At 42.1% G+C, this 144,179-nt stretch overlaps 1 protein-coding gene across 1 annotated transcript; it reads left to right on the forward strand.

The window, feature by feature from the left end:
* Positions 1 to 34,636: 34,636 nt before the first annotated feature.
* On the forward strand, positions 34,637 to 86,384 carry MOXD1 (monooxygenase DBH like 1). The gene is made up of 12 exons (XM_063125714.1): positions 34,637 to 34,982; positions 46,929 to 47,075; positions 48,716 to 48,883; positions 49,011 to 49,094; positions 65,856 to 66,035; positions 68,902 to 69,004; positions 72,078 to 72,244; positions 76,558 to 76,749; positions 80,544 to 80,603; positions 81,768 to 81,910; positions 85,056 to 85,224; positions 85,879 to 86,384. Exons 1-12 carry the CDS (start codon positions 34,719 to 34,721, stop codon positions 86,041 to 86,043), a joined length of 1,842 nt encoding a protein of 613 aa, XP_062981784.1. The 5' UTR covers positions 34,637 to 34,718; the 3' UTR covers positions 86,044 to 86,384.
* The last annotated feature ends 57,795 nt before the right edge of the window (positions 86,385 to 144,179 follow it).

Consider the following 144,179-nt stretch of genomic DNA (forward strand, 5'->3'; position numbering starts at 1 on the left):
TCATCCCCAGCCAGCATGTATAATTTAGTGCTCTCAATCATCTGGTAAAAGAGATCTTAATGCATTGATCAAAATTAGTTTAAATTGGCTAAATATGCGTGAAGTTATATATGATTAAAATACCCTTGTAAATAAGTCCACAAAAAAGCCTGTCATTGTCATTATCCCCACAAGTGTTATTGGTCTGCTGGGGCCTGACAGTGGAGGCAAGGAAAGCTCTCTCTCCCCCACCTCAGCCTATTATGCATGTTAAAAGGCTGCTAAGTTATACACTGTTACATGGGAATAAGGCCCATTGAACTCAGTGGGACATTTTTGCATTCACCAAAGTACAAGAACTAAAATGTGTCACTTCTGCAAAGGGAGCTGGAAAAAACAGCTGTCGGTTTTTCTTCTTCTCTTATTCCCACAAGAACTTGAGAGAAATCAACACAGGATATATTTAAAACAAGTGTTTCTGCACTCATGTGAAAAGGGGCAACCAAAACTGCCCTGCCTCTTTTTTAATATATTACTCGAGGGGGGGATCTACACTACTGCTTTTAAAGCGCTTTGAAAACATTTTGAAACCTGTATATGCAGTGTGTCCTGGACCCCAACAGTTGTCAAAACTGTTATAAAGCACTTTAAAGCAGTAGTGTAGATCCACCCCCAGGCTACATCAACTGCACTGGCTGCCAGTCTATTTTCGGGCCCGATTCCAAGTCTTGGTGCTGACTTTGAAAGGTTAGGATCAGTCTATCTGTAGGAGCTCCTTCTCCCATATATTCCTGCCTGACTGTTAAGATCATCTTGAGAGGCTCTTCTATGGATACCGCTGCCCATAACAGTATGGCAGATGACTACGAGACAAAGACCTTTCTGTGAAGTAGCCTCCCTTCCCTTCCATTTGACGCTTTAATTATATATATGTTAGATGCCAGTCTAAGATCTTCTTATTTATTTATTTATTTATTTATTTATTTATTTATTTATTATTAATTATTAATTAGATTTCTATACTGCCCAATAGCCGGAGCTCTCTGGGCGGTTCACAAAAATTTAAAACATTCAAAGTACAAAACAACAGTATAAAACCATAATATAAAATACAATATAAAAGCTGAACCAGATAAAAACAGCAGCAATGCAAAATTACAAATTTAAAACACCAAGTTAAAATTTATTTATAGACTGTTAAAATGCTGAGAGAATAAAAAAGTCTTCACCTGGCGTCTAAAAGCATATTATGTAGGTGCCAAGCGAACCTCCTTAGGGAGCTCATTCCACAGCCGGGGTGCCACAGCAGAGAATGCCCTCCTCCTGGTAGCCACCTGCCTCACTTCCTTTGGCAGGGGCTCGTGGAGAAAGACCCCTGAGGATGACCTTAGGTCAGATACATATGGGAGGAGGCATTCCTTCAGATAGCCTGGCCACAAGCCATTTAGGGCTTTAAATGTTAATACCAGCACTTTGAATCGGGCCCGGACCTGGACTGGCAGCCAATGAAGCTGGAAAAGGACTGGTATGATGTGGTCTCATCGGCCAGTCCCTGTTAGTAACCGTGCTGCCCTGTTTTGTACCAGTTGAAGTTTCCGGACCATTTTCAAAGGCAGCCCCATGTATAACGCATTGCAGTAATCCAAATGAGAGGTTATCAGAGCATGGATAACTGTAGCTAGGCTATCACTGTCCAGATAAGGGCGCAGTTGGTATATCAGCCTAAGCTGATAAAAGGTGCTCTTTGCCACTGAGTTCACCTGTGCCTCAAGTGACAGTTCTGGATCCAAGAGCACCCCCAAACTGCGGACCCAATCCTTTAGGGGGAGTGCAACCCCGTCCAGGACAGGGCAAACATCACCTCGCCGGACAGATTAACCACCCGCTAACAGTACCTCTGTCTTGTCTGAATTGAGTTTCAGTTTGTTAGCCCTTATCCAGTCCATTACCGTGCCCAGGCACTGGTTCAGAACAGCCACTGCCTCACCTGGGTTTGATGAAAAGGAAAGGTAGAGCTGGGTATCATCCGCATATTGATGACACCTCAGTCCACATCTCCGGATAACCTCCCCCAGCGGCTTCATGTATATGTTAAACAGCATAGGGGATAAGATAGAGAACTGTGGAACCCCCTGGCTTAGGAGCCATGGCACAGAGCAATAATCCCCCAGCAACACCTTCTGGAATCGGCCATCCAAGTAGGAGCAGAACCACTGCAACGCAGTACCTCCAACTCCCAGCTCAGACAACCTATCCAGAAGGATACCATGGTTGATGGTATTGAAAGCTGCTGAGAGGTCCAGGAGAACCAACAGGGTTGCACTCCCCCTGTCTCTCTCCCGACAGAGGTCATCCCACAGGGCGACCAAGGCAGTTTCCGTTCCAAAACCAGGCCTGAAACCCGATTGAAATGGATCTAGATAATCCGTTTCATTCAAGAGTGCCTGGAGTTGTCCTGCAACCACCCACTCAAGCACCTTGCCCAGGAAGGGGATATTAGCCACCGGCCTGTAGTTGTTAACATCCTCCGGGTCCAGATTAGGCTTCTTCAGGAGTGGTCTAATTACCGCCTCTTTTAAAGAGGCCGGCACCACTCCCTCTCTCAAGGAGGCATTTACAACCTCCTGGACCCAGCCGGCGATCCCTTCCTTATTTGATGTAATGAGCCATGAGGGTCAAGGGTCAAGCACACAGGTGGTCAACCGGACTTGGCCAAGCACCTTGTCCACATCCTCGGGCCTCACTAACTGAAACTCATCCAATAAAACTGAACCGGACGGCGCTCTGAACGCCTCTACTAGTGGAGCTGCATTAAGTGTGGTGTCCAATTCATGACGAGTCTGAGCGAATGTGCCGTGCAAATTTGTCACAGTGTGCTACCAAGGGTTCCACCATCTCTCACCCTGGCCAAGAGTGTAACAGGCCACGAACCACCTGGAAAAGCTCCGCTGGACGATACTGAGAAGATGCAATGCTGGTGGAAAAGAACTGCCTCTTTGCCACCCTCACCACCACAGAGTAGGCTCGATAGTGAGCTCTAACCCGTGTTCGATCAGACCCAGCACGAGTTTTCCTCCGCCTGCGTTCTAGCTGTCTCCCCTCTTGCTTCATTGCCCTCAGCTCAGGTGTATACCAAGGAGCTGGCCGGGCTCTGCTCAGAGGGAGAGGGCGCTTGGGCGCGATCGTGTCAACCGCCTGAGTCATCTCTGCATTCCACAGAGCAACCTGGGCTTCGACAGGAGCACCGGCCATATCAGCAGGAAAATCCCCCAGAGCCCTCTGGAATCCATCAGAGTCCATTAGCCTCCTGGGCGGACCATTTTAATAGGCCCCCCACCCTTGCAGAGGGGAAAGGCTGCCGAAAGTCTAAACCTCAATAGAAAGTGATCTGACCATGACAAGGGGGTAGATGTTAATTCCCCCACTTTCAGATCACTATCCTCCTGCCCAGTCGAGAAAACCAAGTCAAGTGTGTGTCCCTTTGCATGTGTTGGGCCGATGACATGTTGAGACAGTCCCATGGTTGTCATGGCGTCCATGAAGTCCTGAGCCACCCCAGATACAGGAGCCTCAGCATGGAAGTTGAGATAGCCCAGAACCATCACCCGGGGGTTCCTCAACACCAGATCTGAGACAACCTCCGTCAGCTCAGGCAGGGAGACTGTTCGGCAGCAGGGTGGATGGTACACCAGCAGAATCCCTAATTTGTCTTGAGTATCCAACACAAAGTACAAACACTCCAGACCAGCACTTGACTGAACAGGAAGCCTAGAGAGGGAGATTGTATTTCTATAGACCATGGCAAACCCCCCTCCATGGCCATCAAGTCGGTGCTGGTGCTGCACTGAGTACCCAGGAGGGCAAAGCTGGGTGAGAGTAACCCCTCCCAGTTCACCCACCCAGGTCTCCATGATACATACCAGGTCAGCCCCCTCCTCCAAAATCAAATCATGGATGAGGGAGGTTTTATTTTGGACTGACCTGGCATTCAGCAGGAGCACAACCAGACCTGAGGGCAAGCTGGTAAGGCTGCCAGGAACCATCTGGTTGGGGGCAAAACCAGAAGAGGGGATAGCTGTAAGAAATCTAGTCCCTCTTCTCCTCATCTGGCCTGTTATTCCCCCATCGCCATACCTCCCCTTATCCGTGACCACAGCTATGTGAGCCCCCCCCTTGCCCCCCTGAGCCCCCCAGGCACATATTTAAAAATACAAATAGTAAAAAAAGAAGAAGAAAAATATAAAACGCCACAACTTGCTGCTGTTAATCTGGTTGTTAACCAAAGGTAGCAGGACTGGTATCTTCTTTCCTCTGCTGCTGCTCATTGCGACGCTAAGTGCGATGCCAAGTGCGCACTTAGCGTCGCACTTTGCGTGACACAGAGGCGCGGCCCCTGGCAGCCTGGCCCTTAATACCTGTTGGGAAGAAGAGGCTAGTCAGCGGATGGTGATGTCCGTCAGGTGGGGTGGTGGTGGTGGTGGCAGCAGAAACAAGCTGCAAGGAAAGGGCTTTTCCCCAACCCCAAACACACTTCTGGTAGGCATTTAATCTTTAATGTGTTGTTTTCCTTATCAGTTTTAGTGCTGGCTTTTTAATGTTTCTGATATATGATTTTTTTGATTTTTTTGATAATATTTCTGATATATTAATATTTTGATATTTTCTATCCTATGTAAACCGCCCAGAGAGCCTCGGCTATGGGGCGGTATACAAATGTAATAAAGAATAATTGGCTGTATTATTGATGATTAATTATTGTTTTGGGGGCCAGATGATTGAAAACTACCCCTCGTGTCCTGCTTGGGGGCTTCTCGTGGGCATCTGGACTAGATAAGCCGTTGGTCACATCCAACACTGTTTTTTTTTATTGTTCTTAATGGAAATGTTCTCTTTGATTTGAAGCTGACTGCCATTTTTAGATGGAAGAGTTGCAGTGCCAGGACAGCTTGAAGCAAATTCTGCTTTCGAAAAGAGGATGTTCTTTCCCAACACTTAAAAGGAGTCGTGACATAAGGGGATATATCTGTATTTATTTATTTATTTATTTATTACATTTTTATACCGCCCAATAGCTGAAGCTCTCTGTACGGTTCACAAAAATTAAAACCATAATAAAACAACCAACAGGTTAAAAGCACAAATACAAAATACAGAATTACAGTATTTTAATCTTATATCAACTTTGCTGTGTGGTTTTATCCTGGTTGCGCTTTTTATACTGTATTTCTTAATTGTGTTTTAAACTGTTGGGTGTTTTACTGTGGTTTTAATTTTTGTGAACCGCCCAGAGAGCTTCGGCTATTGGGCGGTATAAAAATGTAATAAATAAATAAATAAATAAATAAATAAAAAGCACAACCAGGATAAAACCACGCAGCAAAATAGATATAAGATTAAAATACAGAGTTAGAACAGTAAAATTTAAATTTAAGTTAAAATTAAGTGTTAAAATACTGAGAGAATAAAAAGGTCTTCAGCTGGCGACGAAAGGAGTACAGTGTAGGCGCCAGGCAGACCTCTCTGGGGAGCTCATTCCACAACCAGGGTGCCACAGCGGAGAAAGGCCCCCTCCTAGTAGCCACCTGCCTCACTTCCTTTGGCAGGGGCTCATGGAGAAGGGCCCCTGTAGATGATCTTAAGGTCCGGGCAGGTACATATGGGAGGAGGCGTTCCTTCAAATAACCTGGTCCCAAACCGTTTAGGGCTTTAAATGTCAATACCAGCACTTTGAATCGGGCCCGGACCTGGACTGGCAGTCAATGAAGTTGTAAAAGGACTGGCGTAATGTGATCTCGCTGGCCAGTCCCTGTTAGTAAACGGGCTGCCCTGTTTTGTACCAGCTGAAGCTTCCGGACTGTTTTCAAAGGCAGCCCCATGTGTAACGCATTGCAGTAATCCAAACGAGAGGTTATCAGAGCATGGATAACTGTAGCTAGGCTATCTCCGTCCAGATAAGGGCGCAGTTGGTAAATCAGCCTAAGCTGATAAAAGGTGCTCTTTGCCACTGAGTTCACCTGTGCCTCAAGTGACAGTTCTGGATCCAAGAGCACCCCAAACTACGGACCCGATGTATTTTACTATTGGGATTGATACATTCACAACAAATAAAACCACAGTTGTGACCCTAAGAGACTGCATAGTCAGTTACCTCTCTCTGACCTTTCCTTTCTTCCTACAATGAGGAAGTTGGGGATGGGGTAGAGGGAACGTCTCTGAAGGGCTCAAATCTAATTGCTTCTCCCAAGGAGGTTTATCTCTTGTTTCAGCCTGCAATTCATACATATCCATCTACTCCCACACTGACTCCATTATAGATGCTGTCTTTACATGCAAAGGGTGTGTGTGTGTGTGTGTTTAAAGATGGTTGGCAGGGTTTGGTGACTATGGATATATGGAGAGGAGATAGCCATTCATCATTTGAGTCCAAAGAAAACAAAACCAACTCCCACATACTCATTCTTCGGATTGTCTTATGGGCCTGCAAGTCATGATTTGTTTAATTTCATTTGGAAAAAGGGACATGTCTTGCTGATTTTGAAAACCTTTGGAAGGGATATAATTATAAATCTACCCCATTTCCCTATTTTATTTCTTCTCTTCCTACTCATTCTCAAGAGGTTTTCAGGATTTGATTGCTTTTCATTTTTCACCATTTTAAAACTTCCTGCAAAGTACATTGAGTTATTATTTTAAATGTTTCTCCAGTCATGTTTTACCTGAAACTTGGCATTCAAACTAAGGGGGTCCCAAAGGTGTGCACCTTAGGGTTATTTTGTGTTTAAAACAAATGAATTAATTTTAATTAATGTCCATGTAGTTTAAGCCTGCAGTAACGTCTTCAGCCACTGGGAACAGACGTCTCTAATCAGTACAAAGCTTTGTAGTCCATACAATCTGAAGTCAGGGGAGATTAAGGCCTGTTCATCACTGCTGCAGGGCAGCTCCCTGTCATTGAAATGGAGTGGAAGGATCCCTCTCTCAGGGGGCTATAGGGGTGCACCATGGCAGGGGCCATGCCTAGGCAGATGTGTCCAACTTGGACAGCTGAGGAAGTTTGCTTGAAGGATTTTCTGTATCAATCTAAGGGCTATTTCAGCCTAAACAAAGACAGGTCCATTCACTAGATTTTAAAACATTTATTTCATTGATTTTTATGCATAAATAAAAAAAATGCTTCACAAAAAAGAGATAAAAATCACACCAATTTGCATTAATTTTGCATATTCTAATTTATAGCTATATATGCAAATTTGAAATTAATTATATTTTAAATAGAAATGTGCTCCATCTCACCATAGTGTGCAAGACTGTAATCAGGTGATCTGTGTGTTTGCAAGTTCAGTCTGCTGTCCAGGTGCTCACTATTGATGGGCAGCTCTTTGTCTTTAAACTGGACTTAGACTGGACAGCCTTCAAATAGAGGGCAGTCTGCTGTAAAAGGGGACACCTGGTCACCCTCAGTCACCTTAGTAATGGCCTGTGCTATTGCCTAGCAATAGGCCTTCTCAAGAGTTTTCAGCTGATAGTTCTACACCTGTGCAGCCCTGTGTGACTTCTTTTGCCCCTTCTAAACTTCACTGACATTTGTAAAGACCAGGTTTTCCTCCTGGCTCCTGAAAGCCTGTCTGTGTTACCACGACAACTTGGGAACTGAATGTGTGTGAATGTTTGGAGGAATTCATGCCAGGAAGGGCAAACAGGAAACCGGAAGCGAAATACAGAGATGAACACCTCTTTACATACACAGACATGTAGAATATAGGGCGGCTTGTCTTCTAAGGCGGGCTGGAAGGCAGGCCCAGCTGCTTCAGTTACGCTCATTACCTGGTGCTTCCGGGCCAATTCAAGGTGGCTGGTCTTGACTTTTCAAACTTGTGGCCATCATTGCTTTCAGGGAAGTGTAGGCAAGCTAGTGTCCTCCAGATGTTTTGAACCACAATTCCCAACCTTTGGCTGGGGCTGATGAGTGTTATAGTCCAAAACATCTGGAGGGCACTAGGATGCCTACTTCTTCCTTAAGGACAGTTGCAAAACTTTTCTCTTTGTCATCCTTGAAGTGAAACATTTTTTCCTGAAGAGGTTTTCTTTTGTACGATAATGGAGTGGTTTTTAAAACATTGTTTTGGGATGTCTCTGTGCGTTTCGTTGGTTGTACAATGAAAAATAAAAGGTAGAAATATTGGTGGGCCCCAGGCATAAGCACTGCACCACACATTCCAGTGTATTTTTAAAAATGTCATTGTATGACGTGATAAAAATAAAAGTTTGCTGTTTATATTATACTGTTACTGAATTGGATCTTATTAGGTCAGACATACTAGTTTATTGCATAGTCAAAATCAAAGCATGAATCTTGCTTCCAACCTGGACTGCAATCCTATTATTAATTAGGATGCGCCCTCGTGTTTTTGTTTTTTGTTTTTTTAGATTTCAAGGTCTTGTGACTGTAGAAAATCTTCTTTTAAAAAGTAAAACTCTGAGACTGGGACAGGTCTGCTAGAAGTTTTCAGCAACTGAAACGAGGGCCGTTTTTTCATTTTATGATGACCCATGAGTTCCCTTTCTCTCCTACTGGTAGTATTGGTGACACTGCCTCAGCTAAATTACAGCTTTTGTTTCTTCTAAGTCTTATTTCTGTCATGTCCCCCACAGTTTCCTTCCCCCTAAAGGCAATTACAGAGCTGGCAACTGTCATGGAGTGTCATCACACAGGGGAAAAGCACGTTTGCTTACCATTGCTTCTCCGCCCACATGTTTGTCCCTTATTACTTCCTCTTTTGAAAGAGGAAGTAAACAACATGCACATGGCCCATTCAGTGGGCCATTTTGATCACACTGCTTCTCCTGCACACAGCAGGAGATAGTGGCAACTTCCGTCTTTAAAAATAAGTCAGACTTACTGGGGTGGGTTTTTTGTGGTGCGAAAAAGGCTAGAAGGGGCAGGAGGCAGACAACATCATGAGAGGGACCTGCAAAAATCCTTGAGTGCCCAGTAATGAGCGTACAATAAAACACTCATCTGTTGGAGCTCTTAGAGGTACAGTCAGCTGCAAACAACATATTCAAGGGGGCAAGATCCATCCCAATTATTGTCCATCTGCATGAGGCACAGTGGACTAGAACAGCTTTCCCAAGCCTGGTACCCTCCAGATGTGCTAGACTAACTCAGCAAGCATCACCCCCCACCCAGCCAGGATGAACAGGACTAGCAGAACTGGAACTGAAGCAAAGCTACTATTGTACACAACAAGAAACAATTAACTCTAAGTCCAATTTGTTGAGATCTGTAAAACACAAACACTGGCACACTGTTTGGGGACATTTTGGTTGACCTAATCACAGTGATGGCCCAATATGGATTTTAAATTTTTCTAAAGGCCAAATTGGCTACCTTTACTTTTTGTGTGTATAGCTGTAAACTAGTCACTTTGAGTCAAATTCTTGTTTCACTCTATGCTTTATTGTGAGGGTAAACATTTATTTATTTTCATTTTCAGACAATTATTGCCTCCAGAAGCAGCTCACATTAATAAAAAAGAGAAACAGGCCCTCCCATCAGACTTACAAACTAAAAGGTAAGACATACAAGGGAGGGAAGAGGAGGGAAAAGGTAGGGGATTGTTTCTCTTTTCTAGTCTGAGGCCCAACGTCTATAGATGCTGCGTTCATCACATCTGCTGGATATGTTAAAGTAGCTATGCCTCCCGAGTTGCAAAGAGATGGTTCACCAACGTTCTGCTTAATAGCCTATAACTTTGCTAATCAATCACCCACATTTCCTTCCTTCCTCCCATGCATTCAAGTTAGCACCAACAAGTTATTTTTTATTTTACTAGGTAAGAAAATATGCTTGGAGAATGTACATTGTCTTTGGTTGAAGCAGACTAGAGATCAACCTAATGTTGAAATACTCTGGAAAATGTTATATGACAGAATAATTACATGTTTGTCTTCATAATCTGTCAGCTAGACTGCATCTGTCAATGCCGTCTTTGGGTTGCAGTATTGATGCAGCTGTCTTTTAAACAACACACATTTTTTGTTAACATTTATAGCCCCTTTTTTAAAAAGTCTTCTCATAATGAACCTAAATGTTGTAAATATCATAGGATATGTATAAGATCCCTTCATTGCAAGATGATTTAAGCACACAACTTCTCCACAGTTCAGTACACTTCTTAACCTACTAAATCGAATGTCCCTGAAAGCTATGGGATTTAAGGTTTTTATGAGTTCCTCTTCCTGGGGTGGTGGGAATTGCATCTCTCTCTCTCTGTATTTGTATGAATAAACCAGTGGAACTTTACACCTAGAGGTAATATATGGTAAGTGAAAAAACAAGAATGCCTCTCTTAACTTCAAAAAGAGAAAGAAAGAAAATCCCTGAATGTCAATCTAATTGTGAAATGGCCACATCCTTAATGGGTGACATAACATAACAGTTTAACACTTTTATGGTAGTACAGTACCTCACCAATCTTCAGCTTTTTCACTTCCCAAGAGAACATTTTAGTGCTTTTCGGAAGCAGACTGTAACTCTGGACTTCCGTCAAATAAAGTCTTTCAGCAGGTGCCTAAGGGCCTTGCTAGACCAGGCTTTAGCGCGGTGTGAGGCCCGGTTTCCCTCCTGTGCATCCAGAAGACGCACAGGGGAATCCAGGGTGAGGCCGCGCTGAAGCCTGCCTTAAGCCAGCATAAGCGAAGTCGCTTATGGCGCGGCTTTTCCGCAGCCCCGGCCTGAGGCCGTGGCTGCGGAACGTCTAGCAGGGTCCGTGGCTTTTTGTGGCTACTCGCTTACTCGCGAGTAGCCGGGAAAAGCCACGGACTGGGCACAGCGCTCATTCGAGTGCTGTGCCCATCGGGCCGGGGGGGATCCCGGGGGGGGGGGGGAGAGGGGCAGGGGGAAGGCCGGACATCGGCGATGGCAAGGGGGGGGAAAGACAGGGATCCGGCCTGGCAAGGGGGGGGGAAGCAGAAGATCGGGCCTGGCATGGGGGGGGGGGGGAAATCCGAAGATCGGGCCTGGCAAAGGGGGGGAGAAGATTGGGGATGGGATCAGGCCTGGCGGATGGGGGGAGGACGAGCGAGCAGGCAGGGGGGGAATCAGGGGCAGGGAGAGTGGGGGGTATATTTTTTTTAAAAAAACCACCTACCTTCTCTGGCGGGGCTCCGGCGCACATGGTGCCTTAAAAAAAAATGGCTGACGCTACGGGGCTTGCCGTTGCCCCGTTGCGGCGTGCGTGTGGAAGCCGGTGATGATGCGCGCTAACTCTAGCACGCCGTCGCCCCTCCTCCCTGCCGGCTTATCTGGCAGGTCTAGCAAGGCCCAAAGTGTTCTTTTGCATGAGACTCCTGCCTAGGCAGGTGGTGGGCTCTCCCGCACTAGAGGCCTTCAAGAGGCAGCTGGATAACCATCTGTCAGGGATGCTTTAAGGTGGATTCCTGCACTGAGCAGAGGGTTGGACTCGATGGCCTTATAGGCCCCTTACAACTACTATTCTATGATTCTATGATCCCTCCACTCCTTTCTCTGGCCAAAGCTTTCTTTTCTTTTCTTTTTAACTGTCATGTGAATTTACACCAAGTGTAAACTCAATGGTCTTGAATTTGTTCTTCACTAGTCAGCCATCTAATCCATCAGGCATGGGTTGGAAAACCTATAGTCTATTGTTGGACTACAACTACCATCACCCCAACAAGCATAGCTAATGGTCATGGTTGATGGGAGTTGTAGTCAAACAATATCTGGAACCGCAAAGGTCCCCTGTCAGTGGGGCGGTGAATCGACTCCAGGTTTCGGCCACAATCAGTCCGAACTCTGAAGAGCTATCCAAAGTGCTTCAGATAGCTCTTTTAGAGTTATGCTTGGTTATCCCTGACACCTGGAGCAGATTCTCTGCCCCACTGACATCAGAACCACAAGCTTCTACTGTGCCCATCCCTGCCATAATGTAAGGATGATTTCAAATTGCTGTTGGACTTGTGGCAGCTGGAGAGCTGCTTGAAACCACGGTTAATGCCTTGCTTGGAAATTTTTATTTATCTACTGTACTTTTAAACTGCCAATTGCTGAAGTTCTCTTGATTGGCTTTTTGATTGCAGTGAGCTGGTCACACAGTGATATTCCAATGCATAAATCTGGCTTTCAGCATGCTTTCGTGCACCGCCCTAAATGTGGGTTTGGATTGGGAAGCAACAACTGCATGTGTGTCCATTGTGGCAACTGCACATGAATGTCTCACCACAAATGGATAGCCAACACAAATGTAGTACTTTCAAGCAGATGCCACACACTCCGCTAGTTCTGTGACGAAGCCTGCATTGAACCTACTTCTGGAATTTACATGGACTTACTCAGGCCCACTCACTCGGATTAATTATAGATAATATCCAAGATAAGTACTTCAACATCTAAGGTCCTCCTCCAGGTGCCTACTCCGAGGGAAGCTCGGAGAATGGCATCAAGGGAGAGGGCCTTTTCAGTGGTGGCCCCCCAATTATGGAAAGATCTCCCCGACGAGGCTCACCTGGTGCCAACATTGTTATCTTTTCGGCACCAGGTCAACACTTTTCTCTTCTCCCAGGCATTTAACAGCATATGTTGAGTTCTTAACTGACACAGAATAGAAGGATATTGTATGTAATCTGTTTTTATGCTTTTAAATTTTGTATATTTGTTTTTAATGTTCTGTGTTTTAATCTTTGTAAACCGCCCAGAGAGCTTTGGCTATGGGGTGGTATAGAAATGCAATAAATAACATAAATAAATAATAAGAAGAACTTAACTAATTAATAATTAATGGATAATACCCAAGATAAGTACTTCAACTTAACTAGGTTGTGCGTTAGGTTTGACTTCAAATCGACTACATTGAGTATTGGATTTCATCTTCCTGCTGGTTTAGGCTATTAAGAATTGGAAGGGATCTCTAGCCACTTTTGAGCTTTATGTATAGTCAAAGGTCAAAGATAATGGATTTTCCCACTCCCTACTCTTCCCTGCATCCCCTTGTGCCCCCAAGAAACCTCTCCTGAAAGTTGGGGAACAATCAGGAAAGGCTTGGGAGGTGGACTGGGGGACTCATTAGGAGGGAGGAATTCGGATGGTATGAACAACTTGCACAGGTTGTCTCTACCTAATTTTCAGCAATCCCATTCCCACTGTAGCCTTCAGCTTCACTCCATGCCTTTCCTGAGGGTCTCCCAAGCCTCAAGAGAATTTTTTAGGGATCACAGGGGCTGCATTTAGAAGGAGTGGGCAGGAAAGCCCCATTGCACTTGTGGCCTTCCGAGAAGTCTTGTCAGTTTCGGACTGCTTGAGTTGACCCTTGGAATTGGAGAGACACAATGAAGCCTGCTCATTCATCTGAAGAGACTTTCAGAAGGTCCGCAAAGGACTTTAGTTTTGCTTTAGCTCAGCCTTTCCCTACATGGCACTCTTCAGGTGTTTTGGAGTCACTCCGTGCTGGCTAGGGCTGACAGAAGTTGAAGTCAAAACATCTGGAGGGCACCAGATTGAGGAAGACTATGCTAGAGCACAACTAAAATTCTTTTCAGACATTTTTCCAATTCATGGAAACAGGCCTGCAGCCAACCTAAAAGTTCTGGAGGAAACCCCCAAAATACAAAGATGCTTTCCAGGTTTCAACACAACTTTATTGATAGAAGGGAATATATTGTATGTTGCAACAGAGAAAAATGCACCTCTGCTAAGGAGCACCTTTCTGACCCTCACTGGCTGTGCCAGCTTTTTTATCTATTCACTTGGTTACAGACATGAAATAACTGAGCATGCACAAAGTACTTTGTTGACTCAATAGGAAATTTAGCCAACCACTGGTTCTTATAGTTTTCTGTGGTTAGGCTGTAGCTCCTTCCTTTCTGTCCTATAAGAGGAACTTGCTTAGCAGACAGCCGTTTCAAAGTTCACCCAGAGTGAATGTTATTTCTATAATGGGCACAAGTTTTTTTTTAATGAACAGATCAACTCCAGTACCAACATGGCTTCCCTTAGGCCAAGATAAAGCTCAAGATAAAGCTATGGCCACCACATTCACATACTGAAGAGATGTTTGAACTATTTTAGATATATGATATATGTAGTCCCTACAAATCTGGATCAGGTTGCGTACAAATAGTGAATTGCCTTTATAAATGTAACATGTGTTTCTACATGATCAACATTAATTGTGTACTTAGCAGTTTCCTCAGTATTCATGTTTTCTTTTTAAATCCCATGTTAAGGGGGAAAATCACTTACTTTAAAAAAAATTGTTTTATTTTACTCAAGTTTATATAACACAGCATTTGCAGCTGCTGTGTGTAAACTAAATTTGGCACATTTTTATCAGTGGCGTGGAAAGCTTCCAGGAACATTTTAATTTAGATCTAATTGTTGATATACAGATTGAGAGAGTGAGAGAGAGAAATTAGGCTTCTCGTTCTGATTTTAGCTTTTGGGTGTGCTAAAAGGCAGGGTCTGGCTTCCGCTGCTTTCCATTAGAAGGAGGATTGAGCAGGACAGAAATAGGAATCACAATTAATGCAAAGAAGATTAAATTTTGGGGCTCATTTTGTCTAAAGAACATCCCTCAAGGCTATTGCAAGTTATTATGGGCTCATGGGGCAAGAACTTCCTAGGTCACCATTCAGCCGAGGTTCAGGCCAAGTGAGACATTTCATGGCACACTTTTCTTTTAAATAAAAACACCAAGTGAAACCTCAGTATGCTGCAAGTCTGAGCAGAGACCTAGACCTAATCTACACCAAGCAGGATATTGCACTATGAAAGCGATATGAAAGCGGTAGATGGTATGTGTCAATGGGCCCCAACAGTTGTCAATGCACTTCAATTAGGGTGCAATTAGGGTCCATTACACTCTGGGTGAAGAGTGCCTTTGGTGCTCCTCCTCCTCCCCTGAGTGGACAGCTTTCGCACCCCCTTAAGCTTAGCTTGATGCCCCCCTCAGCTTGGAGCCCCAGGTGACCACCCAGCTCACTCACTGCCCTGCTCCACAGTTGCCCAAATGGCCACAGCCCCTTCCCCTGGGCTCACTCCCAACACCCTGACCAGATTGATTGGTGGCTTCCCAGCATTTTTGTGCAGTTTCTAAAAGGTTGAAATACCTTTCCTGAGGTTGGAAGAGCTTTAAGCCAAAATATGTTGGTATTTTTGGTCTCTCCCCCCCCTCCCCGCTCTCGTGGAATACGGGCCCCCAAATCTTCTCTGAAATGAAATTCAGCCTTTGGACTGAAAGAGGTTCCACATCGTTGGTCGAGTTCAACACTGTGTAGCTTCTGGATCTCCTTCATGCCATCTGCAGTCTTCCAGCCCCAACAGTCATGCGCTTATGCCCAATGCACCCAACTCACACACATTTCCCATTTATCAAAACACATGACACTTTGGCACTCTTGCCAAATGGCAAATATGTGAGTTGAATTTTTAGCTGAGTATGTAGAAAATCAGTCAACGAGCCTCATCAGCTATACAAAGAACTCTGCAAAGATTCGCTCAAATCACATTCCCAGCACACCATGGTCATATGCATTGGACAGAAATCCTTTCCCCCTCCCCCCCACTCTCTCTCTTTAAAGCTAAGTGCTTTGATTTAAGTGCACCATGGATTAGGCTATTAGAGACCCAAGCAATCCCATAGGGCTTTTTTTTTTTTTTTAAGAAACAGAGATGAATTAAAGTCCTATGTGGGCAGGTGGGCAGCAGCTTAATCCTTATTATGTAGACAGAGTGTATAATAATTTCCTTTTCTGGAACTAAATTCCCTTCCAGATTTATGTTAAGGTGATTTGGAACACATTTTATATACTAAAAAACACAAAATATAATTCACAAAGTTATTTGTATCACTCTCTCCACCATTCAGAAATGAAGCACCTTCTAAAAGTCATCTTATCTGTTTGCCCCTTCAACCTTCAAGAAGAAAGACCTATTATTATTATTATTATTATTATTATTATTATTATTATTATTATTATTATTTTACATTTATATACCGCCCCATAGCCGAAGCTCTCTGGGTGGTTTACAAAAGTTAAAATATATTTCAAATATGTTTAAATATTTAATGTTTCTTAATTTCTAATATTGATTTCTAATCCTATTAATTTATTTAATACATTTATAAACTGCTCAATAGCTAAAGCTCTCTGGGTGATTCACAACAATTAAAACCATAACATACAAAGATACACGATAAAAATTTAAAACTACATTAAAAAAATAGAAGTAAAAGCCAAAGTAAAACCTTGAAGCAATGTACAAATATTTAAAATACAGTAACAGATTTAAAACAACAGAAAGTGGAAGATTAAAATGCCTGGGGTAATAAGAAGGTCTTCACCTGGTGCCGGAAAGAGCACAACATAAGCTCATTTCACAACCAAGGTGTCATTCTTTCTTTCTAATATTTAATAACTCATACAAAGAAGCAGTATATATTAGTCTGTGATGAGAAGTGGTCAAGCCTGGTATATATTCAAGCTTCTCTCTCTCTCTCTCTCTCTCTCTCTGTGTGTGTGTGTGTGTGTGTGAGAGAGAGAGAGAGAGAGAGAGGGCTAATCTACACCAAGCAGATATTCCATTATGAAAGTGTTATGAAAGCAGTTTATAAAAAGCAGGAGCCACTCTACTGCTTTATAGTGGTATTGAAGTGCACTGACAACTGTTGGGGCCCATGACACATTGACACATACCATATACTGCTTTCATACCAATTTCATAGTGTTATATCCTGCTTCATGTAGATGTGTCATGGGCCCCAACAGTTGTCAGTGCACTTCATTACCACTATAAAGCAGTAGTGCGGCTCCTGCCTTTTATTAGGCATGTGCTCTGCTCCGATTAGAAGCGGAGAAGCAGGAGCGAATTGGCTTGCTCCGCCTTGCCCAGAGGCAGTGTAGAAGCGGACCGCGGACCCCTAGAAGCAAGGCGAAGAGAAGCGGCCATTTTCGGAACTCTCCGGTTTCCGCGGTCCGATCCGATCGCCATCTTGAAACATTTTGCCCATAGGATTGCATTGCAGAAAAGAAAGGGGGATAACTGTGTTGTTTTTGAAGCTATCTTTCTGAAAATTCTTCTGCTTGGAGAGTCGTGGATGGGGGTCATTTTGAGCTTACTCTCAGCTCTCTGCGTGCTGCGGTTCGTATGCTAGAATTTTTTTAAAAAACAGCGGGAAAAATACCTTTTCCGAAGGTCTGAGGGGCAGAGTCAACTCCCGGTCATGATAACATGATCCCAAAGTTGGAGGAGGGGATAGGCAAAACAGGTAACTTGGGATTCTGGGAAACTTCTCTTTCTACTCTGAACGGAGTTTTCCCAGTGTTTTTTTAAAACAGTAGCTCCACCAAATGCACAAATACAACCTGAAATCATACTAACAGATAGGAAACACACAGCAGTGCTACCAAACCTAACTTTGGGGAACAACTGAAAAGATGTGGTGCAAGGGGATGAGCTCCCCTAGGGAATCCCATGTGGATGTGCCCCCACTCTCTCCTGTACTTGGAGGGCCAGCAGAGCCCTCCAAAGAGAGTAACCCGGTGGAGCAATGCCTATCATGAGTTGAAGTGAGAGTTCTACGCCTCAGAGCTCTCGTGGTGAAGCAATGGCTTTCATGAGTTGAACTGACAGCGTTGCTTCTTAAAAGACTGGTCACTAGGACCAGTCAAATTGGCAGCTGCTTCCCCCTCCCCTGGGCACGTCCCCCTATTGCTGGTAAAAGACAGATATAGCCTTTTTTTAAAAGTTCTTCTTGTTGTTTATTCAGCAACACTGCTGCTTTTAATTCCACCCCTCCTTTGTTTATTTATTTATTTATTCCATTTTATATGCATTACTGGCTTATCCTTGGCTCACTTCCTTATGCCCCCAGAAATCTGCTGCCTGCTGCCTTCCCTCTCTCCTCCCCTGCCTGCCTCGCAGGGATGTTGTGTGTGTCTGGCTTTGACTCAGGGGAGAAGTCCTTCCTGCGCTCACTTGGAGTTTTGGAAGTTCCAAATCCATTTTTCAAGTGTGGAAGAAGATTCATAGGTTTATCTCTACTCCCCAATTCATGGCATGTTGGGATTTCCTTTGAAATGGCCCCATTGAGATGTCTGCAGGTTTAAGCCCCACCAAAAATCAGGGGATCATAGGACTGCCTTGAGTCTGGGCGTGTGTATCCCTGGATAAGCTATCATGTTGGTGAGTTTGAGGTTTTACCTTCTAACGTGCAAATTGACGGAGCTATGGAAAGGGGTGTGAATGGGGTGCCCGATTTTCAAAAATTCCCCAAAAATCAGGGGATGATGGGACTGCCTTGAGTCTTGGCGTGTGTGTGCATCCCTGGATAAGCTATCATGGTGGCGAGTTTGAGATTTCTAACATGCAAATTGACAGAGCTATCAAAAGGGGTGTGCATGGGGTGTTGGATTTTCATAAATTCCCTAAAAATCAGGCAATGATGGGACTGCCTTGAGTCTGGGCGTGCATGTGTATCCCTGGATAAGCTATCATGGTGGCGAGTTTGAGGTTTTTAACGTGCAAATTGACAGAGCTATCAAAAGGGGTGTGCATGGGGTGTTGGATTTTCATAAATTCCCCAAAAATCAGGGGATGATGAGACTGCCTTGAGTCTGGGCGTGCGTGTGTATCCCTGGATAAGCTATCATGGTGGCAAGTTTGAGCTTTCTAACGTGCAAATTGACGGAGCTATCGAAAGGGGTGTGAATGGGGTGTTGGATTTTCATAAATTCCCCAAAATTCAGGGGATGATGGGATTGCCTTGAGTCTTGGCGTGCATATGTATACCTCCATGAGGTGTCATGGTGCCAAACGTGAGGTTTCTAACTTTCACAGAAAAAAAGTTGTATACTTATTTAGCTTAATGCAAGCCTATGGGGGGGGGGAAACGGAGCTCCGATCCAGATCCGGAGCTCCACAGCGGAGCGGAGCGGACATAGGCGGAGCGGGGGCGGAGCGAAGCAGCCCGATCCGCAAATCGTGGATCTGGAAGAGAAGTGGAGCGGGGGGTCCGTGCACACCCCTACCTTTTATATACCGCTTTCACTGAGATGGTATCTCCTGGTGGTTGCACATGGACCTTTGGCCCAACTGAAATCTACCCAGAAAAAAAGTGTTCAGTGTGGTGGCCCCCTCTTTGTGGAACTCCCTGCCTCTGGAGGTCAGTCAGGTGCCAACATTGTGCTGTTTCCAGTGCCTCCAAACATCTTTGTTTCAGGAAGCCTTTCCTGATTAACCAGGCACAGTTTTTATTAGAATTCTGTTTCTTTTTTAAAAAAACAGTAAAACAATTTACATGATATTCTTTTATTCTGTTTTGTATCTTTTATTGTTCACTTCTTCGGAATCTGTCTGGATGTGGAGCAGTATATAAATCTTTGTAAAAGCATTTCTAAATAAAGCGTAGGTTGTAGTTTGGTGGATTGCAATCCAAGCCTAGCACTAACAGTAACGGATCCATTTCTTTCTTTTATTAATACAAATATAAATTTTCAATCAAAATACAAGCAGTAAAGTATTTAAAAGCTAATAGAGGTAATTCCTAGGCATTTCTTGTTGTTACAAAAGAGAGGATTGCTGATCCCATTTTGCTTACCAAAACTTCTCTTTAGAGTTGTCTGGCAGTCTTACAGGCAAGCAGCTTTGATATCCCAGAAGCTATCTGACTCTGAATCAGACCACAGTCTCTAAAATATTACTCACTGCCAATACAGCAATAATAATTGTTATTTCATGAATCTAAGCTCACAATCTGACCCTTCATGATCAAAACACACATACCAAAACTTAAACACACACTTTTCAGGTGTATGTTTAACTTTTCAGGTTAGATACAATTAATGTTGATATACGCCTATAAATTGAAAAGGTGGTTTCTTACTGAAAGTTTATCAATTAAACCTAAGTGCATACATTTTTCTAGACATCTACATATATCAGACTTTTTAATGTACATAACTTAAACAATATTTTTACTCATTAATTGATAAGTGAAAACTTTAAGTTCACTTTGACCCTGAATAATACTGTTTGATGTATTTCCATCTCTCACATAACCATTTTCATCATTAGTGATGAGCTATAATTCAGCATGTTCATAGAATCATAAGACTAGTAGAGTTGGCAGGGGCCTATAAGGCCATCAAGTCCAACCCCCCTTTCAGTGCAGGAATCCACCCTAATGTTCTCTTTGGATAGTATGCTAACTGTTTTGCCAAGTATATTTTTGATAATCATTACCTAGAGTTCATTGTGAACTCACTTTTGCATCTTACCTATTGGTACCAGTTATCTTACTATTTATTTCATTCTCTGGATTCCTAATTACCTTTTATGCAACATGCTTAATTGCCCAGGGCTTGCAGCTCCAAGACAAGACAGCTTTTGCTTGTGTGTGTATTACTTTCTTCAGTAATCATTTTGAGCACATTAAGGACTGTTTCACCAAACTTTTGTAGCAGGTCCGGGAGAACAGCTTTCTCCAATGTGGTCCCCTCCAGGCATTTTTTGCTTCAATTCCCAGAATTCCTTACCACTTGCTACCCAAGGGAAGTGTCTCACTCCGTCGCATGGTAGGACATGCCTTGCACATATGAACAACGTGCATAGACCTTGCCTGTAGAATTAGAGACCTTATCCATTCAAGCATCTGTGATCATGTAGACTGCCAGATCTACACCAAGCAGGATGTAACACTTCGAAAACGGTATATGGAAAGTGTCCTGGGCCCAAACAGTTGTCAATACTGTTTTAAACCATTATAAAGCAGTAGTGTAGATCCTGCCGAAGCCGTGCCTAGGCTGTTTAGAAACTTCACCTGAATGTGATACAGCCTGGGAGGAGGGGCAGCAGCTGTCTCTTCTCCCCACCGTCACCACCCCACACGCATACCATAAGCATTATCTGAAAGAGGCTAGAGAGAAAAAAAGCATCATACATTGTGACTGGAAACCAGTCTTCACTCAGAGTACATCTTGAAGCCATTATGTAAACATAGCATAGGTTGTCTCGAAGCTGGCAAAACCAGGCTGGTCTCTGCTTGCGGTTTCCTGTGAAGTTTTGTTGTTCCATAGGAATGTGTGTCTTTCCCTCCTCCTAATAGAATTTTCCTAGGCAGAGTCAGTGTGGGCATGTCGGATAACTGGCTCAAGATCAACAGAAAATGGGCTTAAGACAAACTATCAAGGTGGCATAGGCAGGGGCAGAAGCACTCAGCATTTCAACATCCAGTCTTTCTCAACAGGCCGGTTTGAACCTCACTAACATTTTCAATCTAATCATGGCAGATCAATTAGATGCTATTAGATGCTGGCCCCAAGGCATTGTAGAACTCTCTGAGGACCGCTGTAATGAATTTGCCAGGCACTTCCAGGACAAAATCTTTGACATCCGTCAGGACTTAGACTCCAGTGTTATAGCAGTTGAATCTAGTGAGGTGTCCAGAGCGCAGGCTTGTCCTGAGTTTCAGTTGGTACAACTCGAGGACGTGGACAAGGTGCTTGGACAGGTCCACGGGACCACCTCTGTACTGGATCCTTGCCCCTCTTGGCTAATAAAAGCAGGGATGGAACAGCCGGCTGGGCCAAGGAAGTGATTAATGCCTCTCTATGAGAGGGAGTGGTCCCACACCATCTGAAAGAGACAGTAGTGAGACCACTCCTGAAGAAAACTTCCTTGGACCTGGAAAATCTTAGTAACTACAGGCCGGTAGCAAATGTTCCATTCCTGGGCAAGGTCCTTGAGCGGGTGGTTGTGGGCCAGCTCCAGACACTCTTGGATGAGACTATCTGGATCCATTTCAGTCGGGCTTCAGGCCTGGTTTTGGTACGGAAACAGCCTTGGTCGCCCTGTATGATGACCTATGTTGGGAGAAAGACAGGAGAGGGAGTGTGACTCTGTTGATTCTCCTTGACTTCTCAGCGGCTTTTGATACCATTGACCATGGTATCCTTCTGGGACGACTTTCTGAGCTGGGAGTGGGAGGTACTGCTTTGCAGTGGTTCCGCTCTTATTTGGCGGGTTGGATACAGAAGATGGTGCTTGGGGAACATTACTCGGCCCCGTGGACTCTCAAGTATGGGGTCCCGCAGGGGTTGGTTTTGTCCCCCATGTTGTTTAACATTTACATGAAGCTGCTTGGTGCGGTCATCCGGAGCTTTGGAGTGTGCTGTCATCAGTATGCTGATGACACGCAGCTCTATTTCTCCTTTTCATCTTCAGCAGGAGAGGCTATGGATGTGTTGAACTGGTGCCTGGCTGCGACAATGGACTGGTTGAGGGCTAATAAACCGAGACTCAATCCAGACAAGACTGAGATGCTGTTAGTAGGTGATTCCGCTGACAGGATGGGCGGTGTTCTACCAGTTCTGGATGGGATTGCACTCACCCTGAAGGAGCAGGTTTGTAGCTTGGGGGTTCTTTTAGATCCATCATTGTCACTTGAGGCTCAGGTGACCTCGGTGGCATGGAGTTCTACAAACTCCAGTTGGTGGCCCAGCTACGCCCCTATCTAGACAGGGATAACTTGGCTTCAGTTGTCCATGCTCTGGTAACCTCCAAGTTAGATTACTGCAATGCACTCTACGTAGGGCTGCCTTTGAAGATGGTTCGGAAGCTGCAGCTCGTGCAAAATGCAGTAGACAGATTGATTTCAGGAACCAGAAGGTTCGACCATATAACACCTGCTCTGGTCCGCTTGCACTGGCTTCCTGTATGTTTCCGAGCCCAATTCAAGGTGCTGGTTTTGACCTATAAAGCCTTACACGGCTTGGGACCACAATACCTGACGGAACGCCTCTCCCGACGTGAATATACCAGGTCACTACTTCAATATCTAAGCTCCTCCTCCGGGTGCCTACTCCAAGAGAGGCTCGGAGTGTGGCAACGAGGGACAGGGCCTTTTCAGTGGTGGCCCCCAGACTATGGAATGATCTCCCTGATGAGGCTCGCCTGGCACCAACACTGCTATCTTTCCGGCGCCAGGTTAAAACTTTCCTCTTTGCCCAGGCATATGGCGGCACATCTTAATCACCCACATGTTTAGTTTTTTAACGGTTTTTAATGCTTTATGTGTGTATGTTCTGTGTTTTGGAATTTTAAATTTTGTATACTCGTTTTTATCTTAATTTTAGAATTTCTGTAAACCGCCCAGAGAGCCCTGGCTATGGGAGTGGTATATAAGTGCAATAAATAAATAAATAAATAAATAAGCATGATCAATTAGCATGATTAGCATGATGTCTGTCCTTGTGCTGTGTAGATATAGTTTTCTTGCTGTACTATCTCCATAGATGTATAGCCTATATGTTACCCTCATGGGATTTTATTGATTGATTGATTTAAAGCATGGATGAGCATGGCACTTTTAAACATGATGGGTTGGATGTAGATTTACTTCCTCATCCTTTGATTCCTGCAGTATCTCTTCCAACACCCTGAAAATGCTACACAGGAATCAGAAGACCCTGCTGAATAGAGTAAGCTGTGGTTGAGCGAAAGGAGGAGATCCCCTAGATTGGGTGGAGTAACCTTCTGCAAGAAGACATTGAGCTGACAGCAGATGGCATGTGATGGTTGCTGGCATTTCTCTCATAGAAGGTCCCTTCTCCTCATGGAGGACAGATTCTAGATTCAACCCTATGTTGACTGTGGCTGTCCAATCATTTCTTTGTAAGTTGGGTTACTAAATGGCCTTGGATGTGTCATTCTTAGTCAGAGCTGATGGCTAGCTAAGAGATAGTTGGAGATCTCTCTTGATGTTTTGAATGGAGAGGCTATCAGAGCATGTAGGGTGACACACACCATCTACTCCAGATGTAGCTGATATGTGTGTGCGTGTGTGCGTGCGTGCCTGCGTGACAGAGAGCGAGAGCACTCTGGGGATCTCATGGGTGGTGGATCAGTAGAATGTGAAACAATAACTGAAGCTGTCCAGTTGCTCAAACTTATGTTGCACATTATCCAGCCCCACCAAGAAAAACAACAGCATACTCCGGGGTGGAAAATAAGCTGGCCTGCTAGGCATATTATATGTTGTGCCATGGGAAATGTACAGAGATGACAAGGAGAAAAGGCAAGTCAGGGCAGAGATATAGGCCAGATCAACATCCTCCTACACACACAGCTCAGCCCCTGCTCCTAGCAGCCGTTATGGCTCAATAGAGGCTTATCTGTTCCCATATATTTTGCCTTGTGCTATGGTTTTGCAGGAAAATACCACCCTCTCTCTAGTGGTAAGCATTTAAACTACCAAAGTGTGTGCACCAATTCCCATATTTTTCAGTGGAAAATGCTGTAGGTCAGCTAGAGGATAAATCAATTTTAATTCAGCATGTTAGCAGTTTAGCTAGTAATATTGTGAAGCTCTGAATGTAAATTGGAATGAGTCAGTTAAATGAACTCTCTGTGTTGCTTAGGCAGTAATCTGCAAAATGGTCGTGATGGAACCACCCTGCTCCACAGTAGGCTCTCATTAAACATTACTTTAAAGACATAGCTAGCAGCTACAACTTTTTTCCTTATTCAAAAGTAAGCCCAAACCAGATGGGGACCTAGTATGCAAGGTATGGGACTTTAACCCTTTGCCTCCTGCTGCGATCCTGATCTGCGTTGGAACCTTCATGTCTAAAATCTGCATTGCCAAAATAGGATAAATGCAAATTGCTGGTGTGGGGTCTCCAATCTGAATCAGAGACTACAGTGGGGGCTAAAGGTGTGTGTGCATGTGTGTGTGTGGTTTTAGCCCCATCCCACACTAGGGACTTGTTTTGACGGAGGGTTTGCCCCGGGGTGGATTTGGAGTGGCAGCAGGTCATCTACATGACGCAGCTAACATTGCGAAGCCATCCGGGGGCAAACCCCAGAAATTCCGCTTTAAAAATGTCGGGCATTTACCCCAACTTTTTTGGTTTTGGAGCCGATGGCGCCCCCTGATTGGTCGCCATCGGTTGGGCTGGACAGGGAAGGGGGCAGACAGGGAGCTCCAACTCCGACTCAACTCTGTAAATAAATTAAAAAAAAATTAAAAAAGGGTGGGTGGGAGGAAAGGAATGGGGCAGCAGGGAGGCCACCGCTGCCAGGCCAAGCACCGGGGAGGGGTGAGGAACAGGGCAGCCAGCTCTCCTCCTTCTGACCTCACTCTAGCTGCCCCATTCCTCTCCCCCGCCTGTTTTTTTTAAAAAAATTGTAGATATGAAGGTTCGCATCTACAGATAAAAACCCAGTGGGGAGAGGAATGGGGCAGCTGAGCCAAGCACCAGGGAGGGGGGAGGAATGGGGCAGCTGGCTCTCCTCCCTCTGACCTTGCTCTGTCTGCCCTGTTCCTCCCCCCATTTTTTAAGTTTTTAACCTGAAGATGCGAAGGTTTGCATCTACAGATTAAAAAAAACCATGGGGGGAGAGGAATGGGGCAGCCAGAGAGAGGTCAGAGGGAGGAGAGCCAGCTGCCCTGTTCCTCCCTGCTCCTCAGTGCTTGGTCTGCCGGTGGCAGCAGCGGCAACTCACATTGGCGCTCCTTCCCATGCAGATACCAGGCAGAAGTGCCAATTTGGGAGCCCGGGGCCTCATGGTGCGTACCTGCTGCCTTCAAGATGGGGGCTAGGATTCCAATCCAGATTGTTCCTCCCATGCATATTTTTAATAAGAAAAAAATGAGACATAGCTGCTAGCTACAGCATTCTGAAACATGTAGTTTGATCCTCATCAGGGCTTTTTTTTAATGTGAAAAGCAGATAAAGTGGAAAGCAAAGCAAATAAGGCTGCAATCTTACCATGTTTAGACAGAAAGAAAATCCTGCAATTCCCACTATTCCCCAGCCAGCAGTGATGAGTGTTGTAGGACTTTTTTTCTGCCCAAACATGGATAGAATTGTACCCTAATAGTACTCTTACTTTTCACCTCTTTCTTTCACATCGCAATGAGAGTATGGTTTAGTATATAGGCAAGTGTGGTCATGTTGACCTCTTCTATCAGGCCAATCTTAATCACTGCAACTTCTCTTAAGCGTGCTTTCAAGTTACACAAAAGTCTCAATCAAATAGGATTTTAAAATAGAAAATCTTTAACTATACATAAAACAAGCTGATTACAAATGGCTGGCTGTTGGAATTTCTTTCTGTGTAAACATGCATAGGATTGCACCCTTACTTGCCTTCTTTTCACTTTATCTGCTTTCGATATTGTGGAGGGAAATGTGCTGAGGGTCAAACTACATGTTTCAGAAAGACGTAGCAAAATGCAACAAATAGTAAAATGCAAATTGCATGTGGGAGGGAAGGACCAATCTGCATCAGGATCACAGGGTCTTTCCCCTCCACCCTCCTAAAAGTTTATTGATATAGGCAGAAGCAGGAGGATCCACACTTACAAAAGTCATCTATTTCATGATGCGTGTGTGGGTGTGTGGGTGTGCATACCTGTACATGTATTTATGTATGGATAGGGATAAAGAGTGTATATGAACGAATGGTGTGTCTGTGTCTGAAGGGATGCTATGTGTTTGTGTGGATGGAGAAAGAAACAAAGAGCTTCTCTACATTAAGCAAAACTCCTGCACCCTTACCAGACCTTCTTTTTCCAGAGTCTTTACAAGTTTACAATGGGCTCCTTTAGATGGTGAACATGTGATTTGGAATTGTAACTTCCTTTCTCAGCAATGAGCAATGAAACAGCACCATTTAGTTGACTGTATTATAGCACTATGCCGACATTACAGACTGACAATATAGTGCCATTAACTTTTATTACAGTTTACCTCCAATAATTTTGAAGGCGGGGTAAAAGGGGGGAAGGATGGGAGAGACCCTGGAGGTTGACAATGTCATGTAAAGGACCTGAAAATTTCTGTGAGTGACCAATGACGAGCATGCAATAAATTGCTTGTGTAGAGGAGCTCAAGGAAACAATATGGGGCAGTGATGATCATAAGAGGAAAGATAAAGAAAGAGTGTTGATGTCTCTGGTGCTGCTCACATGAGTCCTCTGACAGATTACCTCTGAAGGAATGTTGTCCTTGTTGGAAAAATGTTCCCTGTTCCTAGGTTGTTTCCAGATGAGGCTTTTATCACACCATTACCCTGCCACATCCATGGAATTTTACAGGGCATCTACACAACATTACTGACAGCATACCCATATTTTCCCACTCCTTCTTCTGTCTTTCTTTTTACAGACAATCTGTTAAGAAGGGAAAAAGATGTAATAGCTGCACAATGCATTCTAATTATTACTCTAGGAGCCCTCTTTCTAGAAACACTTTCTAGAAATACATCAATATTAAATAAGTAGCTTACATTTACCTTAACATTTATATTGTTCCTATCATGACAATTATTAATCTAGCAATTTTGATTCACCAACTGCAGCTATTCCTGGACAGGAATAGCCTCACTACAGTGATCTACAGACTGGTAACCTTTTGGCTGTATTACCTGTAACACATTGTATGTCCTTGAGGATGATTCGGAAGCTTCAATTAGTGCAGAATTCAGCTGCTAGAATTCTGACTGCTTTATCTAAGTAGAGCCATATTAAACCAATTCTTTAAGAATTACATTGGCTGCTTATTCTCTTCTGAGCCCAATTCATGGTACTGATGCTTACTTTTAAAGCCCTAAATGGCTTGGGATCCAAGTACCTGAAGAAGCGCTATTTCCCATACCCACCTGCCCGTACATTAAGATGGTCAGTTGAGGACCCTTCTATGAGTACCATCTATAGGAGAGGGAATAATAAATATTTATTATTTTCAAACTATCAATATAAGATAAATGAATGTATGTGGGAGAGGGGTGGCAGTGGCAAATCCCACAACAATATATATATATATATATATATATATATATATATATATATATGCATTTGATGGACTATGTAAACAAACCCCATGGATATAGAAACTGTATACACATAGGTTCTGCACATGCAATCAAGTCCTGCAAAAAGCCTGCATGGAGAACCCTAGATTGATGGTCTGAGAAAGCTATAATCTTGGATAAATTAGAGCAGCAGTTATGGGAACTGTGATTACTGAGAATTAATGCACTCAGTAGATCCTTCTATAATCCAGGCTTCATTTTAAAACCCTTGGATATCCATTCAATATATCCTCTTATAGACTCAAGTAAGTTTAACCCTGAAACTCAGTGTAAACTGCACTCTCAAAGTTATGCACTGCTGACAGTAACAGCAATCCAACTTGGACCACTTTTTAAAAAGAGGTTTCCCCACTCTATTAGCTTGAAATTGCCTCTCTCTGCTTTTATCCAGAGGTCCTTTACCTCTTCTCTGGATATAGTTCTGTAAGGCTTGCTAGCTTCCAAACAAATTAGAACACAGGCCACTGATGGATATATGAGTCTTAAACTAGCGACATAAGTGTGTGAAAAAGCCTGATAGCTTGGAGGCAATGCTCTTTGAAGGCTCAGGGGACACATTTTCAGGGCTTCAGAGATGTTTTCAGAACATCTGCCCCATTGAACCATGAGCCATGAAGGAAGGTGTTTGAGAGGAAGATGTGAGGGCCTGGAGCAGAAACTATTTCAGCTGAAAATGTCTGCATGGCACAGCTTGAAGAGAAGATTTCAAAAAGTGAGTTTAAAAGGCTAAGTGGAAACATGTGACCTCATGCCTTATTTTATCAGTGTGGTGTATGCAGCTCTGTTTGTGAACTACATACCACACACAAGGCATAGAAAAATGGTGCTACCGATTTCTAAAATCTGTCATCTTTTCTTAGTTACATTACTTTGCTTAGTAATAGCTCCCATCTCCTTAATTCTAAGATGATGACATCATTTCATTTACAAACTGAAGGGTGAAAAGTGTGGTTGGAAGCAATCCAATTGCTGCTTCCTGCATATTTCCTACATTATCCTAATGTCTAAATACATGAATGAGAATAAAATAATCTGCTTCAGAATGGGACATAATTCCAGAAGACATCGCACTCCATCACACCAGTGTTTTATCTCACTGTCATCCTGCCTTGTTTACCATTTTGCCCTGTGACCCTCACATGACATCGTCCCTGTCCTGCAGTCATCTCGCCTCCATGTTTTTCTAGGGTGGGGGAAGTGCAGTATTTTTTTCTTCACATGGGATAGAACTGCCCTTCCATCCCCGTGTATTGCTGTCCTCATGCTATGTTACAGAACCTCCCTTCTTGAGGGTGTCTATGAAGGGTGGTCTTGCTGATGAAAGAGGAGGGTTTGCTGAGATGATTGAACGTACTTCTGCTGCTCCATCCCCACTCTCATTGCTCTCTCATTGCTAATTCTCCCCCTCAAAAGGCAGAAATTGCAACTAATCAATCAAACATTAAAACGTTAAAACAGTAGACAACAAAACTAGAGCAAGGGGTGAAGGTGCCCACGTCCATCAGAATCTCCATCAACCACAAGAACCAATGAATTGGAGGGGGAAGGAAAAGGGTGGGGTGGGGAGAGTGCAGTGGTGATACAAGGAAGCATGAGCCGGCGCAGGTGAAAAGGTAAACCAGGTGAAATAGTGCAAGAATGCACAGACATGAAAGTGACCAGCGCTTGACATGCAAATAAAACAGAGGTGGAAATCGCGGATGCATACAAGGGAAAAAGGGTAGGTGTGATGGAGCTCATTGTTTGTGCTTCTGAATGGGGATTGCCCAAAATATGGAAACCTTTTGGAAGTTTCCTGCTTTCCCCCCAATGGTGTGTGGTTTGTCGTTAATGCTATCATAACAAATCTCTCAACATGTTTTCCATTTTCCATAAGTTGTCTCTTTGCTATATTCATTTTCCACAGAGTTGGCACTAAAGTACTGTGAAAGTGGAGGGTAAATAAAAAAAGTTTTACCAAGTAGTATATAGGAGTGGTAAGCTTGTGTTATCGTCACTCTTTTGGATTGTGCTGTAACGTATATTAATGCCACTAGTATCCAGAGTGCTATTTGTATGAACAGCCGTCATCATGAGGATTATCACAGACCCTTATAACTTGTGAGTATCCGGCATATTGAGGCATTACACCTGGCACTCAAAAAATTTCCATTTAATTTTTACCACTATGACGTGTCACATTATAAGCACTTTAAGCAGTGGCACTCAACAATGTGTGTGCATCTGGGACTCCTATGAATTAGGCACAGATGAATTATATATATCAGAGTGACTTACAAAACAGAAATATTAAAAACTTAAAGGAAACCATTTCAGCTTCTCCTTTCTTCAGCTGCTCTGATATTTTTAATTAATTATTTAGGACATTTCTATACCGCCCAACAGCCAAAGCTCTCTGGGAGGTTTACAACAATTAAAAATGTAACAAGCAACACAATATAAAAGTTATAATATAAAATTATAATATAAAAATACAATATAAAAGTTCAAAACCACAGAACAAAATAAAAATAATAACCAGATCCGATCCAGATGGAGAGGTGGGTAAGAATTATTATTATTATTATTATTATTATTATTATTATTATTATTATTAAGCAGCAGTGCAAAGATTTAAAATACAGCAACAGATATAAAACATAATATAAATATATTTATATAGATATAAATTAGCACCATAGTAGGTCTTCATAGTAGGCCATCCCCCCATTTGAAAAAAGCAAAGGAACACAGGCAATACAAAGGACAGCCTGTACTTCCTCCTGCCAATTTAGGTAAGAACTTGTCAATCACGGCTGCCAATACGCACAGAGCTTTCTGAACTTGGCTAAAACCCTTAAAATCACTAAAAGTCAGCGGATGGACCTACGTGCTTCAAAATTGCCATGCATCAAGCCATTCTGAAGACCTACTATGGTGCTAATTTTCAAGTCTGTATCTGTAATGTCATTTCTTTTGAGGGGGGGAGAAACTACCTCTCAAGATACTAGTCCTCAATGAGGTTTGAGTTGTAGAAATTCACTAAAAATCAGGGGATGAAGCCATGTGCTTCAAAATTGCCATGCCTAAGGATATACTTAGAATCTATCATGTTGTCAAGTTATGTGACTTTGCCTTTAAAAGTGACGGAGATAAATGCATTTTTGTAAATGGGGGGATGGTTTGAGGGTAAAATCTTTAAAATAATCCTAAAAATCAGTGGATGTGTGGATGTGCTTCAAAATTGCCATGCATCAAGCCCTGATTAGGTTCTATGATGATGCAAAGTTACATGTGTATTTCTGGAAAAATGAGGAAGTTATAGCACTTTGAAATAACTGGAACTCACATTTTTTTAAATTCATTGCAAGAAAACCAATGGACAGATCTGTCTAAAATTGGACACGCATAAGCATCTCCAAGGTATGTGTAAGCTCACCAAACTTCATTGTTCTATCATTAAAAATAAAAAAGTTATAGGCTACTCTTAATTAGGGTTGCCATAGCAACAGTACCACAGTTAGGGAGTGCAACCACGTCCACATTAAGGAATGCAGAAAGCAGACAAAGCAATCCTACTTTGGGCCTACCTTTGTTTAAGGATTTAGTTGCTGCCAGTGATGTAGCAATATACCCATTGAAAGTTATCTGTTCACAAGCCCAAGTCTCCTGAAGCAGAACAATATCAAAGGATTGGATGTAATTAATAAATGATCTGTCCCTAATCTTCCCCTTCCGGCCTGCTATGTTCCAAGAAAGACATTTGAGCATGTGTGGAAGGTAAAAGTTATAGGCGTTTCTTTAGGCCAATGTAATCCTATGGCAAAACAAAACGCAGTTTGAACTAAAATGGCATCCGAAGCTCCAAATACTTCCGAAACATTTTGGAATAGTTTTGGATCGTTTCAGACCTCAGCTGAACCATTTCAGATCCATTTTGGAATGGTCCGAAACATCTCTATTTGTTTCGGATTCGGGGTTCGGATCTGAAACGGTACACAGCCCTAATTAAAACAGTAGACTACTTAAAGCGGTAGTGACGGTGACAGATAACTTTTTCTTTCTCTCCTGCTGACTAGGCAGTTGTTTCTAATAGTCTGTGTTTGGAAGTTCAGCGGCTTCATCTTCAGGTATCCAGCCCAGCCCCATGCCTTCCTTTCCTGAATAAGCCTTGCATAGGAATGGGGAAGCTGGGTTACTGTGCCATGTGATGGGCATTCCATAGATACAATTGGCCTTTCCATTGAGAAATCACAGCGACCATTGAGACAGCTGCGTAGAGCATCCTGAACTTCCAGAGATGATCTAGCCAAACTCCATGGTTGCTGTCACATAGCATTGGCTGCAGCAACCAGTGCAACCTGATTCCCGCTGCGGTGACTCCTGGGAGTGGGGAATGGGTAAGGGAACCATGCTGCTCATGGGATGTGGGTGGGTGTATTGGTCATGGTTCCATTACCCTCCCCCACCCCCCATAATCGTCTGAACAGGCCCAAAGTGTTGTTTAAATGATACAACACTGGTGCTAGGATTCTTACCTCTCTCTCTCTCCTTCTCCCTTACCCATCCCTAGATAGATAGATCCGACACTTCTGTTACCCAGTTCAGATGGCTACTGGGCAAACAACCTCACCTTGTTGATGAATCAACTTGCAGCTTCCAACAACCTATCACTTGCTGGCTCAGCAGGCATTTCAGAAGTTTTCCAGGACTGAATTAGTTCAAAAGACTAATTTAGGATAACTTCTCTACATCCTACGGGTTAAAGTGATCATGTGAATCAGCTCTAAAGTGTTTTAGTGTAAATTGACAGGTGTCCTATGTGGGATTGGCACTTGCATTGTTCAGGCTGATCATGTCACATTATTATACACAAGATTACAATATTTTACACCTTATTAACTGTATCCAGACTAATATTCCCACTTATTCCTATTTGCTAAGAACAAGAACAAACACATCCCATTTTATCCCCATAAGCATGCATAGGGTGATAAAAATCCACACTTTCTCCATCCTCATTGCAAGTGTGACAAGGTGGTTAAAATGGTATGAAGCAGTTGAGTATTTACGGTCAATGTTTTTCATGTGATTTTTATTGAAATCTCTTGGAATCAGTACTGTTCACTATGTTGTGACCTGCCCTGAGCCCTCAAGATACAATAGCATAAACCGTCCAAATAACTAATGTTCCCACCCTGCTGATTGCATGATATGCTCTAGCTTGTCCAGACTGCAGCTTGCCTCATTAATGGTTCAACGCTGTGGTTGTGTGCTCAATTGCCTGGATTGCGGTGGCAGCAGTGTGAGAGCGTGAGGGTGTGGGGAATCAAGTGAAAGACATACTATTTAGTACAGGGATTTTGTATCATGGTCTTTTGTACCATCTATCACTCACACTGATTTTGCCTAAGATCTATCACTCACACTGATTTTGCCTAAGCCTGATTTATTTATTTATTTATTTGTTGCATTTATATCCTGCCTTTTTTCCTTCAAGGAACCCAAGGCGGCATACATAATCCTCCTCCTCTCCATTTTTATCCTCACAACAACCCTGTGAGGTATGTTGGGCTGAGAGTCTGTGACTGGCCCAAAGTCACCCAGTGGATTTCCATGGCCAAGTGGGGATTAGAACCCGGATCTTCTGACTCCCAGTCCAATACTTTACCACTACACCACACTGGCTGGCTGGACTAGTAAAGAAGGAACCAGAACTGCTGAGCCCCTTTCCCCATGTGTACCAAGTATGCCAAATTGGTGCATCTTACACCCTGAAAACCCCCCTGTCTGGAAGCAGGATAGAGGTTACACCAGTGTGTCATTTGGGCTTCTGGAGGCATGGGGAAGCAGCATGTGCACTGGCATTGTCTCCATGAGGCTTGCTGGTAATGGAACTAGCTTCTCCCATACTCTCACCTCTCCATAAGGATTAGGTCGGGCTTCCCATATCTGGTCGCCTCCAGACGGGTTGGATTGTGACTCCCACAATTCCCGGCCAACATGGCCCATGAAGGCTGGGAGTTAGAGGAGTTGCCGTCCAGAGCATCTGGAGGGCACCATGTTGGGAAAGGCAGCAATATACAAAGTACCACACACCCCGCAGCTGATTATGGTGCTCTTTCATTGATTGCTGTCGCCTTTTCGGCTGCCAGGGTGTGGGGAGAGCTGCTGGCTGGCCTCGCACCTTGACCGGGCCGCGGGGTAGGGGTTGAACGGACCGACGGCAGCACAACGCCACCTTTCTCGATCCCCGCTCCCCCGCCCACCCGCTCGCAGCAAGATTCCTGGGAACAGGAGCCGGCGTGGCCCGCACAGGATTTCCTCAACGTGGAGACAGAGAGTTGGGGAAAGTTTCTCCCCTCGACTATCGTCCTGTCACAGGAGTGTCTGACTTTGCTAGCCCTGCCGGTGGTATCCAACGTTAGTCCCACCGAAGCCTCATTCATTTCCAGGGGTCTTCTCTGAGGAGGGCTGACATTGGCTACGACCCGATTCCGGCTACGACCCAATACCTCTTCTCCTCCGTCTCTTTCCTCAGCCGGCCCCGCTGCTCTTTCTTTCGCCCTTTCAACTCCCGCCCGCCATCGCCAGGCTGCTCCCCCCCCCCCCACAATTTGCCTCAGCCCTCGAGGACAGCGACTGCAGGGGCGGGGTGAGCGGCTCCCGCCCCCTCCAATTAGCAGGCGCAGCGCCCGGCGGAGGCGCCAAGAAGCGGCAGCAGCAGCAGCAGCAGCAGCAGCCGCCGCCGCCGCCGCCGCCGCCTCAGCCTCAGTCGAAGGCGCTTCCCCAGCTGGCGGTGAGGTGCGCGCTGGCGCCAATTCAGCCCCTGCGTGTCGGAGCGCGCGCGGCGCCGGCCAGGACGATGCGCCCCTGGCTGCCGCCGCCGCTGTTGCTGCTCTTGCTGTGGGGGCTGCCCGGGGTGCCCGGGCGCCACTACCCGCACAGCGCGGTGCTGGACGGGGCATCCCGCTACCGGCTCTCGTGGGCTCAGCAGGGCAGCGCCGTCGCCTTCCGCCTCGAGGTGCGCACTCTGGGCTACGTGGGCTTCGGCTTCTCCCCGACGGGAGCCATGGCTTCGGCGGACATCGTGGTGGGCGGGCTCGAGCGGGGCAAGCCCTACCTGCAGGTGAGTCGTAGTGGCGGCGGCGGCGGCGGGGAGAACAGGCTCGGAGGGAGGGGAGGGCGACCTTGGGCTTCCACGGGCGAGCTGGAAGGAACACGATCGGGGCACGAGGAAGGAGGCACTGGAGGAAGGAGAGCTCATTCATCCTTGCCCTGGCCACGTTACTTTTTTTTTTTTTTTTTAAAAAAAAGAAGGTTCCTGGGGATGGCAACTGATTACTCTGTGTATGCTCAAAGGCTCGAGTCCCTCACTACAGGGTGGTAATAGTGCACTATGCATGCTCAAAGACTCGAGTTCCTCACTGTGGGGCAGTAGTGTACTCTGTGTAGTCTCAAAGGCACGCTCCTCTTCACATGAAGTCCATTCAAATATATCGAGAGTTCAAGCGGGGATGGGGCTGCTATCAAATCAAGACCACTTGTGACAGGGAAGGTTGGGCGTGTGGATTGAAATGTGATGTCGTTCATGTGTTTGCTTCTCCAGAGTAATCCTTTAGTGTATCATTTATTCACCTGGTGCCAATAGGTACATTTTCTAAGAGACAATGAACTTTCTATGTTGTCTATGTTGTCAGTACAAAGAAGTAACATGGTAATTAGGTGTTACAGGCATTAAAGTATATTGTGGAGTTATTGTGGTGTGTGTGATTTTTTTTTTAATTGGGGGGAGACTGCAGTCCTACACTCATGCGGCAAAGAATAGAACAATTTGAAAGTGTTTTTGTGTGTGGGTGTGGGTGTGTTTTAAAAGTGTGACATAGTTCATCAATAGACTTATCTCCCAGGGTCAAATCCTTCTACTGAAACAGGTTCTGAGCTCATGCATTTTGGGGCTAAGCCCTTGGTCAATTTAAGATGAAAATCTGGGTGTAGTAGAGTGACCAGATGGGCAGTGTGCCAGTTGGAGGACTAGGCAAAGACATGCTTGTGTTAATAGTTCCTACTATTCTCAATTGACTATTTTTCATGTCACACTGATAGAGCAATCCTATGCGTATTTATTCAGAGGTAAATCCAACTATGTTCAGTGATAGTTATTCATAGCTATAATATTGCAGCCCTCGTTTTAAGAGTTTTTAATGGTGACAAGCTCCAAAGTATGTGTCCATGTACACAGATTCTCAAAGAAAGTTATACTTTAGTGAGAAATAATGTTAGTAATGCAGTATTTGCCCCTCTGCCTGGAGCACTCTCACAACACTCCTAAATACCCCTGTTTACCAGGTCTCTGTAATCCACTCTTCCAGCTATAGTTTTATCTTCCAGGGCTAAGATGCTTTTGAATTTTATCAGTTCCATTAGTAAGTTCTTCTCACACCTATTTAATAGTTGATTGGAAAACTCATACATGACTGAAACAAATGATATAGTAAAAGCAGGAGCTGTGAGATGAATTACAAAATGATGAGTCATAGGGCATGTCTACACCAGCGCTATATCCCAGGATCATCCTGAGATCGTTCCTGTGCATCCAAATGCCACACAGGGGATCCTGGGAGCAGGCAGGGATGATCCCTCCATTTTCCTTGGCTAACCTTTAGGTGTAGAAAGGGCCATAGGGCTCATCTACACCAAGCAGGGTATCCCACTATGAAAGCGGTATATAAAAGGCAGGAGCCACACTACTGCTTTATAGTGGTATTAAAGTGCACTGACAACTGTTGGGGCCCATGACACATACCATATACCGCTTTCATACCGTTTCATAGAGCTATATCCTGCTTGGTGTAGATGTGTCATGGGCCCCAACAATTGTCAATGCATTTCAATACTGCTTTAAAGCAGTAGTGTGTCTCCTGCCTTTTATATACTGCTTTCATACCACTTTCATAGCGGAATATCCTGCTTGGTGTAGATGAACCCATAGCCTCCCTCTCTAATTCAGCCTTCCCCAACCTAGTGCCTAGCAGATGTTTTGGGCAACAACTCCTAGTATTCCTCACCATTAGCCATGCTGGCTGGGGCTGATGGGAGTTGAAGTCCAAAACATCTGGATTGGGAAAGGTGTCTCTAATTCACAGTATCTGAGATTCTGCCCTGTACTCCTTAAATGCTTACTTTACTCCTAGACACAAAAGTAGTGTTTCTTTAAATACTAGGGATACAACTTCAGAGCAGTTCCCCTGTGTGTGCACACTGCATGATTACTTTATCTATGGTTATCTCTGTCCATTTCATTTCTGAAAACATCAGCCATCTGACCAGGCATTCCCAAGATGGGCTGACTAACAGTAGCATGATCCTATCTGAAATAGCATTGGACAGTTCCTGTACTTGTCAAAGCCTGAGCTGCATTTATCCAGGTTCTGATGTTTCTCCATGCAGCAACAGCAAATATTTTTTCTACTTAATTTTAACAGACAAATAGACCATTAACAAATTGCTACCAGATTTCAATGGCATTTACCCATTTAAAATTCTGAAAGAACTGAATGAAATGTGAAGTTTATTCAATTTCCACATGTGTTTGAGGTTTTTTTTTAAAGTCCGCACAAACGTTTATATGCATTTTTGTGCACATTTCTCCTAATAGATGCACCTTGTATGCATTTTGGCCTAATAAGTGTTTTTGCAAGCAATTTTGCCTAAAATAATACTTTATGAATATAAGACATTATTTTCACATATGCTTTTGTATGCACTTTTTAATTGAACTCCATTGCAAAATTTAGACGTGTGCCAGTTTTGAGGGACAATTGAATTTCAGTTAGCATATAGGCTAAACAATGCAAAATTAAGTAGGTTCACATTATTTATTGCACTATTCCCAAACCTAGCTCAAACCCATTTATTTCAGTGTGAGTTAAGTGTGCATAAATATAGACTGGTCAATAAACTGTCAGTTAACCTTTTCAAAGCACACGTTTAATCACATTTTCCCTTTAGTTATGCCTGTGTTTCTGTTCTTAAATGGGACAACACTAAATTGTTGTTGTTATTGTTATTTATTAAACCATCAATATACATGATGGCCTTATAATCCTGCCTGGTCACTGAAGTCATCAGAAGGCATGCTCCTGGTGGTTCTGCATGGACCTATGGCCCAATTGGAGTCCTCCCGGAGAAGAGCCTCCAGTGTGGTGGCCCACTTTTTGCAAAACCCTGACTCTGGAGGTCAGGCAGGTGCAAATGCTGTGTAGTTTCTGGCGCCTCCTGAAAACAGCTTTATTCCAGGAAGCCTTCCATGCCTGACCATCCACAGTTTTTATTGGCACTCTATTTTAAAATAAGAAATGTTAATACGATGTTTTATTTCTTTTATCATTTTATCTTTTATTGTTCACTGCTCTGGAATCTGTTTAGTTGTGGATTGGTATATAAATGCTATTAATAAATACAATAAATAATAAATGATACTTTACATAGTTTAATAAGAATATAAAAGATAAGTCACTGCCCAAGGAGCTTGCAATTCTTATGATTTTTTTTAAAAATAAAGCTACTTATCTTTCATCAATGAGAAGATAGATCAGCCTTGTAAATATGCCCCTGTAAATATTTTTTTTTAAAAAAGTGGCTAACCTAGCAAAATATATACTTCCCTGCTAACATGCTACTAGCCTGTATTTCCATGCTGGCCATGTTGGAGGGAAGTACAGGCTAGCTTAGTAAAGAAAGAAAGAAAACGATTTCTACCAATTGGGATAGGAGGACGTCCCCCTACCCCTGACCATCCTTTGAATTTCCATGTTGGATGTAGAAGAAGAGGATTTCCTTCCTCTCCAGCTAGCACAGAAACTGAACAGGCCTGTGGAGGAGGAATGGAGTGAACCATCTCTCCTTCACCCGCTCACTCACCTCCATAGAATTCATGATTGCCCATGGCGACCAAGTCCATTGTTAAAGACAAGCTTGATATAGCTAAATGTAACTGACATCTGTAAAATCACAATGGAAACTTTGAACTGTGGAATATCTGAGTGCAATAATGCTACATAGTATAAGAAACATACATAAAGATACACACCAGTATGTATAAACAAGCCTGAACTTTCTTCTTTCATAGTTAAAAAGAGAAGAAAAAAGAAACAGGAATGGGTTCCGTACATTCCCCACTTCCTTCAATAGTTCCCTGCCCCTGCTCCCAAGTACTATAGATCAAGGAAAGCACAATAAAAACGTAAATGAATCTTTCTTGGCCTCTTGAAGTTTCCATTGTGTTTTACCTGGGGCTTTTGCTTCAGTAACTGGTATGATAGAACAGAACTTGAAAGACTATTGTATTACCTCCTTGTAAATAGATCAATCAGGTTGAAGGCTGCAATTATGTTATGGAGACAGAAAGACAAAAAACAACTTTTCCAAAGGCCGACACATTCCTTAAAAGTGTGGCTGAGCGAAGAGTGAGCAGGGGAATGATGCATTTGTGGCCAAGCTTCCAGGGAGCCCAGCGCTAACTATTTGGAAAATGAAAGGCTCATGTCTAAATAAGAGGGGTCTGTCAAGCATGCTTAATAGCTCTTCGATGAGGGGTGGGAAAAAAGTGAGAGTTGAGCTAAGCAGGGGAAAGTGGATAGAACCGTGAAGTGCTGCTACATATCGCAGGCACGTTTTTAGGCTATTGGTAGTAATGTAGCTGCAGACTGGTGAGGCTAATGTGAATATGGGAAAACACATACAGTACACATCTCAGTGCAGTGAAGCAAAGATGCTTGATGGAGTAAAGATGGGTGCTGCCCCAGAGAAATTGCTCAATCTGTTCGTGCTTGTAGTTATATTACCTTTGCAATATTGCTGAAGTAAGTTTTTCAAAAGATTACTTGCCATGAGTGTGCTCAAGGCAGCTCTAACTTTTGTATCTAACTTTTTTTTTTTTTAAAAAAAACCCTCTCTTTTGTGTTCATGAATTAACACAGCTTGCATTTTCTTGGTCAGTTGTAGGCCTCCTCCCCGGTCTCCACCCACGTCTGGAATTGTGCATCCCCATCCGCCACAGCACGTAGTAGCTGAGCGATCCATTTTACAGAGAGTAATCCTTCTTTATGAATGCCTGTTTTGTGCAAGTTATACAAGAAGGTTGCATTGTAAAATCTTTCTGTTCAACTCTTACACAAAAATAGCCCTTACTTGAGGCATAAATCCTTTTGTGGATAGCTCTTCATTAGTACTTGAAAGTGTGCTGTGTTCTTTATAACTCTTCCTCATTAGCTGACACCCAAAATAAAGAATATGTGTTTAGCAAACGTATCCTGTAGAATTAATTTAGAGATGTTGTAGAAGTATGCTCATAATAGATTTTAAAAGGCCAGAAAATAATGAACTGATGTTGCTTTTAAGTGCACTCATGTCAACAGCAACAAAGGAATGTTTAGAAAAGAGTTTGAAAGGGAGAAGGGGGAGATGTGTCAGTGTGGTACACACTTTATGTCTCAGCTGGTGCTTGGTTGGAGGCATTTCATGCCTTTGAGCAACTTGAGGGAAATCATTGTATCTTAAGGGCCTCAGCTAGACCTACTGGGGGCCTTGCTAGACCTACTGGATGTTCCGTGCTTGAGGAGGGGTGAAACCGGATTTTCCTGTTTAGGTGTGACGCCTCATGGTCCACACCTTGTGTGGATTATCCCGGTGTTGAAGGGGGGTGGTTGCGGGAGTTTGCTCCGGTTGTGGTGCTGTCGGGTCAAGCACGGGTTGTGCAGCCACACCGGCCTGATTTCCGTGTGTGTTTTTTCCGCCCGCCGCACGATTTGCGCAAGTGCGAAAGAGCGCAATCCGCGTAGATTGGTGGTGGCGGCCGCGGCGGCTGAAGTGGCGCTGCTGCTGTTGTTCCATGCCGCCCCCCCTCAGGCTGGGCACAGGGGAGCCAGTTGGGATTGGGGGATGACTCACAGGGGGCGTGGCCAGCGGTGGCAGGAGGATGGGAACGAGTGGCATTGTTGAGCGGCAACATTGACAAGGCTGGAATGCTGTCATTTGCTTTCGGGGGTGATGACAGGCATACTGTGATCCGAGGACAGTCGTCTGCATGGGCACTCTGCGCCCACATATCCCATCACGCCTCTGAGTTTTGCCGGCGATGACCGGCCCTGTGCCCTTCCCCCCCCATCCCAACGTCCTTCGCACCACATGTATTCAATAAAATACATTCAAACTGCACGACGTCTAGTCTTCCTGAGTCTACCCCGAAGGGCAAACCCTGCTCATTGGCATCGTTAGCAGAAAGAAGGGGGGGACTCGTCAGTTTCTGCACCAGCAGAGGTGTGAAACCAGCATCAGCAGCCTGCTGCTGTCACTCCCCACCCCCAGCAAATGCAGTCGGAAGGATAGGGGAGTGTATTGACACAGTGCAAAGGGGCCCCAGGGCACGTGCCCAACCCTGGGCTGATGCTTCCCTGACCTTTCGCCTGCCGCCGCATGGCCACTGGAAAATGGCCACCCACCCTCGCTTATTGCCCCCTTACAGCCAGCTGCTGCGTACCCACACCAATAGGCACATAGCCCTGTGTGCCTCTACCGTGCCCATCATTCCCTGCTCGCTTTTACATCATCTGCACAGCTTAAACCACCGGCATGAGGACGGTACCTGTGGCTGCCCCCTGTGCCAGGTCACCAACTTCCCATTACAGTTGGATGCCCGCCTTCCCAAAAAGTGACCCACACAGAGGTACCAAGCTGCACATATCCCACACATCCACCACACCCCCCCAACAGCTCGCCAGCCACTTTTCCGGTCCTCTGTTCGTGCGCAAAGCGGACCTGTTGGATTTTTTAAAAAAGCCGCCGCTGCCACAGCTACAGACAGGGCGCAAATGGAGGAGGAGGTTTGGCCAAAAACCTTAGCACGCCTTTTCCTGACCAGTGCTGACCTCGCTGGAAACTGTGCTGACCTCATTTCATCCCACACCTCTGCCTCCCGTATCCAAATTAGCGCGTGCCGACAGAAAAAGCCGCACTTAAAGCAGTTTCATAAAACACGGGAAAACAGACGTTTCACCGCAGGATGAACACGGATCCTGGTGAACGTCATGTGGATATGTAAACACGACGATGGTATGTAATGCGCGCTACAGCCCCGTCTAGCAACGGCCTGGGTCTAGCGTGACGGAGGGGTGAGGATCTCGCAATATTTTTATCATGAGATCTCCACCTCTGTTTACATGTGGCGTGTGACAACCTCAGAGGGAGAGGACGTCGCACCTGCCATTTTGTGTGTTTTTTCCTTAAAGGAGATGAGCACTTGTGTGCGAAAGGTAATTTTTTATATTTTAAACATTTTTTTTATATTTTTAACAATAAAAAGTAAGCTAAACTGGAAAGTTTGTGGAAATGTTTTGTATGCATTTTCAAACATGGATATTAAATCTAGAATAGAATTCTCAAAATTAAATGTGGACATTGTTGGCCATGCAAATTTGTTTTTCTGCAAATAATTTAAGTTACAAGTCAGTTTTATATGCCTAGATTTCATCTCAGCGTTGTTGCTAATAGATTATTGGTCATTTTTATATGTCAAAAAACTTGCTTTCGAGTGGCCATATAAGGCCCCCCCTGCATTAATTTAACCATTTAAATCAAACATGTAGGAGGTAGGTAACATTTAGGAGGAAGCTTGAAAGTGTTGCTGAAGGGAGTGTAAATGTTGCTGCTACAACTGGTGAGTATTTTGTGAGAGTTGAAAAAGTGGGGATCCTAGATCTCTCTTAAAAGGACTTGCAGGAGATTCAAGAAAGTGTGGAATGGAAGCAAGGCACCCACAAGTGTCAGATCAATACTTAGAACCCTGAGGATTATCTTGCTAAGTGGCCAATCTTGTTCCCTTTCCCAAATCTGTCACTGTCAGTGGTGCACAAATTAGTCAATATATGGTCCTTGCTTGTCAATTACCTTGTAAGTTTCATACTGTACATTAGTATTAGTATTAGTATTAGTATTAGTATTAGTATTAGTATTAGTAGTAGTAGTAGTATCCTGCCTTTTGCCCAATACTGGGCCTCAAGGCAGCCTTACAAAATTTAAAACATATACATTTTAAAGCTAGGAAAAGAAATGTCAGAATTTTTAAATAAAAAAAACTACAAGTCCTTAACATAGATGGAGGACCAGATTATTCTCCAAAGGCCTGCTGGAACAAACAAGTTTTCGCTTGCTTCCGAAAGCCCATCAAGGAGGGAGCCAGTCTAGCTTCCCCGGGAAGAGAGTTCCAAAGCACTGGAGCAGCTACTGAGAAAGCCCTCTCCCATGTTCCCACCAAGCACCTGTGAAGATGGTGGAACTGAAAGAAGGGCTTCTCCAGAAGATCTCAATGCATGGGCAGGCTCATAAGGGAGAATACGGTCTTTCAGATAACCTGGACCCGAGCCATATAGGGTCCAAGTTGCCTTTGACAACAGAAACATACAAGGCAGGGCTATATATACCTGACAGCCCTAGTGCACACTTGCGCAAATATGAAAAACTGACCCAAAAGTAATAAAAATAAGAATTTACAAACACATTTGCGCAAATCCCTGGAGCAAAAAACAAACTACAGCCCAATTTGTGCAAATGTCAGGGTTGAAAAATAAATTAAAAATGGTGTTGGCAAATGAATGACAACCCATCTAAAGTGTTTCTGGGGAACCATTGGCGGGGCTGTCACTGGTGAGGAAGGCTTGAGGCAACTTGGGCAGGCACAATCAGGAAGAGTGGCAGAATTTTTTTGCCACTGTTACTGCACAGTTGTGTATCCAATCACCACAACCCATGATGGGTTGGCTCTGCTGGGTTCAGAGGACTTGTCAAGCCATCATGGGTGAAACAGCCCTTAGAACAAGTCATAGGTAATCAGGGTGGTTTGTTCATGAAAAATAACTCAACCTACAGAAAGCGGTCTAAATTTTGGTGACACGACATCTCACTGAAGCTTGTTACCCATGATGTGCTGTATCATGCGAACTGAGACATAGATTGGTTAAATGTATTTTCCGGTCACAACAAAAAGGTAAACATTCCAGATACCCCAAACAATTATGACTTGAACAGTTGGTCATGGAACTGACTGGGGGGAAGCAACCCTGGACTTAATCTTCTGTGGCACTGAAGAGCCAGTTTGAGACTTGAGTGTTATTAAATCAACACCCATGACCACATGTGAAGAAAAGAGTAAACAAAATGATCAAGGGGTTGGAGCAACTCCCACATGAGGAAAGGATAGACAATTTGGGGATTTTAGCTTAGAAAAAAGACAAGTGAGAGGGGACGTGATAAATTATGCATGGTGTGGAGAAAGTGGATAGGGAGACGTTTTTCTCTGTCTTTCATAACATTAGAACCCAGAGTTATCCCATGACTAGTGGGAGATTCAGGACAGATAAAAGGAAGTACTTTTTCACACAGTTCATAGTTAAACTATGTAATCTACTACTACAAGATGTAGTGATGGCCACCAACCAGGATTTATGCAGATTAAACTATCAATGGCTACTGTCCTGATGGCTATATGCTACCTCTTGTATCTGAGACAGTATGCTTCTGAATTCCAGTTGCAAGAGAACACAAGCAGGAGGATGCAATTGCATTAATGTCCTGCTTGTGGGCTTTTCATAGACCTCTAGTTGTCCACTGGCAACAGAATGCTGGACTAGATAGTATTTTAGTCTGATCCAGCATATCTCTTCTTATGTGCTTATGTGTTTCTTACATTAAAACCCAACCAACTGGCTGCTGTAGAAGTTTGACTCTGTGGTATGGAATGACAGCTAGCACTTGGAACATAATGAGAATTTCACAAGCATAATGGTCCAGAATCCCTGCCATACTTGTATAATCAGGCTATCAAATATATGTGTGGTTCTTTGTGTTGAAGAGACCCAATGTAGTTAAATGTTTTGTTCCCATTTACATTACTAATAGAAGGAGCCAAAATATATTGCAGGTTGTCAAGTATTTGGAGGATTCATTCTTCATATAAACACCTGTTCAAGCCTACAATGACAGCTGTGATTTTCTCTCTCTCTCAAGGTTCCATTTGCAGCTGTGCTTACATTCTTCAAGGATAAAACAGGGCTTATTTACATCTTTTTACTACATCCATAAGAAATTACTCTCCCTGCCATTTTGTATAGCACTAATCAGAAACCATATCAACTGAAAATCCCTTTTGAGAGAGTGAGAGCAGGGTCAACAGCATGTGAGGAGCAATTCATCCTCAGTGCCTTCATCTGCCGGGAATTATACACCACATCTTTTATGCACTGTAAAATCAACTTAACATGTGTTGCTTCAATTTCTACACAATTTCCAGAGAATGAAAGATATCTGATTATTTGACTCTATCCAGTAGTTTATGATTGCTTATGATTGTGTTGTTGTTGTTGTTGTTGTTATTGGTTTTTAGGGTTTTTAGGGTTTAGGATTTCTATTACTACTACAAAACATGCAAAACTTTGTCATAACATAGATAGCTTAAATCCATAATGAGTAGCACATCATCCACCCTCTTTCCCTGTGATTGACAGGAATTTGAAGCCTTGTTAATAACACACCACTTAGAGCTGGCATGATTATATGCCATCACCATAGTCCTCTCACTCCTATATATTTCATAAGTGTTGGTTAGAATAGTATGATTAGATACTAGGGATGTGGAATGTGTGGCCCCCAGATGTTGGTGGATTGCAACTCCCATCAGTCCTAGCCAGCACAGCCAATGGTGAATGATACTGGGAGTTGCAGTCCAACAACATCTGGAGGACCATATGTTCCCCATCCTTGTTATATAGAATACTGTCAATACACCTGGGTGTTGCCAGTGACAACAAAGGGCCTAGAAAGCTAACAAGAAAAAATTCGAGAGAAAAAATTATCAGCCTAAAGTTTTAAGTCTTCTCTTTCTGAATGACAATCACAGAGGATACTTGTTACATTCAACATTGTGCTAGTAGTAACGCATGAGATTTTCTCCCTCTCTCCATGCTACCCTCAAATCTGCTCCAGAGGGTTTCCCAGCCCTCTGGAGCAGATTTTGAGGGTGCACAGAGGCTGCAGGGAAAAAAGGGGAAAATAGCCCTTCTTCGTGGTTCTGTTGATGGAACTGCTTCCACAAGCTCAGTGACAGCATTAGGCATGACCCAATAACTGGAGTTATGGTGATCTAGTCACCAGGATTGGAATCAAAAAGCCAGCTGCACATTATGACAAAGAATTCAGAGGTGAAGAGGTTAATGACACCACATTACTGATGCAGCTTATGCATGGTATCATTCTTCTGCTACATTGAGGACTAGGATAATCTTTCCTCAGGAAAAAGATTTAAAACATTCCTGTGGTTGGCTATGTGAAGTGCGTACAACAATATCATATTCCTATTTAATATTTTCTCCCTGAAAGTAAATGAATTAGCTATAGGATAACTGGTTTGTTTACTCTCTTGTGACTCAGCACATGGACTGGGAAGTAAGTTCTATGGGAACTAAGACATTTTTATTTCTTGATTTTAAAACAATGGAACAGAAGAGGACATTGAACTCCAATAAGCCCTACCCAGCACAGCCAATGGTGAGGGATGATGGAGGGGGGGGGTTGTAGTTCAGTAACATCTGGAAGGCCACATGCTCCCCATCCCTTGTTTATACATTCTGTAATAGCAAAGCAAAACTGAAACGGACCTTCTTCAAACCATGAGACTAATGCAAAGAAACACCATCAATACAGCATTCTCTTGAGGGTCTTTTTATGTAGCTATTTTGTTTTAAACATATATTTTTTCTATCTGTAAGTCCATTAATGCTATCATCATTACACTACATAAATTTGATGGGTTGCACCTCCAAATAATATGTATAGAATTAAGAGAAACTGAGCCTAAATTTCAGAGGTTTTCCTCTTTGCTAATGTAAAATACTTGCTTAGAAAATTAAACATATCATTTAAAAAAAAATTTCCCAGAAAACTGAAAAGGTTATGGAGTTCAGGTCTCTATATAAAAAAGAAAAGAATAACAGCAGGATACTGTTTTGGTTTCTGTCTTCAACAGGATTATTTTACAAATGCAGACAGAACATTGAAAAAAGACTCTCAGCAGGACTACCATCTGGAGTATGCCATGGAAAACAGTACCCATACGATACTAGCGTTCAGCCGGCAGCTTCACACTTGTGACCCCAATGACAAGAGTATAACGGTAAAGTAATTCATGATAAATCTGACTCAGAGAAAGAGACAGAGAGAACTGAGAGTTAAATCAACACTGAATAAGTAAAACAGTTTGAATAAAGCTGATTGAATAAAAAATAAAGTTATTTGTGAATCACTCATTCTCAGGTTGGATTAACCATTGTGCTAACAATGGCATAACCATTGTGGTAATTATCCTTAGGATGGGGTAGGTGAGTTTAGGAGTTTGCCTGCTTAGATTATTCATTATTATTATTATTATTATTATTATTATTATTATTATTATTATTATTATTATTTCTATACCACCCCGTAGTCGAAGCTCTATGGACAGTTCAGAAAAGATTATTTAAGAAGAACTATAAAAGTCTTGAATGTGAGTATGCAATCCTAAACCTACTTGACTAGGTGTAATGTCCACTGAAATCAGTGGAACTTACTTCTGAGTAGTTTTGGATCAGGGAATATGCTACAGCAGAGGGGTTCCAGGTCCATAAAGCTAGCATCTTTCATCTCCTAACTGAATGTTCTAGAATTCAGTCATGCCACTTGAACCCTGTAAATATCACCAAAGGAATCTTATCAGAATATGAGTAATAGGACCTTTTAGAAACACAGACTGATATAGGGCCTTGCTAGACCTGCCAGATAAGCCGGCAGGGAGGAGGGGCGACGGCGTGCTAGAGTTAGCACGCGCCGTTGCCGGCTTCTAGACGCACGACGCGACGAGGCAACGGGAAGCCCCGTAGCATCGGCCATTTTTTTTTTTAAAGGGACCATGTGCACTAGAGAGCCGCCGGACAAGGTAAGTGTTTTTTTTAAAAAAAAATTAACCCCCCCCGCTCCCCCTGCCCCTGATCCCCCCTACAATTCCTGATGCCCCCCCTGCCCGCTCGGCCGTCCTCCCCCCATACCCCATCCCCGATGCCCTGTCCCCGGCTGTCCGTCCCTCGCCCCCATGCCCTGTCCCTGGCTGTCCGTCCCTCGGCCCCATCCCCTGTCCCCGGCTGTCCATCCCTCGCCCCCATCCCCTGTCCCCGGCTCTCCTTTCCTCGCCCCCGTCCGCCATCCCTGATGCCCGGCTCTCCTTCCCTCGCCCCCGTCCGCCATCCCCGATGCCCGGCTCTCCTTCCTTCGCCCCCGTCTGCCATCCCCGATGCCTGGCTCTCCTTCCCTTGCCCCCGTCCGCCATCCCCGATGCCCAGCCTTCTCCCCCCCTCTCTCCTGCTGGGTCCGGCCTTCTCCCCCGCCCTTCTCTCCCCCCCCCGGATCCCCCCCAGCCCGATGGGCACAGCGCTCGTATGAGCGCTGTGCCCAGTCCGTGGCTTTTCCCGACTACTTGCGAGTAAGCAAACAGCTGCAAAAAGCCACGGACCCTGCTAGACGTTCCGCAGCCCCGGCCTCAGGCCGGGGCTGCAGAAAAGCCAGGCCATAAGCGAATTCGCTTATGCCGGCTTAAGGCAGGTTTCAGCGCGGCCTGACCCTGGATTCCCCTGTGCATCATCTGGATGCACAGGAGGGAAACCGGGCCTCACACCGCGCTAACGCCTGGTCTAGCAAGGCCCAAAGTTTTCCTATGGTAAACTGTGACAGTAGGCTTAGATTTGTTCTTACACACCTATTCAGTAAAGTTTCTCTTTTTTCCAGGAGAGCACAGTGCGGTTGATATGGGCATACCATGACAAAGACTTTAGGGAGGGAAGTCAAAATTACCATGGTATGAATCGAGGGACAAAGAGTCTTCGTTTACTGAACCCTGAGAAGAATGCTATTATCTCTCCCTCCCTGCCATATTTTGACTTGACAAACCAAGACGTAAGTTACTTTGGATTTTGCGTTTACTATCAGGGTAAGATGGATGGAACTGCTGGCTGAATGTATGGGAAACAAAAATTAGACTTTTATATTATATTAGCCTTTTCTTTTCTTTTTATTAAGACAGGTGCCTATACCAGACAAAGACACTACATACTGGTGCCAAATGTTTAAGATACCTGCACTACATGAAAAGCATCATGTAATAAAGGTATGTCATCTAGTTAAAGAAATCTAGGTTTATATGTTTGGGAATTTAATATCTTTTGTCCAAAAGTCATCCCTTTTTGCTATGGTTTTCTTTATTTGTACATGACATTTTTAGAAATAATAAAGATGCTTGAAGCATAGGAGCATATAGTTAGCTTTAAAAAACACACAGCAGTGTTGCATTAGCTTTAGTTTAGTTTTCTACCCTGCCAAAGTTCTGTTGATAACCTTTAGTCCTAGATAAGTCAAACAAAGATTGATAAAGAATTGGATTTGATGTTTTTAGGGGAAAATATGAACCACCAACAGTTTCCCCTAATTTGGGAAAGAAGTTGGAGATCTGAAAGTTTTTGGGAAATACATTTTTTCCAGGATGTACAACCCGGTCAGTTCCAAGAAGCATTTAAAGCACAGGACAATGAACTATGTTATTATTGTCATCATTCTCTCTAATAATGAACTTGGGTAATTGAGTACTATAAGTTTGGAAGCAAAATGAGGTTGCCCAAATATAAGATTGTGATTTTGTATTTTGGGGACTCCCAAGGTACACATAAGGATATAAATGTGTAAATTAAAAACAACAACTATTATTGTGAGTTTCCAGGACATCAGAATTTATAAGGGCATAGAAATATGAAAATACTCTAGTAGCATAACTAATAACTAAGGTCATTGTCTTGTAAGGGAACGTCTGAGGTCACACTGATTGCCAAAGTCAGGAATTTCTGTCATCATTGCGCCCTTTTGCTTATTATTATATTTACAAGATTTATAAACTGCTGTACATTCAATAAAATATTTGACTAGTGAACAATGAAAAGGGAAGGAAAATAGTAACAATAATCAAAATAAAGAATTAAAACCTTTAAAATCAGATTTTGCTAATAGAACAGTAGTTGGTTTGTCTGGGGAAACTAGTTTAAATCAAAATGGCTTCAGCAGGTGCTGAAAACCAAATCAAAAAGAATAAACTGGCAGGAAGTTCCATGGAAAGGGATCCGATACCTTAAGGGCTACAGGTGTTGCATCTCACTGCAACAAGTAGTCTTGCAGTCACTTTACAGACAAATGCAAAAATCCATAATTAATAAAACAGGAAAACTTGCTATCCTCCCTTTTTCTTTGTCCTCTGGTTCATTTCCTTCTGCTTTTAAACATGCTACAGTCTCTCCTATTCTCAAAAAACCTACTCTTGATGTGCTTTCTCTTTCTAATTACCATCCTGTGCCTTTTGTTTCAAAGATCCTGGAGCGTGTGGTCTACTCTCATTGTCTTGATTTTCTTTCTAGTAACTCTGCTCTGGATCCTTTTCAATCTGGATTCCGTCCTTTGCATTCCACTGAAACAGCCCTTACTAAGATTACCAATGATCTTCTTATTGCCAAGTCTAAAGGCCTTTATTCCGTTCTTATTCTCCTTGATCTTACTGCAGCCTTTGACACGATTGATCACGATCTTCTTTTGGATTCCCTTCATGACCTCGGATTTTGTGGCTCCGTCTATAACTGGTTTGCCTCCTATCTAGCGGGTCGCTCTTTCAACGTGTTGGCTAATGGCAGCTCGTCTTCTTCGTTTCCCCTTTCAGTAGGGGTTTTACAAGGCTCGGTGCTTGGCCCGTTGTTGTTTTCTTTGTACATGTTGTCCTTGGGTAATCTTATTCAGTCTCATGGTCTCCAATGTCATCTGTATGCCAATGATACACAATTATATCTTTAATCTCCGGAACTTTCTTCTGATGTTCATGACCGTATCTCGGCATGTTTTTTAGATATCTCAGCTTGGCTGCTTCATTGTCGTTTGAAACTTAATATGGCAAAGACAGAATTGCTTGTTTTTCCTCCTAAACCTTCTCCTCATCTCTCATTCTCTCTTACTGTCAATGATGTTACACTTACTCCCGTCAAGGAAGCTCATAGTCTTGGCTTTATATTTGACTCCTCACTCTCCTTTATTCCTCATATTGAGGCAGTAGCTAAATCCTGTCATTTTTTCCTGTATAATATTGCTAGGATTCGATCATTTTTGTCTGTCTCTTCTGCCAAGACTCTTGTTCATGCATTGATTATTTCTCAGTTGGAATACTGCAACCTTCTTCTCACTGGCCTTCCTTCTTCTCACATCAGTTCGTTGGTTTCTGTTCACCACTCTGCTGCTAAGATCATCTTCTTGGCTCACTGCTCTGACCATGTTACTCCACTTCTGAAATCTCTTCATTGGCTTCCAATTCACCTCAGAATCCAATATAAACTTCTCCTATTGACCTACAAAGCTTTTCACAGTCTAGCTCCTTCCTATCTTTCCTCTCTCATCTCACACTATTGCCCCGCTCATGCTCTTCACTCCTCTGATGCCATCTTTCTTACCTGCCAAAGGGTCTCTACTTCCCTGGCTCTGCTTTGTCCATTTTCTTCCGTTGCCCCTTACGCCTGGAACGCTCTTCCAGAACATTTGTGAACTACAAGTTCAATCGCAGTTTTAAAAGCTCAGCTAAAAACTTTTCTTTTTTCTAAAGCTTTTAAAACTTGATTTTGATCTTACTTTTATAGTGTTAGTTTTACTCTACCCTGTGCCTGTTCAGTGCATTATCTTCCCCTTCTTATTGTTTTATTATGATTCTATTAGAATGTAAGCCTATGCGGCAGGGTTTTGCTATTTTATTGTTTTACTCTGTACAGCACCATGTACACTGATGGTGCTATATAAATAATAATAATAATAATAATAATAATAATAATAATAATCCATAACTAGCACAAAATATATATATATATATATATATATATATATATATATATATATATGCTTGAAGGGTGAAACACTGCTGGCCAGTTCAGTTATGCTTAAATCCAGGATTTCTCCATTGTTCTCATGTATCACTTGAGTCTTGTTTCAACTGCATTAGGAAAATATTAATTTTTCATTTGCTGGGCTCATCTAGAATATTGCATGTATTTGCGTGAATGGTATCTCATAAGAGATATGGAAATTCACAATTCTATGACAGCATGAATTGATACCAATATAATGAAATCCAAGGGAATTGGTGTGGATGAACATGTTCTGAGTTAGCTGACTGTTGAATCAAGTAGGCAAGCTTTTCATAATAATGCCTTTAAGAGTTTTCAAATATGATGGCTTCGTGGGCTCCAGCTTATATACTGAAATATACAGCTAGAAGCAGTCCCCCACATTCTCTGCCAATGCATCTTCCATGGAGAGGGCAGGAAGCCAGTCAATGAGACAGAGGACTGGCTCAACCCTGGGCCTTATTACTTAAATGGAGGAGAATGGGTTCCTGCCAGTCTGGACTGTGATAATTGGGAGTGCTAACACAATGACCCCTGTCCCTCAAATAAGAAGCATTTGGATATGTTCTCAGAAAAACTAAAGTTTTGATCATCATCATCATCATTATTGCTGGTAATCAGAAAGCAGTGACAATTGGCAAAGTCTGTTCTTTTATCAGCATTCTGAAGTAGTGCAGTCCCATGTGGCTTTTTTCAGAATTTGTACGTTCTGAGCTCGCTCGTCTCTTTTGGAACCTCAGAATAAAATGTGTGTATTTTATGGGTGTCAACCTGGATTTAGTTGGGTTAAAGATTTTAAACACTTCAAGAAATCTTGCCAGTACATTATTTCTTTAAAAACTCCACATGGACGATCTCCATGGATTCCAAAAGTACTTTAATGGAAGCAAGACACTGGGTTTGTCTGGACATTATTTATGTATTTTGAAATTTCACAAAATCGTAAGTCCTCAAGCATATAGTCTTCATGTGGGAATTAATAGCACTCCTTTATGCCTGCAAACATGTCTTGTGGCTAGATGTGCACTTGCATCATGCTTTGGAAGTTATAGGACTCCATAGATGCCAGAGGCACAATTCCATGCATATAATTTTTGCCTATATATAGTACTACTAATGTCCTGTTCTAAAATACAAGAAATCAGCCTATGCATAATGTATGCTACTCGAGTCTTTCTAAAACAGTCATTCCCATGTACTGAAAATTAAGTTTCCCAACCTCTTCTCTAAAATTATTAAATATCCACTATTGCAAATCTGGTGGCTCCCTCTCCTACCACTTTTTGGGTCCTAATTGAATGTATGAAGAGTATAAATTGTATACTTTTTATAGATGTTGAGGAAGGGACTCTACTCCAATAGAGACAATATACAGAGTGAACAATTTTTAAAAGCTTTGATTTTGCTCTCCATATGCTTACTGAAGATGATATAATGAATAGTCTCATAGACCCATACGAAATCAAAAGTAGAGGTAGGGATTAGAGAAGGCTTGCATCATTACGTTTTTCGAGGCTGTCACAATTAGATGGCCATGTTGCAGCATCCCTACATTGCTTAGCATGTGGATTGCTGGGGGAGTGGAAGCCATGTGTGCTCCTGCCATCAACCTTGGAAAGTCAAAGAACAGTCATGACATTTGTTGATTTAGGAATCATAACCAAAAATAGGTGATTACAGATTATGGTAAGTAATGTAAACTTGGTAAAAGAACTTTGTGATTTTAAGCCTATGAGGTCAGATGTTTCAGTACTGACAGCTGGTTGCAGTTACTGGCTATAAAGTCAAGTTGAGTTTCTGATAAACATTTAATGGTTGGACAAGATTCTCCTTCTCTCCCTTCAACCTAACAAACTGAAGGAGAAGACAATCTTTCTTTAACTAGGTGCAATATATTTAAGTTTATATGATCATTTATAGTGATCTTTACCCTTTTCTTTTAAATTCAAGGCTGAGGAAGTGTTGAAATTAAACTGAAATACTCATATAGTCAAATTTTCAACTTGTGGGCAGTGGATCTTGGCATTCCCCTCCCCAAAGCTGCTTGGAACACTGTCTGGAAGAGGCAGCCTCTGAAAATGATTTGAACAAAGTAAAAATACATCACTTAAGTAGATTCACTGGATACTCCTGTAAAGTGTATTTATTTATTACATTTCTATACTGCCCAATAGCTGAAGCTCTCTATTATTACATCAATAATAGCATGTCACTTTTATGCTGGGGAACCCTTCCCTCATCCCTACCTCTACTTTTGATTACCTTGTGTGGGTCTGTAAAATCACTTAGAGATGTTTTTAAATATGGTCAGCAGTATATAAATCTATGGAGGGAGCAATCCTATGGCCCCTAGACAGAGTCTGCAGATCCATAGGATATTTCAGATTTCAGGATCTGAGATTGGAGATAGCCCTCTGACCTCTGACCCAGGAGTCCAAGTCCCTCTCCTTCTCCCTCAGAATCAGTATGGAGAGAAACATCCCAGCTGCCTCTCCAAGGTCAGCACCTGAGAGCAACTGGCTTGGATTTGAAAAATGCCACCAGCAATCATGTCACATCTTCTGAACTGTACAGGCTGTTAACCTGAAAATAAAGTGGTGCTGAGCAGAGCTCAGGGCATTGGCCCTGGGCAAGGATGACTGAGGTTGCAGCTAAACTAGTCATTTTCTTTCAAATTAATATGGAACTATGTTGCTACTAACCAGTATTTCATCCCTTATAATTCAGCATTGTACTTCAGTACGATCTGGATCTAAATTACTTTTGCTCTGATCCAGAAAGGGAGATCTATGTGCAAAAGCAGGCACCCACTCACAACTTGGTGGGGAGGGGGTTTGGGGAGGGGGGAGCATGTCTTCTGGACTGGGATAAAAGTGGATAAGTGTTGGTGTTAATTCCTGTCTAATGCAGGAATGAATCAGTTACAGAATCAAGATGATCACATCCTGCCCTGCAACACTTATAAGGTTTTTTGTCTCATTCTACCCACCACAAGCATTTAACTTTTCTGCTTGTTCTCGTGATGCTTTTATATTTCATGATGCTTATATATTGCTGGCTTATTTTACAGTATTTTTTATTTTATTTTATTTCATTGTTGTTGCAAGCTGTCCCAAGAACTTGATTACAGGGTGGCATATAAATGCTTTCAATAAATAAATAAAATAAATACAGACATGTGGTGCAAGATTTTGTGCCTCCGATTAGGGCCAAGAACAAGTTGCCAAAATACTTTATCTGCTCTGGAACAGGATAGCAGATGCCATTGAAACATAATTTTTAGATTCATAGTAGCCTCTCACAAAAAGGCAGAGTCCTTCAAAAATCTTGTTGCTAGGGGTAACTGGGATTTTTGACATAAGAACGTATCAGTAATGCCAAAGCCCACAGCATGAAAAACAATGAAGCTCCAGTTTGAGAGCACGATTGATCGAAAGCCAAAGAGCAGCTACAGCATTTGATACTTAATAGGGCCACTGTTTCTTATCTTCAATGATAGACAGCACCTACTTATTATTCTGTGGCCTGCTCTACATTTTGCTTGATGCAAATTGCATCACTTTTTTCTAAAAAGGAAAAACAAACAAACCACCCAGCAATACGTTCTGTACTCTAAGTATTTGCTACCTGTAGAAGCACTTTCACGTCCATAAAATCAGATTGTCTGTAAAATGTTCAGCTTTGTATCACAAGTTTCCATGTTACAGTTCCTTTGATCTAGCAGAGTATCTCTTCATAGGCTATGCCTATTGATTATTTTCAAAATTATTTATTTATCTGGACTTATAAGCCACCTTACGCTTACAGCAGGAGTGGGCAGCACACAGCCTTCGGACCCCGGCCCCTGCTGAAGTTGTGCAGTGGCAGCAAAAAACTTGTGGTTTTGCTAGACAACAAGAAGTATGCACCTTATTTAGAGGCAGAATTGCACTCCCACAATTTTCCTAGGCCACAATTCTGCTTGTAAACAAGATGGATGCTTCTGAGATACCTTGTTTTCTGGCAAAAATCACCTGTGTGGCAAATTTGGTCATGGCATTTTCTGTGGTGGCAGGAGTGTGTGTGTCCCCTGGTGGATATCAATGAAGCCACCTGAACTCCAGAAGATGTCCAACTCTACCTTAATGTCTTAAAGCTGGTAACAACTGTGAAGGTGGCCAGCAACTATTGTTTTAAAATATTTTAAAGATGATGCTTGTGACTAGCAATAGTTTCTGATTTTTTAAAAAACAACCCAAATCTTAAAATGTCACAAAAATTCTGAAATACAACACACACCAGATGTCTTCAAATTCAAGAGTTGTTTATTACAACTTGCAAAAACACACGGCAACCTTCTTTGACTTATAAGAGGAACTTGAACAATTGATCTTGGTAATTGGTACAGCCGCCCTCCGCCATTCCCCTCTCCTGCTGGTCCGGCCTTCCCCCCCCATCTCCCCCCCCCAGGATCCCCCCAGCCCGATGGGCACAGCGCTCGTATGAGCACTGTGCCCAGTCCGTGGCACAACAGTCCCTGCTGTGCGTCATCTGGACGCACAGCAGGGAAACCGGGCCTCACAGCGTGCTAAGGCCTCATCTAGCAAGGCCCTAAGTGTACTGAAAAATGGCTGTAAAGCAACCTGATCTTATTGGCTCTTGGTCAATAGCAGGAAAGCCGCTAATATCATAGCAGGTGCGATAAAATAGAATTGGGGCTATTGAAGATTGTACCAGATCAGGAGTAATAAAGGAGTAAGGGGATAAAATATATAACAAAGTCTTCAGATATTATGTATCCAAATACCATTAAAGAAGTTGTATGGACCTTCCAGGGCAGGGAGTTCCACACCCCAACAGTACTGAAAGCTGTTGAGAGGTCTAGGAGATCCAGCCAGAATGAACTCTGCATACTTGGCTCCTGCTGCAGATTGACCAAGGCTGTTCCATTGGGAAATGGAAGCCCGATTGAAAGGGGCCCAGGAAATCAGTCTCAACCAGAAACCCTTGGTATTGCATATACAATACCATGACAATTGTGTTGGTACAGACAATTTGAAATACACAAAAATAACCTTTTTATGAAAAGGAAAACTAAATAAACAAAGGCTTCAATCCTGAGTGACTCTTTTATGTTCCTGCTTGCATGCATGCATAAAGTTTTGTTCTTTTTAAACTGGACAGAGAAGTGTGGTGTGCTTGGAGTGGGGCAGTTTTCAGATGTGACAGTGAAAAAAAGTCTGTTGGATAGGAAGGATAGGTTTTCCTTATACTAAGGGTGAAATCCTATGCATGTTAAGACAGAAAAATGTCCTTTGTATTGTAGGATTCCCCCACTGAATTTAACATGTATAGGGTTGCATCTTTGCTTTCCCACTTTTAGTTGACCAAATTTGCTAGCAGGAATTGTTGGGAGATGAGATTCAAGTTAGACATCATTTAATGGCTTTGATAACGCTGCACAAATAGATGTGTGTGCTCTGAAGAAAAAGTCCTACAGCTGTAACTTCAAAAGAAGCAAACAAAGCAAACAAAAAGGGATGGGAAATAGCAATGACCACAGTCCCTTGACTTTCTGATGAGATGTCACCCTGGGAGGAGGTCTGACTCCTCTTGTGTACTTAGGGCCATCTGAATTGTTCTCTTTGTTCCTGGATTTTATTATGTGTACAGTACTTATTGTAATCTTTTCTAGATCAAGTACCTATTCCAGCTGACCTTTTTAACTGCTCTATTTTAAAATATTAATCCCATTCAGAGTGCTATATTGGTATTTAGTATCATACAGTACATGAATAACTGTAGCATGCACTCTTGTTTCCACCATTATTTTATTGGTCTGCTTCTTAGGAGGTTCAAGAATCTAGAAGAATGGGTATTATTAACACACTCAAATTGGCCCTATTTCCGAGTTTTCTGGTACCTATCACTAGTAAATCACTCCATTTTGTTCCTAAGTTGGCCATTTTCATCATTGTGAGTTGCTAGCATTGTTATTCTCCAGGGATTCACCATTTGCACAATTAGCAAAGCAAATTGCAAGTGCAGGGGACCAGTCTGCATTGGGTCCTGGAGACTGTCTTCATGATGATGCATTGGCGCTGCAAGCCCCCCAAAGCCCATGCTTGTTTTCATGCGGGTTGTCTCCATGCTAAGGAGCGAGCGCGGGGTTTTCACCGGAGGAGCCACCGCCACCACACTCGTGCACTGCTTTTGCTTGCAATTTATTTTCAACAAGCCATTCACATAATTGCCAATTGTGTGAATAGTGTCCCATCTAGTTTAGCTCTGAATGGGTAGACAGAAGCATCTTGTTTCTAATGTTCATGTATGTGCATGAACAGTAAGGCAACATACACTGCAGAGCCTGCCAATGGGACTGGTAAAGTATATTTTGAATATTATTTGAACATTGGTACTTTTCTAGTGGTTTTTTTTTTGCCAAAAGAGCCACCTCTTGGCTTTTAAATCATTGGAGGACAGGCTATAAATGTAGCAGGCAGCAGGCAGTGAAAAGCCTTCAGCAGTGTATGATGGTGGATGGTGTAAGGCTTACAAAGTTATCCTTTACATGAGACTAGGAACATTACATCCCTCTTCATCTGTGAAATGTTGGCAAGAATGTATAAAGAAGAAAACATGTAAGAACTGTGGCAGCCAGTGGAATTTTGCAACCTTCTCAGGGAAAGGGCTGATGGTTTATTTCCTTGCCTGGAGGATCTGCCATGCTCAGATGTAAGATGCTGGAGTTGTTGTATACTCTTCTATTACAGAATAATAGGTTCACAGAAGTTGTCAGGAATCATGACCTTTTATAACATGAACAGCCTGAATGGACTCCAACTATGCATATATATTTATATAAAACCCTGTCATTTAAAAATGTTTTGAAATATGTCTAATGCTGAATAAACAATTTAAACCTAATCTCTCCTAAAAAGGCATGTCATGCAAGACAAATAACCAGACATCTGACTATTTTCTCTCCCCCCCGCCTCATTTTGCATTGTAAAGTACTGTAATTTTGATGAACTGGCCAGCCACAAAAAAAGTTGGTTTCTCTTCCCTTTCTGTAGGCAGTGTTTATTATAACCCGTAATTAATCATTTCTGGTAAAATGCTGGAAACATGTGGCTTTGGGAAAATCTCCTACATGTTATTTCATGTTCAGAATCTCTTTGAAGCTAGAAAAACAGAATAGTTGTGGCAGATGCATTATTTTGCTCCGAGAACATATTGATTTATAACAGTGGATGGCATAAAGGCCTGCCAGAGGCTTATGCTTTCTGCTGGTTGTAAATATAGTTGGAGAAAAGTTTAAAAGAACTGCATTGTTGCAAGAAAATAAAAAGACATATATTTAGTATGTGCCTCATGTACACCAGTTTTGCAAACTCGTTGCCTTAAATACAGTTCCAGTTGCCCCGGATGCTGTGCATCCTCAAGCACAGCAAAAGACATGTCCCTTCAGAGTGAATAAACATCATGAACTTTAAGAGTAGGCATGGGTGCCTACTTTCTTCACTGGTTGCCTACCTCTCAAATACATAAGAGGCAGAAATGGTGATGATGATGATGATGATGTGCAATAGCAGCTGGTGACAATGGCAGTGAGATGGTAGACTCATTGAGGGAGGGGACCATTCAGGTCGTCTTGCCCAATGAACCTCAAAAACCAGGAGCCAGCACTGATCATGATACTGGTGCCTATCTGAATCCACATTGCTTGCGCATGAACATACACCACTGATTCTACACATTGATCTCCCTCATGAAAAATGGGTGTTTTCCTTTAGCTATCTTAATAGATGGCTTTTGGTCCCAGCAGGAAGATATTTTGTGCCTTTCGTATAGATAGATGTATGCATGTTTTTAGTTGTTGCTGTGTTGTTGTTTTTAAAAAGCCTTAAGTATCTGAACTCTTCAGCAGATGATTTTTCATTGATACAGATAAGATTTCATCTCTTGTGGCTGCAATATATATAAAACAACTTATTCAGAACTGTTTAACAAAGTCACACATAGTTTTGTAGGAAGGAAAGTCGAAAGGAGGCATTTTTCATACTCCTTTCAATTCATACTGATTGCATTTTGATAGTAGTTGGATTTAAGGGTTCCAGTCACCAAGCCTCTGGTCTCAGGGAATGTCAAGCAGAAAACAAATTTAACCTATGATGACAATTCTGCCTGACATGCTTTAGTAGTGCAATTTCTCCTACAGGCTTATTAATGAAATGGCATACACTTGAACTTTTACAGCTGCTGCCTATTTACAATTTTAGCAACATCTAGAATGCAAAAGGTATTCAGTGAAAGTTAAGGGGGAAAGTTTAATATTGCAAGAAATTTCAGAGAATAATCTACTACTGATTCTAAATTCAAACACACTCTTTTGCATGTTAACATTTATACCCCAATATTTCATACCATATAAAATCAATCAACATCAGGCATATTTTAGCTAGGAAGAACTATGTATGTTTGCTCTAAAAAATGTATGTTCCCCTAACATTAAAATGCAGTTCTATTTCAGTCCAAGCTTGATATTGTGGATCATGGACGTATATGTTAATTATAAAATCCTTCTTACTTTGCTTAGCTCGCACAAGTTGTGCAATGAAATTAACAACAAAGCTAAATAGATGATCCAATGAACTCTGACCTGCTGTAAAAAGTTGGCTTTCAGCAGTCATGAGTTAGAGAGCAATACTGTGATCCCTAGATAGCACCCTGGAGGCTTTAGGGTTATGCAGGAAAAAACCACCAAGACTGTATGCAGAATTCCAACCTTGAAGCCCTTTTTGTGGCTCCACCCAGCAGCCACTGCACTGCAGTAGCTCCCTCTATGCCGGGGTTTTTGAACCTCATGCCTGTGGGCCAAATCTGTCCTTCCTTGGGATCCTAGTCAGGTCCTCCAATGTTCCCAGATGGCCACACCCCCTTCGCCATGCCCAACCCCCTTTCCATTGTCCACTGATCATTTGGTGGTGTCTCAGTTTTTGTGCCACTTTCCCCCATTTTAAAAGGTTTGTATGTCTCCCCTAAGGCTTAGTTACTCGGAGTAATATCTTTAAGCTAAAATATGCTGGTATTTTGGCCCTGCTCCTTCTGCCTTTAGCTATGCCTACCACGGGAATGCATCCCCTGAGATCTTGTCTGAAACGAAATTTGGCCCTCAGGCTGAATGAGGTTGGCATGGACTTTTCGTGGTCATAGAGAGAGTAGCCAAGGGTCTAAGAGATCCTAAGCGCTCCCAGCTCCTGACCTCACCCCTGACCCCAGGAAACATGTAGATGCAGTCAAGAGCCAGTAATGGAAAGGAATTACTTTTCTTCTGTATGAAAAATAGTGTAAACTCTGTCTTGACACACTTAAGATTGCTAACATGTTGTTACATAACTTCATCCTGGAGAGTTTAAGATTGCTAACGTGTTGTTGCATAACTTCGTCCTGGAACTTATTATTTAGCTCATTGTGAGGCCGTAAACTAATTGCTGAGTGTCTGCTGTTTGTCCTAAGAGTGAACTGTGGGAGGCATTCATTTGAATCACTTGACCCTAAGTGGTGATTTAGCCATGTTCCTGGCGATTTAACGTTTCAAACTGCAGATGGGGAAATGGATATGACTGCTGCTGCTCCCCATATGTTTCCCAGTCTCATTGCTTCCCCAAACATAATTTATGTCTCCTCATAATCCTTTTTAGGTCAGTTCATCTCCTCCCCCTTCAGCTTTCTCCTTCCTGATTTTTCTTCCACACAAGCATTGATGGCTAGTTTGCTGCAGTTACATACATATCACTTGACTCCTCTAGTTTGTGGTTGCCATGATTTGAATGATAAGGAAAATCATTCCTTATACCAGGCTGTCTGGAAATCTAGTACCCAGAGTAGTGTACTAGCTTCATTCATAAAAGCGTCCTAACTTGCCGCCTTCTCCTTCTTCCTGCAATTCATTTTCATGTGAACTAGTCTACACCATAGTGAGTGAAATACTGTAAATACCAGGAATTTAGGTTTCCTGAGGCTCTTAATCTGCTGTATCTACTTTCAATTTGGTTGCAGAATTGAGATTCGAGCACTACACAAAGAGTGTCCTTTCCTGCTTTTCAGCTACATAACCTCTAGGTGGTACAGTGTTGTAGCAGAATAGTGCAAATGCACATGTGGAAACAGTCTTTTGGTTCACATTCTTTAAATAATACTGCATTTTCCCTACTGCAAAAAAACTTGCCAAAAGTGCTGTTTAAAAACAGAAGCAAAACCGGAGGGTCACGATGTTGTCTAAGGAATATGTAAACAACCACCAGTAGGGAATGATGAGCTCATGATAAGTGAGTCATGTAGATAAGCTTATAGATTTTATATATTTTTTACAGGTAAGGATATTTTTTAGACTGTATATTTGCATGCATCATTATACAAATCAAATAATATAAGGGATTATTTCCCTCTCCTTACCTCCAAGTCTTCAGAAGTAGAGGCAATGGTTTATTACTCCATATAATTATTATCATAAGATTACTATACTGACATTTCTAGTCATGAGTGTTTATAACTTTTTTTCCTTGTGAAACTACAAAGCCTCCCACAAAATGCATTGCAAAGACAGAAAGGAGTTATTCATAAACTGTTTGTTTTGGGGGAAAACTTTCTTTTTCCCCCCTTTCTTTTTAACAGAAAGAGAGCTGAACAAAAGAATACTTGTTAGAATTAATGATAATGTTTAGGAAACTGCCAATGAAGGATGTGGATTGCTAACTTAGGTGATGACCCACTGCTTTGAAGGGGGAGTTATCTTTTTTGAAGTTGTAAGTAGAAGCACAGCAGGTGTTGGTGTCCTAGAGAGGGAGGTGGGTGTATCACATGTTTGGACAAGTAACCCATTATTTCAAGCAGAGATAACTAGAACATTCCCATAACCTTTTTACTGATTTCCTTCTTTATTTTATTTAGATGCTCTAGTTCTGTGGGGATTCTCAGCTTTTTAAAATTTAATTTCACATCAAGTCTCGATGGGTTTTGTTTATATCTACACTGTAGAACTCAGTGACAAAACTCCCATTGATTTTTAGGGTAGTATCATTGCAGCTCTCCTTTTTGTTTCTACTTTCCCTTTTTCTCATAGTTCAACGCTAGTTAGAGCATGAACATTTCTTCTTTCTACATCAATTATCATTGGAACCATAAACGCTCAGACAGACCAAAATAAAGGAGCTATGAGGCCTTACCAAGGACTGTGCACTGAGCTATGACATCAAGGTCCTGCTGTCATTCTTCGCTTCCACCCAGTTCTAGATTGTTGTTGTTGATAATTCACAGGATACTAGAACCTGGGGTCATCCCATGACTGGAGGGAAATTCAGGACAGATAAAAGGAAGTTCTTCACACAGCACATAGTCAAACAGTGGAATTCACTGCTACAAGATGTAGTGATGGCCACCAATTTGAATGGTTTTAAAAGGAGGTTAGGCAAATTCCTGGAGGAGAAGGCTATTAATGGCTACTTGTCTTGATGGATATGTGCTGTCTCCAGTATGCCTGTATACATGAGTTGCTGGAGAATATGGGTGGGAGGTTGCTGTTGCACTCATGTCTGGCTTGTGAGTCTCTCGTCGATAGCTGGTCAGCCGTTGTGTGAACAGAGTGCTGGCCTAGATGGACCATTGGTCTGATCCAACATGGCTTTCCTCTTCTTAATTATATGCCTTGCTATAATTTGTATCAGATGTCCAACCATCCTTTCTACAAAGAGCATACACGGACTCTGTTCATTTGTTCTATTCACCCAGAATATGCTTCCTATGCACATGTACATGTGTAGACCCATCAAGGATCTTTTCAGGACTGGAGATGGGAACATGATATTGCGGGTTGGATATGTTGGCCTGAGCTGATGAATACAAATTCCCTAGGATGGCCAACAGAAAAAATGTTACATGAGGGAGAGCTAGGTGGAATGATCATTCTGAGTGAAAAGCAGACTGAAAATGGGTTGAGAGCTGTTTGTCCTGTGCAGGATAGGAGGGAGTGTGCAAGTTTGTTGAATCCAGTGTTGTGCAAGCAGATGTCTGCTCATGCAATACAACTCTCCCATCCTCTTCTCCCCTGTAGCCTTTCAGCCCCAAATCTGCCCTGAATGCTCTCAAAACCACCTGGAGCAGATTTTTGGAGACTGCAAGGGAAGGGGGAGCCATTCCACTGATGGAAGATGCTCCATCAGCAAGAATCTGGGATACAACCCAGTTCTTACACATGCATCTCTGTCTCTGTTGCTCTCCCTCTCCCTCTCCCACTCTCTCTCAGCTTAATAGTTGACCTGCCAAAGCCATTGTGACAGCAATAATTGAAGGGTCAGGCATACAAATGTCTATTGAAGCATTGCTAGGGAGCTGCTTTAAACCAGGTCAGACTATTGGTCTATCTAGCCCAGTAGTGTGTACTCTGACAAACAGCAGTTCTCAAGGATTCCAAGTAGCAGGGCTTCTCCATCACTTGCTACTGACCCTTTTAACTGGAGATGCCAGAGATTGAACTGAGACCTTCTTCATGCAAAGCAGGTGCTCTACCACAGGATTATGGTCCAGTGGAAGCTGGTGGCTCTGATGTCAGTGGAGCAGTGAATCTGCTCTGGGTTCCAGTCAGAACTCTAAAGGAGCTATCCAAAGTTCAAAGCACCTTGGATAGCTACTTTCAAGTTCTGACTGAAACTCAGAGCAGATTCACTTCCCCGCTGACATGAGAGCCACCAGCCTTAACTGCTATGGTCCTTCCAAAAAGTTTGAAGCACCATTAAAACCTGCAAACCAGAAACCATGGCAGCACACAAAACCTTCCTTGTATGTTCCAGGGACAATTACATCTCTACGATACCCCTCTCCAAGAGCCTAACTACACTGTTGATTTCATGGTCATTTGTGACAGATGATGCTGTCACAAATCTGCAGTTACCCCACCCCTCTGGAAAAGGCAGATTTTCAGAAAGTCCTTTTAGTGTTTCTCTCCCCCACCCCTTGAAGCATCTCCTGAGCAGTTCCACCGCAGTGTGCCTGGTCCCCTTACATTAAATCCTGGGCATGGTCAATTCGTGGGGCCACATAGAGTACTTTTGGACACAGGCTCACCCCTTCAGATTAACACAGCAGTTTGCTGCATCCATTCACGGAGAGCAGCCTCTGATTCATTCAGTTTCCCTAGGAAGGGCAAACCCGAGGAGAGGGCTTGCAAGGAGGAAAGGGTGAGGAGCCAGCCTGCTGTTCTCACTACAGCTTCCCTTTTCTATTCATCAAAGCGCAGTATTCTTTCAATCAGTCAGGAGTCTAGTAGGGGATTTAACCCTTACATAGTTTGCAGCAGTTTTTGCCATTCATCATTTAATCTTTTACAATTCCAAATAGTGGATGAGAGAGGAAAGGTGTGGGCTTAACCTAAGGGGGCTTAATTCAGCTCTTCCTGATCAGGGGAGCATGGACAAGGGCAGGAAACAAGCCTCTCTCATTCACTGAGCAGCACCTATGGGTTAATGACATTCAGTTGTACTCCATCCACACAACCTGGAAATATGTGTGACCTGTGAAAAGTGAGTTGTAGATATGGTATAGTCCATTTTTCTTGCTTTGCGTATCCTTGATGAACCAAAAATGATTTCATGAAAAGCTGGATATTTTCTTAATGCGGTTCGCATTTTGTTTTCATGTAGATCCCCACCTCCAAGCCTTTGAAATGCTATACTCTGTGTTATAGAACCTCATAGCAGCTCCAGTGGAATCAGTTCAGTACATCCAGTCTAGGATGCTTATGCAATTTGTGTTTGGCTTCTTCACAAAATTGCTTGTATGTTTTGACTAGTATAATTGAAAGCAATTAATGGATATACTGCTGAAATTTTAATTGTGGTCTGACATGCTTCAAATGGTGTTAACATTTGCTAAGTTTAAACAGAATTAAATTAACGGACCTTTTATTATATTAACAGATTGAACCACTGATACAGAAGGGCCATGAGAATGTGGTACATCACATTCTACTTTATCAGTGTAGTAGCAGCCTGAATGATAGCGTATTGGATTATGGTCACGAGTGCTATCATCCAAATATGCCGGATTCATTCCTCACCTGTGAAACAGTCATTTTTGCTTGGGCCATTGGAGGAGAGGTAGGATAAATAGTTATTGTAACTTATTTATCAAATAGACAGTATGTAAATGTTATTTAAGGTTTTATCAGTATTCTGAAATTTTGGTGAAATTGGCACCAGAAAGCAGATATTACCTATATTGAATATGATGAAATCTAGAGTCAAGCAACAGCTTCTACATTGGCACAGAGATCCAGGGCTGTCAAAATCTTGCATTCTTTGTATTGTATTCAGTACAGATTATTATGATAGGGACTCCTATATACATTCTGGCACACTATTTGCAATTGGAAACAGGGCCATTTTCTTTTTATGTGAAAATTTATCAGGAGATCCTTAACTATTAGACAAAACCCATTGGTATGTTTGAGCCTTACCTATCAAAAAATTATCATATGACACAAATTGCATGATATGCAGAGGGTTGATACCAAGCATCAGATTCTGATCCACCTGTTAAAGAAATTGGTATACTTTGAGAGTTACTTTTTGCTAGGTAAACAAGAGACAACAAAGAAATATTTTGAAATTACAATTAGAAGTTCAGAATAATACAATATCCTTGGTATAACGCATTTACATATAAACCCAGACTAGGCCACATTATTTGGGACTGGTAAATTCCAGTTGAGAAGAGAAATCACCTTAGTGAGATTCCAGATTATACCATTTGTTGTATTATTTTTAAAAAATTATTTTGATATTTCTATCCCATATTTCCATTATAAAAGCAAACTCAAGGTGGTTTATAGTAAATTATATAAATCACAACAGATGTTTAAAAAAGACTTAGCAGTAAAACAAACAGCAGTAAAGACAATATAATAAAACATCATCATAAAAATATTATCAACAATAATGAACTAAAAACACCTCAAATATAAGCAAGCAATAAAAGCAGCCAAAGTGGTGAAGCCTGTAAAAAGTTCCTGTATAATCATTGCTCTAAACTGAAGACATCTGTCATTTCCCTGATTATCCATTGACACAGTGACTGGATTTGCACAACACCCTAACCCACACTGAGTGATTGAGTGTAGGTTGTTGAACCGTGGGTTGTTATTGAACCATGGGTTGTTAGCATATTGTTTTAACAACAGGACATTATCCTCCAAACCCATGGTTTGTTACTGGGTTGTTCAGGGGTGGTTAGCAAGCCACCCTATGGAAAACATTAAGTTCAGACAACACACTAACCAACGGTTCAGTAAACAAACCACAGTTCAACAACAACCCACACTCAACCACTGAGTGTGGGTTAGTGTGTGGTGAGAACAGCCCCAGTAACTGGGTTCACATGACATGACAACCCATTATTTATTATTTATTTATTTATTGCATTTTTATACTAGCCATGGTGGGTTGTTGTATTGCCTGAACCCGGACTACTTCCTCAAGGATGACTTATTTATGGGCAACAAGCCATCCTGACAACCTGTGGCTTATTGTAGGGGTTGTCCTGCCCAAGATGGGTTTGCGTTTCATCCAAACCCGGCAGAGCCAACCCATTGTGGGTTATGGTGATTCAGCACAGAGCCGCTCGACAAGGGCAGAAAACCCCCTACCACTCTTCCTGATCATACCCACCTGTGCTGCCTCAAGCCTCCGTTCCAAGGGACTGCCCCACCAACAATGCTCAAACGGTACTTCAGAGGAGCTGTCACTCATTCAACAACCTCTTTTAAAAAATTCAGCTCCCAGGAATTTGTGCAAATGTGTTTAAATTATTATTATTATTATTATTATTATTATTATTATTATTATTATTATTTTGGAGGTGCACAAGTGCACACCTATGGCTGTTCAATAGGGATAGCCTTGCTTTGTCAAATCCCTTGTATGTTTCAGCTATCAAAAGAACTAAGGTACTTGGTAACGTACAAGGAAATTGACAAGATGAGACTGCATGTAGGCAACTTTGCACAGGACACATACAGTATTTTGTAAGTTGAGGAACTGTGATGAATCTTTTAACAATGAGTTCATGATACTGTGTATAGTCACTATATTTGGAATCTGATTAGCAAAATCACAAGCCAGCTTTATTAACATCCTGAATTGTACCATAAAATTGTACCAAGAGTATCCAGTGGTGTCATCCTGCTTACTCAAATAGTGCTAGCGGAGCTCTGTTGAACCAGTTGCTCAGTGCGTTTCACAAGTATAATGCACAATGGGTTCCACAACAGCTTGTGCAAGAGTTATGCACAACTGGTTGCAAAGCAGGTTGCACAAGTATAATGCGCAACTGCTTGTGCAACCACACTTGCGCAAATGTAACTTAGTTGAATTCTTCTCCTGCACATAGTTCAGAACCTAGTTTCTGCTAGCACAACATCATTTACACTAACAGAATAACACAGCTATTCTCCCCTTGATTTATTGCCTGGTTGTAATATTTTTTCTGGATTGATATGATATGCTGTTGTGGCTAATGGCTGAAACAATGAAGTGGAACTAAACTGAACCATTTTAATAAGCATTTAATACATCTGGCAGCCATTTTGACCCCACTGCTCCTAATGGCCTACCATTCCTCCTGTACAGGGAGACATATCACTCCACCTCACCATGGCCAGCAACAGATAAGGTGATTGCTGCAGAGACATGGGAATGGGGAAAACCATGCTGTCATTGTCATTAGCCATTATTTTTGGGTGGAATGATGGAAGAGATTGTCCCCCCAAAAAAACTACAAATAAATAAACTAAAATTGATGAGCTATATTGGCATTAACAGCCATTTCTGGTATGTGTGCCAATCCAAGGGGATCTGCCATTTTCTGCAACTGACATACCAACATCCTAGTAAAGATATGTCCCAGGTAAGTGTTAGAACTGTGGTTAGAACCTGGTTACTTAGGTTTACATGTTTCAAATTCCAGGGCTTTACATATCCTCCTCATGTTGGCTTATCCATTGGGTCAGCATTAGACCCTCAGTATGTACTCATGGAAGTCCATTATGACAACCCATCATATGTGGAAGGTATGTCTCTTCATTCCATTTTAACTTCTAAAATAATAAAATGTGCCGAGTATGTATGTACCCTAGCATATTCATCCAAAGGATTTGAAATGAACTAACACGCAATGAAATTCCACACTTTCTTAGGGTGACAATGCTGAAGAAAATATTCCATGTGAACATCGAAGGACTTAAGACTTGCACTTGTGTTAGCTCTTGTCAGTATTCATGTGGAGAAATACATGCTTGCTTGTACTTCCAAGTACAGTAGTTACCTGCAATTGCACTGATGCCTGTGAATATAGCAACATTTATCCTTGGAGCCATTATGGTCAGGGCAATTGCTGCAATGACATGGAATCCAGTAACTGTGATTAACAAGTACAAGCCTGAATGTGTTTGCATGGAATGCATTTGGCAGTGGTGTCGGATTGGTGAATTGGCCAATGTAATTCTTTGTGCCCTGCAATCTGAACCTCCATTTCAAAAGGATAATAAATCTGTTTCCACAAAGAAGTCAGGAAAACATATGAAACACTTAGCCATAAATCACTGAGAAGTATGATGGATGATAAAATTTCTGCATATAGCCACAATGCTGTAAGAGTAGTTTTTATTATTTACAAATCAAAATTTCAAATTACATATGAAGCTGTACTGTTTGTTCTATGGAGCACTATAGCTATGAACATGTTTTGAAAGAAGGATAGGATTGCCACCTTTTTATTTACAAAAATGATGGCATGTAGGGTGAATACCTCTGAGCATGTGTAGAGTTATTTTTTCTTTCCAAAAGGGATATTTCCTCACCCCTCTGGGTGTGCTGCTGAACGGGATGTCCCATGCTTCAAACTTGTCCTCCTTGCTTAGGGTGGTACTACCTGACCTATGACCAGGGGTGAGATGGCAAGAAGCCACTTCACTAAGGAGGGATAGACTCAGGATTAGGTGCCTGGCTGGTTCTCCTGCACAGCAGCCAAGAAATCACCACACAAAGCCCCAGGACAGCTCATAGCATCATAAAGAAAAGCTATTTAAAAACATTCTCTTAGAAAGAGATTTATAAAGAAAAGTTTCATATTGATAAGAAAAGACTGCCTGGGCCAGCAACGATAAGAGATTGCCCAAGAGATACTCTGTATGGGAGGGAGAGTCATGGAGTGGGTGGAGTAATCATGCTGATAGCCATCTATACTTCACTGTCTTCCTAGCCAGGCTACCCCAGTGGAAAAACACTGGAGAGGTTTGTTGAAATAAACCCACCAGTGACAAACTGATTTCTTCTACCTTCTAAGTGTTGTGGATTTATTAAATTCTTTCTTCCTTTAACATGTCCATTATGCTTGAGAATGGACTGCTTTTCTCCCCTATACTCTCAATGCAATTCAGCAAAGTTTGCTTACAACTAAGCCTATTGAAATCAGTGGGTTGAGGGTTACAATTCTATATATATATATACACATATTTGGGTATAAGTATTAATAGTCTTAATGGGACATTTCTGAGTTAACCTGTTGAATCAGGCTACAAAGCATATAATTATGTACTTCAGGTTGGAAGTGTTTGTTCACATGCTTGCCTGGAAGTAAGCCTCATTGGCATTGGCAGATTTATTTCTCAGCAAAATGTACTGTTAGTTCTGTTGATTTTAAGTACTTAGGTTCCTCTTTTTACATTTTCTTAAGAAATGTACTATGTTTTATTTTATTTATTTATATAAAACATTTCTTGGCCGCCTTTCAGGGCAGAAGCCCTCACAAGGCAGCTGACAACGATAAAATACATAAAATATTAAAAGTAATAAAATATTTAAAATATTAAAAGCAATAAAACAGCAATTAAAACAATAAAACCAGCAAGAACAACGATAGCATATTTATTGTGCCTAAAAAACCCGTTCTAAACATTGGGATAAATCCAGATTTATTCATACTTGGAGTAGACCCATTAAAAACAATGGGACTTAAGTTTTATTGTATGTTGCTTCAAGCTCTCATTGAGCGGCATGGGCATGGGACAATCCCTGCAAATTTTAAATAAATAATTAATAAATAATGATAAATAATTGTCATGGGTAACTTAAATCCCATTGTTTTCAATGGGTCTACTCTATGAATGACTGCATTTGGATCCAACCCATTGAATTGATTTCAGTATTACATTGGTGCTAGCCTAGATCCAATGCCAGTTCCAATATTGCATCCCCACAAATATGATGGGTGAGTCTGAAATAATAGCAATAAAATAATAGCAATAAAATAGCAATTTGTATACTTTTAATGTTTACCATTTTAAATTGTTGTAAACCGCCCAGAGAGCTTCGGCTGTGGGGCGGTATATAAATGTAATAAAATAAATAGATAAATAGGAGAGGATGAAAACATATATGTTTTTAAATTAATGAAATGCCAGCATGGCTGGGGAAGAAGAGAGTAGCCTTGCTGGTGTTCACTACCCTTCCTTCCTTTCATGGTGACATGAGCACTCTCCTGTTCAAACAGTCTAACAGAGGAGCACCTTCAAAGAAGGAAGAAATAAATGAAAACTTTGAAAATGTTCACAAAATTGAATGGGCCTGGGACAGAAATGAGTTGTTCATGACCAACCATGTCAAATACTATAAAATAAAAGCCCATGCCCATATTCTGCACAGTACTCCAGAACATAATAGACACACTAGATAGGGAAAAGACGTATTTCCCCCCAGGGGGAAATACTGCACTTTGAGTGCTTGGTAATTGAGATATGCCTTCAGAGATGTACTTCCGTGTAACAACTGTGCACTTCTTCTGCTAGAAAGCTGCTGTCTGGGAAGGCCCTTGGCCTTGCAGGGTCATAAAAATTAGCGCACATTTGCTCTACAGGTTAGAACAGTACAGAAGACAGCCTGCTCAGAATAACCACCCTCTTGCAACTATGCTTGATTTACAGCTTTCACAGTTTTTGTATCCCGTTTGACCATCTTATGCACAATTCCTCCCTTGTGCTATTTTCTTCCATATACTTAGCAAGTAGGTCCCAAAGCAACTTCAAACTGATAGGATATTTTATGCTGATTTGTAGCTGCTGTTGACAATTGCTCTTTTGTTTTCAGGAATGATAGATAACTCTGGACTGAGGCTATTTTATACTCCAGATTTACGGAAATACGACGCTGGAGTTATTGAAGCAGGTCTCTGGGTCAGCCTCTTCCACAACATCCCACCGGGCATGCCTGAATTCATGTCAGAGGGTCACTGTACTCTGGAATGCCTGGAAGAAGTATGTCTCCTGCCTAAGTGCGATTTATTGTGGTGGTCTGCATTAACAGAATAGAAAGTTTAAATTGCTTCCTTCTGAAGAAAATAATGAATATTTCTGGATCAAATGATGGGATGTGTGCATATGGGGAGAACTGAATTTTTCTATATGGGAATTCCAACTGCAAAATTGGAGGGGGGGTCAAAGGTACTTGTCCCTTTAACAGTGGGAAGTGCTGAAGCAAAAAAGTCCATGTTAAATTCCAAGACTCTGTTGACTCCCAGACACACATGTCATTTCCTGGCCAGCTGCATGCAAGGGGGCTTCCAGATGAGGCTTTGATGGCTCCATTGCCCTGCCTCATTCGCTGAATTTTATGGGGGCTCCAGATGAAGTCATCTTTTATTCGTAGCCCTCCCAGGTTTTCCCACTACTTCTTCTGTTCTGTTCTTTTTTCCTTACCATGGAAAACCCATTAAGGAAAAAATATGGAATTGGAGTGCCATCAAATACAACTCCATGTCTTAAGAACTTAAGAAGTGCCCTGATGCTGGATCAGACCAAGGGTCCATCTAGTCCAGCACTCTGTTCACACAGTGGCCAATCAGTTGTCTTCTGGCTTTTGGTTTGAAAACAGTGAACAGGAACGTGTGAAGCCTTAGGATGAAGCCTGGCTTCTGTGGGCCGCCACATGGCCTTACACAGGCTTTTCGGCAAGCCAGTTTGATTTCTTTTTATTGATATTGGAAGTCACTTCATAGATGGATGTTTTCTGACTGATACATAAGTCCTAATTTAAGGAAAAAAATATTGTTGATGAACCCATAGTAAGAAGTTCAAGAACTTTATCTTGAAGCTTGCTACAAATTCAGATGAATTTTAAATATATTTTTAAATGATGAGTATGTTTTGTGATATTTTAATTATTTAAGTGATATAATATATATTGGCCAAACCATCATTTTTGTAGGGAATCTTACACATGGGAAAGGAGAGGATTTTGTACCTACCATTTTTCAAATGTGCTCAGACTATCAGTGCAAAAGACAACTGTAAATATTTTTTGGTACCATGAATCTTCATTTCCTATCTTCTATCACTAACTTTAAAGTTAGGGTTGACTATTGAGGCTCAATGGTGCTGAAAAACTAAACAGAAAAGATAAAATATTATACTTTTCCAGACTTATTTCAATTCCACGTGAATTAAACCAGCCAATCAGAAAGGAATAAAAATCCTTTTAAAAAAAGTAGATCTAAGAATTTATATACAACAAATACTTGAAATTGGATGGTCAAGAAACTGTGAAGAAATGAATAGAGACACTTTGATTTCTTCTCTGTCTTGATAGCATGTTGACTGGAAGGGGCTGTGGCTCAGTGGTAGAGCACCTGCCTTGCATGGAGAAGGTCCCAGGTCCAATCCCTGGCTTCTCCAGGTAGGGTTGGAAAAATTCTCACCTGAAACCCTGGAGAGTCGCTGCCAGACAATGTTAACAAGTCTGGGCTAGATGAACCAAGGGTATGACTCCGGCCTTGTCTGCACTGGCCTTTTTTCCTGGAGTTGTCCCTGGGTCTTCCCTGTGTGTCCAAATGATGCACAGGGGATCCCAGGAGCAGGCAGGTATGACCCCTCCATTTTCCTGGGATAAACAGGACGATCCAGAGGACCGCAGGCTATGTGGGGGCCCATCCCAGGTTCTTCCCTCCTCCCTGTGAGTAGTGGGGGTCAACAGAGGGAAGGCGCTGGGCCAGGGGGAGTCCAGGGACATCAAGGGTGAGGGGGAGTGGTTGGGGCTCCCCCCTTTTTTTACTTATGTTTCACTGGAGCGCAATTGTGCTCCCGGCTCCTGCCTCTTTAAAAAAAAATATGGCAGGCACGACATCCCTCTTCCCTTCCGGGACATCGTGCTTCCATTTGGATACCCAGGGAGGATCATGGAAGCAGGTAAGTCCACAATCCTCCCCCTTCCTCCCTCTTACACCCTTAGGTGTAAAAAGGACCTCAGTATAAGGCAGCTTCTTATGTTCCTATGCCAATCATTACAGTATATGCTTTAAAACTGACAGTTCATAACTTCTGACTTTTAACTCTGCAGTGTTCTGTTATCAGTTTTCTTGCAGCTGGGCAAATGAATTTCCAAGCTGCAAGAAGTATTTCCAACCTTTAATTGTGTATACACTCTCTTTTTGCACATTGACGGTGCTTACTGTTTTTATTTGGATAGTTTCACCTAAAATAAATGGTGCCTTTGAAAACAATGTGTGAACAATACTATTCAAAAATTACAAGGAAAATGTGCCTACTTCCCATTAGGTAGGGTGACCATATGACCGGATTTGCCCGGATTTGTCCATTTTTTTGATGGAAAATCCGGGAGGGGAAGGGGAATTCCGGATTTTTTTCAAAGAGCAGCTCTAATGGGAATTAACAAAAATGCTTATAACTCTGACTTTTTTTAAGATAAAGACATGAAACTTGGCACAATGGTAGCTCTTAGGAAGGGCTTTAATCATACCAAATTTGAAACAGATCCGTTCATTCATTGATTTTTAAGGAATTTTTTAAAAATTGAGGTTTACAAATTATTATTTTTAAAATCGTCATTTTTAAAGATAAAGAGATGAAACTTTGTACCATGATAGGATTTAGGTAGAGCTTTAGCCACACCAAATTTGAAACAGATCTATTGAATGAATCTTTATTGCTTGTTAGCCAACTAGGCCATTCGCAAACAAATAAAAGTGGCAAAATAACATATTAACATAATAACATAATAGCATATCCGTACTCCATCACACCACAATCAGAAGAATAATACAAGCTAGTAATATAAAACTGATAGTAGGCTCAATTGCAGTACCAGTACTGGCCCGCAAGTAAGATTAGTAAAATTTAATCCTATATGGCAAACAGAAGCTTCCGTACAGATCTATTCATCCATTGATTTTTTAGGATTTTTTTAAAAATTGAGGTTTTAAAATTATTTTTTAAACTGTCATTTTTAAAGATAAAGAGCTGAAAGTTGGCACCATGATAGCTTTTAGGTAGAGCTTTAGCCGTACCAAATTTGAAACAGATCTGGGGGCAGTAGCAAACCCTGTTAACAACAGCAGCTTGCAATGAGTGAAGATACAGTCAGAAAAGATATTTGAGGGAAGGGGAGAATGTAACACACAGAGTATAGCAAAAGCTTCAAAGTACAGCAAAACCTACAAAAGTAGGAGTGAGTAAAGTTAATTTCAGATACATTGAATCTCTCACTTGTTCTTTATTTCAGTGATTTTATCATTAAGATGTTATGTAGAACAGATTTGTCTTAAATGTGTGCTGTAAAATCAGACATGTGACCAAGGCTATGTTCGGGTGGGCACGCCCCCTTGGTACTGGACACGCCCCCTTGGGGGCGACCATGTTGTCCTTCTTTTTGGTTTCCAAAATATGGTCACCCTACATTAGGACTATAGGGAACAATATTGAATATCAGGAGAGAGGCAACCTGTGGCCCCTCCATATTTTGTTGGATTCTAACTCCCATCAGCCCCAACCAACATGACTAGTGGGAACTCTAGTCCAACAACATCTGCAGGGCCCTACCCTTGCTATATACAGAGAACAAGTAGAACCTCCTGAAAACTAGAGACTAGGGAGGGGCTGTTGGGAAAGTGAGATATGAGAGTGTAAATTTTGCCATGCTCTAAGGTTATTTTAGCAAGGCACAAGCTGGTTTAAGAGTCTGCTGCTGCTGCTAACCATAGTACCTATGCTACAATTTGCATACTGCTTTAAAAATATGCACATGCACCCTTCTGTCACCTTTACTCTAGACACAATTTTTTTGCTATGAGGTTGGAGAGGCTCCTGTGCCTTAAAACAATTACACTGTAAAATTTAATAGATCCAGCTGTCGTCAGGTACGGAATGAACTTCATGTGTGCAGTAACTATATTAGCATTCTATCTGCACACTCTGAGAGCTACTGGACAAACCTTCTGTTGTGCAATCACCCTGCTCCTTTCACAGAATTTTGTAGGGGATCCAGACAACGTCATCTTCAATTTGTTACCCTGCCTGCAGTATTTCCCCACCACTTCTCCATCTTTTTTTCTTTCCAGAAAAAAGGTCTGTTAAGGAAAATAAGATGGAATACCTGCTTGACTGACAGTGCTAGGAGCCCGTAATCTGTAAGCACCCTGTGTGGGTGTCTAAACGGAGGACCATGGGTCTGATATGCATCAAAATTAAATGTACAACCTGTATGTTCTTCTAATATTGACTGTGCTCTCACACATGCTGCTTGTAATAAGCTGATAAGTTTCACTGGCCCTTTTCAGGCCCTCGATGCTGAGAAGCCAAGTGGGATCCACGTCTTTGCAGTTCTTCTCCATGCTCACCTTGCTGGTAGAGCTATAAGGATGCGCCATTTCCGCAAGGGTGATGAACAGCAGCTGCTGGCCTATGATGATGAGTTTGACTTCAACTTCCAGGAGTTTCAGTATCTAAAAGAAGAAAGGACCATCTTGCCTGTATGAACTAATATTTTGCCCCATTTTGTTTTTGCTATTTTGCCATTTCTCCAGCCCAAATGGTCCCTCAAGTGTTTTTCCTAGGGATGTGCTCCGCTTCTAATCGGAATGGCAAATTAGAAGCGGAGCGGGGTGCTTCACCTCCCCTTAAGGCGGAGGTGAAGAGGATTGGGGGGCCGGCGGAGCGTGGCGAAGAGGATCGAGGTGAAGGCAGATCCTTCGCCTCGATCCGGAGCTCCGCCGGAAAGGTAAGTGGGGTTTACCGGGCCCTGCCGCTGTCGCTGTCGCCCATGCGGCGACAGCGGCAGGGCCAGGTAAACCCCCCCTCCCCTCCCTTACCTGCCTCCGTCTGCGGTCCGTCGGCTTGTTCAATTGAGCCCACTTGCGGCCCAGACTTCCTGGCTGAACCGCGGGCTCAATTGAAGAAGCCAACGGACCATGGACGGAGGCAGGTAAGGCCCCCCTCTTCTTGGCCCCTTACCGGGCACTGCCGCCATCGCCGCACGGGCGGCGGCGACGGCAGGGCCCGGTAACCCCCCTGCCCTCCTCTCCCTTACCTGCCTCCGTCCGTGGTCCGTCGGCTTCTTCAATTGAGCCCACTTGCGGCCCAGACTTCCTGGCTGAACTGCGGGCTCAATTGAAGAAGCCGACGGACCATGGACGGAGGCAGGTAAGGCCCCCCTCTTCTTGGCCCCTTACCGGGCACTGCCGCCATCGCCGCACGGGCGGCGACGGCGGCAGGGCCCGGTAACCCCCCTGCCCTCCTCTCCCTTACCTGCCTCCGTCCGTGGTCCGTCGGCTTCTTCAATTGAGCCTGCGGTTCAATTGAAGAAGCCGACGGACCGCAGACGGAGGCAGGTAAGGCCCCCCTCCCCCTTGGTCCCTTACCGGGCTCTGCTGCCGTCGCCGCGGCAGGGCCCGGTAACCCCCCCGCCCTCCTCTCCCGGCCTTACCTGGTACCACTCCCCTCCACTGCAGAGCTCCGATTCGGAGCCGGAGCTCCGCAGCGAAGAGGAGCAGTGTATGAGCGGAGCGGCGCGGAGTTGGCCGATCCGAAATTTTCGGATCGGCCCGCGGGGCAGAGCGGGGGGTCCGTGCACACCCCTAGTTTTTTCCCCTTCTGCAGAGTTTCAAATGTCTGTGATTACCACTGCAAGATTCATATCTTGATCCAAACAGAATAGAAAAGCCAGAAGGATAAAGATTTGGGAAAGATAAACGGCAAACAGGGTTGGTGAAGTGCCGCTCATCACCCCTTCCCAAAATAGCTTTCCTTGTTAAGAAGGAGGCATCAGGCTATGATTTGCAAAACATCTTAGTCTGGCTGTTAGGGCTGTGGCTCATAGGTACAATTTATTATCTCAGATGTTTACTTAAAGTTACCCCTCCTGAAATTCTAGAACTCTGTATTTTCAGTTCCTAATTCTCTGTTTACAACATTTTGGTTTTATCTGATTTTCTGTATAAGATAAAGTTCTCCCTCGGGCCATTACTGTTTTTGTTACTGATGAGATGTTTGGGTTACCATGTGAGTAAAATATTAGTTGCACAAACTTGAGACTGAAAGACTCCTCCCCAGATAAATCTGTCAGTACTTGTCAGTTGCTGCCTGCCTTATCAACCTCAGGGCTCTGAAATGGCTAGTCATGACAAATGGTGTTACATAGAAAATTTGCCGCCCATAGCAACTTTATTATTGTCAGATGATGAAGTATCTTGTTTTCTAAATGCCAAATAGACTATTAAATATCAGTGGTGTGGGTGTTTTAAAATGGTGGTATATGCGGCAGTAATGATGAGGCATATATGTGTTGACTTTATTATCTCCAATAAGTTATTAAGATTGATTCACATGACCCCTGGGCATGTAGTTGTGCGTTGATAATCCTCTAAGAGTTATCGCCCTGCTCTGGGCCAGGTAGTTTTATGTTGCTACTGCCACTTTACACAACATTTCTTTACTACTGCAAATGTGTTTGCAGTGACCTACAAAAAGCTTAATCCTTTGTGTGTTGGTGGCCTGTGTGTAGGCAAGTATGGTTCAAGCAACCATGTGAATCAGCCCTCTGCCGCATAAATCTTATGGTCCCAATCTAAATTTAAGCATTTGATATCCCAGTGTTCTGCCTTTTTCAGGCAATGGCATACTTCCACATTAATATTCCAGTTGTCTGAATTGGAATAGAATGTCCTCTCTCACTGGATGCCGGTGAGGAAAGAATCCACAACCTCATCCAGAGGAGGGAGGTGTCACATCCCTACTCCTACCGCATTACTGTTCCCCCACCCCTCGATCAGAGGGCATGAGCATAGCAGAGCCCCTGATTCAAAGGTAGGGCCTACTATATTTACAACATGCTCCCCTGTGTGTTTATTTAGATGTAAGTCCTACTGAGTATAATGAGGTTTACATCCAACTAAGGCCTAATCTACACCAAGCAGGATATTGCACTATGAAAGCGGTATATAAAAGGCAGGAGCCACACTACAGCTTTATAGCGGTATTGAAGTGCACTGACAACTGTTAGGGACCATTGTCACATACCATATACTGCTTTCGTACTTCTATATCCTGCTTGGTGTGGCTCCTGCTTTTTATATACTGCTTTCATGTCACTTTCATAGTGCAATATACTGCTTGGTGTAGATTAGGCCTAAATGTGCATCGGACCACAGATGAGGAACTCAAACCTCTGTGTTTACTGAGAAGTAAGCAAATCCCTCTGTGTTCAATGGGACCTACACTCAAGTAAGCTTACTCAGTGATTTTAGGGCAGTCACCATCACTCAGCCTAAGCTGCCTCACAGGATTGTTGCGATGATGAAATAGGGGCAAGGAGGACAATGGAAAGGTGGGATATAAACAAAATAAATATTGGATTGCAGCTGTAGTTATCTACCGCACATGAGGATTTGTTATTATCTTACTTTAGGCTTTTCTTTCTATTTTGTTCTGTCCCTATCCAGATATGGCTGTGAGGTTCTCCTGCCAAACAAATGCACTCTCAGCACCATTATAAAGCATTATAATGTAGACATCTGTTTCCTTTCATAAACTGTCTTCAAGAGAATTCCAGACACCAGTGTAGGGCCACCACTTACACATTGATAAAAAGAAGAATTGCATCATCAAACCAGGATGCCTATTTCCATAAAATTTGCATACGCAAATTTATATAAGTGAAACTTTAGAAATAATATCTATAATTTAAATAGAAATACAAAATGTCTCAACATAGCTGAGAAGACTGACCAAGTGACCTGTGTGCCTGATCAGTCTGTTGTCCAGGTATTAACTATTGACGGGCAACTTCATGGCCCCTGCTGTACCTTCATGGCCAGGTGTCTCCACCTGGCCACCCTACACCAGTGGCCTAGTGTGCAGGGGTAGAGGGTTGAATTTGGTGGCTCAGGAATGTAAGTTTCCTTTCTTGTTGGCTTCTTCAGTTTGCTTCTTCTGTTTTTGTACTGAAGACAGGGACAATGACGCAGTAAGGGTAGAAATACCATAATTCAGCAGTGAAATGCAGTTGCTGCCATTTTATTATCTACATAAGAGACAAGGAGTGGCTTCTGTAGTGTGTCTTGCAAACTTTGTGTATAAGGAAAATGGAACTGGAGAGCTATATTCCAATGTATTTATTTTTTTTACAGTTCTTTTAATAGTAGGTTTCCTGATCCTGATTGGAGGATCCAATTAATTGTGGAATATATTTTATACTAATTAATATAAATGGTTTAAATATAAAATGCTAGAATTTGTAACAGTGAATTTCTTAAATGTTTTGTTTCAGGGAGATAATTTAGTCACGGAATGTCACTACAGTACCGTAGATCGATCACATATGACTTGGGTAAGAAACTTCATGACATGACTTCATGTGGATTGAAAATGTCTTCAAATAAAAAATGTTTAGAAGAAACATTATTTTGATATTTCAATACTTAAGCATTATTGTGTGATAGCAGCAAGGCTATGATAAGTATATTGTAGTGGTCTAAAGCTGATATTTATTTATTTATTTCTAAAATTTATAAACCACACTTCATCCCAATACACAGGATAAAAAACAAACAAACAAATCTAATATAAAAAGCATACAATTACACATTAAAGGACAAATTCAAACAGCAACTCTCTCATAATCCTTTACAGAACTGAATGGTGAGTGTGTGTGTGTGTGTGTGTGTGTGTGTGTGTGTGTATGTGTGTGTGCGTTATGCTAGCTGCAAGCCAGGATAAACAACCTTTTTGTGCTGGGGACAAATTTGCCATTTGGGAAACTGTTGTGGGCACCACAACAAAATGGCTACTGTGGTTTCAAAAGGGCTGGAGCTCAGGCAAAGGACAAGCGTCCTGTCCAAAAGGTAGAAATGGAGTCTGGGCCCCATCACTCTAAACAATTCCTTTGAATCCACAGTTTTTAGAACCAAGAGAAATCTATTTCATAGTAATCAAGGCAACAAGGGAGAGGGCCTTCTCAGCGGTGGCCCCCCAATTATGGAATGATTTCCCAGATGAGGCCGGCCTGGTGCCAGCATTGTTATCTTTTTGGTGCCAGGTCAAGGCTTTTCTCCCAGGCATTTAACAGCATATGTTGAGTTTTTAATTGACCCCAGATTTAGGCCTAGCTGAGAGTTTAAAGTTGTTTTTAAATGTATATTGTCTTTGTATGTTGTCTATTTTTATGCTTCTTGGATTTTAATTTTGTATATCAACTTTTAGTGTTTTAATCTTTGTAAACCCCCCCAGAGAGCTTCAGCTATGGGGCAGTATAGAAATGTTCATCATCATCATCATCATTTCAGATATCACCCTAACTAAGGCAGGATCCACACTACTGCTTTATAACAGTACTGAAATGCACTGACAACTGTTTGGGCCCATGACACATTCCATGTACCGTTTTCAAACTGCTTTCAAAGTGTTGTATCCTGCTTGGTGTAGATCTGGCCTCAGACACTAATCCACCTGAGAAATCCTGAGGCCTACATTGTTAATCTGTTTAAATTTCCAGGGTGGTCTTAGCACCAGAAATGAAATGTGCCTATCCTACCTCCTGTATTATCCAAGAATAAATCTCACCCGGTGTGCAAGTATTCCAGACATAATGGAGCAACTTCATTTTATTGGTGTTAAAGAAATATACAGACCCGTAAGGTGAGTGTATTGTGGGCTGTGGTGCCACAAAACTGCACTGACTATCACTTTGACAACCTTCTCGCAACATTGCTAAGAACTACTATTCTAAACATGACTTTCTGTGTCATTTTTAAAATGTTTTTATTCAAACCTTTTCTATACCTGCTTTTATCCAGAACTTCAAAGTGGTTTAGGAAAATTAAAACAAGTAAAACAACAATTAAAAATATAAAACGACCAACAGATAGAATTACCATTAAAAGTCAGAAAGTTTAAAATAGATAAAGTAGTAACAATGTTTTAAAATGCCTGGATTACAAAAGTGGGGAGGGGGTTCTTGCCTAGCTCCTAAAAGACAGTGAATTTGGCACCAGGTATACCAGAGTACAACCTGGAATGGTTTCAGAAAGGAAACAGTGGCCTGGTTCAGACAACACGCTAAACCATGCTGCTTAACCACAGAATGGTTAATGGAATGCCATGAAGTCACGAAGAGTCGGAAACGACTGAACGAATAAACAACAACAAAAGGTCAATGTATTCTATTAACCATTTTGTGGTTAAGCAGCATGGTTTAGCATGTTGTCTGAACCAGGCCAATGTATTTCCTGGTTTGTTTTTCTTTTTTATCTGAAGCCCAGCAGAAGCTCATGATTATTTGCCTAGATAATAATTATTGTCAGGACAATGTGATAACATATTCCAAAAAGCTGCAACATTAAGACAACTCAGCAGTGTTCAAATTATATTGAATAAATTAAAGCATTTATTCATCAATATTTGTTTAAATGTTTTTTATTATTGTTGTTATTAAAATGCATTTGCACAGATACTATTACTTTTTCAAATTTTGAAGTCTAATAATTCAGGATAAAATATGTAGTTGACTTCCAGAGATACTTTTAACACCATTTCCCCCGAGAGCTTTGTGCTCAAGAGTGTTTAATGCATAGTTTTAAAAACTCTTTTGGGGACAGACATCCTTAGAGTATTATACCTGCAGCCTTCCTCGTGCTGTCTTTTAATAATCTCTCCTGACAGCTAGAAAAAGAACACACATTCTAATTTAGAGCTTGCACGTTCATCTTCCTGATCTCAGAAAGAAAATATGCTAACAAGCAAAGTGCCGTCTTGAATGTTTATTCATAATAATGTCCTTGGTAACAAAAAGACACCTTTGGGCCAAACTAATAAGAGCCTTACCTTGGAAGACCTAATCCCAAATTCATGGTTTGCAGGTTACTCTCAAATGTACATGACATAGCACTTTCATTTTGGCTGGGTTTGCATGATCATGGAGGGAACATAAGCCATGGTGGCTTATGTTCCCTCCCTGTGTGTGCTGGTCACAAGCCGAATAAATAGCTTATTTACCCTCACCAGGCACAGGTTGTCATGACATCCAAAACCCGGTGAGAGTGGATAGTTGGGATGGTTTACAAACCACCCAGAAACCTATGACTTGTTCTAGGGTTACCGGGTGGTTTGTAAAACACCCCAGCTACCCACACTCACCGGGTTTGAGCATCATGATGTGACTTGCAACAGGCATGCATGGGGCGGTAAGCCACTGTGATCTTGCGGACCCACCCTTTATTATCGTTGAAGTCACCAGAAGTCACTTGCACATCTGGGTACCTTATTCTTAATTATCTTATATTTTTATAAAGCAGAGAGAGAGAGAGAGAGAGAGAGAGTATGCTGCACACAAATAGAATAGAAGTCAAAACCTGGCAAAGGCATACAGTCTAAGGGCCTTCCTAGACGAGGCCTTAGTGCGCCTTGAGACCTGGTTTCCCTGCTGTGCGTCCAGATGACGCACAGGGGAATCCGGGCCCAGGCCGCAGTGAGGCCTCCTCCAACACGCCATAAGCAAAGTCGCTTATGGCGCGCCTTTTTCGCAGCCCCGGCCTCAGGCCGGAGCTGCAAAACGTGGGGGAAGGTCCACGGCTTTTTGCGGCTACTCGCGAGTAGCCGTGAAAAGCCACGGACCTGGCACAGCGCTCATACGAGCGCTGTGCCCATCGTGCCAGGGGGTGGGTGATCCGGGGGGGGGAGATGGCGGAGGGCGACGAAGGAGATGGTGAGGGGATGGCGGAGGGCGACGAAGGAGATGGTGAGGGGGGCGGAGGGCGACGAAGGAGATGGTATGGGGATGGCGGAGGGCGACGAAGGAGATGGCGAGGGGGGGCAGATGGGGGGATTAAATAAAAAAACCCTTACCTTCTCCAGCGGCTTCGGGCCTCACATGGCCCCTTTAAAAAAAAAAAAAAACATGGCCGACGCTGCAGGGCTTCCCTCGTCCCTGCGAGTCGGCCGTCTAGGAGGCTGGGCGGCGCGCGTTAAACTTAGCACGCCGTAGCCCCGCCTCCCTGCCGGCTTATCCCGGCAGGTCTAGCAAAGCCCTCAGTAAGCATGCCTAATTTAAAAAGAAAGAATTGTACATGAAGTGTTAAGTAGGAGAGAATGACACCCTCCCTTTCCATCCTGTAATTCTTCCATGGGTTTACTCTGCTTCATGTTCTTTTCTGCCAATAATTTCTATATTGATAGAGAAAAAAGTGCATATGTGGTTTTCTTGTTCTGCAGGTTTCATTCCTTTTAATAGTGTGACTTTTTCCTGTATAGGTGAAACATCAGGCATGGTTATGTTTTCTCTCTCTTTTATTTTGGATAGCATGTGATATCACATCAATGTTCCTTTTAGTTAATGGAATAATCCCAATTTGTTAGTCTGGATCTCAGTGCACATTTTCTCTCATTTATTTTAAAAAATCAGAGGCTGCTATATCATCATCATCATCGAAATGCATTTGCACAGATACTATTACTTTTTCAAAAGGAATACTATTCTGGGGATAGAGGCAGGAATTGTACATTTTCCCCAGTTTAAAAGGGCTCTATTCCTTTAATAAATGAAAAATAATGTGCATTAGGATCTGCACAAACATATAAGTTTGGACTGGTAAGACTCCAATCCTGTATGCACTTAACCTGGGAGTAAGTCTCATTGAACACATTGGGGCTTACTTCTTGAGTAGACATGCACAGTCTACCATTACCTCAACTGGTAAAATACATTTTTCTTTGTAGGGATTGTATTCTAAACATTTGGTGTAAGAGTGTAAATAATAGGAATATCTATTTTTATTTTTAAATTCAGGACCTGGCCATTCATCATCAAGAGTCCTAAACAATACAAAAACCTTTCTTTCATGGATGCAATGAACAAGTTTAAATGGTCCAGAGAAAAGGGTCTGTCCTACAATGACTATCTTCTTAGGTTGCCAGTGAATGTAAGATGTACCAAGACTGACAATGCAGAGTGGGCAGTAAGTTTAATCCCTTTTTAAACTGTGTTTGAATTAGAAGTTCTATAGACTGTAGCATCTGTGTATTTTTTTAATGCTTCATAGCCACCAGCTGAAAAGATAGATTGGATAAGTTATATTATTTACTTTAGTTGACACCATAAATCGTCATGGGCAGGGGTTGTAGGGGTCTACAAAATACATACTTTAGAAACATAAGAATTGACTTCCTGGATCAGGCCAGGACTCGTGCAATTCAGTATTCTGATAAACAGCAGTCAGCCAGATACTTTGGGAGTCCCACGGGCAGGACATGCTGGCAATACCTGCACTGGAGACTGGTGGCTCTGGGGTCAGTGGAGTGGTGAATCTCCTTCAAGGTCAGAGCCTTCCATCCTTCAACCATCAGGCAAGTAGGATTGCTCTCTAAGAAAAGTAGTTCAGCGTTGAGTCATACTGTCAGGTTTAGATGGCACAAATAAACCTATATAAAAGCCTAGTAAAGCTATACAGTGTCATATCATACATAATCATGGGGTTGATGTTGGTGTTTTACCTATAGATATACAAATAATATAGATAGATCAGATAGAAATGGACAGATTCCAGCTAAGTACAAGTCCGCTACTACAGAGTCCTGGTTTTTTTATAATTTTATTTCATTTTAAATTTCAGATGCAAGGAATGATGGCTTTACCACCTGAAATAGAAAGACCATACAGGACAGAGCCAGTTATATGTAGCTCAACTTCCTGTTTAAACTGTAATCTATTTTTAACCCTCTTGATGGTTCTGTACATCTCAACCACTGCTCCAAGGAATAGTGGGCCTTTTGTATAATGTTTCTGATTGTATTCACTTATGATTTCTGTGCCATGCAAGTCCTGAAATGTTTTGCACTGTTGCTCTTCTAGATTTATTTTTTTACATATTAATAAACTAAATTTGTTTCAATATAATGTTCACCTCATTTGAAAGGGAAAAAGATTAATGGTGGGTTTTTTAAAACAAAAAATACAATATATCATGTACATAAGGATCACTGGTTTGCAATACGTTATGTAAATAGATTCATATAGTTTAATTTGATTCATTCTGGCACATCGCTTTGTGACCTCTGTATTTGGATACTAGTGTAATAAACTAAACTTTATCTATGTAACCTTAATAATCCTGAAGTCTACTAGTTATTTTGCCTCTGCTCTTGAGATCTGAAGGTTATGAGCGTGATTTGATCATGGCTTGGTTTGCTCATAATACTAATCCATGGTTTATTTAAACCATAGTTTCTTCCTCTAGATAACCCACCTTCAACTTCCAGTTTATGTTTCGTTATTCTTCATATGTCTGCCACTTAAAGAAATATGCAAACAGCTCTGCCCCTTTCTTCATGGGTATGTGAATCACTAAGAAGTAGCTGGGTGTGTCTTTCCAAACAGTATCGTTTACATTGATTGGTGGATGTGTGCATATGGCACAAGGCATTGTTGATTTGGTTGGAGCAAATATAATAAATCCCATTTCCTTTTTCTTGGGCAGTCAACCTAATAAAAATATGAACAATTGCAAGTTTGTTGTTACCAACCATTCTGTTTTGGTTCTGAGATAAAGAGACTCCATGCAAGGAAAAGGCATTTGTGTGATAACTTTGCTGGGACCAGGCAAGTCTGATTCAGCAATAGATCCAAACATGTACAAAAGTTACAAATCAAGAGTATTTCTAACAAAACAATATGGAAGGAAATGTGCAGATGCTGAATTCTCAGGGAAGCTTGCAATGGGGGGAAAAAGCTGGAAATCAGGATGCAGATTGCCAAAAACAAAAAACAAGGTAGATGCAAAATATAACAGACCTAAATGCAACAGCGACAACAAGGTAAGAACTCATGGCAAATAGTGCCTCATAGCATTTGAACTTGTACACGTTTGTAGCAGGCAGTAAACTAAGTTCAATTATGCATTTGTTACAACATCTACATTTTTAGTGTACTAATTTTACATCTGGGCTTTACAACAGCTATTAATAAGAAATGTGGTAAATACTGTTCAGAAACATTGCCTGTGGGAAAAGAGCATAGTGAGAACATGTTTGTGTGTATAATTATTATCATTAACAGATTTCTGTTCCTCTACTCCTACTGGTCATTATTCATGGAGCCCACACTGTAGACCAACTCACAGGACAAGGAACTGGCAGTAACTTCTGAATGTTCATGTTGCATCATTACATCTACAATGTATAACAAAATCCCTGTGTTGTATCTAGAGCTGTCATTCCATCTATGGAAGGATACCAGTTGTGAGATGGGTCTTCCCTGTCCTCTTCACCTCTCTGTAGCCACCCCACACACTGCTCTAATACACTCCGGAAGGTTGGGGGACATCTGGAACAGATATGGAGGGGAGGGGAGAGAGGATGGGGAATCCCATTCTGCAATCCTGTATGTTATTCCAGTATGGATGTAACATGAGCATTCAGAAGTTATCTCCAGTGCCTTATCTTCTGAGTTGTTCTACAGTGTGGGCACAATGAATGATGACCAGTAGGAATGTATCTTCATTCAATCTACTGTCTACCAAATGCTTTCCTGTTAAGGCAGAGGAGGGAGTAGACAGGCTGCATTGAGCAGGGCTCAAATTATGGAAAGAAACGTGGGAGGTCATTAATAGAATTCGTAAGACCCACAATAGCCTTTTAAAATCAGTAGCTAATGAAGTTAACGCAAAGGTCTGCTCCCCACATCCCAGCTCTGCCCAAGCCTGATATAGAGTAGATGTGCATCTCTTCCCCCCCCTCAATTTGAGAGTGTGCATTTTGAAAATACACTTAAAATTAGGGTGACCATATGAAAAGGAGGTGCAGCACAGGGCTCCTGTATCTTTAACAGTTGTATTGAAAAGGGAATTTCAGCAGGTGTCATTTGTATGCATGCAGCAGCACCTGGTGAGATTACCTCTTCATCACAACAGTTAAAGCTGCAGGAGCTATATTAGAGTGACCAGATACAAAAGAGGACAGGGCTCCTGCAGCTTTAACTGTTGTGATGAAGAGGGAATTTCACCAGGTGATGCATGTTGAAATTCCCTTTTCTATACAACTGTTAAAGATACAGGAGCCCTGTCTTCCTTTTCATATGGTCACCCTACTTAAAATGCTACCAGCTATAGACAGAGATTCCTTACACATCCCTAATCCTAAAATGATTGATAAAACAGAACAGCCCACATTGTGCACTTTCACTCAGCAATTATCTCCGTTCACATTTTGTTGTGGTGTTTCAAAACATGCACAACCTTTTCGATCAGAGGCAACAGAGAAAACAGTAAAGCCAAAGAAATATGGGTGTGGTCTTTCGGGAATAATGTCACCTTCTACTCTCCCTTGCTGGGAGCAGGCCCCACTGTGGCCCAGTAACAAATGCAGTGGTCCCCAGAGAAAGGCTGAAACATACCAATACAATTACGATAAAGTGCTAGCACAGGTTGTTTTACAGAGCCATTGAGCATATCCTCAAATTCTTGTCAAAGTTTCAGTGTATGTTACTTATAATTATTATTTCTTTTCTGCAGGTTCACATTTGCTTTTCTTACTTGCACGGAGATGTTTCAAGGTATGACTGTCTGTGATCATGCATAATTGTTTATCTGAACAAAATATGCAAAGCTAAATTAACATTTGATAAGCTTAGCAAGTTTGGTATTTCAGTTGGGACTTGGATGCAAAAGCAAGCTCAGAACATGCCTTTAAACAACCCCCTTAGTATTTATAGATAGATACTGGATACAAGAGGGTAACGTTTGACACATTGATGGATTCCTGCTTTCAAGGGGCACTTTGTGGTAGCAAAACCAGGAGGTTTTTTTTAAAAAAAAATCTTGCTCAGGCACATACGTCCATTTGTGGGTTTTTTCTCACTTGGTGTTCATCAGAAAAAGCCCATGGAAAAGATCTCATCCCATAAATTAAACAGGGCGGGGGGAGATCTCACATAGCCCAAGACTGCGAACCTTCTCAAGACCCTCTCTTTGATAGCTGCATGGCAGACAGAAATTCAAAATGTACAGCACAGGCATAGAGTCTCAGGCCCTCCTGGGTAGCCTAGGTAACCACACCCTTCCCCCCTGAGCAATATTTTGGCCCCACCAACCACTGCAATGTGCCCCTCAAGAGTTTCTCTGAAATGGAATTTGTCACTCCAGCTGAAAGAGGCTCAACATAAATGTGCAGCTTTTTCTGGCACAGATAATGTGCCCCTTTAGGTTTCACAGCTGTTAAAAGCACAGAGCCTTTTTCAGGCACCAAGGTTGAACCTTCCCTACCAGCCTGTCTACTGGGAGGTGGTCCTTTGTGTCCGAAGGCAAGGCTGGTTGGGAAGTGGGAGAGAGAATCTACTCTGTGGCTGCACCTGGATGGTGAAACTCCTTACCTTGGGAAGTCCATTTGGTCTGTTTTGTCCATGCCAAGACCTTTTTATCCTAGCAGGCATTTGACCTGCCAGCTTGAGGATGACCCCCTTTGTGGCGGAAACAACTTTTAAAGATTAGTTTTATCTGCTGCACCTCTGTGGTTTTGCTGCCATTCATTTTTATTGATAGTTTGATTAGTTTATATTGCTTTGGGTTGTATTTAAACTGTAGTAAACTGTCCTGTGTGCTGTAAAAGCAGTGGAAGAGTGAAATATAAATATTTTAATTAATGGATTGATTAATTTCTCTTGATTGAACTTCTCATATATCTTCAGTCTACCAATGCATTGTAAGAACTGATGCTGAGTTTAGAATATGATTCAGATGCTCTAGCTCTTATTTATTATTTATTTTATTCACTTTTGTCTTATTTATATACTACCCAAAAAGGGCATAGCAGGACTTTGCAAAAATGTCTGTTCCTTTTGTAATGTTACAGATAATGCAGAAGTAAAAGCCTTCTTGATAAATTAAACTATACACAAACAAAATTAAGCCCTTGACAATAACCCTCTAGATTAGTTTCCTTTTTTATTATTCTGCCACTGCTTACAATTTTGTCAGGATTCAAAAGCTTTACCAGATTCCTGTCTGTTTTTGATCATGCTATCCATAATCCTGAGGATAGCATTAACATTGTCAAGAATTGGGTCAACTGACATTTGTGCTTATAAATTGAAATTTCTGAACATTTGTATTCTAAAGCGACTCATGAGCCTTACCATAGAGCACTTGTAGGATTTTAGTTGTGTGATTATAAATGTAGACATAAAGCACACTATTTGAGAGGCCTTACTTTTAGATATTTTGAATATTTCTTCTAAAAATATTGCTCTAATGTCAAATCCAAAATTATGTCATAAACACGCATAGCAGTTTTTATTGTGACATCTCTGTGCTTATGGGAGATACCACATTAGAGTGTTCTGCATCTTTCCTAGTCCCTTGAAAGTAGAGGTTTATTTATTTATTATTACATTTTTATACTGCCCAATACCTGAGTCGCTCTTCAAAATTAAAACCATAAAATACAACAAGAAAGAATAAATTTAAATCTTTAAAAGTTAAAAATGCCGTATAAAAACAAAATAATTTACAGCCCAGGAAAAGTCTATGTGAAAAGTTATGTTTTCAGGGGCATTTAAAGGATATTACATTTTCCACCTCCTGAACTGCACAAGGGAGGGTTTTCCAGATAGTGGGTGCCACTACTGAGAAGGTTGAGCTGGTGTTTAAAACTGAAATATCATATTGTTCCTGAACGTGTATATCAATTTCTGTCTTCATAATGGGTCACATTGCAGTTTGCTCTCTCCTCCTCTTCCCACACACACTTCTAAAAACAGATGCAGAGATTGAACCAGTGTTCAAATAAGAAACATTGAACTGCCTCTGTAGGCACCAGATTTAACATCTGTATTTCACTGTCCAAAGCAGGTATGTTTTTAAAAAAGGACATCTTGCAAAAAATGATTGTTAAACCAACAGCCTCAAGTTTCCTTTCCCCCTTAGGAATCTGTAACCAAGGTTTTGGCTTGTTGGCTTAAATAAAAAATACAGAAGGACCTTTCTACATTGTCTGTCATCAGTCAGAAGGGTATGTTTTCATATGAGAAGTTATTGTGGGATGGGAAGCTGCTGTGAGATGAGACCGTGTGGACAGGGTCCAGGGACAGGGATATAACTGCTGTGCTAATTCACTTGCCATTTCACTTCTGATCTTGACAATCATATAGGCTCCCCCACCCTGTTTTACAGCCACATGACGATCAGAGTGCTCCCAGATAAAGCTATTAGGCCAACACGCTGCCACATTCACAGAATTTTATGGTGGGCGGGCAGGTGTGTGTGTGTGTGTCCCAATGGAATAAAAGCATAAAAAAGATGGAAGCAATTGCATAATGCCTTCTAATTGGTAGGTTAGATGGCATTAGGTAGATTCTGGAATAACCTTCAGAAATGCAAGAGGTTATTTTCCCCCATCATGGTATCTTGTTGTGATTCTAAGCCCTCCCGCTGATGCAAAACAATAAAGATATCTGCTGCTTAATCTGCAAGGATTTATTCAACAAATAAATATCTCTTCTCACCTGAATGGATTGTGAATGCTAAGAGCTATTCTCTAAGCTTAATTTGGCTAACCAACTAGGCAGTTGCATTCAACTAAAGCAGGACTGTTTCCTACAGTCTAACAGGCACTTCGTCTTAGTGAGGGCCTTTTGGGAGAAGCTTCTTGTGAGCTGCTACCCTAAAGAGACTGCCTCTCACTTCCTCTCAACTCTGCTAGCTTGACTTTGCAGCGGACTCAGGGACCTGTCAACTCTGATGTCTCCTCCCCCTGAGACAGAGGCTGTTCTTAGGAGTGAAGGAGGATGGTTTCTGAGCTGTCTGCATTCTTGCTGATAAGTTCTTGGGAAGACTCATCTTTGACTCTTAATGAGACAATGCCATCTACTGGCAGAGAGATCCCGTATTATCTGGATAATACCACATTGTTTGTAGTTTTTTCAAATGATCAATTTCCAGGGCATAGCTGGTTAGCGCATAAGCCTAAACAAACCATAAAAAGGTCTGTGATTTGTTTAGCCACTGTTTTGTAGCAGGAGCGATTAAGCAGCTTGCATAAATAAACAGGGGGTCCCCCAGAGTGCTGGCTTATTAGTACCTCCAAACTGGAGCAGTCTTCACTGTTCAAATAGACACACTCAGCAACATTCTTGTTCCAATCAAGGTGTGTACAACATGTTGCTATATTATTATATTATTTCTTTTTTTCCAATTTTTTATTGTTTCGCAAACATACATAACATTAAAAGCATTACATAACGACATTACATCCAAGGGGAAAAACGAAAAAAGGGGAGAAGGAAGAAAACACACACACACACACACACACACACACACACACACACTCAAAGGTTAAGTTATATTTTTGGCTCTCTACATATCATAAATGTCAATTCTATTCTCTCCTTGTTTGATACATTTAACACAATAATCATGTTCTTTTCTTTCTTCTAAGTTAACTATATCTCATACACTGAAACCGCAGACAAATACGTCATTTTCTCTGTTTCCTGCAAAAATTCTGTCAGAGGTTTCCATGCAGATATGAATGTAGCTGTTGATTTATCTCTCATTATCACTGTAAGTTTTGCCATCTCTGCCAACTCCAATATCTTCAATAGGTATTCTTCCATTGTTGGCATTGCTTCATTTTTCTACTTCTGTGCGTTCAATAGTCTCGCTGCTGTTGTCATGTATAAGAACAAAGTTCCCCCCTTCTCTTTCAGTTGATTGTCCATTAGTCCCAATAGAAAGGTTTCATTTGTATATTAGTCTTTAATATTTTTTGAATTAAAGAATGTATTTGTGTCCAGAGCGCTTTAGCATTTTTTCAAGTCCACCAGAGATGATAAAACGTTCCTTCTTCCTCACATTTCCAACATTTGCCCAAAGCTCCCTTATACATTTTAGCCAGATTTGTAGGTGACATCTGCCATCTATACATCATCTTATAGTATTATTATTCTATTATTTCTCAGTTGATATTAGAATAACCAGCCATTATCACCAGCTGACTTACAAATATAGAAACACTTCTTGCCTTATAAATGTTAGTGATTTTGTTTTCCTGCAAATGGGTTCATCCTGGCTCCACTTATGTCCCACCCACCCCCACCCCCACCCCCGGTGATAATGTCATTAGCATTTCAATGATTTCTTGTTCTTAGGAAATCTTATGATCTCACCTTTTTTCCATATAGGAATTATTCCAGGAATAAAATGTCAATAGTCAAAATTTTAGAAAAATCCTATCATCGAGCTTTGGGTATTCTCTGTTAGGGCTACTCTATTCCAGCTTTTGGGATGGAAAAACTTGACCTGTTGCCATGATTTTCTGTGTGTTATGCAGCTGCTAATGGTGCACAGAGCCCCACAGCCAAAATTATACCTTACAATAAAGCTGTGTTTCAAAGCATCCTTGGGAGGCAGCAACAGGGAGGCAATGGGAAAGAGGTGTTTAATCCTCCATCTATTTTCTACACACACACACAGTTGGAATCTTTGTAAGCAAACTTTGTAAGTAACTATCTTCCCATTCTCATCCCCATTTCTATACTGCACAGAGCTAAAATATTGTATCTGGGGATAATAGTTTTTAATGCATTGTATTTCTTTATTTACAGTCAACAGACCAATATAAAACAAGAAGATACACCATTATATAAAACAGTTCAAAGTAGGGATAAAAAAAGAAGAGGGAGTGTTACAAAACCACTAAAGTTACTAGATTGTTATTTGTTGGTTTCTGAAATGCTGACCCACTTTGCTACGCTAGCATAATAGCCTGATTTGACACAGATACCATCTTCACAGCACAAAATGTGCTGTTTCACTGACACAGCATTTCTAGTACTCAGTACTATGCTCCTATTTGCCGACACAACAATTTGTACAATTCACTCAGTAATATTAAAGAGACAACTCAACCTTTCTCTAAAAAAGAGAGAAAGATTACTTAGACACTGGACTTTTCTACACAAGCCATTTATTGTGCACTCATGATTCCTTAGTCACAGTTGTTACAGATTCTTCAGAAGATGTCATGATCCTCCACTTTTGCTCCTATTTTTTTTAAAGAACACATTCCTTCTGTTGTTGTTTTAGAGAGAGGAAAATGGAATATTATTTCTGAAAGCAAAAGACTGCTTTGTATTTGCACCATTCTGCTATAGCACAGTGTCACCTAGAGGTTATGTCGTGGAAAAGCAGGAAAGGAGGTGCTTGTTGTGTAGAGCTTGGATCTCAATTCTGTGACAAAACTAAAAGCAGATACAGCAATTAACAGCCTCATTTAGAAAAGCTCCATGTGTTGTGTTTAAGTGCGTATGTATGGGTATATGTGCATGAATGCAGTTCAGCCCCACCTACTGCTGACATGTAGCCCCTGGAACATTACCCACAAGGGAATGCAGTTCAGTACCCCTGACTTTGGGAGTATGACTATTGCAAAATTGGGGAACCTCTTCACTGCAGGGTATTGTTTTAAAGTTTAAACTTTGCAAAGCCACTTTTCTAGTTGCAACATCCATTACAAGTCCTCCATATGCATGCCTCATTTATTTTGGTCAATTTGCCAGTTTGCCATTTGACCTTGATGAATATCTATTGCAGCAGCTCTCACAGACCTAAGTGCTATCTAGCACTGCTTGACCAACCAGAACAACCAACCTTTGTCTGAAGTAGTGCACTTATTTCTGTCACAAATGGTCTGTCAGAGATATTTTTGTAAAGCAGTGTGACATAATCTGTCTCCCCTGCACATAGGCTGGCGAAAGCAGAACTTCCATTGTTGTCTCTGAATGGAAAGGCAAATCGGTTAATTGGCTTAGTGGGTTGAAAAGGGGGACAATCCTGCCTAGTCTAACCCTCCATTTCCTGATAATGATTATTTGGTGGTTTTATACACATGGGGGCTATCAATAAAATACCCTAGTGAATTCTTCCTGAGGCATGTGGCAAAGAAAGTAAGTGGTTCTGAGGAACAGTTCTTTCCTCAGCAGTAGCCTCTGCTTAGGCTAGGAGAATTATGTAATTCGGTTATGGGGATAAAGAATGCGGAACAGTGGTAATGGAAAATATGGATTGCTGACAGGCTGCAAATTATGATATTGCATGTTGCTGGCTGCATAATTTGGGACTGAATGGCAGTAAATGAATGTTTTATGAAACAGTTTGTTTCTCAGAGTATGATCTCTGTGTAGGACCGGGAAGAATGAAAGAGGAATTCTGAACCTGGAATACTTTGATACAATGCTTATTTACTTGCATGCGTCATTGAACATGCCATTATAAATGAAAAGCTTTGAGATTTAACTGTTACTGAAAAAAATCTAGAATTTTTCTCAAGCCTAATTAATTTCTGTTATTTTCCTATGGCCACCTTGACACCACAGACCATTTCCCTTTTAATATACTGCCCCACTTTGCATATTTTCTTTGGCACAGTGCCTCCAATATAGGGCAGGATACGAATGCAAATAAACAAATTTAACATACCTTAAGTGGGGACTAATGCTCACCTGCTCCATACCACATTTATTTTCCTCCTTAATTTTCCTGTCTACAAATTGTGTTCCAACCAGGCCTTCAGCTGCAACATTACAGGGGCTGCAGGATGAACATAAGGCCCTTGCTTGAAAATACCAAGGTCAATATTGTCCCGTCATTCAATTTCCAACAGTAGCCTGGAGAAACTTACTAATGTTCATCAGTTCCTGGTCATCAGTGACATTTTGTTTCTGAATATCAAGGTTCCATTTTACTGTTACTTTCAACATGATCTCTAAATATGATCAGTTTCTATCATACAGCCATTTACTGAAAATCAGAATCAGTGAGCAAGGATAACTGGAATAACATATCCAAATACCCTCCCCCCCCCCACACACAAAGAAAGTGATATTCTTGATCCATGCTGTCTGTTTTGAAGTATTAAGTTTTGTTATGGACTGCTGAGATAATATTGGGAGGGTTCACATATCATGATATTCATTATGAACTGTATACTTGTAAATGTGGCCTGATCATTCCTGCCACAAGCAGAGGCAGCTAAATAACCCAACATTAAATCAGGGGTTATTTCTCTGGCTTCTTGGTGCGGGGAGCCAAGCCAGAGCTCTGGGTTTGCACGTCACGCCAAACAAACCACAGAGGAATTGGGCAGCATTTATGAGCATGCTGCTTGGACATGATACCTCAGAACCATGGATTACTGTAATGTGCGAACCAGGCCATTGTGTTAGATAATGAAAGACTAAGCATTTATTCATACATTCATTCAATTTATATATTGCTTAACATATCTAATAAATATCTATATATAGTTTACAAAATCAAAAATCAAAATACATCGCAATGAAATCATAATGCCTGAAATATGAGACACCTGTCCCCCAAGGTATAAAAGTTGCTAAGAAAGTTTGTAGTCCCTTCTTGATGCACTTCTACAGCCATTCAGGCCTTTCCTCTGCTTTATGAGTTTCCAAACAGTGATGTTTGAGGAATCTGCTGCTGTATTTTACAGCATGCAGCCACCACATGAAGTACTGCACTCAGTTACCCACTTGATACACATGAGTATAATGCCTTGGAATCTCAGGTTTTCAGTCTGTAAAACCATCCAAGATAGCACTGGGATAGTTGTAGGGATTGTATCACATTTTATTTATTTATTTATTTATTTATTTATTTATTTATTTATTTATTTATTTATTTCACTTATATACTGCCCCCATAGCCAGGGTTCTCTGGGCAGTTTACAGAAATTTTAAAATTAAGATAAAAATGAGTATGCAAAAGTTAAAATTTTAAAACACAGAACATACACACATAAAGCATTAAAAATTGTTAAAAAACTAAACATGTGGGTGATTAAGATATGCCTGAGCAAAGAGAAAAGTCTTATCCTGGCACCGGAAAGATAGCAGCGTTGGCGCCAGGCGAGCCTCGTCAGGGAGATCGTTCTATAGTCTGGGGGCCACCACCGAAAAGGCCCTGTCCCTAGATTGCATTTGGTAGTGGAATCGAATACAAAATTATATTGATAACAGTTACAAGTTGTAAAGGGTTATAGCTTTACAATGTAACACAAGCCAAGAAAGTTAGACAACATATTGCCATAGAAAACTGACAACTGTAAGTTCTGAATCCCCAATTTTCATCTCAAGTACAAGTGCACAGATATTTTACTCAAAGCGAAGCTCCCCTAATGATAACTTGCTAAGAAAATGAGGCACACTTATTCAAAAATTACCTGCAACAGGAACTGTGTGTCATGACTGGATGCTGCCACCTTATGGTAACGGCGTGGAATAGTTCTCCAGAAAGTCATGCATCTGGCTTAATATTTCACATCCAGTTCATAAGTGTTAAGGGGATATGTTCTACAAGTTAAAGTTGCATCTTGGATTCAATATGTCATTTAACCTCAAACAAATTACAACAAAAAGTAATTCTTTTACAAAAATGCTCAGGAAGATGTGGTCTATCAGATGGGATTTATCCCAGCTCTATTTCTTCACTTTGATTGTTTTCTGGGGAAAGTGATAGCTAGGACTATGTTTTATACACTATTGGGGGTGATCCAATAATCCTGTCCCTTACCACCAACTCACACTTTCAGCGAGTGTGGGACGGGGCCCTACATGCACACTAATATATACATGTATAGCTCCTCGAGGGATGCAGCATGCAAGAATGGCCCATTTGAAGCTCCAAATGGTAGTGCAAGCATGTGTCCATGAAAAGTATCTGCAAACTGTGGAACACATGCTCACGTTTGTCTCATTCCTGATTCCCAGTTTGAGTTGCAAACATTTTCTCAGTAGACTGAATCAGCGCTGCTTTAGACTATGGAAGAAATTTTTGCATATTAGGAAATTCATGCACATTTGGGGAAATTTTCACCAATCACCCATTCGATTGCTGCTTGATTTGTGCAACTTTCTCATTTGCGCAAAGTGAGCAGCGATCGCAAACGCTAACAAGAATCTAGCATGAGAAAACTGGTGAGACAATATTCAGAGAATCCTGTTGATCCCTAAGATCTGCCACATAAGGGGGAGATTGTATTAGCTTTGGATCCTGTCTTACATGGAAGAGCTCTATGTATCTATGTCAGGGTCCTTTTCATGCTTGCAAAATGTCTAGATAGGAGAGGACACGACTAGCATGTGCATGGCTACTGGGGCTATGGCTAGGCCTGGTGGCCCCCTTACTTTGAACATGAGAAGGGAGTTCATCTGAATCCTGATCTTCAGCGAGGGTAATGCTCAAATCTTGATTTAAAAACGAACCAACCAACAAAATTGTATTGCTTTTGACCACAGAGCAGCCTGAATTGTGTATAAATTAAAAGAATTATATATCGATTTAAAATTTGAAACTATGCTCTTTTAGATTGTTTTAAATACATTTTTTGTTACAATTATGTCAAGAGATATTGAAATGAATACAAAAGAAGCAAGAAGGGGGAAATAAATATTCTAAAATAAATAAAGGTGCAAAATGTCAGTGGTACAGTTGATGCATTCTATCACATTTTCCTGACTTTTCTTTTTGCAAAAAAATGCTTTAGTTGCCATTTGAGGCTAAGTTGTTTTCTGAACTGGATTGTCTAAACAGTCTCTACTCTCTACTCTCTACATAGGCCTGTCTATTTCAGTGGTTATAGGATTGCACCTGAATGACCAGTATCTTTTGCTGTCAACTACAAACCAAGACACAGAATAGCCTTAGGGTGCCCCCTTGTGGCATTGGTCATCTGCAGAAAGAGAGAAATCCATCATTGCAATCGCTCATGACCTTCTTACCGAAAGGCTATTTTCTCTGGTGATGTCAAGAGCGCTGTTGCTTCTCCCCCTGCCCAACCCCAACACAGATTTTCCAAGTGTCGATAATGCAATAATAGAAGAGGATGAAATATTTAAAACTTTGATGTGCATGGTGATCAATCAATAACTTTCATTCAGTCTACCAAATGCAGAAAATCCAAATACATTGTATGTGTGTACAACTTGTGAAAATGCCTAATTATGGGTAGGTGAACTTTTGGACATATTTACAAAAAGCACTAAATTAGTAAGCGAGGAAAAAATATGAACAATTCCATGGTATAGCATCTCTGACAAAAGTTGCTTGTGACTTTATAAGAGCATTCTTTAGAGAGGCCATTTTAATCCACTATGGATTGTTAAGCGTATAATGGTGATCCTGAAAGGGAGATCCATGAGATCACAAGTCTGCTTGTATACACAGCATTGAAACTGTGTACAAGTCTGCTTGTATACACAGCAGGACACGGAATAGCGGGCTCAAGTTAAAGGAAGCCAGATTCCAGCTGGACATCAGGAAAAACTTCCTGACTGTTAGAGCAGTATGACAATGGAATCAGTTACCTAGGGAGGTTGCGGGCTCTCCCACACTAGAGGCATTCAAGAGGAAGCTGTACAACCATCTGTCAGGGATGCTTTAGGGTGGATTCCTACATTGAGCAGGGGGGTTGGACTCGATGGCCTTATAGGCCCCTTCCAACTCTGCTATTCTATGATTCTATGATTCCCATGTATATGTGGATCCACCTTCAAATCCACATTGCAAATGCCCGTTTGTGCCTCTTTTGCTGCAAATTCAGATGTGCATCTTCTTCCAGGGACACTAGATGCACATAGAATCAAAGACAGGTCACAATGGTACAATAACACAATCTCTCAATTGTGCAACAATGTTTGTATTTACACACCAGAATTGGTGAAGGTGTAATAGATGATGGTGCATTGAAAGTATTGTCTCACAGAAATGCAGGTCAGAGAACTGTTTATCACAGAGATGGGGAAGATAAACCAAGCAGGATATGACACTTTGAAAATGGTTTGAAAACTGTATCTGGAGTGTGTCCTGGGCCCCGACAGTTGTCACTACTGTTACAAACCATTTTAATGCAGTAGTGTGTAGATCCTGCCAAAGCCTGCATTCCAGACAGGATTTTGCTGACTAGATTGATACATGCAGTTCATACGCAAATTCTGGAAAATTACAGTGTCACTTTAGCTTCATTCCACACCAAGGAATGGCAAGATGCTTGTGCGGGATGGACATTCTTTGCCAGGGAACCCCATTCATTTGGCTGCTTTCCTCGTGTGAGAAGCGCCAGTGATTCCTCTTTAGATTCCCAAGTTTGTAGCCAAATATATTTTGGGGGGAAAGAAAAGAGGGAGACAGCCTTAGGGTATCCTGTGATAAGGTCAGAAATTATACATGTATCTTATTGGAGTGTGTGTGTGGGGGGGGGGTGAATAAGGAAAAAAATCCAAAGAAGCTACTTTGACTGGGATTGTCATCACACAGGGGAAAATCTCATTTGCTTGCCGCTACTTCTCCACTCACACGTTTGTCCCTCATTACTTCCTCTTTTGAAAGAGGAAGTAAACAACGTGCATGTGGCCCATTCAGTGGACCGTTTTGATTGTGCTGCTTCTCTTGCACACAGCAGGAGATAGAGGCAACTTCTGTCTTTAAAAACAAGTCAGACTTAGTGGGATGTTTTTTGTCAAACAAAGAAGGCTAGAATGGGTGGGAGGTGTGTGGGAGGCAGATGATGTCATGAGAGGGACCTGCAAAAATCCGTGAGTGCCCAGTAATGAGTGTGCAATAAAATACTCCTCTGATGGAGCTCTGGGTCTTCACTAGTTCAGGCTTCCAGAATAACACAGCAGGTGCAGGCAGAAAATAGATCCCCAGATGTTTCAGATTTCAACTCCCAGCATGTCTGACCTGAAGAGTAGCACAACATGGTTTGAGAATCATGATGGTTAACAGGCTCTCTCACATTCATTGGCATTGTACATGCCATTGTGTCTACCAACCATGCCCTAAGGGGAGCCTCCCTTATCTGATGTTTCCACAGGAGCTAAGTTTTATGTACTGTTAAGCCTTAGCCCTGCAATTTCCTTTGGACTATTAAAATTCACACACAAAAAGGTTGCTTTGGAAGCTTCCATTCACACTGTACTCACCCAGTGACGCCCGTTTTCATACACAACTCTGTTGCAGCATTTGTGGCAAATAAGACAGTGGTCTACTATGACCTGGAGGTTCTGAAGAGGGGGAGAAACTGAGTAAGATATACAGACTGCTTCTGATCAGCTGTGTTTGTCCAGACTGAGTTAATAAATATGACCGAGTCAAGGTGGTGAGACAGCTGTCTGTGGCAGCTTGCCAGGGTGTGAAAGGGAGAAACTCTGTGACACAGGAAGGAGAAAGGCCAGTATTTGCAGTTGATACACGACTGTTAAAACAACTTACGCAGATCACAGTGGACTGAATATTCAGAGAATTCGATATGATGACCTAGGTGGATGCTTACGTGGATCTTGAAGAGGGGACAGTTTTTAATGTCAGCAATATCAGAATGATTTGAATACTTTTGTTCTGCACTTATGGTCATCTGATTGTCAGCTTGCTACTCAATGGCCCTGTTCAGACAACACACTAAACCATGCTGGTTAAGCGTTTTGAGCTAATCATTATAGCTTAGCATGTTGTGAAAACCTTTCCTAACCAGGCTGGCTACATAACCATGGTTTAAACACACTCACTGTCACGGCGGCAGTCATACACTGAGAGAGCCCCAATCATATTACATTGTACCTGTGTGAGGATTTTCACTGTAAGCTACTTTGTAGCCAGTCTTGGCTGAAAAGAAGGTGCATATGTACAAACAGAATAATTTTGCATGGGACAAGCCACCTAAGGCACTGACATTATTTGCAAAACCGGACAAATTTTCAGCAGAGCCATTTTGTTCTTAGTGCAAATATGTATATTGTCAACATGCACAGAAGAGCATGAAGGCTTCCCTGTGAGGAAGTGCTACCAGCAGTGCTACCAGTGCATAGGTGGCTGCCTCACTTTGCCTAATGGTAGGGCCCCCTCACCTGTTTTAAAATGACACGACAGCCAGCCAAGAGGATGCCTTGATTTGGTTAGCCCCACCTTGCTCACTGGAGCACACATGGTTCTGATGCCAGCTGTGGCTCCTCTTCATGCACTGCCTCCTCCTCCTCCTCCTCCTTAGGCATGTTAATAGGAGCACTGCAGCTTCTACTGGCTCCCGGGTATGCCATGGTTGGGTCATTTCCTTTTCAGATCATGGGCATGAGTCCAGCTATCTACCTTTTCTCATGTGAAGCATTGGGCTAGAAGATGAGGAGGATCACATTGACAGGGAAGACATGGCCACAGTCCAACAGCCAAGGGGCACAAGCCACAATCCTTTACAGAGGACAGTCCTCCACTTGAAGGCATCCTCTAGTTGAAAGACTGCCATTTTATTATGCCAAGTCCATTTTAAAGAGAAAGAACCCAAAGACCTGCTGCCCATCAAGAGTGAGCATCTGGACAGCTGCAAAACAGGCAGGCACCCAGCTCACCTGGTCACAGTCTTCCACACTATGGTGAGATGGGCTGTATTTCTATTCAAATTATAAGAATGTCCTCTAAATTTGAATATATACATATAAAGTAGCATATGCAAATTTTAAGAGCATCCTCTTTTGTTATCTTTTTTCATCTTTTGGGGGCAATGCATTTCATCCTCTTTTTTTGGTGATTCACAAGTGACCATCCTTCACCTCTAGCAATGGGCAGCATGACAAAGAGGAGGCGGCGAAGGATAATGGCTTGTCCTGCTCCATGTTGGGTGCTGGAATGGGACTGCTGCTGCTGCTGCTGCTGCTGCCATCTTCCATCTGCACCAGCAGGAGAATGAGGAGGAAGGGCCGGATGAGGTGGATAGGCAATCTGTGGTCCAGTAGGATGTGCAGCTTCAGCTGCTTACTCTGTCTCCATCTTCTCCCCTCTGCTGCCTTGTGTTTGGCTTGCTCCACCATTGCCTGCTTCCTTCCTGTTTCTTGGGCCATAGCTAGACCTAAGGTTTATCCCAGGATTGTCCTGGGGTCAAACCTGTTCATCTAAGTGCCGCACAGGGCATCCAGTGCTCAGGCAGGGGCGAACCCTGAATGATCCCAGGATAAACCTTAGGTCTAGCTGTGGCCTTGGTGAGGCTGTGATGGTAAGAGGAGAGAGGAGAAAGCCCTCCCCCAACAGGAACACACACCCAGCTTTCTGTGAGGGAAGGGTGGGGTGGAACCCACATGAAACAATGACTGGGCTCCCACTTGCAGCTTGAGAAATTCTGGTTTAGCATTTCATCTGAACCAGGCCTATCTGTCAGTGTCCTCCTCATGTAGGAAATCATCTTGGCTGGGTTGTCTAGGGTTTTATGGCTGACATGGAAATCATTATATTATTTAAGAAATATTGCTATGCTCAAATAAATGTTTCATGTGCTCAAATGCATAAACAGCATCCTGGCTCAACTTCATGTGTGATATTAAACACACACACACACATACACACAAACAACTATGTGCAGGAAAAGTTTTATATGGCGCACCCTAAGCAACCCAAAATATTGGGCTGCTTCAAGCAGAGGCCAAATGGTGTTCACCCTTCAATAATGCCAACATCTTAAAAAGTTCCTGTGCCTTCATTCCTCGCCGCTCTTCATGCTGCCACACAACAGGGCCAGCCCTGGGTTATTAATGGGCAATGATTTAAGATGATCCCCATTTGGAGATTGATGTTAAGAGTTTTGCATGTTTAGCTGCAGTTTTTCTCCTTTAAGGAGGAAAAAAATGAAATCACTACTGACATTGAGTGACTCTATTCAAAACAAACAAACAAGCAAGCAAGGTAAAAAGCTGGCTAGGATCTTCACCAGTGCTGGGACCTTTTCCACCTCCATGCTGGAATGCTGGGAAAACATGCACCTGCTTAGATGTTGAGTCGCTTCAGACCTCTTAGAGGGACAAGGGGCCTGTTCCTTTTGAAATACCCCCCTGTGCCCAAACACCTTCCCTTCCCTGAAGTGCTAATCATCCTGATGTCCAGTTTGCTCTTGTAAACCATAATTATCTCTTTTTCACCCCAGAACCCTGCCCCATTCTCCTCCCACCTGACCTTCCCCCCTTTCCACCCAGCCTATATGTGGAAAAACACTTGATCACTGGCCAAGAACACACAGTTCTTTTTAACTTTCCAGAGTGGCTGGCTGGGGGCCTGGCTACGAATGCGAGCGAAGGAAGGGGAAGAGAACCGAACTGATGTGTTTTTTGGCCTGGAGCCAAATTGCTTGAGAAGCCTAGTATTTCTAACTGAATCAATATTTCTAACTGAATCTTCACTGCTATAGATGGAGGAAACACCATTGTTTTAAAATAGACATTGAACATCGCACATGTTGTTCGTATTGAGTATACCCTGAAAACTGGGGTGTTTTGATCCTAATAGTCTACAATAAGTAACATAAAAATATTTATATTTCCCACCATGACCCAATTTTGGGAAGTAAATATTTGCTCACTAGTATTTCTTGTGGGAACCCGCAAGAGAGAACTCTATGTGCTATGAGTTGCTTCAAGTGACTAGTAAGGTTTCCATGGCATGTTCCTCTCAGACATTTGAGTGTTTGTTTAGTTAAAATGGTTTTCTTTTTTGATGTAGTTGATTTCCTTTTTCCTGTGATACTTTTGGAAGAGGGAGGGAAAAAACCCCACTTTGTTACTTATTTGTATTCTAGTGCTCCAAAGTTCAAACTAGTTAAGCCATGCACACACTTTGTGCCATCTAATCACATGATGAGCTTAGATCTATTTTAAGGCCAGGGGAGCTATTTGAGTGCAGTAAATGGAGGAAGGGCGCAATGCAATGTCAGATCAATGAGATGAAAAATTGCTGAGATAATGTACAAGTTGTGTCCCACCACATCAGTGCAACTCCTAGCCATGTACAAGGCTTATCAGAAGCTTCACATCTTCTTTTTACAGTTATTGGCAAGCAACAATCTTGGGTGATTTCTTGAGCTGTTGGTGGGTCTTTACATGAGGATATCGGGCTACATTCATCCTGGCAGGTTCCAAGATATGTAGGCCTGGTATAGGAATATTTTGAATGTCTCCCTGACATTTTTTATTCTTAAAAAATTTATGAGAAGGTTAGGCAGTTGGAAGCTTATGTGAATGTCTGACTTCAAGAGGCAGCTTTTTCATATTTAGATAGATAGATAGATAGATAGATAGATAGATAGATAGATAGATGTTGCAGACTTCAGGAGGTAGCTTTCATGTGTATGTTGCAGGACATGGGTTTTATATCCAGGTTTCACTGAATTAGGGTGACCATATGAAAAGGAGGACAGGGCGCCTGTATCTTTAACAGTTGCATAGAAAAGGGAATTTCAGCAGGTGTCATTTGTATATGCGGAGAACCTGCTGAAATTCCCTCTTCATCACAACAGTTAAAGCTGCTTGTGCCCTGCCCTCTTTTAAATATTTCCCAATCCCCTAGAGCGATGCTATGTTGGGCATTAAGGAACATTGTGGGAAATTTAAAAGGCTGCAACTGCCAGGTAAATCCACAACCAGGGCTCCTTTGACATCTATCAACCATCTATCTTTTAGAGTGGATTCCTGCATTGAGCAGGGGGTTGGACTCGATGGCCTTGTAGACCCCTTCCAACTCTGCTATTCTATGATTCTAAAAGGGAGTCCACCAGAGGGCACTTTAGCATGGCTGAATCAGGTTTAAGGTGACCATGGTCTCATTTGTGTTCATCGAAATTTTAGCATGTTAACTTTGTGAAATCATCCAAATCAGCAATAGTTTGGGGGGGTGGGGTGGGGGAAACTCATTTAATAAAGTACTGTGGAATACCAGGGCAAAACTATATTTACATAGGGCTTTGTTTTGCATATAAGGATCCATTTTTATAAGGAACAGGCTGCTTCAGGAGGTGGTGAGGGCTCTCTTTTGCTGGAATTATTTAAAGAGAGGCTGGATGGCATCTGCCAGGGATGCTGTAGAATAGGGGGGTGGGCAACTCTGGGTAGTCCAGGGAGCAAGCTCCCCTCCCCCACATCCACCGTGGGCCACACTCCTGCGACTGCACTGTGGCAGTGGCAAAAAATAAGAGAAGTCACACTATGCTCTCAAAATTCAGGGGCAAGCCACTATGGAGGCTTAGAACGGACAAATTTAGCTTGAAAACAAGCTAAGCTTCTTTGCTCTCAACCTCCATAGCTGCTCCTACCCTCCCCCACCTCCAAGCTAAGTTTGTCCATTATAAGCCTCCATAGTGGTGTGTTACTGAATTTGGCAGCCCCCTTTCTTCCTGGTTAAATAGGTGCAGTGGGGGTGGCAGTAGGGGCCCTATGCAGGGCATTGGCCATCTGTTGCTTGACATGGATGCATCCTGCATTGTAGATCAGGGAGTTGGGCTAGATGGCCTCCAAGGTTTCTTCCAATTTTAAAATTCTTTGATTCTAAGAGTGTCAATGTGCTACAGTAGCTAGAATACTGGGCTTGGCCAATATGTCACTACTTCCAGCGAGGGCTGGTGGCTCTCATTTCAGTGGGGCTGTGAAACCATTCTGGGGTTCAGTCAGAACCACCCAGAACTCTAAAGGAGCTATCCAAGGTACTGGACTTATTTGCAGGCTAGGGTTCAGCACTTGGATTCCCCTCCATTTCCTCCTGAAATCCCCCCCCAATCATTGGGGTGTTAAAAACAGGAAAAAAATCTCAATCGAAGGAGCATCAAATTAAGGATTTATTGTATATAAGCATTTGTAAATCTTGGATTTTGATTCAACATTAATTACTTTTGTGATTTCTCTAGAATTACATTTTCCTGATATTTCTTCTGATCTCTAGTTTAAATGTTTCGGGGATAATCTATTTCCATATCTTGTACTAAGCATATGGTTTTAAAAGAGACCTTTTTTCTACCTGTGAACATGTTCAATGAATTTTAGATATTAAATGAAAATACCTTAATTTTGAGAAGAAATACCAGCATTTACCATTTGAGGGAGTAGGTGATACAGCAAATTCTACCTCAGCTAGCATCATACTCAGTGAATTGGAACATTACGATGTTTAAAAATAAATATTTTTACTTGAAGCAGTATTTTGAGAAAAAGTGGGGGCAATCATGAATTTTATTAAAGTTTTGTAGCATTATGCTGCAGGCATCTCTTTATGACATTTTGAATGGAACTAAGAATATCACAGTACTTTCCATGGAACTCTGAAGGGTTTCATAGTGTGATCCTCAAACAGAAAAACACTCTTTTTTAAAAAAAAAATGTCAAATTTAAACAGGGATGTAAAGGCTTCAATGTAAAATGTTTCTGCTCAGACAATGCGATACAAAATTCGTGTGTATTTTTTTTTTTTTTTTTTTGTGAATTGATGGTTAGTGCAGTAAGTCAATGGGGCAACACATTTCTTCCCTATTAGCACTGTTGCTTTTCTACAGTCCTTTCACGTACAAGACTAATTTTGATACTGGTTTTAGAGCTCATTAATGTTGATACAAACTGATTCTCTTAAATCATACTTTAAATTCTCATTGATATATATTTGCTTGTTTGGAGAACTGGTTATGCTCATCCAGGCCATGAATTCTGCATACAAGTGGCCATTCATCCCATGCTGGTGTCTCACCTGTGACACTATTGAAGGGGATGGTTAAATTACCAGAACCAGGTGCGTAGTTTGTATGGAGCATTGCCTGTATCAATGTTGGATGCGTATTCCATACTTGTATAGAATTTCGCTGTGTGCAAGAGCAGCAGACTGATAAAGAGCTGCTACACAGGTTTGCCCTACAGGGGAAAATACAAATACTGAGGCTGTAGCTAGACTTAAGGTTTATCCCAGGATTGTCCTGGGATCAAACCTGTTCATCTAAGTCAGTGGTTCTCAACCTTCCTAATGCTGCGACCCTTTAATACAGTTCCTCATGTTGTGGTGACCCCCAACCATAAAATTATTTTCGTTCTTCTCTACATGATTCATTGTCATGGGATGGTTTGCTAATGAAAATAATACATAACAATAGCTTTAATAATACAAAAGATGATACATGACATAGTTCAGTCAATACAGTTTCCTACGACCATCGGAAATATGTGTTTTCCAATGGTCTTAGGCGACCCCTGTGAAAGGGTCGTTCGACCCCCAAAGGGGTCCTGACCCACAGGTTGAGAACCGCTGAAGTGCTACACAGGGCATCCAGCGCTCAGGCAGGATTGAACCCGGGATGATCCTGGGATAAACCTTAGGTCTAGCTACGGCCTGAGATACATTCTTGAGTTGAAAGTTAGAGCTGTACCTCATACTGAAAGGATTCAAAATCTGGTGACATTTCAGAATCCAGTTCCAGATTTTGGAATCTTGGATCACTTTCAGCTTCTGCTGTAAAAATCTGGCTTTGAGACACACTCTCAAAATGCTTAGATCTTATGGGGATGATCTAACTCAATGGCACAGTATGAATAACTTTTATCTGGATGTGAGGGCCAGGGGGTGATAGAAGAGGAAGCACAGAATTGCCATAAGTGCCCATTGCACCACCTGTACTTATGCTCATGTGCATATGTTAAAGGGACATTGGGCTCTATGGAGAATCCTCTACACTTGGGTGCCACAGAGTGGGACTGGATCATCACCCAAGTCTTTTTCTTTTTCTTCATCATCTTTTTCAAAAAAATTAAATTCTCAGTGTTCAACATCAGCTTATTAAAAACAACTTTTTAGACAATGGCTGCCACTCAAAGCTGACAAGTAAGCCCATTGATCCGTAAATCTGTAAACGGGAATGTGCAAAGCATATAAATAGCAAATATGAATTAGGAGAATTCCCCCAATCATTTGCTTGACTCAGGTTCTTTTTAGTTGTATTTAGGCATTACTGTGATCAGCATTTCAAACAGAAGTTTTAAACTTTACCAAGTCCCCCACCCACCCACCCACCCACACACCTGTGATTTTGGTGGCCATGGGAAGCTCAGGATCAAGGATTCTCCAGGTTCATTCCTTGGCACTAGATCTTTCAACTCTGGAAAATATATTAGTGCAAGAGAATGAGCCTGAAAAGGTTATAGATATTACATAGCTCTTAAAAAACAACTTAGGAAGGTAACACTGGAAAGAAGCTCTCCCCAAAGCCACCCAGAACTGACAAACAGTTGGTATATACTTTAAATCATCCCTGACAGCTGTTTTTTCCCTTAAGACCTTCAATGGAAATTCCACAACTTCCCTGCGCAAACAGTAAACATTCACCTTTGGTGGTAATGGAAAGGGAATGTAATCTGATGATCGTGCAACATCTACTAATAAATCATTTAAAAAAAGAAAGAAAGAAAGAAAGTTGTATCTTCCAAACAGAAGCCAGGTTTTTGCAACCAGGGCACCTTTTATTTGCCTCCGTACCTCCCTCCCAGCCATTTCCTCTCCCATTCTTGGCAGCTCAAGCCATATCTGTGGGGCAGGGAAGGTTCTCCTCACTTTACTCTTGGTTCCTGTGTTGTGCATCGGAGCATGTTGCATGCAGGCCCACCTTGTTTCCGATGTTGAAAGTAAAAAAAGGCAAGGCGTGCCAAACAGGATGTGGAAGCCGCCACTATTTTTGAAAAAAACATCACGTTATGCATGGCAGATACCTGCCATAATTCAAGACAGCTTTCTCTCTTTCATCTCCAAAGTAGGCTGTTTTGTTAATAAGAGTGGGGAGGGGAGGGGAGGATGGTGCGGTGGAGTAAAACCTCTACATTCATGACATCCACTTCACAGGGTAGCATTATAAGGGCTGGGATGGTGTCTCTCCAGGATACCACACAAGGGTAAACTGAACAGACCTGAAGGACAAGTCTTCAATACAAGCTTAAACTAGTTTTCAATGGACTCCACTGTTGTGATTTGCATCCAAGGTACCCTGAGAAGTTTGTTTATTTCATTTTACTTAATTTTCATAGTATCCCACTCTTCAGTAATATACTCCCTCAGGGCATAACAAGCAGTAAAAATAAGTAAACCCCAAAAGCAGCTTATCACAATAACAACAACAACAACAACAACAGGATTAAACCATAGAAATGTCCTGTCACAAAAATACCACTCCCGGGTTTCTTTTGGATGAATCCTGAGAGTTAAATCAGTTTAGAATTTGCTTGATGTTTGTAGCAGAGATGTGTCAGTTGTGACTTGGAGACAATACTTCAGACAAGTAGAAAAGCCCTATTGAAAAATAACTAGACCACATATTGTTACATTTTTGTGAACTGCCCAGAGAGCTTTAGCTATTGGCCGGTATAGTAATTAAACAAATTAATAAATATATTTCCTTCTATCTAGATTAGCTTTTTCCAAACTGGTGCATTTAGGATGGGCTGTAGCTTGGTGGTAGAACACCCAGTTTGCATACAGAAGTTCCCAGGTTCAATTTCCAGCTTCTCCAGGTGGGGCTAGGAAAGAAATCTTGCCTGAAACCTTGGAGAGTCACTGGCAACCAGTGTCAACAGTGGTTTATTTCAGTCTACGGCAGCTTCCTATGTCCCCATGATTACAATCCCCTGCCCGCATGGTTCTAGATTAGGGGTAGGCAACCCTTTTGGGACCCATGGGCATATTTTGAGAAACTGTCTTGGGCACTACCACAACATGGGCACACAGCAGATGAAAGCATTGCCTTGCAGCCTCCTGCCATCTTCTTTTCCTAAGAATCCCTCTGAGCCTCACGTGTGTCCCAAAGGCATTCATGGGCAAAGAAAATGGCAGCTTCCAGTAAGAAACATTTTTTTAAAAAAGTAGGAGATTTAGAGGCACCTCGGCAGGCACCAAGAAAGATGTCAGGGGGTGCACTTGTGTCCACAGGTGCCATTTTGCATATGCTTGCTCTGGATTGATGAGCTTTATACATAATTTGGACCCAGCTAATACATTCTCTTGGGAAGCTGAATATGATTAAAAAGGGCACTTCAGTGTTTTCTGTGGCATTTTCTAAGGAAAGAACCACCCCTTCTTTGGTGTTTCACAGGTTTCACAGCAGCACTTTTAGGGCTCAGATTTTACCTCATATAATATGAATTTTTAATCTTTCTTCTGGATCCTGTTATGATAAATATATTTCTGAACATAACTATTCTCTGGTTTTGTCTAGATATGTTCCATTTTGGGAACAGGCACAGCTGAACAGAAAAATATCAGTCCCTTTGACTTACTTTGTAGAGCTAATTGACAACCAGCTACTCCATGGACTCTGCTATGGCTGTGATAGAAAAATTCAAGAACAGTAAGTAAAATATTTAATGACAAAGGACATTGTTTTATCTGCTAAATAACCGAAGTATCAAATGGGAAATCATTCCAAATGTCTGCTGAAGACATTTGGAAAGGATATCATGTAACTACTAATAAGTGTGTATATGTAGTAATATCTACCTGTCCACTTCCTTCTCCCCTCTATGTCCTTTGATACAGGCAGGTTAATTGCACAACACAACAAAAGTCTTGTCTGCAAAGATACCATGATGGAGAAGTTTGTTCTTTTACATGATGTATATCCTAATTTTTCCTCCAAGGAGCCATGGTGGTGTACTTGTTCCACCTCATTTTATCCTCACAACAACCCTGTGAGGTAGGTTAGGCTGAGAGTCAGTGACTGGCCCAAAGTCACCCAGTGAGCTTCATGGCTGTGTGGGGACTGGAACCTGAGTCTCCCCAGTCCCAGTCCAACCACTTAACTACACTGGCGCTCACTCACACTGGTTTAGGTAAATCATCTGCAGTTACATTAGAGAATGCAAAATGAAATAAGTAGTAATGTCACTGCTTTGCAGGGCTTTGAGCTAAGAATGAAACAGCATATGATGGCTGCTGTTATGGCTGCCACTAAAACCATCAGCCCTGTAATTCTTTCTCCCCCCACCCCCATAATCTTTACTAATACAGAAGGTTGTATCCAATGTGCACACATTTGCTAACCAGCTGCCCACGGAAACCCACAAGCAGGACATGAATGCAACAGCACTCCTGTGCCCATGTTCCTCAGTGTACTTTGGCATACTGCTTATGGTACTGGAGGTGGCATAGAGCCATCAGGACTAGTAGCCATTGTGAACCTTCTCCTACATGAGTTTCTCTAACCTCCTTTTAAAGCCATCCAAATTGGTGGCCATCACTACGCCTTTGTGCAAGTCATTCCACTAGCACAAATATTCTACTGCTTGTGGAAACCCCATTTTTTATGTACAAGAATTTACTCTGATTCTTTGATTCTGCTTGCACAATTTGTTGCACAAAACATTCCACAAGCAATTCTACAAGTTATTCTGCAGATCATTCCACAAGGCATTCTAGAACTGATTATAACTTTATTAGATATTTCACTGGTCACACAGTGTACTAAGTTTTGAATGAGAGTGAACCATGTAAGACCTGCAGTCAAGCCTATGGAGGTGGAGAAAGCCTTCTAAGCATATTTCCATGTTCTGCTGGAAAGTACATTATTCATACACTAGTTATTCTAAACGTTAACATACGCAAGAGTAAAATCCTTGAATTAATGCATGGATGGAATTACAGGATGATACTTTCTGAAAGGAGGAACTGATTTTAAAAAGAAAAGTGAATAATATTTGGCAGTTTCCTCTGTGTGTGTGTGTGTCTGTGTGTGTGTACCAAATGCCAACAATATCATTGTAACAGTGTGAAAAAAAAGCTGGATTCAGCCTGAGTGGGTTGTGCTTCTTGGGCGTAATCAGGAAGTGGGTGAAGGCAGCAGCCACTACTTCTCGCATGAGGGGAGAGAGGCCACAGCCTGAGAGAGCTCTGTGGAAAAGGCTTTGGGCATGTCTGTGCCTGCCTCCCCCCACCTCCTGGGATAGTCCCTGTGCGTCCACATGATGCACAGGGGATTCCGGGAGCAGGCAGGGGTGATACCTTCATTTCCCCAGGATTTCTAGGACCACTTTTCCCCCAGTTTTCCCCTCGGTCCGGGGATGATCCCGAGGACTGCGGGCCATGTGGGCGCCCATCCCGGCTTCTTCCCTCCTCCCCGCAAATAGCAGGAATCAGCAGAGGAAAGGAACTGGGCCGGGGGGAGTCCAGGGACCTCAGGGAAGGGAGCAGGGTTTGGGCTTTTTTTTTTTACTTACTTTTTTGCTGGAGCGCAAGTGCGCTTCAGCTCCTGTCTTCTTTTTTAAAAAAATGGCAGGCGCAATGAAGCAACATCCCTTTTCCCTTCTGGGATGTCACAGTTCCGTTTAGATGCCCAGGGAGGATCATGGAAGCAGGTAAGTCTGGGATTGTCCTCCTTCCCTCCCTATGGTGTAGACATGCCCTTTGTTTAAATAAAACTTTAAGTCTGTGGGGAGCAGTCCACCAACTCTGAAACATGATCTACCCCTTGTGTCAAATCATTTTATGCTTTTATGGTTTCAAACTTTGTATATTGATTTTTAATGATTAATGTCAAATCTTTGTAAACTGCCTACAGAACTTCGGCTATGGGGCAGTATAGAAATGTAATAAAACAAAAACAAAAAAAACAACAAATGTAGAATAAAAAGCAGGAAATTACACTACGAAAACAGTATATGGAATGTGGATTGTGCCCCAACAGTTATCAGTGCACTTCCATACTGCTATAAAGCAGTAGTGCCTATGTGTTGCTTGTACTAATTGTTCTACTAGGGATTTTAAAACTGCTTGAGGATCAATGCCAACTTTTGTAACTTTTCCATGACACAGGATTGCTGCTTTTAATGGCAGCCACACATTCACTATAAAATCAGTGTCTAAGGCACAATGACTTTGCCCAAAGTTATGCTGTGTTCTGTTAATTAAAGCTAGCATGGTACTGTAGATGTCCCATAAATAACTGCAGGTAATCCCTACGTTATGCTTGCATGTTAGGTAGAAAGCTCATAAGTGAAAGAGGGGGGTTGGCAACTAAAACAGATGTGTGAATCTACTCTAAAGCCATCTTTGGATTGGACTGATGAAAACTAACACATGAGACATTCAAATCAGAACTATCTACTATAGAGCAATAATTGTATCCTCTTATAGCAGTGATATAATGGTCTGCCACCTCCTGGCCAAACAAAATTGCAAATTCTATCTAGTTGTTGTACTACTATTTCTTACTAATTGATTGATTGATTTTATTTGTACCCTACCTTTCTACTGAGAAAATGGCACTCAAGGTATAAATACTTTAAAAGTAAATACTTCTACTTAAAAAGAAGAAGAAAAGGAAATGCTAAGAGTTTATAATAATATGTACTGTACCTTTTAATCAACACACAGCTGATTATCCTGTCTCATTTCTCAACAGAAGTTTTAGACTGGATCAGTGGTGGTAAACCAATTTGGCTAATGACCTTAAATCAAGGAAATCTGTATTAGAATATGCTTCATTGTTTTCAACAGGAAAAAAAGTCAAGTGCAAACATCTGACAAATGAGATTTCCTTCTTTATAGTTCTCGCTGTGAAAGTGAAATGTAGCAAGTGCACATAATTCTTGAAAATATTTCTTAGTAGCTAATAATAACATCAAAGAATCATTTGAGTTCTTTTCCTCCCAAAGTCTTTAATCTTCCCATTGATTTGAGGAAAATGACTTTCAGAGTATATGCCCCACCCCCACCCCACTCCAAGTACATTCATTGTAATTCTATCTTAAACTTCTGATGTAGCTTCTGAATAAAAAAAACTTGTTTTCTGCTGCCCCCTCTGAGGCTGGCAGGAAAAAAAAGCCAATTTGCACCTAAAAATTGGTGGCCAGCTGCTATGGAATGCTACACAGTAGCCAAATTTAGCTTGTTTTCATGCTAAATTGGGCCATTGTAATGTTCTGCAGTGATTTGCTGCTAAACATCTGTGGCAAATCTGTAATTTTTTGGCCACCAGCACCTCACAGAATTTTGCTGGGTTGTTTTTTAAACAACAACAACCGTATTTCTGCAAGCCCTGGGTTTTCCTGGAGGGTGCTGATGCCTCCCTCTTCTTTCTCAATGGTCTCCATTTTGTCTCAATTTCTGTCTGCACGGGAGCACCAAATTTGTTATTGAAGGAAGTGCCACAGACAGCTCAGTTTCATATTCCACGTCAGGATCTCTTTCTGTCTCTCCTTGCTTTATAGCTTTCACCATGAGAAACCTGTCCGCACAGGTGGAGGATACACATACTTCAGCAAAAAGGCAGGAGCTACCACAGCAGGTTCCTCTGGTAAGTAGAATAACAGCAATTAATGTGGATCAATCCACAGCATCCCTGACAGATGGTTGTCCAGCTGCCTCTTTTATGCCTCTAGTGTGAGAGAGCCCACAACCTCCCTAGGTCATTGGTTCCATTGTCGTACTGGTCTAACAGTCAAGAAGTTTTTCCTGATGTCCAGCCAGAATCTGGCTTCCTGTAACTTGAGCCCATTATTCCGTGTCCTGCACTCTGGGAGGATCGAGAAGAGATTCTGGACCTCCTCTGTGTGACAACCTTTCAAGTATTTAAAGAGTGCTATCGTATCTGCCCTCAGGCTTCTCTTTTCCAGGCTAAACATGCTCAGTTCTTTCAGTTCTCCTCATAGGGCTTTGTTTCCAGACCCCTGATCATCGACACTGCCCTCCTCTAAACCCCCTCCAGCTTCTCTCATACTTCTTGAAGTGTGCCCAGAAATCAAAAGGTAAACATTCCAATTAACTCCATTTTATTTCCAGGTTGTAAAGCAACAAAATGTGGACAAGTCAAAGGCACTGTAACTTCATTTGTGCCAAGACCACAATTCAACCAGAAGTCTGTTTTCAATGTTAAGGCTACATTATGGAGAAAGTACCTCTGAGCATGTACAAAGCCTGTTTCCCTCACAACTAGAACCCATGCAAAAAAGAAAAACACAAATGACAAAACAGGCACAGGATTGAACTGAAAGGGCAGCCCAGTCAGTGGAGTGGAACAGGGGGGCAATTCATTACAACTGCAGCACCATACTCACAATTCAGGACTTATTTCTGAGCGAACATGCAGAAGATCAGGCTGCAAAAAATAACTTTGGCGGCAGTCCTATGTACACTTTCCTGGGAGTAAGCACCATTGAACGTAATGGGACTTACTTCCAAGTAGATATATAAAGATTGTATGCTCCCCCCCATAACTTGTGTATTTATTAAAGCTTGCCATTCCATTGTTGTATAATGGCAATTGACAAACAAAGTAGCCCCAGATTCCTTCCCCTGCAACCATGTGAATGAAACCGCTTTTCCTAAATGGTTGGCTAAACAGATGAGGAGGAGGAGAGAGAAAAAAATCCTCATGTCTGTATGTATGTAATGTCTGGTTGAGCTTTTATATTATATTTTATATTATGGTTTTATACTGTTGTTTTATACTTTGAATGTTTTTAATTTTTGTTAACTGCCCAGAGAGCTCTGGCTATCGCGCGGTATAGAAATGTAATAAATAAATAAATAAATAAATAAATATAAAGTCAAATACAGATCAGAGCAACTCTTATTCACCCTCCTCTGTTAAAAATTCCCCAAGACTTGCTATGGATGGAATAAAGAAGAGAAAGAAACACCAGGATAGGATAAGGGAGAGAAGAAAAGGAAAACAAGAATGGTGATTGTAAATGAAGAGATGGGGCAAGAGGCAATTCCCCAGGTCAAGGGCATGTCTACAGCTAAGGTTGTAGAGGGAGGGAGTGGGGAGGATCGTGGACTTACCTGCTTCTGTGATCCTCGCCCACCATCTTGATGGCCATGTGATGTCCCAGAAGGAAAGAGGGACATTGTGGCCACCATTTTGCTCCCTCAAGTGGAGACAGAGTGCAATTACGCTCCGCCACAAAAGTAAGTTGTTTTTTTAAAAGACAAAAAACTGAACCCACTCCCCCCACCTCCATAGGCACAGAGCCTCCCCGTACAACTCCATGCCAGTTTTCAGAGCCCTGCTACTCATGGAGAGGAAAGGAAGAGGTGGGAGCGGTGGCCACACTGCCCGCGGTCTGCTCCTAGGACCATGGGAAACATCGGGTTTTTCACGGTTCCTGATATCCTGAGGAAAGCCTGTGGCCATCCACGCTTGCCCCCAGGATTCCCTGTGCATCATATGGATGCACAGGGACCCACATGAGACTATCCCGGATTTAATGGCTGGTGTAGACATGTCCTTTTGTCTTTTCAGAGGGATAGCACTTCAGAGGAATTGGGATGGAGGATGTGTGAGGGTTGTACATACCGTAATTTACTGATGAGGTACAGTGGCAGAAGGCTTTTTAAACAACAGCAACAACAACACTTATTTAAAAGCCCCATTGAGGCAGGGCTATAGCTCAGTGGGAAAGTACACGGTTTGCATGCAGAAGGTCCCAAATTCAATCCCTGGCATCTCCAAGTAGGTCAGGTAGAATTGCCTGAAACTCTAAAGCACCACTGCTGGGCACTGCTGACAAGACTGGGCTCGATGGACCAGGGATCTGACTCCAGATAAGGCCGATTCCAATGTTTGGATAGCAGTGCAAGGAGGCAGTCTGCACACAGCCTCCCCAGTGGTTCCTGGAACAGGATGTCATATAATCCTAACCCTCCTTTTGGCATAATCCGCTGCCTGAAACTTTGCTGGAGAAGTTGAACTTGCAATTATTCGCATTGGCACTAATGCACACTTGTATAATTGCACTCATATGAATTAGTTAATATGAATTACCGCTAACTCACATTAACTAATGCAGATTAGGGCATTGCACAAGTGTGTATTAGCACTAATTTGAATTAGCATAAATTCCCGCCCCCAGTGAAAAAAAATCGGCAAATCCACAGAATCCATGTGACTTGGAAAAACCCAGCCTCCTGCAGAATCCACAAGTTGGATTCATAGGAATTCAAATTCATTTGAATCCATTGAGGATTTTTCTGACATCCCAAACTGAAGTAGCTATATTGCCCTCTGCCTGATCTTTAATGGTGTTTCAAGCTGAATCATCATTGAAAGTAAAACCGATAACTGTGGTCCCACAAACTAAAAATTGTATATTGCAGAGGCAGGCTATTTTGAACCATGTATTTATTATATTTACTACAGATGCTTTAGTTTTTCCATCATAACTTTTAACTACTGTTATACAGTGCCATCTTTTTCTAAAAAATAAAATAATTATTATTTTTAAACAGGAGTTGTTTGTTTGCATCTGTAAATTTGGTCCTTTTTAACCTCAAGACAGCATTAGCTGAATGACATACAGCTTCGGTTCACACAACACAAAAACCCACACTCAAGACTGAGTATGGGTTGAGTGTGAGTTATCATTGAACTTTGTGCTGTTGTTGAAAACATGGGTTATTGTGTTGTGTGAACCCAGCTGTGCTAACAAACCATAGGTATGTTAACTATGAAGAACCCAGAAAGAGAATCCTTAGTTTGTTGTTGGGTTGTGAACTCTGGGTTATTTGTGGTTAACAAATCATGATTTGTTAGCATGGCTGGCTTTACACAACAACCTATATTTCAATAACAATCCATGGTTGAATGACAACCACACTCAACCCATACTCAACTTTGAGTGTAGGTTGCTGTGTTGCGTGAACCCAGTCACAGTGTCTCACACCTAGACATTTCTTCCCAACTTCTTCTCTCTTCTCATACCTTTGATTTTTTCTCAGAAATACTTGATTCATCCTCTGCCACCCATTACCACATGACCTCTTGTAATAGCTTTCAAATGAAATTATCTTTCCTTAATCCAAAAAGGAGGTTGTGGTTACCATCGTTGACCTCCCACTGCTAGGCCCAACTTGCCTGCGGTATTTATTTCAAGGTTTCTTCGCTCTCGTACCTGGAGTGGGAAGGGCCAGGCCAGAGTTTTAACTGGCATATTTTTGAAGTCTTGTCTATTATGAAATATTTATGAGAGGAAATAGGATTGGACATTCCTGCTGCCAGTACGGTGTGAGAACGCTATGTACCTTTTGCCACGAGAACATGTAAATGCAGACACTTATTTAATAGAAGGCACACATACCTCATGCCTTTACATCTGAAAGGAGATGCCAGAGGAATGTAAACTTTTATTTGGAGCAAGCCCTCAGGTGAAGGATTACCATATGCCACACAAGGAAATTCCAGCATACCCTCCAAAAATTATACTGGCGAGGAACACTATGAATAGAAAGTTTGTACACTGTAATGAACATGGAGCAGGTACATCACTTGGGATCGGGTGGTGGCACGCAAGATTGAAAACACATACTTTGGATCACATCATGTTTTCAAAAATACACCGAAAAGACAACAAACAAACATTTTTGTGTGTCCGTTGACTGCCTGCAATGCCTTCAGGGAAGAGACAGACACTGTTTTATTGTCTGGATCATTTATTTTTCTTCAAGCGTTTCACAACATAGAGATGCTTTTGGAGTGATGAATTCCCTCTGCTACTTAGAATCACATTGTGCACCCATGCATGGATACAATCCAAAGACTTGCTGTCTATTTTTTTAAAGTTTATTATTGTAATTGGAAGCTTATTATTTATGTTCTTCATTAACGGGACATTCACCTGGATAATTGACTTGAATTTATATACTACTTCTGTAGTTTGCATAACACTTGCATAGTATTTGTATATACTGCTATTATAAAATGCATACATTGATCCTCCCCTAATTATCTTCTGTCATCACTACTCATTGTCAATTCTGAATCACTCTCCCATTTCTATCTTAACTAAAGATGGAGATTGTAAACCAGGCAGGTAGAGACTGTAAGCTCCATCACACCGGAGGAAACAGCTCCCTACCATCGCTTCTCCTCCCGTGTTTCCATTCCTCAGTTATTTCCTCTCTCAAAAGAGGAAGTACCCAACAAGCAAGAGGCCCATTGAGTCTGCTATTCTAATGGTGCTGCTTTTCCTGTACACAGCAGGAGAGAGCAGCAATTCCGAGTTTAAAAATACATTGGACTTATTGAGGGGTGTTTTTTTGTCGCGCGAGGAAGGCCAGAAGGGGCAGAAGACATGCGAGAGGCAGACGACATCATGTGAGGGACCTGAGCAAACTCTGTGAGTGCTCAGTAACGAGCGTGCAATAAAACACTCGCTGGATGGAGCTTACAGTCACCTCTGTGCAGTGTACAACACCTTTCACACTCTTGGTTTTCTTCTGTTTTTAAACTACTAAAAAGTCATAACTGGATTAGGTTTTATGCACTTCTTCTAAAATCCTACATGTCTGAAATGAGCTCCCACATTATTTTTGCAACAGAACAATTAAGCTGTTTTCATGATTGCAGGTTTATACTACATATTTAGCTTTAGTAAGCCAGTTACTAGAGTTAATGGCAGGGATGGGACACAAAGCAGAAATGTTCTTTGTAAGCCTCTATGATTAACTTTTGAATTGGCCTTCCGATAAATATCACCATGGCAGGTTTCTCCATCTGAGCAGCCAGATAGGACAAAAGTTGACACTGGCTTGTATATGTTTATATGTGTAGACACAGATTTATAAAGAATAATTATTATTTACATAGAAATACAGTACATCTCACCATAACGTGTAAGATTGTGATGAAGTGACTTGTGTGCCTTACTCTTTCTGTTGTCCTTTGGCAGACCTTCTGTTGTCCTTTTGACTGACCTCTGTAAAAGAGGACACATGGCCACCCGGTCAATCAAACTTGCTAACCGGCCATGAATATAATACTTCTTAGGCAAAATAATGACGCTAACATGGAACATCTAAAAGAATTGAATGACCTGCTGACAGAACAATCACTACCAGATAACTCCTTTTCATTTGAATCTAGGTCAGTTTTCTGGGAACTGTGCATGCCGGGTGAAACTGTCGTCCCAGTCATTGGTAAACAGGCATAAATCAATTACTTCACAGCTGCTTTGCTTTAAGGAATGTTGCTTGTGTGCTGCCCATACATTTATTAATACTCCATTTTTTTCTCCTCAGAAACATATGGGATTCCCAAAGATGATCTGGCTTCTCAGGCAATGCTTGTACAGGTCTGTCCCATTTGTAGTACTGTCATTCTGCTGGGTGGGTATGTTTTTGAGCGTATCACTCTAAGAAGAGACAAATCATGTAGATTCAAAACATAAGCAAGCTACTGAGCATTTGAAAATGTATAATAATATTGTTTGGTTTTTGCAATTTTATAAATAAATCTATGCACCTGGTAGCTATCAGAATAGAAGCAATGCTAAGCTAGAAAATTTTCCTTCCCATGTGCCACGTGACATGGTTTAACAGTTGAAATAGTGGGAAATATCTACAGCAAAGGGGACAAGAGACTGCCAGATAAGAATAAAGAGAACCGGGTTGAAGGGGGAAAGGATACCTGAGTGGTCTCCCTGAGTAATAAGCTGCCTAGATTGAGCAGCATCAGGCACATTATGGCAAGCAATGGCATAGGATAGTTTAGGAGAACTATGGAGGTAATAAAATCTTGCATGGTATGGTGGAAGTGGATAGAGAGAAGGTTTTCTTTCTCCCTCTCTCACAATACTAGAATCTGGGGGTCATCCAGTGATTCAGAATGGACAATGGGCCATTCTTCACACAGCATCTAATTAAACTATGGAATTTCTTCCCACAAGACATGCTGGTGGCCACTTAGACAACTTCAGGGAGGATAATGCTATTGATCAGTCAAGGCCAGCCCTACCGTTTGGTAGAGTGAGATGTGCCACCTCAGGTGGAGGTTGCTGTGGGGTGGGGAGCAGCAGTGGGTGTTGAAGCCTGGAAGACAAACTGAGTATGCCAGATGGGTGTTCCCAAAACTAGGCAGCTGCTCTCAGGTGCTGTTGCATGTACTCAAAGCAGCATATAATTTCCATAAACCAAACGATGAAACATGAGCAGGAGAAATCTGATCCGTGATGTTAGATTCCATCTTGAACAGCTGGTAGTTCTCTTATCCAAGAAGCAGCCCAGTGGTGCAGAGAATAAAGAACTGACATATGTTCTGAATATGTTTTTCTTTTTCAAGTTTCATGATGCCTGACACCAAATACTCATTTCAAGAGAAGAGAGCTGAGAGATAGCCTCTTTGGACACTCTAGCTCCAGGCAGCAAGGCCAGTCGTAAGGAATTCTGGGAGATGTAGTCCAAAACATTTGGTAGGCACCAGGTTGTGGAAATCTGCTCTAAACAAGTAGCAGAAGAGGAACAGTCTCTTCTTCTGTTCTCTGGAACTGATCTCCCCTTGGTTATAAATTGTGTGCTATCTCTTCAGTGCACAGATCACCTTGAAGGAAGAGGTGCATAGGCTCCAGATTCAGAATTTGAAACAAGTATGGAAAATAAGTGGAACTAAGCTTCCTTCCCCCTGCAACATCCAGCCCTACGATTAGGTAGAGTGAGCAATGGCCTCAGACAGCTGATTTTGGGTGTCACAAAGGGCATCAAATTGCAAGTTATTTCTAGTTGTATTTTTACAACCAGGGAGAGGGAGAAGGGCTTGTTTGGTATTCTGCTGCAGTTGCCAAAGTAATTTGGCACAACAACTTTAGCTGTGTGGAGGGCATTTACTGTTCCACCTCAGGCAATTCTGGGCTGTCCCTGAACATTTTAAGCTATTTGCATTGTATATTTTTCTTGGTCAGTTAAAAAAACATACTATTTCTCTGATCCCAGATTTTGCAGTGACTTAAAATGTGTCACCCACACATCTTTAAAACTCCCAAGGTTTCCCCTTGTAAATACTTTGACTTACATTTTATTCACTGCCTGCCTCTCAATATACATTCAGGAGGAGAAGACAAAGGATATGCTGTCGCTGGCCAGACTTCGTATTTGCTGTGAAATTTTGACATTATTTTGTGAGCCAAGTTGATATGATGAACAAGTGTCTCAGTTGAAAGGCACTGATAATGATTCGAAGTATTTCACTTCCCTGTGCAAGTGACGCACATACGTCGCGCACAACATGAAAAATGTACGTTCTGGACTATAACATACTGTACTATGCAACTGATTGGTCGTGTATTCCCTTCAGTAATGGAGAAAGCTGAAACTAAATTGAGGTATAACTTAGGCATCCTTAATACATTAACGAATGTTGGAAACACTTCGGAAACACTTTTTTTTTTTTGCAGTGCCTACCACATCAGCACAAATGTGACATATGAATTAGGTGTTTTTCTTGCAAAGATAGACTTTTCAAAATCTTTTTGAAACATGATTGTTGTTTTTAATGTTGTGGTCTGTCTGTCTGTCTGTCTCTGTCTCTGTCTCTCGTGCTGTTGGATAGTTTAAAAATTGTGTGTGTGCGTGTGTGTATTCAAGGTAGGTACCTTCAATCTAATATTGCTTGTCATATTCAAATAGCCAGTTACTGTATGCCAACTTTACAAAGTCTGACATGTAGTTTGTTTGTTTGTTTATTTATTTATTTATTTATTTATTTATTACATTTTTATACCGCCCAATAGCCGAAGCTCTATTTGTTAACGTCTAGTTGTATGTTAACATCTGCCTAGAAAGGTAAATAGTTGTATACCTGTTTAAAACTGTTACTAAAAAGCAGCCTGTCATTTACTGTCCTTGTTTGCGCAATTACCACGGCTCACTGTGGCTTATTAGCCACAGTGGGTTGTGGCACCTGGACGTTAGGTTGGCAACGCAAGCCCCCACCGATGTGACTTCTCATTACGTGCGAACCTGGTGAGGCTGGATTCCTGGGAAGGTTGACAAGCCACCCAGAACCCGTGGGCTGTTTTAGGGTTGCAGGTGATTTGTCAACCATACCAATGGCTGCGCCCCAAATATTCAAAATGGCAGCCATCCCTGCAGCAATAAGCTCCATGGGGAAATTCACTCACAGTGGCTTCTAGTAATGTGTGAATCAACCCACTGTATATTCTTATTTAAGGAGATGCCGTCTTGGGCAAGATACTGTAAAGATGAGCCTAAACCCATCTCCATGACACTAACACACAAAACTGATTCCCATATAGCATTTATCTTGAGGGATTCTGTGCCTCATTCCTTGATTTGCTGCCCAGACAGACGTATTTATTTAAATATTGGAAATATTGGAAGAGGACGGACTAGGAAGTTTTCAATCCCAGATTCCCTTTTCAATCCCAGATTTACCATATGAGAATATGAGGGTAGGAACAGACGGATCTCCGATTTCCCCAGTCCTAAACTTGATTCATCCCACACTTTGAGAGCTGTTTTTTTTAAAAAAGTTTGTGTGAAAATTTGTATGCATATTTGCATGCATTTCTCCTAATACATGCATTTTTGTATGCATTTTGCCTAATATACATTTTTGCAAGCAATTTTCTTAATATAATGCATTTTAAAGTTATTTTCACTAATATACCCATATTTGTGTGCACTTCTCCCTATTATACATATTTTATATGTTTTTAATTTTTTTTTCGAAAACTCCATTACAAAATTCAGAGAAGCACACATTTAAAATACAGCTGAGTTTGGGTTAGCATATTGGTTCAAAAGTGTGAAATTAGGTGATATTCACATTAAATGTGAATGAAATGAACTTCTCCCCAATCCCTACTATTAAACAGCCCTAAGAAGCCCCCACATATCTGGGTCATAGGGAAAGGCATCCATGTTAGAGTGTGACCTCTAGTCAGGCATGAGGGTTCATCACCTCTTGTTTTATAAATTAAGCACTATGGGAAGACAGTAGTGGAAGGTTTTAGTGTTCAAGTCATATACTCTCCAACAGTTTCACTCATTTCAAACAATGGGCAACGTCCCATTGGATGCCTCCGGATGAATTCATAATTTATGAAAGATGAGTTGGGGACTGCTAGCACTGGAAACCGAAATTTGTTTTTCCTGGCTTAGTGCAAGTTCACCCGGCTCGCATTTTCAGCTTCCCACATCGCCATGGCAAGAAAAGTGATCTGGGCTTGGACAAATGGTGCTCTGTCATTTTTAGAATTTGTGCATCTTCAGAATAAGTACTGCCAAAGAGAACAGGGTCCCATCATATTCCATTCCAACTCCTGGATTATAGTGACCCTATTGAGGAGTGAGTTTGGCCATGCCAAGAAGAGATGCCTTTGCTGATTGGCCACCTCAGTGTTTTGGTGTTTGGTGAATATTTCCTTCCTCCTCCTCCTCCTCCTCCTCCCTCTACCTTGCTTTTCAGGACAGTGAGACAATTGGCAGAATAACATTTTCACAAACACTCTTTTCCAGACACTTATTCGTCTCTGGAAAATAATTGGGAAGATGACATTCCAGACCCGCAACTTCAAAGAGCAGCTTGTTTCTATCCTCAAAGGGTGCAATCTGCATTTGTGTAGACAGTTTACAGATTATTGCTGGGACAGCTGCTGGTAACGCCTCTTTTTTTTCTTGTAGTTAAATAAATGGGTATAGGATTATAGCCTAAGGGCGTCATCCTCTGCAGGTTTAGACAGAAAAATGTCCTACAGAACTCAGCACACATAGGATTGTGCCTTAAGTGTATGTATTTGTCCATCTTTGTGTGTGGGAGAGGCTGTTTTGGTTTTTTGCTGATAGGGCCAGGGTAAAATTTCCCAAAAAACTGAGGCCATGGGGAGAAAAACCTTTTCCCATCCCCCCAAAAAAACCCCAGAAACTTTGGAAAATATTAAAAATAAGCAATACTCTTTTTGTGTATGTGTTTGTGTGTGTGTTTCACATATCTATTTGATGCTTTAAGACAGCCTTCCCCACTCTGATGCCTCCAGATAGTTTGGACTTCAGCTCCCATCAGCCTCAGGCAGCATGGCTAACGTAGTCCAAACATTCAGATCACAAGCATCATCCAGCAGGGGGGAATCATGCTTCCCTACCTTTGCTTCCCCCCGCCCCGCTTCAGTCCTACAATACTTCCACTTTCTTCACATGGGGAAGAAAGAGGAAGTAAACAATGACCACGTGACCCATTCAGCAGGTGTTTTTATTGTGCTGCTTCTCCTGTACACAGCAGGAAATAGCACATTTCGCTTCAACCTCCAAAAGGTCAGATTTTCTGGGTCTTTTTTTGCCCCGGAAAAAAGTCAAGGAGGAGTGGGAGGTGCATGGGAGGTGGACGTCGTTGTCAAGAGCACCCACAAAAGTCCGTCAGGGGCCATTGATGAGTGTGCTATAAAATGCTTGTCTGATGATGCCTCTACATCAAGCAGGATGTAATATGTTTAAAACTGTTTGAAAATGGTATATGTAATGTGTCCTGGGCCCGAACACTTGTCAAAACTGTTATAAACCATTCTAAAGCAGTTGTGTAGATCCTGGCCAGGTTGGGGAGGGCTGTTTTAGGAACATAAAGCAGCAAAGTAATTTTATTTATTTATTTATTTATTTATTTTATTTAAGTATTTTTATGCCGCCATTCATCCAAAAAAGGCTCTCACGGCGGCTTACAAAAGTATTTCTTGACAGTCCCTGCCCACAGGCTTACAATCTAAAAGACATGACACAAAAGGAGAGGGGATTGGGAGGGAGGAGGAGGAGGGGGGAAAGGAAAGCAAACTCAGGCACTACAATCTTAGTTGGAAAGTTCAGCAGTTACACTTGGTAGCAGGAGGGAGGGGGCTCTCAGCTGGAGCTGGACCCAGGCAAGGTGGAGAGGTGCTTGGTTGCTGCTTCCTCCCTCACTGGTGGCCTCTCCAGAGACAGTTGGTAGCAGGAGGGAGGGGGCTCTCAGCTGGAGCAGGACCCAGGCACGGTGGAGAGGGGCCTGGTTGCTGCTTCCTCCCTCACTGGTGGCCTCTGCAGAGACAGTTGGTAGCAGGAGGGTTTATGTATAACTTAGTTTGCTCATAAAATTATAATTGTATTTTAAACCTTTTAAAAGTAATCTCTGTTAGTAAATTTATAATTATTGTCAGAATAGTTTATAACTACATTAAATGACTCTTACAGCATCAGAAACACAGGACACAGAACAAAACCCAAACTGTCAAGAATGCAGATTTACTGTCAGGCACAATGGTGACTCTACTCACATGTTGGGAAACTGAGAATAAATGTCTATGAGTAAAATATACTTTAGATCAATCATTTTAATAAGGAATGGAAAAAATAACTATGCTGGGAATCTTACAGAGAGGATTAAAAACATTCCCCCCCACCATGGCTTCAATATTGCCAGACATTTTTCATCTCTAATCTTTCTATAAAAGTGTTCTTATTGCATAGTTTTAGAAAGTCCTCTCCCACAACCCACCATAGCGTATGTCTTGAGTTGGTGGGATATCTCTTAGCATACCTGCACTGGCCAGTTTCTGAACTCTTTGTTTTAGTACAGGTTTCCTCAGGCTGGTGTCCTCCAGTTATGTTGGACTGCAACTCCCATCATACTCAGCCAGCATGGCCATTACAAATCAATTTTCAAAATATTTATTCATTTAAATAGGGTGACCATATGACCTGGAGAACAGGACTCAGCTTTTGCTCACAAAGATATGCAGAACTCAGCTTTTTGCTCACAAAGATTTGCTCATGAAGACAGCTTGACTTGGGCCTATGGGCTGAATGACTTGTGGTCCTCCCGATGTTTTGGCCTACAACTCCCATGATCTTTCACCATTAGCTATGCTGGATAGGGCTCATGGGGATTGTAAGCCAAAACATCTGGAGGGCCTCAAGTTGCCCACCCCTGATTAAAGCATAAGAAAATAATAAGAGTCATGCTGGATCAGACCAAGGATCCATCTGGCCCAGCACACTGTTCACACAGTGGCCAACCAGCTTGATAATGGTGCTTGATAACCATAATCTAATTCTTCTTCAGGTATAGACCAGGCCTTTGTCTCCTGTCACTGCAATGTTTTAAAGGAAACATTGGAAAACAAGGAACAGGGTGATGTTTATGTTCCAGACTGGCTTACATAAGTTCAATAAAATCAACCCCCTGTTTGCAGGTTTACAATCTAAATGATACAACATAAAAGGAAAGGGGGATGAGGAGGGAAGAGGAAAACAAACAAACTGAGGCACCATAAGAACACAAGAAGAGCCTTGGTGAATCAGACCAAGAGTCCGTCTAGTCTTTGCATATTAGTTCTTATATTTACCAGCTGGAATGGAAACAATTCAGGGAGAGGAGGAGCCAAACGGATCAACCCCCTCAGCAGAGCTGATGGAGTGGCCTGCTATCCACCTCTTCCTCTGCTGAAATAAAATGTCCTTTGCTGGGGTGAGGAAGTAATTACAGTTTATATTCTTTCTTTCTTTTTTTAAAAATGCCTGACTCCCGATTTTGGTGCAGATATTTTAGATGACAAGGCAGGGTGAGGGGGATTGCTTCAGGGAGCAGATTTGGAGCAGGTTCTCAGGTACCATGGCAGGGCAGTAAACTGTCAAGGGCTTAATTTTGTATTCATAAGAGTTATCGTCATTGGAGAGACACCCTTGGGATTTTCTGCCTCAAGAACCAAAATTTTTTTTTTGCCATCTCTTCCTGTAGTTCTTCAACAGCATATTTCAGAATAGCCCTACGGATTTCTATGGGGTTTGTTTAAAATAAGCCATTGGAGCTTTGCTGCCCTGTTGTTGCACAATTTGGCATTTCTCTCACCTTTGAGCCTCAAGCCACCCATGGAGCTAGCTAACACTGGACCTCTTCATGATGTATTTTCCTTTGCAGGTCTGAAAAGAAGTAGGAATACATTTGCAGGAACGACTGCACACTGTCCATAAGTATGCATATTTAACTTAATTCTCTTGCATCACTATTTAGGATGAACACCTAATGTGCACTGGACTCATGAATTCATTCAGTCTTACCATGTGAGGGGATGGCTAAAGTATATTACTTGTGAATCTTTGGTTTTTCTTTTCCAGCAGCTCCTGTCTTTGGCTGCAGAAACAGACCTACTCCAGCACATGAAAGGACTTGCTTCCTGTACTATGGTACATAAAGCTCAGGACAAGCATGGTCTGGAATTGCTCAAAGAGTTTTTAGAATATGACTGTGGTCTCAAGCTCCAGGAGGAATGTATCAAAGAAAGTCCAAATGGCAGGGGGAGTGTGGAAGAAGCTCCTTGGAGGTCTATCGCGGCTCCTTCTCAACCTTTAAACCCACAGCCTATCCAGCCGCCAGAGAACTTAGCTGTTCTTCTAACATTATTGAGAAGTTGCCAGCTCAAAGGAAAAGATGCAAAGGGTGTCATGGAGTTCCTGAGGGACACTCTTCTCAATAAATGGCCTGATGGAGAGGAAGTGATCCATGAAACGTCCACCAAGGAACAACTTATTGGTGATGGCTGCTGGCTTGTTTCTCAAGGGGTACATCTCCCAAAGTCTATTCAGAAAATCCCAAATAAGGACAAAGGAGGGTTTGAGCAGTCCAACTTGACGGATCTACAAAGTCCTAGAAAACAAGATGCAGGAAGGAAAGAAGAGAAACTTTTACCCGTTTTCAACACCATATTGGTATTACCTAAACTTCTTCGTGAGGAAGAAGAAAAAATGCTACTTCAGTCTTTGCAAAATATGTCCAGAGACGAGAGGAGAGAGTTTCTTAGACAACATGGTCTTTTACATGATAATGTCCAAACCCCATTTATTCCAGGATTAAGCGAGAGACCACGTTGTCTCTGGATAGGTAGTTATTTTTCAGATTATTATTTTTTAGAAAAATGGTGATATAAGTTTTTCATCTCCCCCCCACCCCAAATACCTACAGCAGTTTCTTATCTGTAATTTGGCAGACTTTGGTGGACTCAGCAAGTCTTTCCTTACTAAAGGGAGTTAACAAATTTACCTTCTAATGTCAAATCCAAATGGGATCCCAGGATCAGGGAGGGATCATCCCTCCATTTCCCCAGAATAACTGAGACCTCAGTTATCTCAGTTTTACCCGTGGTCCCAGGACAATCCTGAGGACCGCGGGCAGTGTGGGCATCCGACCTGGCTTCTTCCCTCTTCCCCACAAGTAGTGGGGGTCATCAGAGGAAAGGAGCTGGGACGGGGAGTCCAGGGCCATTGGGGGTGGGGTGAGGAGCAGGGTCAGGGCTTTCTCTCTTTTTTTTCTTTACCTTAAATTTTGCTGGAGCGCAAGTGTGCTCCAGTTCCTGCAGCTTTAAAAAAAATGGCCGCCTCCACTCACACAATATCCCTCCTCTCATCCCAGACGTTGTGCTGGCCATTTGGACACAGGGGACGATCCCAGAAGAAGGTAAGTCTGGGATTACCCCCTCCCTCTACACCCGTATAGTGTAGAAAGGGCCATAAGGATCCACACTTAGAGAATTAGTTTTTGCTATTGATAAATGAATATAGAAGAGCAGTGAGCACAGTGGTGAACCTAGGTGATTTCAGACCATGCACTTAATTGTGTTATTTTTTGGAGGTGGGTTTGGGGTGGGGAAAGCAATGCAGTGTCCATGTGCATTACTTCAGTTTTGAAGCAAACAACTAACATTTCTATTCTCTTTCCCCACACACACATGCACCTCACCATTCCATGCTTTCCAAGTGCTTTCTACATTCCTGATATATTAGAACAACTCCCACAACTCCCCCCTTTTTAAAATTACTTTGAGCATGTGCAGTTTTGCATTTTAAGCTCAGTTAAATCATAGCATCATTATGACTACAGGAATAAAATGGAGTTTGTTATTGGCCCCCCAAAACTAAACACATTTACTTAGAATAAGCAACATTTTTTGTTGGAAGCATAATTCATTTTAAATGTAAAAAGAATAAAATGAATATCTTTAACCATAAATATGCCCAGTTGGGGCATATTTATGGTTGAAGAAGAAGAAGAAGAAGAAGAAGAAGAAGAAGAAGAAGAAGAAGAAGAAGAAGGAAAGGATTCTGTAGTGACCAGCGTCAGCCCTGGTGGGCACTAGCATTCCCATGGTGACCCACAGACTGGGTCACCATGGGAACATAGGCCCACAGGTCCCTGTACATAGGCCCAAGACAAGCTGTCTTCGTGAGCAAATCTTCGTGAGCAAAAAGCTGAGTTCTGCATATCTTTGTGAGCAAAAGCTGAGTCCAGTTCTCCAGGGAGACATTTTCTATCTATGAGAATTTTATATATGGCAATTGTATAGAAATCATTACATTTTTCCTTGTATCATAAGTCTATAGTGCAAAACCAATTTCTCTCTCTCTCTCTCTCTCTCTCTCTCTCTCTCTCTCGTTTCCTTATCTAACAGAGCCTAAACCCTTTAAAGTACATCACAAGAAAGTCTTCACAAGGCCCATGTCTCCTTTCTCTAATGATCGTGTGTACAACATCAAGTCTCTGCAGGAAAACTTCCATGTGCACAAAAGTGACAAAGAGGTGACACAGTTTTTCAACGTCCAGATACCTCAGGTACAAGAACGTTCTCTGTGGATTCCCTGAGTAAGAAGGGGCTCTCTTGTAAAACCAAATAGAATTATGTTGTTGTCACTAGGGCTATCCCAAGGTGGAGGACAAGATGGCACACACACCCATTCCACATACAGAAGCAGACTAGACTGAATGTCACCCCAACACTGGTGATGGGACAGTAGCCAGATAGAGAATGATATATGTAAATATATTAGTTATTTCTATAAAAATATATATACTGTATCAAGTGTGACATCCAGGGCCAGTCCTACCATTAAGCAGAGTGAGACTGCCACCTCAGAGAAGGGGTGCTGAGGTGGCAAGGTGCTCTGGCAAGTTGTTGGAGGACAGGACTCTCTAAGTCAGTCTGGTGCCCTCAGGTCAAGTGTAAGTCCCATTGAACACAATGATGATGGTCACAGCAATTTTGTATATTTTGTTTAATTTGTTGAGAAGCAGAATTAAACAATATTTGGGGCATCGTACATCTCCATCTCTGGTAATCTGATCCTAACAATTGCTCAGCTTTCTCACTCCCACCTCCACCCTATCATCCTTTTAAAATATTTGTAACGTTGGCATTTCTTCCTTTTTTGTCAACTTTAAAACAACATACCTAGATACTCCTTACTACTGTCATATGCTTTTTAAATTGTACTGCTCTGAAATAATGCCATTTTACTTGTATGATGATTACTTCCTAAAACTTGGATGCGGGCCTATGATACTACTTATGTGGAAATCCCACTGAACATTGTGGGACTTACTTCCAAGTAAACATGTGTAGGACTGAGCTGGCAGTACTTCTGTTCATATAGCCAAGACTGACATAGGCCTTTTGTGCCACAGTACTGTTATAAATATTGTGGAATACGAACCAATTGAGCCAAATAAAAAACATCCAGATGCAGGTTTTCAAAAGGAAAGTTTACTTCCACCTCAGGTACCAAAAATCTCTTTGTACAATGTAAGGGGAAAGGCCCGGAACAGAAGTTTACATTTCATTTTATACAGGGGGGAAACATTGTATGCAAATAATTGGTTGCTTGCTCAGATCATCACAGCTGACCCTCATCCCTGTTTCTTGACATGCCCAGATGGGTGAGATACCCTATTGACTTTGCAAACTCCATTATCACATGAATCCCTTAGTAATGAATCCTGGGACCTTCCTGTCACGTATTCCATTGTCTTTAACTAATCCCTGTCCACCACTCCCTCCCTGGTTCCCTCCCCCCCTCTCAATGTCCCCTGGGACATTCCTGTCTCACCTTGCCTAAGTGGCAGAAACCTTCCTGCTTTACCCTCCCTTGGTGCCTGACATTCCTTTCGATGGGTGAGCTTCTCACCTCTTATTTCTCTCCCTGGTTTCCCACTGAGCTTTGGAAGGAAAGGAAATAAGAGGTGCGTGTGTGTGTCAAGCGCCTGGTGATTTAACCAGCGGCTAGGGCTCGTCCTTACTCCTGAGTAAGCGACCTTACCCAAATAGGTAAATGGGACTTTTCTCTCCTTCCTGGGAGTAGGGGTCTATTCTACTCATCTAAATCACTTAGAGATCACCCAAGGGTGGCATTTTGGGAAAGAGAGAAGGGAGTAGTGGGAAATCAGTTATTTTCCCATAACAGTACCACACTACTGGCTCATGACCAGTTTCTTCTCCACTCTAAGCATTTCCGGCAGTTCTAGCACTAGAAAAACAGTAGTGCTCTGCTCTGCAAATTATTTGCATATATGCTGTCCCTGCTGAGAACTTTTTTAAAGCAAGATTTGTACCTAGGGATTCCACTCTAAATGCTATTGAGAGTTTGTAACAGTATGTGTATAGTAATACCCTGAGAAATGGATTTCCTCATCAATTATCATGTCTAGATGGAATTTGACACATCCATGACTGTATGTTGGGAATATAGAAAAGCACTGGGTGTGCAATGCTTAAGAATGCAGGAGATCATCTTGTCACATGTGCTACTGAGCCCACGTTTTCACTGAATCATAGCATGATATGTGCAAGATAAGAGGAGATGCTCGGACAAGAAAGGCTAAAAATGTCATCAAAAAAGCTAAAAATATAAAAACAAAGATACCATGAAATATCTTGATATTGAAGAATATTTGGTGCTGTGAAGTATGAAAACAGAGTGACGTTTATTTGGGGGAAAACATGTACGATTTTGATAAGTGTCTAAATTTTGGAGTAATATTCCAAAGCTGTGTTACCAAGCTTTGTAATGTGGATTGAGGGTTTTAATGGAATTGTTTTATGTGTTATTGTAAAGCGCCTCGATGCCAGAAATGGTGAGGCGGCGCTATAAAAATGCTTTAAATAAATAAATAAACTTCACCCCCATTTCACTTCGATTAAATTCAGTGATAGTGCTAAATACATCTGTTTTCTACTAGGCTACTTTCTTTAAATCATGCTCATTTGCCAAGATCCAAAGAGCAACTTTAAGCATGCCCAGTGGGATTTTGTGACTTTTTTTTCCTTTGAAGAGCAGGCCCTCATACAATAACACACATTGCCTTTGAAAGGCTCCTTAGTTGCACAAACAGTGTGCCATAAGGTATTTGGGGGGGGGATTGGGGGAGGCTGCTGTTTGAGAAACCCAAGCTCAAATCCCCTTTTGGCATGCAGCACTCCTTGTACTGTTTTTTGGATCCCAGCCATTATGTAGAGCAGAGGAAGATGAAGAGAGATGCTAATCAAAGGATTAAAAGTCCACTGCATAAACATTCCAATGAACTCATGAAAACGTTCAGGAAGTACTCAGGGGGTTGGTGCTTTCACTTCTCTTTCCTTCGGGGAATCAAAATATCACATAACATGGCTTCTGTTCAGTGTTTTTCACTCCACAGACATTTTCTTTGTAGGTATTTAGCAAGCAGCTTACCAGTGGGAAAGAAGTAGCTCTTTGAAAAAGACCCGGCTTACACAGTTACTTATTCACTTTCATTTAAACTCATCTTCCCACAAAAATAATAAAGATGGGAATGCATTCAGGTAGGTTGCTTTTCATCACAGCTGGTGTTGGCAAAACATAGGCATTTTCACTTGATTTCAACAGATTTTTATCCGTCATTTTGACTATTCATCTGGGTGGTCTGTCCTTCTGAGACTATGATGGACACCTAATTCCAAAATTATCAAAATAAAACAAAATGCTGTGGGCTGAGTATTTCCTCAAGAGCAAGATACTTTAAAAAAAAGAAGTCTATATTATGTTGTTAGCTGTTGGTAATATGCCAAGATATCATCAGAAGCTCTCAGCCATGATGAATATACAGTAGTCTGGGCTGAAAGGCGCTCCAAATCGACCCCTCCCCAAACAAAAACAAATGGGAGAAATTCTTGTAAATCTCAGGCAGACCACATCAGGGATGCCCACACCACATCAAGACCTCACAAACATCTTGCAAACAACATGTGAACCACATTAATTATGTGTGCGTAATATTAGATATCTAAAGCATGCGCTCCGTTCCTTTTGCAAGGTGCCAGCCGCGTTCATAGCATCTGTAAACCACCTGCAGACCACATCAGCTAAAATTAATCATGCAGCCTACATAGCTGTGGATCATGGTCTGTAAGATACCTTTTCTTTTCTTTTTAAACTAAACAGCTACAGTATTTATCACTTGGATTCTTTTCAGGCTAGACGTTAGCAAAAAGTAAAATTCAAATGGCTCACTGAGGCATGCAATATAAAAAAATGGGGCATATTTGTAACAATAATGTTCCCTCCCCCCGCCCCCAACAAATAGCATAATGGAGTAGCTAACATGAAACCTACTTTTACATACAATTGCAATCTGGTAAACTTTGAAACTTTACTTGCAAATTCAAAATTTGTAAATGTGAGAGATAATTTTTCATCAACTTTCATTTAGGATGCAGCCCTATGCTTACTTACCTGGTAGCAAGCCGAACTGAATTCAGTAGGACATTCTATACAACAGATACAGTATAGTACACTGCCCAATGACATAATGAAACATAATATAAAGGCTACACAAAGTTAAAACAAGAGAACAGAACTAGTTTTAAAATGAACATAAAAGCCAGCAACAGTGCAAAGCTCTTAAAACAAACTAATAGATTTTTTAAAAACAACAACTGAGGGAGTAAAATACCTGGAAGAAGAATAACCCTATGTTCTATGTATGGCGACTCAGAAGTATGCCCCATTGAGTTCAATGTGGCTTACTCCTTCAATGTCAGAAGTTAGCCTTCGAATCCATCGAGAAAGGCCTTTTCTGTCGTTCTTTGGAACTCCCTGACAAGGGAAGCCCATCATCATGCCTGGAACCTTTTGATGCCTGTCAAGACTCTTCTTCTCTGCCAGATTGTTAGATCTGCTTTGCAGCAGTGGGGTGGTGGTGGTGTACAGGTAGTAGCTTGCATTCTGACTGATTTTGGACTGTAGCATTAAATCAGAAGGACAATAAATGATTCCACAACAAAGAGGTATCCACTCTGAAGGATTTGATGCAACAGTTGATATTTCACACCGCCCAGCCTTTACTGCTGCGTCAAGCCCTGGTCCTGCCTTATGGATTAATTGGACTGAACATGGCGTGATTTGTGACTGTTTGACCTGCCCAGCCGGCAGGCCTACCACGCAAAAAAAAAAAAAAAAAAAAAACCACGGTCTGGAAACACCCAGAGGTCACTAGGATCACAGAAAATGCACACAGCTAATGCCCTGCTGAACTCATCGAGACCAGGCCTGACCACTGGGCAAGTTGTCCTGCCCTAAAATATCTCCCTGTTAGGAAGTTTATTTTGCTGTGGCTCCTGCCTTGCTCATTAGGTGTTTTGGAAGGAGGTCTGATGCAGAGCATTATCACTGATGTGGTTTGCATGTGTTTTTCCAGCAAGCTTTCCCAACTGTTTTCGTTCAGCAACGGATCCGATTTGAGTTCCTTCCCCTTTTTACCACAGTGATACTTAACATGACTGGAAGGACTGTACCTAATAGCACTTTGGATGGCAAATTCCAGTACTTCCCACCCCTCCTAGCTACCTAATCAGCAGACAGGGTGGGGAACCTGGTTATTTATTGAAAACATTCAGTGCTCTCCTCTTCCGTCCAAGATTCCCAGAGTCGCTCACAAGAGAAAATTCAGCCTGTAACAATAAAATCCATAACACAACAAAAACAATAATAAAACATTAAAATACAACTTCTAAAAAAACAGGCCAGATCTATACCAAGCAGGATATGACACTTTGGAAATGTTTTGAAAACTGTTCAACAGTTGTCACTATTGTTATAAATCGTTTTAAAGCAGTAGCGTAGATCCTGCCAGAGTTAAAATCAACAGATTTAAAAGGCTTCATTCATTGCCAAAAAGATAATAAGCTTGGTGCCAGGCAAACCTCCCTGAAGGGAGAATTCCACCACCTCTCTTGCCAGGCGTAACCTCCTTCACTTCTGATGGTAGGGAGTCTAGGGCAAGATCTACACTACTGCTTTAGCAGTAGATCTTGCCCTAGACTTTAACAGTTTTGACAACTGTTGAGGCCCAGGACACACTCTATATACAGTTGTCAAAACTGTTACAAAGTAGTAGTGTAGATCCAGCTCTATACCCAAGGGTGACCATATGGAAAGGAAGACAGGGCTCCTGTATCTTTAACAGTTGAATTGAAAGGGGAATTTCAGCAGCTGTCATTTGTATGCATGCACCACCTGGTGAAATTCCCTCTTCATCACAACAATTAAAGCTGCAGGAGACCTGCCCTCTTTGACCAGATACAAAAGCTCCTGCAACTTTAACTGTTGTGATGAAGAGGGAATTTCACCAGGTGTGCATGTGTACAAATGACATCTGCTGAAATTCCCTTTTCTATACAACTGTTAAAGATACAGGAGCCCTGTCCTCCTTTTCATATGGTCACCCTCCTCCCTATTTAGCCCATGGTGGCTGCAAGTTGTCACTGCGTTGCATATACGATGCAGCTGCCAACTCACAGCCACCACAGGCTCTTCTCCTGAAACTGCGCTTCTCAAAAGTCACTGACTTGCCATGATTTTTTTCCTTTGAGGTCACCACCTTCTTTGCTCCATCTTTCAGTGGGGACCTCGCTTCGGATTGAGGTTGGGGGCATTCCAGGGATAGATCAAGGCCCAGGGTAGGTTGGGCGGGGGCGCGGGAAGACTGGGAAGAGGGTGGGCTTGACAAGTTGAATGGCTGTCGGTGCTTCAGCTTATCGACTGGAAAGCCTGCCCTCCCTCCTGTTATGGAGATTTTCTGTTCCCGCCCCATAGCTGCGATGCCGCAGGGTTTTGAGGGAATGAACTGCAAAGCATCGTCATGAAGCCACCCCGCTAGAGAGGCAGCTCTTAATCTTTCTTTCTTTCCTCTTTTTCTCTCCAACCATCTGTGATGCACGCTCTTGATGGTATCCATTTATTTCCCCTACTTTCTGCCCCTGATTGCACTACCTGTCTGTCTTCCACCTGTCTTTCTGCCTGTGTCCCGCAAGCCATTTCTCTCTCTGGCTTTGTCTTTCTCTTTCTATCCTCTGCAGCTGCTCCCCACCCATCCACCTCCATCCATCTCCTCCCTATCCTTCTCCTTGGCTATACACTGTTTGTGGTGAAACTTCATCACTTCAAGCACAGCAGCCAAGCAATGCTTTAGATGGGAGGGGACTTGATAAGAATACGGGAAAATATGGTGTTCCAATTTTGCTGATGAACCGCAGATGTAACCATCCATGTTGGGATCAATACTCTTTTATGTATTATGCATTTTAGAATATCTTTTGGCCTGGCTACTGATGTGCTGCTCTTTATGGCTTCACTAGACAAGGGAGAAATGTAGACAGTAACATGTCTGGCTGTTTTCAACTCATTGGGTAATCCCTTAATGCTACCACATAAGAGTGTACATCCATTTTATTATGTCAGCTGGGCCATGAACACTGTCAATAAATTCTCCTTTCTTCTTCTTTTTTTGCAAACCCCCAAAGAGGTAAGCTTCTTGTCAAAGATGTTATCCCCAATAATAGTACCTTTATAAGTCCTTTGCCAACTTCAGGGTGTTTTCCCTCCTTTTCTTCAGCAATCAGTTTATTTGCTATTGCTGGAAAGAAATTAATGCTGGGAAATTAAGGTGTTGTGTCTGCATGAAGTTGGGGCAAATTACCTTTTCTTTGGATTTGGTGGGTTTTGATGCTTGTCCCCTGTACTCTGCCTTATTCTACGTATTCCACTGTGGGAACTATTGTGTTGGTCCAAATACTTCACATGCTTTGCTAGGCTCTCAGATTTCATGTTTGGTAAAACAAAGTGGATACAATATTTCTTTCACTTCTTCATCCCTACAGTTTGAAAGTGTCCTTTCACTGCTCTTAGGTCAGAGTCTCAAGGCCTTTTTTCTACCTCCAAAAACTGAGCTCTCTTTTTTCTGTGACTGCTTTTTATTCTACAAAGGATTTAAAGAAGACACCGTAGCATTTCTAGATTTGGAACTGAGAGATAAAAGCATAATTCATAAAACCTCTGAAGTAACTGTCCCTGGACTTCATCAGTATTAGCCCCAACTACTGCTAAATTCAAATCTACATATATATTTTGCAAATATCTTCATTTATGCAACTGTATTGGTGGTAGTGGGAAATACCACCTCACTTCTCACTGTGTTAATCAGCTGAAGCCCCTGATGGTTTCTCCCTCAGCTAGATCCTTAGTGGGTAAACTAAAAAAAACTCTCCTAGGTTCATCATCATCAAATCTCAGGTTCACCTTGCTAATGCTCTCTGAAAAAAAAATGCCTATGTTCACATTGCTAGGCTAAATGGAATTCAAAATTCTGTTGAAATTTTGCTTTTAATTTTAAAATCTTCCAAGTCATAGATTTACATAATGTGCCCATATGTTAATTTATATGAATAGCTGAAAATTTAGAAACAATTACTATAATTTTAACAGAAACTCAATGGCCAGGTTTGAATGATCAGTAGGAAAAAGAAGCCATGAGAAACCAAGAAGCCACGTGCCGGCCATTTCCCTAATTTCCCTTGCCATGGTGCAGTTTGCCATATCATCTGAACTCAGCAAGGTGCTGGGCGGAGATGGCTTCCAAACCACCCTGCAAGCCATGGCATTGTAGAGGTTATGGGATGGTTCAGAAGCCACCCCCATTGCACACCTCACCGGGTTCAGATGACATGGCAACCTGAGGGTAATTAGGGAAATGGAGGGTGGATGGGAGGCACCTGCGAAGCAGGGAAAACAAGCCAGGGTGACTTATTTTCTTCCGCTGATCATCCAAACCAAGTCTATACATCTCACCATAGTGAAGAAGCCTGTGACCTGTGTGCCTACTCAGTCTGATGTCCAAATATGAATTGGCAAATTCAAGGCTCCTTCTCTTCTTGCTTCTGATTCTTTTATCTTTAAACCAGATTCGGACTTTACAGTCCTTCAAACAAGTAGACAGTTCTCTGACAGCCCTTCTGAGGATAGAGGACTGTCCACTGTAAAGTAGGGCACGTGGCCACCCTCCTGCAGGCAAGCTTGAGCCATTCCTTGGCATCGCTGTACTCCTCGCCCCTCCCCTGCCCCACTGCTTGGTGTATCCCCATTTTGCCGACACAGCACTCAACCATCTCGGAGAGGCTGGAGAGGCTAGCATAACGACAAAAGCGCTATTGAAGCACTTCAGCTTTCATGCTTCACTGCTCCTTGTCTAAATGGATAATCTCTTCATTCTGGGTTCTGGGCTTCTAGTTCTGATTTAGCAAAGCAGTTGGCACACAATTGCAGTCCTCTGCTGCAGTATTCTACCTAACTGTTTGAAAATGTGTCAGAAGAAAAGACAATGGTGTGTGTGCGGGATCTGAAAAAGGAATGTTGTGAATACATTCAAAATGTGGTAGTATTTTATAATTAAATGTTTAGCTTTTGGGCTGGATCTACTGCTTTAAAGCACTTTAAAGCGCTTTATAACAGTTTTGACAACTGTAGATGGAGTGTGTCCCGGGCCCCAACAGTTGTCAAAATTGTTATAAAGTGCTTTAAAGCGCTTTAAAGCAGTAGTGTTGATCCTGCCCAGCAGTGGCACTGATGGAGTTCTGAGCTGTGGGTCCAAATTCTGGGGTGGGTGGGGGCTGACCAGTGGAAGCTGGGGGCTCCAATTTTGGTGGTTCTGTGAACCCATTCTGGGTTTCAGTCAGAACCAGCCAGAACTCTAAAGGAACTATCCAAGGGACTTAACTCAGCCCAAAATGAGTTAAGCCCAATGGACAGCATCTTTAGAGTCCTGGCTGGTTCTGACTAAAACCCTGAATAGATTCACAGAACCACCAAAACCAGAGCCGCCAACCTCCGCTGTCACAACTTCATTATGCTGCTTGGCCCTGCCTCATGTGTGGCTTATAGCTTAGAATGGCTGCCACCATCATAGGCAAGGGGCCAACATCATTCAGTCGGGGCCGTGGAGGCTGGTGGCTGGGCCTGGGAGTCATCTGGAATTATTACCATATCTCCCCTTGTAAGGTTCAAACTACACAATATATTAATTACATAGCATGTAGCTGCCTCCTCTCTTGCTTTGCTTGATAGTAAGTGTATTTGCTTCCTGATAGTATTTGCTTCCTGAACCACAACCATCCCTTGCAAGGCTTGAATTTTTTTTAAAGTATCCATTTATTTCAATGGAGTTGTTTTTTAAAAAAAAACTGGGGTGGGGGGAGGTATTTGGGGTTTGATCCTTCCTTCCCAGTGAGTGCTGGTGCTGATTTGAATTGGGGCTGTACACACTTACTCATGGGTAAGGAAGTAAGAGAAGAGTCAGGTACACACTACATAATTCACATAACATGTTGTTTGACCCTGAGGCCCAGTTTATATGTTCAGCCAAATCATGTGGTAAAGCCTTTCTTGAACTGCTAAGTTTCTCTAGCAGCAGCTCCAGATGTGAATGTCGGAATGCTGCCCCATGGAGCCCCATGAAACACCCTTGTGCATGCTGAAAGCTAGTGTTCCTGGAAGGAAGCTAGGCTGAATACTTCCCCCTGACACATTTGTTTTCTATGTGAAGTGAAGTTTGCTTTTCTCCCCATGGAACTGCCACACCTGTTGCCTAAACTGGCAAAGTCCTGAAAACGGGTTTCCACTCAAATCCCCTGCAAAGATGTACTGGACCTAAGATCTGGACCAGGAAGAAACGGGGACAAAAAAATGCTGGCAATTCCCATGATTCTCATCCCTTTATTCACTGGCACTACTCAATAGAAATAATGACTATTGGGTTTGGAAAACCAACAGATAGAAAAATGCTTCCCTTCCAACACACACACACACATTTTTGCGTTCAGAAAATCTGCCTGCTCACATTGAATAGGATGACTTAGTTAATGCAGAATAATGGACACTAGATGGAGACAGGCTCTTCTTTGTTATACTGTGTTTTTCTTATTGTGAATCAGCCTTTCTATCAACTAAATATACCTCAAGTTAATACCCTGAATCAGCAGAGAATGCAACTATTAACAAGATTTTACTCCTTCCACATCATCTCAGTGCCAAAACAGATACTACGTTAAATCTGAATCTAGTAGCTGTGTCTTCCCCCCCCCTTTTTTTTTTTACCGTAATGTAAGCCCAGGATTCCAATCTGGATTGGGCCCTTGCATCAACTCTAGAGTAAAAATGAAGAGGGGAAAAGTTGTAACTATTAGATCTGGATGTAAAGTAATGTCTGTTTTGACCATGGAGGCTGGTAGCTCCGATTTTGTTGGGGCTGTGCATCTATTCTGGGGATCAGTCAGAACCAGCTAGAACTTTAAAGGAGCTATCCAAGATGCTGAACCTATTCTGGGGGTAAGATTCAGCACCTTGGAAAGCCCTTTTAGAGTTCTGGCTAATTTTGACAAAGGCGCAAAATGGATTTACAGCCCCACCGAAATCGTAGCTACCAGCTTCCACTGGTTTTGGCCCTCAGATTTGAGATGTTTATGTGTGTATTTGTTATCTGGAGACAGAAGATCTGAGAGTTTTCCTTGATCACAGTAGTACATAGTAAACAAATGCCAGAAAAGGTAAATCTCTGCCATCCCACTTTGTTCTTCTGAGCTTCTCTCTTTCCTTGCCCCTAGCTAGGATGTAGCTCTGTCAGACTGCTCAATGTTTAATGTTTAGTACTATTTGCTAAAATTGGGCAGGCCAGCTTAGTTATTATGGGCCCCTTTAATTCCCTCCCTCACCACCATAAAGGCCATTTCCAGTTACAACCAGTGATCATAGCTTACTAAAAGCCTATTTACCAGCAGTGCTCACACAACTCTCCTATGCACACTGCAGGAGCTGGCACTCGCCATGAGCTAAAAAAATTCCAGTTGCAACCATGCACTGAGGGAGCCATATGCCTCCCCACTCCCTGAAATAAAGAGAAGAGAAGATTGAGGAGAGACATGATAGCACTCTTCAAATACTTGAAAGGTTGTCACACAGAGGAGGGTCAGGATCTCTTCTCGATAATCCCAGAGTGCAAGACATGGAATAATGGGCTCAAGTTACAGGAAGCTGAAATCTGACTGGATATCAAGAAAAACTTCCTGACTGTTAGAGCAGTATGACAATGGAACCAATGACCTAGGGAGTGTGTGGGCTCTCAAGGGAGGCATTCAAGATGCACCTGGACAACCATCTGTCAGGGGTGCTTTAAGGTGGATTTCTGCTTTGAGCAGGGGGTTGGATTTGATGGCCTTGTAGGCCCCTTCCAACTCTACTATTCTATGAGTCTATGACACTGTCTACACACACACACACACCAACAACATAGGTCTATGCTACTCTATAATACTTTTTCTAAGAGACTTTTAAAGATTCAAAACATCTTCAGGTATACTGCTGTCTCCAGAATATAGTAGCTTAACTATTATCAGCTCCATAGGGAAAAAAGGAATATATTTGTGTACAACATACAGGCAATAACATGCATAATTTGTATGCCTCATCATCTTATACCCCTTCCCCACCCCCAAAGGACACCGAATGAGAGCAGTTTCAGAACTATTATAGGCTGCTGCTGGAAAGTTGGCACAGCTTAAGTATGTAAGACAAGCTGTTCTAAGGGCATTTTATTGCATACTCGTTACTGGGCACTCATGGATTTTCATGGGTCCTATTCACGATGTTGTCTGTGTCCCACGCTCCTCCCACCCCTTCTAGCTTTCTTCACATGACCAAAAAAAAAAAAAAAAGACCCTGGTAAATCCGAATTATTTTTGAGATGCAACTTGCCGCTATCTCCTGCAGGAGAAGCAGCACGATCAAAACGGCCCACTAAACGGGCCTCGTGCATATTGTTTACTTCCTCTTTCGAAAGAGGAAGTAATGAGGGACAAAGTGCAGGCAGAGTAGTGACAATAAGGAAACGTGATTCCCCCCACCCCCCCACCCAGTGTGATGATGCTCTCAATCAGACCAAAGGCCAAGCTAGTCCAACTTTCTGTTCTCACAATGGCCAACCAGATACTAGGGGAAGCCCAGAAGCAGGACATGAGTGTAATAGCATTCTCCCATTCTTGTTCTCCAGTCAGTAGTATTCAAAGGGATATTGCCTCTGCTACTGGACATACTAGCCTTTGTGACTAATAGTCATTGATACCCCTGTTCTCCATGAATTTGTCTAGAGCCGTCCAGTTTAGTGGCCATCACTACAGCTTGATCCATATTTTAACTAGGCCTGTGCAAGGACTCCCTCAACCCACTTTGGAGGACGATTT

The sequence above is a fragment of the Elgaria multicarinata genome, chromosome 4, assembly GCF_023053635.1.
Source record: "Elgaria multicarinata webbii isolate HBS135686 ecotype San Diego chromosome 4, rElgMul1.1.pri, whole genome shotgun sequence".
Lineage (NCBI taxonomy): Eukaryota > Metazoa > Chordata > Lepidosauria > Squamata > Anguidae > Elgaria > Elgaria multicarinata.

Coding starts and splice junctions, on each gene's coding strand:
- MOXD1 (XM_063125714.1), top strand. CDS start 34,719: ATGCGCCCCTGGCTGCCGCCGCCGCTGTTGCTGCTCTTGCTGTGGGGG. Junction 69,005..72,077: donor CAACCCATCATATGTGGAAG/GTATGTCTCTTC, acceptor TTTTGTTTTCAG/GAATGATAGATAACTCTGGA. Junction 72,245..76,557: donor CTCTGGAATGCCTGGAAGAA/GTATGTCTCCTG, acceptor GGCCCTTTTCAG/GCCCTCGATGCTGAGAAGCC.